General features: G+C 32.6%; 13 protein-coding genes and 1 pseudogene across 16 annotated transcripts; 9 read left to right on the top strand and 5 right to left on the bottom strand.

The window, feature by feature from the left end:
- Nucleotides 1-8458: 8458 nt before the first annotated feature.
- Nucleotides 8459-9436, bottom strand: LOC129888412 (tyramine N-feruloyltransferase 4/11-like). The gene has a single exon (XM_055963394.1). It carries the CDS (start codon nucleotides 9360-9362, stop codon nucleotides 8601-8603), a length of 762 nt encoding a protein of 253 aa, XP_055819369.1. The 5' UTR covers nucleotides 9363-9436; the 3' UTR covers nucleotides 8459-8600.
- A 12038-nt stretch (nucleotides 9437-21474) lies between these two features.
- On the bottom strand, nucleotides 21475-27273 carry LOC129890694 (tyramine N-feruloyltransferase 4/11-like; annotated as a pseudogene).
- A 750-nt stretch (nucleotides 27274-28023) lies between these two features.
- LOC129889450 (tyramine N-feruloyltransferase 4/11-like) lies at nucleotides 28024-28978 on the bottom strand. The gene has a single exon (XM_055964745.1). The coding sequence runs from the start codon at nucleotides 28899-28901 to the stop codon at nucleotides 28173-28175; it is 729 nt and encodes a 242-aa protein (XP_055820720.1). The 5' UTR covers nucleotides 28902-28978; the 3' UTR covers nucleotides 28024-28172.
- A 2310-nt stretch (nucleotides 28979-31288) lies between these two features.
- LOC129889449 (tyramine N-feruloyltransferase 4/11-like) lies at nucleotides 31289-32338 on the top strand. The gene has a single exon (XM_055964744.1). The coding sequence runs from the start codon at nucleotides 31390-31392 to the stop codon at nucleotides 32149-32151; it is 762 nt and encodes a 253-aa protein (XP_055820719.1). The 5' UTR covers nucleotides 31289-31389; the 3' UTR covers nucleotides 32152-32338.
- A 13200-nt stretch (nucleotides 32339-45538) lies between these two features.
- Nucleotides 45539-46516, top strand: LOC129888411 (tyramine N-feruloyltransferase 4/11-like). The gene has a single exon (XM_055963393.1). It carries the CDS (start codon nucleotides 45613-45615, stop codon nucleotides 46372-46374), a length of 762 nt encoding a protein of 253 aa, XP_055819368.1. The 5' UTR covers nucleotides 45539-45612; the 3' UTR covers nucleotides 46375-46516.
- A 10676-nt stretch (nucleotides 46517-57192) lies between these two features.
- On the top strand, nucleotides 57193-58161 carry LOC129888410 (tyramine N-feruloyltransferase 4/11-like). Its single transcript, XM_055963392.1, has one exon. It carries the CDS (start codon nucleotides 57299-57301, stop codon nucleotides 58034-58036), a length of 738 nt encoding a protein of 245 aa, XP_055819367.1. The 5' UTR covers nucleotides 57193-57298; the 3' UTR covers nucleotides 58037-58161.
- Nucleotides 58162-70936: 12775 nt separating this feature from the next.
- LOC129889447 (histidine decarboxylase-like) lies at nucleotides 70937-73213 on the top strand. Its single transcript, XM_055964743.1, has 6 exons — nucleotides 70937-71038; nucleotides 71284-71506; nucleotides 71586-71820; nucleotides 71910-72103; nucleotides 72204-72340; nucleotides 72427-73213. Exons 1-6 carry the CDS (start codon nucleotides 71015-71017, stop codon nucleotides 73003-73005), a joined length of 1392 nt encoding a protein of 463 aa, XP_055820718.1. The 5' UTR covers nucleotides 70937-71014; the 3' UTR covers nucleotides 73006-73213.
- A 3140-nt stretch (nucleotides 73214-76353) lies between these two features.
- Nucleotides 76354-79697, top strand: LOC129890693 (uncharacterized). Its single transcript, XM_055966193.1, has 8 exons — nucleotides 76354-76512; nucleotides 76968-77315; nucleotides 77493-77741; nucleotides 77837-77947; nucleotides 78085-78153; nucleotides 78440-78954; nucleotides 79037-79172; nucleotides 79383-79697. Exons 1-8 carry the CDS (start codon nucleotides 76354-76356, stop codon nucleotides 79695-79697), a joined length of 1902 nt encoding a protein of 633 aa, XP_055822168.1.
- A 1297-nt stretch (nucleotides 79698-80994) lies between these two features.
- On the bottom strand, nucleotides 80995-84278 carry LOC129890692 (uncharacterized). The gene is made up of 2 exons (XM_055966192.1): nucleotides 83979-84278; nucleotides 80995-81429 (listed from the first exon to the last, which is right to left on the bottom strand). Exons 1-2 carry the CDS (start codon nucleotides 84276-84278, stop codon nucleotides 80995-80997), a joined length of 735 nt encoding a protein of 244 aa, XP_055822167.1.
- Nucleotides 84279-90647: 6369 nt separating this feature from the next.
- On the top strand, nucleotides 90648-92706 carry LOC129889446 (histidine decarboxylase-like). Its single transcript, XM_055964742.1, has 6 exons — nucleotides 90648-90736; nucleotides 90835-91057; nucleotides 91153-91387; nucleotides 91477-91670; nucleotides 91771-91907; nucleotides 91991-92706. The coding sequence occupies exons 1-6, from the start codon at nucleotides 90713-90715 to the stop codon at nucleotides 92567-92569; spliced, it is 1392 nt and encodes a 463-aa protein (XP_055820717.1). The 5' UTR covers nucleotides 90648-90712; the 3' UTR covers nucleotides 92570-92706.
- A 6701-nt stretch (nucleotides 92707-99407) lies between these two features.
- On the top strand, nucleotides 99408-101695 carry LOC129888409 (histidine decarboxylase-like). Its single transcript, XM_055963390.1, has 6 exons — nucleotides 99408-99524; nucleotides 99762-99984; nucleotides 100074-100308; nucleotides 100398-100591; nucleotides 100697-100833; nucleotides 100920-101695. The coding sequence occupies exons 1-6, from the start codon at nucleotides 99501-99503 to the stop codon at nucleotides 101496-101498; spliced, it is 1392 nt and encodes a 463-aa protein (XP_055819365.1). The 5' UTR covers nucleotides 99408-99500; the 3' UTR covers nucleotides 101499-101695.
- Nucleotides 101696-104909: 3214 nt separating this feature from the next.
- On the top strand, nucleotides 104910-117101 carry LOC129889445 (probable plastid-lipid-associated protein 10, chloroplastic). 4 transcript variants are annotated; one of them, XM_055964740.1, is made up of 10 exons: nucleotides 104910-105049; nucleotides 105135-105197; nucleotides 106162-106289; nucleotides 106456-106569; nucleotides 106639-106773; nucleotides 107218-107313; nucleotides 115431-115511; nucleotides 116199-116285; nucleotides 116635-116690; nucleotides 116776-117101. In XM_055964740.1, exons 2-10 carry the CDS (start codon nucleotides 105188-105190, stop codon nucleotides 116891-116893), a joined length of 825 nt encoding a protein of 274 aa, XP_055820715.1. In that variant the 5' UTR covers nucleotides 104910-105049; nucleotides 105135-105187; the 3' UTR covers nucleotides 116894-117101. The 4 variants fall into 4 exon arrangements, with proteins under 4 accessions (XP_055820715.1, XP_055820713.1, XP_055820716.1 ...); XM_055964738.1 differs by having other exon boundaries at nucleotides 106159-106289; XM_055964741.1 differs by having other exon boundaries at nucleotides 104920-105049; nucleotides 105125-105197.
- Nucleotides 117102-118284: 1183 nt separating this feature from the next.
- On the top strand, nucleotides 118285-126449 carry LOC129889443 (uncharacterized). The gene is made up of 7 exons (XM_055964736.1): nucleotides 118285-118549; nucleotides 119327-119531; nucleotides 120775-120976; nucleotides 121207-121400; nucleotides 121956-122109; nucleotides 122607-122771; nucleotides 125688-126449. The coding sequence occupies exons 1-7, from the start codon at nucleotides 118396-118398 to the stop codon at nucleotides 126144-126146; spliced, it is 1533 nt and encodes a 510-aa protein (XP_055820711.1). The 5' UTR covers nucleotides 118285-118395; the 3' UTR covers nucleotides 126147-126449.
- A 69-nt stretch (nucleotides 126450-126518) lies between these two features.
- Nucleotides 126519-134998, bottom strand: LOC129889444 (tocopherol cyclase, chloroplastic). The gene is made up of 10 exons (XM_055964737.1): nucleotides 134659-134998; nucleotides 133326-133570; nucleotides 132394-132473; nucleotides 130792-130868; nucleotides 129546-129715; nucleotides 128539-128636; nucleotides 127965-128072; nucleotides 127628-127744; nucleotides 127266-127415; nucleotides 126519-126883 (listed from the first exon to the last, which is right to left on the bottom strand). Exons 1-10 carry the CDS (start codon nucleotides 134961-134963, stop codon nucleotides 126704-126706), a joined length of 1530 nt encoding a protein of 509 aa, XP_055820712.1. The 5' UTR covers nucleotides 134964-134998; the 3' UTR covers nucleotides 126519-126703.
- Nucleotides 134999-144179: the final 9181 nt, after the last annotated feature.

Raw genomic sequence — 144179 nt, 5'->3', positions numbered from 1 at the left:
TCCATGATCCTAACCTTCATTTTAAGGCTATTTTATTAGTTTCAGTCTAAAACCCTCCTCCAATGATCACCAGCCATAGCAAATGGGTTCTAGGAATCAAACTACAAATTGATGGAGTAATTACTTACATTTGGCACAAATTATGGTGGAAATCAGCAGGAACTCGCCCTAGGTCGCTTCTGATCTCTTCTGAAAGAAGTGAGAATGAATAAAATTGTTCTGGAATTTTTTTCCGACTTAAGTCATGTTTTTCGATTGGGCCCTCAAAAACCATCGAGGTCCGATAAAAATAAACTAAATACGATACTACACTGAATTTTGATATTTCAGACTCAATGGAATCGTTGGATTTTCAAAAAAAGGTCGTTATGACGAAATTACCCTCCCAATCCCTTTTAGGCCTAAAACTCAACTTTTAGCCTAATTTTTCAAAACGAAAACTAAGTTTTGGGGCTCTAAGCCAACACTCAATTAGACCAAACTCGACGTTCCGAATGCAACAGAACAGACAAAAATTCCGTCAGACGCTTGGATCTCAATATATTGACCAAAGTCAACTATCTCAATGAAACTTCCCACTCAAGGTTTCAAATCGCCAAAATACACCCGATCGCCTTGGGAACCATGCCAACCATCCCCATATCACAAACAAAGCATGAAAATGCTACGGAGAAGAAAAAGATGATCATTTCTCATAAAAAATTAATTTCTCAAGAATAGGGGTATTACATATATTATTTCAAATAGTTGTTCGCGCAAAAAATTAGCCCACAAATATATAATATCATATAATTATGTATAATATAGTATATTGGCTAGTTGCTCCAAATAATTTTGAAAGGGTGATCAACTATTTGGAAATGGCCGGTGATTTTAAATTTTTAGCCCACTAGCTAGCTCCCTGAGATTAATTTCAACGTCAAAAATTAAAATTTATTAAATTTAAAATTTAATCGGGGAAAGCAAAGTTAATTACAATACATACAAATTTCAAAGTTTTTTTCCCCCACAAAACTAGGTAGTAAAATCACCATACATACAAATTTCAAATCAAATCTCCAACGATCATATCAGAAACATATGTACATCATGAGGCACCCAAGACATAATGTGATGAATGTATATCGATTTCATTTTTTTAAAAATGGTGAAATGAAAAGGCATTGTTATTGTTCTATGGTGTTTTTTGAGGATTAATTAATAATCTAAAGCTGAAAGCAAGATGTACTACAAATTAAATAGTGTTATGAATTAACTTAACTTAACTTAGTAATAAGCAAAATAAATAAAAGGAGATATATTGGAAAGTGAAAGTAGAAACAAAGGAGAAAAGAGAAATGTCGTGTGTTCTCTGTATCTGTGTATTTCTTCCATATCAGTATTACCTCTATATATAGGCATAATTTAGTGGGCTGCCCATTTTCAGTGGGCCCCACTTATTTAAATAATTTTATTTAGTAGACATTCCACATATTCTACTTAACACTCCCCCTTGGATGTCCACGTGTAATGTGCCACTATAAAAACACTTTACAAGAAATAAGATACATAGTTATTCTGATGTTATGCCTCGTTAAAATCTTACTAAAAAAAACCAGTGGGAAAAGCCTAATGAAGGAAAAAGAGTACACACATCTGGTAATACGCCGTGAATGCTGCCTCATTAAAAACCTTATCAGGAAAACCAGTGGGATAAAATCTTGGTTAAGGGAAAAAGAGTGCAGCATGTATTTTACTCCCCCTGATGAAAACTTCATTTGATATTTTGGAGACGACGCATTCCAACCTTATATCTTAGTTTTTCAAAAGTTGAGGTTGGTAATGTCTTTGTGAATAAATCTGCAAGATTATCACTTGAACGAACTTGTTGTACATCAATTTCACCATTCTTCTGAAGATCGTGTGTGAAAAATAATTTTGGTGAAATATGTTTCGTTCTGTCTCCTTTTATGAAGCCACCTTTCAATTGAGCTATGCACGCGGTATTATCTTCGAATATAATTGTGGGTACTTTGACATCACTTTTCAGGCCATATCTTTCTTTGATAAACTGTATCATCGATCTCAACCATACACATTCTCTACTTGCTTCATGAATTGCTATTATTTCAGCATGATTTAAAGAAGTAGCAACAATGGACTGTTTTGTAGATCGCCATGATATAGCAGTCCCTCCGTGTGTAAACAGATAACCTGTCTGAGATCGAGCTTTATGTGGGTCTGATAAATAACCTGCATCCACGTAACCAATAAGGTCTGCGCAACCTTTGTTAGTATAAAACAAACCCATATCAATAGTACCCTTCAGGTATCGCAAAATATGCTTGATACCGTTCCAATGTCTTCGCGTTGGGGATGAACTATACCTTGCCAGCAAATATACAGAAGATGTTATATCAGGCCTAGTTGCGTTAGCAAGATACATAAGTGCACCAATAGCACTGAGATATGGTACTTCAGGACCAATAATTTCTTCATCCTCTCCTAGAGGTCGAAATTGATCTTTTTCCACTTCAAGTGATCGAACAATCATTGGAGTACTTAATGGATGTACTTTGTCCATGTAGAATCTTTTTAAGATCTTTTCAGTGTAGGCAGATTGATGGACAAAAACTCCGTTTGCTAAATGTTCAATTTGCAGGCCTAGACAAAGTTTTGTCTTTCCAAGATCTTTCATTTCAAATTCTTTCTTTAGATATTCAATCGCCTTTTGGACCTCTTCAGGGGTTCCAATGAGATTTATGTCATTAACATAAACGGCGAGTATCACAAACTCTGATTCTGTTTTCTTAATAAAAACACATGGACAAATGACATCATTTATATAGCCTTCATTTATCAAGTACTCACTGAGGCGATTATACCACATACGCCCTGATTGTTTTAAACCATATAATGATCTTTGCAGTTTTATTGAGTACATTTCCCGAGACTTTTTACATGCTTCAGACAATTTTAATCCATATGGAATTTTTATGTAAATTTTATTATCAAGTGAACCATAAAGGTAAGCTATAACTACATCCATTAGATGTATTTCAAGATTTTTATGTACAGCTAAACTGATGAGATATCAAAAAGTTATTCCATCCATAACTGGTGAATATGTTTCTTCATAGTTGACCCTGGGTCTTTGAGAGAATCCTTGTGCAACAAGACGTGCCTTGTATCTTACAATTTCATTTCTCTCATTTCGTTTTCGCATAAAAACCCATTTATAGCCAACTGGTTTTACACCTTCAGGGTTTGGACTACAGGTCCAAAACCCTCACGTTTAGCAAGTGAGTCTATTTCTGATTGAATTGCCTTTTGCCATTCTGACCAATCACATCTACGTCGACATTCTTCGACGGATTTAGGCTCAAGACTTTCACTATCTTGCATGAGGTTAATTGCAATATTATATGCAAAAACATTATCCACCGTAATTTTTGATCGATCTAAATTTATCTCATCACCGGTTGAACTTATTGAAAGTTCTTCAATCACTTGAGTCTCGGGTTCACTGATTTCTTCAGGAATATCAGCAATACGCAAACCTTGACCTTCTTCAGGAAGTTCGTGTGTAGTATCATCTTTATTATTTCTTACGCTTTTTTTCTAGGATTTTTATCCTTTGAACCCAATGGTCTACCACGCTTCAGGCGTGTTTGGGATTCAGAAGCTATGATACTAGTAGATGGTCCTTTAGGGACATCAATATGGATAGGCACATTCACTGCAGGGATATGTGACTTAGTTATCCGTTTTAAATCAGTAAATGCATCTGGCATTTGATTTGCTATTTTTTGTAAGTGGATGATCTTTTGGACCTCCTGCTCACATGTGCGGGTACGTGGATCAAAATGTGATAGTGATGAAACTTTCCACGCAATTTTTTTTCTTTTTCGAGTTCCTTTTTCTCTCCCCCTAATAGCGAGAAAAATATTTCATCAAATCGACAATCTACAAATCGAACAGTGAATAAGTCTCCAGTCAACGGTTCAAGGTATCAAATTATTGAGGGTGAGTCAAACCCAACATATATGCCCAACCTACGTTGAGGACCCATTTTTGTACGTTGTGGTGGTGCTACAGGCACATATACCGCACAACCAAAAATTCTTAAATGGGCTATATTTGGTTCATGACCAAATACTAATTATGACGGAGAGTATTTATTATAATGTGTCGGTCTTAGACGTACAAGTGCTGCTGTATGTAAGATAGCATGACCCCAAACAGTAATTGGCAATTTTGTTTTCATTAGTAGAGGTCTTGCTATTAATTGTAGGCGCTTAATAAATGACTCTACAAGGCCATTTTGAGTATGAACATGAGCAACAGGATGTTTAATTTTTATCCCAATCGATAAGCAATAATCATCAAAAGTTTGGGATGTAAATTCTCCAGCATTATCAAGACGAATAACCTTTATTGGATAATCTGGGAATTGCGCCTTTAATCTTATTATTTGTGCTAACAATTTCGCAAACGCCAGGTTGCGGGATGATAAAAGGCACACATGAGACCATCTAGATGATGCATCTATTAGGACCATAAAATATCTAAACAATCCACTAGGTGGATGAATAGGTCCACATATATCTCCATGTATACGCTCTAAAAATCTAGGAGATTCGATGCCAACCTTTAGGGTCGATGGCCTGGCAATTAATTTGCCTTGATAACAAGCAGCACATGAAAATTCATCATTCGTAAAAATCTTCTGGTTCTTTAACGGATGTCCAGTTGAATTTTCAAGAATTCGTCTCATCATTATTGATCCAGGATGACCTATTCGATCATGCCATAGCACAAATGTTTTTGGATCAGTAAACTTCTGGTTTACGATCATATGTGCTTCAATTGCACTAATTTTTGTATAATATAGGCCAGATGACAAAGTTGGTAATTTTTCCAAAATATATTTCTCGCCTGAGACACTCTTGGTTATACCAAGATATTCACTATTTATTTCAGTTAGTGTCTCAACATGATATCCATTTATGCGGATATCTTTAAAACTTAACAAATTTCTTGGAGATTTGGAAGAAAATAGTGCATCTTCTATAATAATTTTTGTCCCCTTAGGTAGAATTATAGTAGCTCTTCCGGAGCCTTCAATCATTTTGGAATTGCCGGATATCGTAGTAACATTAGCTTTTCTTCTACGCAAGTTGGAAAAATATTTTTCGTCTTTAAAAATAGCATGAGTTGTTCCACTATCAATTACACAAATATCTTCTTGATTGATCATTGATCCAAATAAAATTTGAGGCATTTCCATATTTTCTTCACAAAGAAAGAAAGTAAATATTATAATTAATACATAATTTATTATACAAAATTTTATTTTATTACATGGATTTAGAAAAATACAAATATAATATTTAATATATACTACAACAAAGAGAATTATTTAAATATTATCGGGCTTATCAACATTCATGTTTACTTCTCGAAAATTAAAGAAATCAGCTACATCCAGATGCATGGGCTCAATATTGTCCTCAAAGATAAAATTTGTCTCTGGATTATTTTCTGCCCTCTTTAACGATGCCTGATATAGCTGAACCAAGCGTTTTGACGACCGGCAAGTGCGCGACCAGTGCCCTACACCTCCACATCTATGACATACACTTTCTGAATTTTTCTTGGGTAAAGCTTCTGGCTTTTTACCCTGCCTTTTATATTGCTGATCATTTCTCGGTGCCAATCGATTATCATGATTATAATTTTTTTTTCGCCCATGACCACGACCACGACTGAGGCCATGACCTTTTTCTCGTTGGTTATAATTTGCCTGATTCACTTCAGGGAGCGTCAATGAACCAACAGGCCGACTATCATGATTTTTCATTAATAATTCATTATGACATTCAACAATAAGTAGGTGAGATAATAATTCAGAATATTTTGTAAAGTCTTTTTCGCGATATTGCTGCTGCAGGAGCATATTCGCGGGTGGAAATGTGGAGTATGTTTTCTCAAGTTTATCTTGTTTCGTGATTTCATCTACGCATAAAGTTAACTGAGCTATAATTCTAAATAAAACAGAATTATATTCAGTTATATTTTTAAAGTCCATCAGTCTCAGATTTAATCAGTCATAACGTGCTTGTGGAAGCATGACCAACTTCAGGTGGTCATACCTTTCTTTTAAATTTTTCCACAATTTCAAGGGATCTTTTAATGTAAGATATTGTAATTTAAGACCCTCGTCAAGATGGTGGCGGAGGAAAATCATAGCTTTTGCACGGTCTTGACTAGATGCCGTGTTATCATCTTTGATGGTGTCTGCCAGACCCATCGATTCAAGATGAATTTCGGCATCTAGTGCCCATGAGGAGTAATATTTTCCAGAGATATCCAAAGCAACAAATTCAAGTTTTGAAATGTTTGCCATTTTTATGAAAAGAAAATTAAATAAAATTCTTACCGCTTTTGTTACCTTCAAAAACAAATAGCCGGAGCCTCGTGCTGATAACGTGTTATGAATTAACTTAACTTAGTAATAAGCAAAATAAATAAAAGGAGATATATTGGAAAGTGAAAGTAGAAACAAAGGAGAAAAGAGAAATGTCGTGTGTTCTCTGTATCTGTGTATTTCTTCCATATCAGTATTGCCTCTATATATAGGCATAATTTAGTGGGCTGCCCATTTTCAGTGGGCCCCACTTATTTAAATAATTTTGTTTAGTGGACATTCCATGTATTCTACTTAACAAATAGTATATTATACTCCACTAGCTAGTTAATTATGTGGTAACAACCACCTTTAATATATGTTTTTAATTTTTCGTCTTTTGCCATGAAAGATAGTACCCACTACCCAGCTTCACAAAGTGGACTACATATTGCATCAATATTTTGCTTTATTAGAGATGCAACTAGCAAGTCATTCTTCAATATTGTATAAATCCTCACGTGGAAAAAGAAAAAAACCCAACTAAATAACTAATTAAGTGTAGAAGAATTGCTTCTTTTTTTTTTACCATACATTGAAAAGATTGATCACAAATTATGAAAATAATGAACCTTCTAGGCGGAAACAAAGATCTTTAAGAACATTTTGATTATAATTGAAGGATTAATGACGATTTCGTTACATAAAAGAATAATGTTTTGAATAAATTGTAAGGATTAGAATGCCATAATATATTTCAGTTTTGACATACAAAATTTAGTTTAATGAAAATTTATGAAAGTATCCTTATCTGTTTACCCCTAATTTGCTCTATGTAAGTTTAATTATTATTATTTTTCCATTCTTGACATAAGTTATAGAGAAAGCAAGTTAGACGACACAAATTTTATGGTGTTTTCTAGAATTTATTTTAGTGTTCACAAATTGAAATTATGTCTTTTTGGAACATATATATTCTCTTTATTATTTTTAGAGAGAAAAATTTGATAGTCAATGTGGAACGAGTATATGTGTAAGTTGTGTTTTTTGTTTTTCTTTGGAATGCCCTCTTCGCAAATGACATAATTTGTTGTACCTTTAGTGTCATTAATGGTGAGATATCGCTATATGACATAACTTATTTGTTATTCATAATTATGCCTACAACATAAGAAATGAACTCACCCTTTGACACCAATAATATGAACATATAAATTTATACCATAAAAAAATATTTATTATTTAAATATCAAAAATATATTTGATTATTTATTTATTACTTAAAATTTTAAAAAATAAAAGAATATAAACAATATATCTGAAAGACAAAAATCAACATCACCTAAAAATAGATGTATTTCTGCGAATTACACCATCAATATCCCTAACAAATAAAAATTGGACAAGGATAAAATTGATTTAGAGGAGTATCCACATCGTTACGTACGAACCTTACTTGGACTTTTCAATAGGTTATGACAAAAGCTATACTGCTATATGGCACTTCCAATTTTACACACTAATTAAGAAATTATTAATATATTAAAAAATTTTATTTTTTATTTTTTATTTATATCAATAAAACATACATAAAGTGTAGAAATAGTTAATAGTGAAAATTATTTATATTTAAAATATCATATTAATTGTAGAAGTAAAATATAAAAAAATTTAATTAATTTTATCTTAATTTGATAAATAATCAAGTAATATGGAATAAATATTTTTAATAAGATATCCATCTAATATGAAACGGGGGGAGTAGCTTTTTTTCTGAGTTTGGAGTTTTTCATTATTTGCTCGAAAAATTATGTACAATGTAATGTAAATGATCTCAAGGCGTTTGAATTGATTTATTTTAAATATTTTTAATTTTAAAATTTAGTTTTTTTTTAACTTTTACTGTTATTTGGAAAAGTTAAATATTTTCTTTGTTAATATTAATGAGATAAGATCTAATCCTGTTTATTAGTATTTTTCTTTCTAATGTTTTCTTTTATTTATTAATTAAAATTAAAAAATTAATCCTAATCATAGGCAAATTTGCTTAATAAAAGAAGGAAAGCTATATAAATAGAACTTATATATGTCATATAAATCAGAAAACCGCAGTAGAACAAATGTAATACACACCAATAAGCATTCTGCTCTTACAAAATTACAAATTAAATAAAAAATGACAAATTGCACCTTCAATATGTGGGGAAAAAAACTAACAGCTCTCTTCGTCAATTTTCTCCTTGTTATCAGCATACTTTTGGAGATTTTCACCATGCAACTTTCCATACCTAAACTCATCAAAAATTTCAACTCCCATATTTATGTAAAAATCATATGACTTCTTATTCCAAACTGCGACTATTCCATCCACCGATACGAATCCATTGTTTGCAGCAATGGAGGAAACTGTTCCAAACAACAATTTCCCCATTCCTAACTTTCTATAACTCTCTCTGAAGTAAAGGCTCTCGAAATAGAATCCGGGCTTGTCATTGAAGCATGAATAATTCGCGTAAAAGAAAGCATATCCCGCGATGTAAGCATCACTCTTATGGTTACCATCATCATATTTGGACCTGAACTCCTCAACTTGTTCTTCCACAACGGGGAATTTAAGGTCGAACGTTGTAAGGACAGGCTTGAACCCTTCGTCCGTGTTATTTTTGGGTTCGGTAAAAGGGGTAGGGGAGACTTCGAGTAATAGTACAGATGGCCCGTAGAAAAGGGGAAGAGGATTTTCCTTAAAAAGCAAGTTACCTAAAGAGGACTCAGTAGCTTTGTATAAATGAGTAAAGTTATGGTATGCATGAATTTGATAAAACAATTGGTATATATGGGACAGATCAGATTTTGTAGCGAGACGAACTCGTGTGTATATCTTTCCGGTGATCGTAACGTTGTTGTTATTTTCCGATGATGGGATTTCTGTGGTTATTGTTTCAGATAGAGTTGGTAGTTGAGGAGCAGGAGCCATGGGATATTATTGTCAAGTTAAATTTGAGAGAAATGAGGTTTGAGATAAAAGAATTAAGGGCAAAGAAATGTTGAATGAGATATTGTATAAAAAGAATTTAGGATGATAATGGTTATTTATAGTGGAGAATTTGGTCCTTTTTTTAATTCATTATTTGGTTAGTGAGGTTGGTGGAAATGGGTTCCAACGAATTAAAAAAAAAGTTGGTGGAAATAACTCAAACGTGCGTTCTATATCTATTGACTGCGTCGACTAAAGCCTAAAGGGTCAAGTCATTGATGCAATTGCTTTGGCCTTTCGTCACATTTTTGTTTTTATAATAATAGTTAGGATGATATTTTTTTGAGTTATATATCCATCAAAATTTGGCCACCAATTTTTATGTAATGATGACTAACTACTTTTTAATAACAATAAAAAATTTGGACGGAACAATTCCATTTTATATATCGTACAATTGGAGTTAAACTTTGATAAGTGAAACTCCAAAAAGTAAATTAATTACTCAAATCAACGTTCCCATTTTAAATGTAAAAATTTAATTAAATTTCAAATTTCAGAAATGATTCAAAATCAAATTTTAATCAGTTTAATTTTATAAATAATTCATGAAATTACAACTGATAAATGTTTTTGGTGTTTTTCCATTTTTTAACTTAGATACTTTTGTTGAAATTTGTTTTCTTATTAAAATATGGCTTAACACTGAATAGTTATTAAATTGCTGCTACAACTTGATTAACAGTGTAAAGGTATTTTTATTTGTCCATTTTTTCCAATTTCTTTGAAGCCTCGTTAAATTCTAATTACTAAAGATGTTCCTTCTATACTGTGAAACAATGGAGAAATATAGAAAACAATATGTGGGAGTAGGTTTTAGCTTAGCTGGACATGCAAAAAAAATATCACAAAAATGTTAACATTGTACTAACAAACTGACAATTCTTAACATAAAAAAAAATGTTAACTTTGTACGAAAAAAGACTCACCAACTTTTTATTATACAAATGTTAACAACTACGAAGGAGCCGATGATCTTCAAAAATCAAATGTTGACAAAGTTCAGCAATATGGATTAATATTCTATGGATTACATAAATAAGGTGTAAAAGTCAAATAAAGTCGTCAACATTGACAATATAATGTTACTGCATGATAAAGTTCAACAAGATAACGTATTATAAGAATACGTATATATTCACACTGAAAAGGAATATGGTTTAGAGAAAACCGGAGAAAATTATTTTCATCTTAGAATATGAACTTTATTTATGAATTTGCCAGGAACATATGTTTCCGTAAATAGAAAGTCAATCACACTAATTTGTTGAATATTTTAAGACAACGATAATTTTAGTAGGGGTATCAAATTGATAATAGTACGGTTCAATCAGTTATTTTTTAAAATTTATATGATACATACTAATTTTTGATTATTTTGTTTTGTTTAACCAAAAAAAGATAGAATTTTGAAATTTTCTCATAATATTGATTATTTTTTTTGTATTGGTATGGTTCAATATTTTTTGGTAATTTTTAAAAAACATCATTTAAGAGTCAAGTAAAAATTATTAGATCATGATATTTTGTATATATACTTCCGAAGAATTTTAGAAACAAACTCTCTAGAATTATTTTTGTTATTGTGTAAAAGGTGGTGAATTAGGAGAACTTGAAAGATGTCATTGATAGTGATGCATCTCACTAGAGGAGATATACTTATCTTATAACTTGCTCATCGGCAAGATATGAAAAAAAGAAATTATTTGTTATTTTGATGTTAGAAATATATTTGACCACTTATTTATTATTTAAAGTGTTTAAAAATAAAAAATATAAAAAATAAATCTTCGAGATAAAAATTAAATATCACCTTAAAATAAAGATATTTGTGCAAATGACCCTATGATGATAAAATTGATAGATGAGCATTACGTACGAATTTTGGAGTTTTCAAAACTTTTTTTTTTAACAAAAATTATACTATATATAGCTCTTTTTTTAAGTTTGGAGGTTTCCCTTGCTAGCTCGGAATGGATCGGAAAATTATGTAAAATAATGGAATATCAAAGAAACTAGGGGTGGCCGTTGGATTTTGAAAAATTGTCTATCGAATATTTAATTGAACTAGTTCGATTTTGTTTGATTTTTTTTATTTCAATTCGATTTGATTTGATATTCTTAAAATGATTTTTAGATGAAAACAAAATCAATAATTTTAACCTGCAGTCCACCAACAGCAAGACAACAACATTCAACAATCAACAATTATGTAAAGTTTAAAATGCAGCAGGCAGCCAACATTCAGCAATACCAAGACAGAAACGAACTGCCAACTGCTAATTTTTTTCAATTAAACACTTATGCTCTATCATGTAAGTTGATCCAAAAACTAGAGAGTTAAACACCAAGCATTTCATCCTCAAAATGTTATTTTAAATTTATTTAATAAAATTTTGATTTTTTGATGCACAGTGAAATCGTTATCCTTACCTTGAACACCGAAGAAACGAATTTTTCAGAAAAGATACATATCTAATATGGCAAGGAAAAAAGACATGTGTGATGTCCCAAATAACAATTGTATCAGATATTGTGAAATCCAGCTACTCAAGCTTGGACTGAAGCTTCAAGATCACCATTAATGGTGAACATCCAATCTCACCAATGCACCAAACAAGAGAAAAGAGGAGAAACTGCCTCAGTTCCATATATTGTGAACTAGTGAATGTAAAATGAATACAAGCTACCTATTTATACAAGGATGAAAAATATCTATCCTAACTACCTCAACAAACTTGATTGAACAATTTATAGCCGGCAATACAAAAAAAATCTAACTGATCAACTAGCTAACAACTTTAACTAACTCTCTAACATATTTGTAACTAACTCCTCTGGTAGAGCTTCATGCTATGTGTGATGATCTCAATACTCCTCCACCCCCGCCCTAAAGTTGGAGGTGATGTAATTACAGCCAACTTGGACAACATACTAGAATGTTTAACTCCAATTAGGGCCTTAGTGAGGATGTCAGCCAGTTTCTGATCAGTGCCAACATAGTGTAAAATAATGAGGCCTTCCTGAAGATTGGTTCGAATAAAATAACAATCTATTTCGATGTGTTTGGTATTCTCATGGAAAACAGAATTTCATGCAATGTGTAGAGCAGACTGGCTGTCACAAAGCACATGATAAGGACCTGCAGAGGTAACTGTGAGTTCATCAAACAATCTTTGTAATAATACTAGTTCATCAACCACCTTCCTAACGGATCTGTACTCTGCCTCAGCTAAAGATAGAGAAAAGTTCTCCTACTTTTTATACTTTCAACTAATAGGGTTGGCCCCAAGTAGAAGAATATAACCAGTAACAGATTTTCTAGAGTCAGGACTGGATGCCCAGGCTGAGTCATAAAATGATTTCACTATGTAGTCATCTGAGTTAGACATTAAAATGCCTAATGTTGGATCCTGTTTGAGGTATCTTAACATATGGAATGCTGCTTGCAAATGAGATTCTCTAGGTGCATGCATGGACTGGCTAAGGTGTTGGACACCATAAGCAATGTCAAGTCTAGTGTTTGTGAGAAAGTTCAACTTTCCAACTAGCTTTCTATAATAAGCAAAATCTGACAACAATGGTCATTCTTCGTCTCTTAATATGATCAAGGGATCAAGAGGAGAAGAAAAAGGTATGAATTGACTGCAATTATATTTTTTGAGCAGGTCTAGAGAAAACTTTCTCTCAGAGATAAGAATGTCATCCTATTTGTATCAAACTTCTAGATCAAGGAAGTAGTGCAATTTTCCTAAGTTCTTTATTTTGAATGTCTCATGTAGAAAAGACTTCAGGTGGTGAATTTCAACACGATCAGTCCCAGTGAGTAGGACATCATCAACATAGACTACTACAAAAATAATAGAAGTACCAGATCTTTTGTAGAACAAGGAATAATCATTCATAAAGTGTTTGTAACCTCTTTAGTTGAGAGCATCAGTTAGCCTTGCATACCACTGTTTGAGGCCATATAAGGACTGATTAAGTTTGCATACAAGTCCATGAGAAGCAATGTCCAATACCTGTGGTACTTTCATATAAACCTCCTCATGTAATTCCCCATGAAGGAATGCATTATTAACATCTAATTGAAATATATCCTAATGTTTGTTGGCTGCAGTTGCAAGTAAAGCTCTGACTATTTTCATCTTGACTACAGAAGAGAATGTTTCAGTATAGTCAATTTCAGCATGTTGTGTATACCCCTTCACAACCAACCTTGCCTTCAACCTTTCTATGCTACCATCTACTTTTTATTTGATCATATATACCCATTTGCACCCAATAGATTTTTTACTAGTTGGTAAAGCCAAGTACCATGTGTGATTCTCATGCAATGCACTGAGCTCTTGTGTCATAGTTGTTTGCGAAGAAGGGTTCATAGCTGCCTTTTCATAAGATGATGGTTCACAATTATTGAATATGTTCATTACAAAAGACTGACTAGAAGACATCAAATCCTCAGTAGAAATGTGATTACTGTGTTTAAAAGATGTAGATAGAGAAAGTAAAGTGGACTTTGGGACATGATGAACATAATCTTTTAAGTAGTTGGGTGGTTTGTGTGTTATAGTGGATTGTCTAAGTGTAGGAACTTATTCAAGGAAATGTGGTCTGGTGGATTGGCTAGATAATGATGGTGTTGCAAGGAGATGTGAGGGACTATTATCAAAAGAAGACACAGTACTAGGTTGGGTATATGAGAGATATTGAGGATTCATAGATGGTGTGGAGATGTTAAATCAGAAGCTATATTCTCAGGAGTAGAAGGAGAAGGCATATTATTAGTATAAAAAGAAGAAAAATAAGGAATACTAGAGTAATAAAGTGGTGATGCAGGAAAAGTAGTAGTATTTTTAGTCAAAGAAAAGGGAAATATATTCTCATGAAAAATCACATCCCTAGAAATAAGAATTTTTCTGGTGGCTAGACTTAGTACCTTGTACCCCTTTGTGTGAGAAAAATACCCTATGAAAGCATGGGGATTAGTTTTAGGGTCAAACTTGGTTCTTTGCATTTTAGGGGTGGTAGGATAGCATAGGCATCTAAAGCTTCTCATATGGGAGTAGGATGGCTTTTGTTGGTGCAGTACCTTAATAGGACACTTGTTGTTCACGATATGTGAGGATCTATTGATAATATAAGTGGTTGTGAGAATGAACTCTCCTAGTATTTTATTAAAAGTTTACACTGAAAAAGAAGTGCTCTAGCTGTTTCAAGTAGATATTTGTGCTTTCTTTTCATCACACTATTTTATTGTGGTGTGTGTGGACAAGTGTTCTGATGTATAATTCCTTTGGTTTGAAAGAAAGAGTTGGCTTGAGTGTTGGAAAATTCTAAGCTATTATCTGATCTGATGGTCTTTATAGTGGTATGAAATTAATTTTCAACCATGGATATTAAGGTTTGGAGCACATGTAGGGCATTACTCTTGCTACTCAGCAGATGTGTCCATGTGGCTCTACTATGGCATCAACTAAGGTAAGAACGTATTTGTAATTATCATATGTTTGGATCTGATATAGACCCCATAAATCCACATATAATAGGTCAAACCAAGCATTAGAGGTAGTAGTTCTGGTGGAAAGGGGTAGTCTAGATTGTCTAGCGATGAGACAGATTATGAAAAAGAAAGGTTGTTTAGCTGAGAACTTCATAGGAATTGAGGTTAATCCTCTCATTTTTACAAAAGGGACATGACTAAGCCTATAATGACATAACAGATTAGCAGTATTAAAATTAGATATAGAGGAATTATGAACTAAAACACTATTTTAATTAGCAATAATTGAATTTTGTACAATAAAACTAGGGACAACAACTGAATTTTGTACAATAGAACTAGGGGAACAGAAATGGGAATGACATTGACAGTGCATTTTATCTACATTGAGAACATGAGAAGAAAGACAAGGGCGCATGCTGCTTTTCTGAGGTATGGATCTGCCTTTCTGTATACATTGTGAGCAGAGAAAATATAGACCATCATATGTTATACCAATCTCCAGAGGCCTCTTCAGTGAAGGGACCTGCAGTAGACATAAAAAGTTAGTAAAAGAAGCAATGCATTTAAGGTGTTTTGCTAATGAATTGATGGAAATCAGATTGGACTTGAAAGTAGGAATAAAGAGAACATTAGACAATATAATCTCAAGAGTCAGTGTTACCTCTCCAATTTGTGTGACCTTAAATCTATAACCATTAGATAATCTAACTAGTATGGGGTAAGGTATAGTGATGAGTTTAGTTAGGTGAGTCTTTTCAAAAGTTATGTGGTGTGGAGATCCTGAGCCTAGGATCCATAAATCACCTTTAACTTTGAAACATCTACACGAAAGTTTGTCAAAATCAATAAAAAAATTACAATCTATTATACCTGCAAAATTGACAGATTCAGTGGTAGGCAGTGGTTCAACAGATAAATCTTTCACATTTCCAACTTGGAGTTGTTGCAACATGTTAACTAGTTGGTTGTACTGTTCTTTAGAAAAGGCATTTATAGGACCATTCTGTGTATTAATCTCACCCCATTCATTTGGACAAAAGGTATTCAAATCTTCATGAACATTTGCTGCAACTCTATTTCCTTTATAGCCTCTGTTGTTGAACTGATTCTTCTTAAATTAATTGTTATAAGATTGGTTGTTGATTTTATTTGGATAACCATTTAGTTTGTAGCATCTGTCTTTAGTATGCCCCAGCCTTTTTTGCAATGATCACAAAATGGTCTTGTTTTTGTACCAGTATTCTATGTGTAGTGTTTGAAATCCTTTTGTTCCCGAAGGACCTCCAGGACCTCTTGAGTATCCACCTGAAGACCTGACATTGAGGAAAGAAGGATCTGCAAAATGTTGATGGTTAGGCTTGAATTCTCTTTGCTTTTCTTCCTGAATAAGAAGAGCCAAAACTTGTCCCATAGAAGGTAATGTATTCATCATGAGTATGCTTCCTCTGATGATAGTGTAGACTTCATTATGCTTCCTCTGATGATAGTGTAGACTTCATTAAGACTCATAAGCAACTGAACAAGACGTCTGTCCTGCTCTGCCTTGTGCATGGTGTTTTTGGTACCACATGTACAGTTGCAATTACATTAGCTTTTAACACTCAAACACTACAATAAATATGATATATAGCTACGAAATTATTAGCTATGATTTAAAATTTGTCACTAATTGTTCTTTTTTAGTGACAAAAATTACATTTCGTGTTTAAATACATGAGGCGCATATTTTTAGTGATGAAACATAAAAAATTGTAGCTAAATTTTGTCCAATAAAATTTCCCACTAAAAAATAAGTTGACACCATTTATTGAGTATTATTAGCTACGAATTCAAATTTATCAGTGACACATCATTTTGTCACTAAATGAAGTACTCAATCTATGACAAAATATTTTGTCCTAATATTAATTCAATTTTGGAAACAAAAAATTTTCATCATAAAATGCATGTTGATAAAATACCAACGAATTACAAATTGTAGTTAATCATCGTAAACTTTAACCACAAAATTTATGTTTAATTGTAACCTTATTTTTTGTCACTAATAATTTGAACAATTAGTGACAATTATATTATTGTCTCTATTTAGCTTACAATTTAGTCACGATAAGTTTTTGTCACAAAAAAAATACATTTTTCATTTGGCTATGATTTAAATTTCATAGTTAAATAATGTAATTATTTGCTACAAAAAATATAGGATAAACTACATATATATGCAAACATAGTTAGTATATCCACTCAACCAAGTTGTAGTTTTGCAAAAAGAAAAAACTATCTTATTAGACATACATCTACATCATATGTATTAATTCTCCATCTTATATTTCCTTTTCTTTGCCCTCATTTTCCAAAAAAAGCTCAAATTTTTTATGTTATTTGAATTAATTATGTTGCTTTAGATCTCTTTCAATTAAATTCATCTGATTCTCCTAATAAATAAATTTTAGGCTAAACATTAATGTCACACCCAAAATTTTGAGGGACGAGATTGACGCTTGTTATCTTAAACTTGGCTCATATTCATTTTACCACACTCCAACTATTTTTGTGATTGCACATACCTGGTCAAATTACTTTAATTATATCATGAAAAATTATTATGTTCCAAATATAAAAAAAAACTATGAACCCTTACAATTAATATGTACAATTATTTTAATATTAAGTTTATTCGGGTGCATATATATTATCGATCACGTACAACATTATTTTTCAATGTGTTTCACATTTTGGCCAGATAAAATTTATGAGGTAAAAGGATTGAAATAATTCATAATAAAAAAAAAAATTAAAAATATTATTTTAATATTTAATAGAAATTCATTAAGTGAAAGAAATTATAGCTTTGAGAATACATTTCCCCTATGTTTTATACGAAAATATTAGAGGGAAAAATAAAATAACAAAATTTTACTTTCAATTAATTTTACTTGCCTCCACTTTCAATTAGGGGTGTTCATGGTTCGGTTTGGATCGGTTATTGATTAAAATCATAACCAAACCAATTTAATCGGTTATTAAATGTCTAAAATCATAACCAAACCAAGTAAAATAATAACCACGGGTTTGGTTATTGTCGGTTTGGTTCGGTTTGGTTCGGTTATTCAGTTTATGACTAGCCGAGATAATTCAAATATTTTCTCTCTACATTCTTCAAATTCTTACGAAGCTCTTTTTTCCTCACGGCCACAGAGATTCGAAACAGAAAAGGAAACAACTTAAACATTCTAAACAAAAAAGAAAACAATTTAAAATCAATTTAAAATTTGAAAAACTTCTTATAAACCTTCTCAAAATTTGACAATCTTGTACTTGGGGTTGAGAAGTTGAGATTGTTTTTGAGCATTCACTGTTAGTCTATGACTGTGGGTCTGTGACTTTGTGAGAGACCAACGTGAGAGGAACAGAAATGTAAAAGAAAAATAAATACTAGGGTTTTAAAGTTTTAACTTTTACCTTATGTTGCTGCCTGCTGCTTAAGTGCTTAGTGCTTATTAGGAATTTATGATTTAGAATTGGGCTTGAGAGTTGAGCTTGGATTGTTGGGCCTTAAAAATAAGTAGATTAATATTAAATTAATAATTAAAAGTTATAAAATATCTTTAATTATTTATGAAAAACTAATATTATACATATAAATAATTATAAATTTTATGTATATAATTATCGGTTTGGTTCGGTTATTTATTCGATTATTTTTTTCTATAACCATAATCAAACCAAATATTATCGGTTATTCAAATTTAAAACCAAACCAAATATCGGTTTTTTTATTTGATTTGATTAAATTTTCGATTTGATTTTGGTTTTAACCAAAACTGTGAACATCCCTATTTTTAATGTGCAAATATTTCCTCTCACCCATTTCCCATTTCCCATTTCCCATCCTGTAAACCACGCACAAGAAACTACCCACTCACTTTCTTTTACTCTTTTTTTAAAAGAAGAATCAAAATCTACCCACTCACTTTAAAAATCCAAGTCCAACTCAAAAGCAAATACATATATTTCAAAATAAAAAAGATTCATTTGCATTTTCTCTCTTTCTTCTTTTTCTATCTATTTTTCACGTGATGTCCATCCACATTTACAGAAAGAACTCTTGAAATCATTATGGTAAGGATATAAATTTTTATTGATTGTGATAATCGAATAGTTAATGATTTTGTATAAAAGTAACTATTCTTTTTTCATTCTATTATTTGTTTCACTAATTAATGTTAGTCTTAGAATTATATTTTGTTTAAATCATGATATCAAAAAGTATATACTAAAATTATATAATTTTTTCACACAGGTACATGAAGGTGCAAAAGTGACTCAATGAGTGAAGATTTTAGATGAAAGAATACAAATAGACAAGGAAACTATATACTTCTATCTTTTTAAAATTTGTCACTCATCTCGTACTTCAATTAGGTTTTTTTCGTTTGTGTAATTTCACCTGATTTACTCAATGAATTTGTACTCAAATGTTATTCTCGAAATAATAAAAAAATGTAATTAGTATACAGTTTCATATGAATTTTTTGTATCAGATTTCTCCTTTGTTTTTGTGATATATTTATTTACAAAAGCTATGTAATTTTAAAAATTGAAGTATACATAATTAATGGCAAACCGTTAAGTACAAATTAAAATAATGCTATTATAAAAAATTAAATGCATACAATTTGTCATAAATAATTTGATTCTTGAATATTTATATATTTTAAGAAATCATATTTTGGTCACAAAATGGTCTTCTTTATCTACAAAAATAAATCATAATACCACAGTTTCACAAATTAATTTTATATAGTGATAAAAATAATTTATCCCAAAATAACCTTCATATTGATAGCATAATTATATTTTAAGCAACAAATTAACTTAAATGTATCTAATTAAGACAACATAGAGTGACCAATTATTCGTCACTAATACCTTATATACTATGTCAAAACTAATTTTCAACCACGAAATTATTATCTTTTAGCGACGTAATCACACTCTTTTGACTACAAATTATGCCTTTAAAGACAATCTACATCGTCACTAATTAAATTTATAAATAGTGACAAATAAAATTTGTTAGTATTAAACATATTTTTAGTGACGATATGATTTTTTTAGCAACAAAATATTTATGTTTTTTAAGAAAAACAATCTCGTCATAAATACTATGCATTTGGTGACGAATTTTATTTTTGTAGTTAATAGAATATTTTTAGCGATGAAAAACTAAATTGTCTTTGTATACTTTTAGCGACCCACGTTTAGGGATGAAAGATTGACAAAAAAATTGTCATAAAAAATTTTTTGTGACGAAATATGATCTTTAAGTGATAAAATAATTCGTCACTAATAATCAAATTTGTTGTTGTAAAAGTACTGAGGTCTTCCCAAAGTTTCTTCATCTGTGTGTAATATGAGGTGATGTCTAGAGCTCCTTAGCTGAGATCATTAATCTCCTTTTGGATCTCATACACTTTAGCCCCCATTAGTTTGATCATATTGATATTGTAGCTCACTCCATAGTTCCAATGAGTCGAACGCATAATTTACTTAGAGAATTCAATATCCAATAGGTTATCATATCATCACAACACTACCATTGTCGACATTCAGGAGACATTGATGGAGGCTTCTTACACTCTCCATTTATGAATTCTAGTTTATTCTTCACTAAAAGTGAACGTAACACTCCTCTCTTTCATGAATGAAATCCAATTCCATTAAATGATACAGGAACTAGCATTGAACCTGCGCTATCAGAGGGATGAATATACAATGGACTTCCCACATCGAATGTTGTGAAAGTCGAACCAGATGAACCACCATATTGAGGTACAACTTCTACCATATTGAAATTCGAATATCTAAATTGAAGACTAGGAGGATCAAATTGAAAAGTGCGATATGAGAATTCATCGACAAGAAATTTTTAGAGAAGAAGGAACTCGAATCGAAGAAGAAATCAACAATGAAAGACAGAGAAAAGAAAAAAAAACAAATTGAGATGAGATAAGACCTTTTAAAGATCTGATACCATGTGAAATCTAGCTACTCAAGCTTGGATTAAAGCTTCATGATCACCATTAATGGTGAACATCCAATCTCACCAATGTAGCGAACAAGAGAAAGGAGAAACTGCCTTAGTTTCATATATTGTGAACTAGTGAATGTAAAATGAATACAAACTGCCTATTTATACAAGGATGAAAAATATCTAACCTAACTACCTTAACAAACTTGATTGAATAATTTACAGCTAGCTGGCAATACAATAAAATATCTAACTGATTAACTAGCTAACAACTTCAACTAACTCTCTAACAGATTCGTAACTAACTCCTCTAGTAGAACTTCATGTTGTGTGTGATGATCTCAATAGATATTAAATAAATCAAAGAGATTATGTTATATATGATAATCAATTTAAAATTTTCGAAGACAAATGTAATACACACCAATAAGCATTCTGCTTTTACAAAATTACAAATAATATGTATAGAATGAACTTTCAATTTTTTTAAAAAACCATACTAACAGCTTCCTTTGTTATTTGTCACCCTTGTTGTCAGCATACTTTTGAAGTTTTTCACCATGCAATTTTCCATACCTAAACTCATCAAAGATTTCAACTCCCACATCTATGTAAAAATCATATGACTTCTTATTCCAAACTATTATGTTTCCATCAATCGATACGAACCTGTTATTCGCTGCAATGGACACAACTGTTCCAAACAACAATCTCCCTATTCCCAACTTTCTATAACTGAAGATTTATGCTTTAATAATTGAATCCATAGAGGTTTATAGCTTCCATGAAAGTGAATGTAGAAAACGTGATTCAGAGAAAAGAGGAAGAAGGCTTCATTTCAATTGGAAAAGTGTCTTTACAATGAATGAGATTCATCTTTTTTATAGACTACACAAATTGCACCATATGCACTTCTAACTAACTTAAATACCGATGGCATTAGTTGGTTACATAATAACTTTATAACTAACTACACCTCATACACACTACTTCTAACTAACACTCAACTTGCATCCATGCGTACACTTAGTTATCTCTTAATACTCCCCCTCAAGCTTTAGTGTGTGTATACATTGAAGACTCCAAGCTTGGCCAATATCATATGATGAGAAGCTGCTCCTAACCCCTTAGTAAGTAGATCAGTTGGTTGTTGTTTGGTATGGACACAAGTAGGTAGTATCAATCCATTTTAATTCTTTCCCTCACAAAATGACAGTCAATTTCTATGTGCTTAGTCCTCTCATAAAATATGGGATTATTAGCAATTTGGATTGCTGCCTTACTGTCACAATGCAACTTCACAGGTGTTTTGACCATCCATTCAGCTCCTTCAACACTCCTAATACCCAAATAACTTCAGCAACAACACTAACCATACTCCTGTACTCAACTTCTACTAACTGTATGCGACTTTTTGGACTTCCAAGATATAAGAGAGTCTTCCAATTTGACGAAATATCCAGATACATACCTTTTGATATTGGGACATGCTGCCCAATCTGAGTCATAGAATACTTCAATTTCTAGACTCATTTTGCTACTTAACAACAAACCCTGACCAGGACAAGTTTTGATGTATCTAACTAGCCTTAAGGATGTTGCCTAGTGTGATAATTTGGGTTGCTACATGAACTATGAAAGTACTTGAACAGAAAAACTTATATCAGGTCTAGTTATGGTTAGATACAATAATCTTCCAATTAGTCTTTGGTAGCTTGTAACATCTTTGAACACAAGATCATTAGTAACTCCAGTTAGCTAATCATATTCTACTATGGTGAGATTAGTTTTTGCTTTCAAAGGTGTACTTACTGGATTTGAACCACTCAAACCATTATCTAAAATTAACTCAAGAGCATATTTACTCTGACTGAGTGGTATACCAGCTTTGGACCTTAAAATCTCAATGCTTAGGAAGTATTTGAGGTCACCAAGATCCTTCATTTTGAACTTACTATGAAGAAAGTCCTTTAACTCTTGTATCAACTTATCACTATTCCCTATTAGAAGTAGATCATCAACATAGATGACAATCATAGCTATAGCTTCACAATCCTTATTTGTGAAAAGAGAGTAGTCATATGGATTTGTGAATAACCAATGGCTAGCAAAACCTCAGAGATTTGGTCAACTTACACACCTTGTACTCCCCCTACTTGTGAAAACCCTGAGGAATATCTATGTAGACTTATTCTGTAAGATCACCTTGTAAGAAAGCATTATGGACATCTATTTGATGAAAAGGCCAATTGCGGGAAGCTACAACACTGATAACAACCCTAATTGTGACCATTCTTGCTACAGGAGATAAAGTCTCATGATAGTCTAGACCTTCTTGTTGACTATAACCCTTAGAAACTAACCTGGCTTTGTATCTTTCAATCTCACCATTAGCCTTAAGCTTGACTTTGTATACCCGCTTAGAGCCTATAAGTTTTTTTCTAGGTGGAAGGTTCACTATTGTCTAGGTCTTATTGAGTTCTAGAGCAGTAATTTCATACTGCATAACTGCCACCCATTCCTAATTTTTAGATGCTTCTTAAAAACTAGAAGGTTCAGAAATATGTGAGAAAGCTGTTAAAAAGGACTTATAGGAACTCTTAGTTGAGAATAACTAGCATAATATGTTATAGGATATAGACAAGTAGCATGGGATTGCTTGGTGGGATTAGATACCAAGTAATCCTTGTGTTAAATAAGAGGTCTACTAGACCTGCTGGGCCTTGCACTAGTAGACTTAGAGGCTTTAGCAATGAGTGTGTGTACACTTGGAGAAATGGTGCTCTCTACAACTGTTATATCTGGAATAACATGTCCTGTATCATATGGTTATGGTATGTCCTCAGTTCTTTGTGTGTCATTAGATTGTACAACTGCTCGAACTATCACTTCTTCAGAAATATTGTGAAATGCTTCAAATGGCAGATCAATAACAGGATCAGCAGGAGATACAATAGGAGTTGTGTGATTGTCATAATCAATACATTCTTATAGAACAAAAGTGAAGAAATAACCTGAGTTAGTGGAAGCTAAATCAGTTTTGAAAGGAAACTCATGCTCTATGAACTTGACATCCCTACTAACATGAAAAGAGTGAGAGTTTAGATCAAGAACTCTATAACCCTTCTGAGTTTCAGCATACCCCCAAAACACTCATTTCCTTACTCTAGGAGCAAATTTATCAGACCTGGGCAACACAAAAGTAAAACATAGACAACTAAACACTCTCAAGTGATCTAGTTGTGGTTTAATACCATAGAGTAACTCATGTGAAGACTTCCCTTGTAAGACTGTTGTAGGTATTTTATTTATGAGATGCACTACTCCTTTTACACAATGACCCAGTAAATAATAGGAATAGAAGCTTGAAATCTTAGTGCCCTAGCAGTGTTTAAGATGTGCTTATGTTTTCTTTCAACCACCCCATTTTGATGAGGTGTGTATGGATAAAAAGTTTGATGAACAATACCAAGAGAAGCAAATAAATCTCTACATTTCAAATTCATGAATTCTGTACCATTATCAGATCTTAACACTTTCACTTTAATGCCAAACTGAGTGTATACCATTAACAAGTAATCCTTTAATACAAATTGAACCTCAGTTTTAGACTGAAGTAAGCATTCCCAAGTATACCTGCTATAGTCATCTACTATAGTAACAAAGTATTGCTTTCTATCATAAGTAGGAGTTTTATAAGGACCTCATACATTTACATGAATATGCTGAAGTATAACACTAGAATTGTGTATACTAGCAGGAAAATTTGGTCTACTTTATTTTGCCTGAGGACATATATAACAACATGGATACTCAAACAAGTTAAGATTTAGAGATGGTATATATTGCATATCTGTGTAAGATGGATGACCAAGCCTCAGATGCCATAGAGTAGTTAGGTTGTCATATTTTATTGCAGCACCTGCTACTGCCTTTATTGAGTCCTTTAACAAGTATAGACCTTTAGATTCTTTACCAATCTCAATCACCTTACCACTGTAAAGGGACTGCAGGACACATAAATTAGGAAAGAAGCTAACATTACACAATAGATCTTTAGTCATCTTAGCAACTAATAACAAGTTAAACTTGAAATCAGATATATGTAAACATCCTTGACTGTATAACCTCCCAAAATAGTAGAACTTTATGTTCTTGTTATTTGAGCCCTATTTCCTGTTGGTAACTGAACTGTGCTTGAACCTTGACCATCTAGGGAACTCAATTCAGCTAGTAAGTCCTTATAAGATGTAATATGGTGAGTAGCACCAGAATAAATGATCTAGTCATGTGCACAAGTGCTAGGTGTTAATGATGCATTGTCTTCTAAATTTTCTCTGCATTCACCAACATTTTCTCCTGTATTATGCCTGAGGTTTTGCACAAGATTATATTCCTCATCAGTGAGTGTGATTTTCTATCCTTGTTCCTCATTATTGGCATAGTTTGCATAAGATTTGAAACCTCCAGGCTGATTATTATTAGTAGATTTGTATCCACTATTAGTACCTTGACAAGTCCCTAAACCTTGCTTCATTTTACTCTTGAAATCTGCAGGGTACCCTATCACTCTATAACAATCTTTGCTCAAGTGATTCTTATAACCAAAGTACTCACATGCAACATTTAGCAGCTTCTTACCTTTGAAGCTTTGTTTTCTATTTGCTAGCATGGTAAGTGGCTCTTTGTGGATGTCTACGACACCTAGTAGTCTTTGACTTTCCTCTTGAATCACTATAACATATGCCTGATCCACACTAGACACAGCAATTTAAAGCAATATATCTCTTTTAACATAATTGTAGGATTCATTTAAGCCCATTAGGAACATCAATAATCTATGTTGACTAAGATGCTCAATGTAAGGCTTTGCCTCAGCAACATTACATAATGAAGGTGACATTAACACATCTAACACATCCCAAAGATCTCTTAATTTGAAATAGTAAGTTGTGATAGAATTAGTACCTTGCCTTAGAATAGACACATCTGACCAAAGCTGATACATTCTAGTAAGGTTAGATTTATCAAATCTCTTCTTGAAATCATCCCAAACTCGCTTAGCATTCGAGGCATAGACAATTGTGGTAATTTTGTAGCTGCTGTGCTACTGATCCATGAAAGAACCACAACATTACACCTTTCCCATTGAGCTACTAATTCTCCTATGTACAGACATTTTAACCAAGTTCCACCAACAAATCCATGCTTGTTTTTCGCCAAAAGTACAAGTCTTAGCGATATACTCCATAGCCCATAGTTTTCAGGACCTGTAAGCTTTGCGCAATGAAAGTTTCACCTGGTGTATATGAAGTTTGGAGATGAAGAGGATGATTATGCCCTAAGGTTTCTACTGTTAATTCTGTTTCTACCATGACACAAAATCAACTAGTGAACTAAACTAGATTCAATCTCGAAAGCTTTGTACGCAGCTTAGTGAACTGATTTCCAGTCTCGCTGCTCTGATACCATAAAAATTTATGATTTACTAATTGAATCCATGGAAGTGAATGTAGAAAACATGATTCAGAGAAGAGAGAAAGAAGGTCTCATTTCAATTGGAAAAGTGTGTTTACAATGAATGAGATTCATCTCTTTTATAGACTACACATATCGCATTATGTGCACTTCTAACTAACTAAAACACAACTGGCATTAGTTAGTTACATAACAACTTTATAATTAATTACACCTCATACACACTACTACTAACTAACACTCAACTTGCATCCATACGTATACTTAGTTATCTCTTACTAATAACTCTCCCTGAAGTAAAGGCTCTCGAAATAGAATCCGGGCTTGTCATTGAAGCATGAATAATTTGCGTAAAAGAAATCATATCCCACGATGTAAGCATCACTCTTATTGTTCCCATCATCATATTTGGACTGGAACTCCTCAACTTTTCCTTCCACAACGGGGAATTTAAGGTTGAACGTTGTAAGGATGGGCTTGAACACTTGGTCCGTGCTATTTTTGGGTTCGGTAAAAGGGGTTGGGGAGACTTCGAGTAGAAGTACGGATGGCCCGTAGAAAAGGGGAAGAGGATTTTCTTTAAAGAGCAAGTTGGCTAAGGAGGACTCGGTAGTTTTGTATAAATGAGTGTAATTATGGTATGCATGTATATGGTAAAACAATTGGTATATATGGGACATATCAGATTTCGTGGCGAGACGGACTCATGTGTATGTCTTACCGGTGATCGTAACGTTGTTGTTATTTTCCGATGATGCATCGGTGGTTATTGTTTCCGATGATGCATCGGTGGTTTCATCCCTATATATACTGATGAATGACCTATAATATACCATGTATGCGAGTTGCATTACAAAAGTCCACATTGGTGGTTAATGAGATAGGTAGACTCCTTATAAGGATTGACAATCCCCCCTCCCCGTTGAGCTAGCTTTTGGGTGTGAGTTATGCCCAAGACCTAGTATTACATGGTACTATATCCAGATCCAATCCCGTTTATGCTTCCGGTCCACACTTCAGTTAGGCCTAAGGAGTGAAGGAGGTTGTTCGAGTGGGTAAAGTCTCACATTGATTGAGAATGGATTGGTGGTCTGCTTATATGAATTTGAATAATTCTCCACTCATAAGTTAACTTTTGAGGTTGAGTTAGGACCAAGTGTCATAGGTCTAGTCTTGTTTTTTTTTCTATTTGTGGTTCACTTTTAATATTAAAATAAAAGTGAACCACAAAACTAGGAGAGGGCGAGGATATTTATTGAAATATATATATATATATATATATATATATATATATATATATATATATATATATATTAAAATTTACCATGCACAAAACTGGAGTTTATTTAGTGATTCAGAGGGTTTAGAATTCATCTTGAAGTTACAATTTCAAATTCTGAGTATTATATTTTTATTTTTCAAATTTCCTTACTAAAAATCCTAAATATATTTTCTCAAGCCCTTGACGTAAATTTACATAATTAAAAATTACATAAGAAATAGTAAGGTCACAACATTTAATTAACGGCGGTAAAAAAACAAAAACACCTCGGTGATTTCCTAAATAATAGTTGTGCCAGATAAAATTAAATAAATCAGAGAGATTATATTATATATGATGATTAATTAAAAATTTTCAAATACAAATGTATAGCATTCTGCTTTTAAAAATTACAAATACAATATGATAAATTGCACCTTCAATATGTAAGGGGAGAGGAATTAACGATCATTTTCATATATCCTTATTATCAGCATACTTATGAAGATTTTCCCCATGCAACTTTCCATACCTAAATTCATCAAATATTTCAACTCCCATATCTATGTAAAAATCATAAGATTTCTTATTCCAAACTGCTACTATTCCCTCTACCGAAACGAAACCATTGTTGGCAGCAATGGACGCAACAGTTCCAAACAACAATCTCCCCATTCCTAACTTTCTATAACTCTCTCTGAAGTAAAGACTCTCGAAATAGAATCCAGGCTTGTCATAGAAGCACGAATAATTCGCGTAAAAGAAAGCGTATCCCGCTATGTAAACGTCACTTTTATCGCTCCCGTCATCATATTTGGATTGGAACTCCTCAACTTGTCCTTCTACTACAGGGAATTTAAGATCGAAAGTTGTAAGGACGGGCTTGAACCCTTCTTCATTGGTATTTTTAGGTTCGGTAAAAGGGGTAGGGGAGACTTCGAGTAATAGTACGGATGGCCCGTAGAAAAGGGGAAGAGGATTTTCCTTAAAAAGCAAGTTACCTAAAGAGGACTCGGTAGCTTTGTATAAATGAGTGTTGCTATGGTATGCATGGATTTGGTAAAACAATTGGTATATATGGGACAAATCAGATTTCGTAGCGAGACGAAGTCTTGTGTATATCTTTCCGGTGATCGTAACGTTATTGTTTTTTTCCGATGATGGGATTTCGGTGGTTATTGTTTCAGATATAGATGAAGCCATGGTAATGAAGGAAAACTTGAAAGAGCTAGGGGAAATGTTGAAAGGACTATGAAGAAGGTTTTTTTAATGGGATATTGTTTAGGATGTAATGGTTATTTATAGTGGAGATCATGTAGTCTTCTTATATTATAATAACTTATTTAGTTAGTGAGGTTGGTGGAGGAAACTCAAGTGTGCATTCTAGCTATCATTAACGGCGGCTAATTGTTATTTGTCCTTAAATAAGATAATACTAATAATGCAACTACTTCAAGATAATTGTTATTTATCCTTAAATAAGATAATACTAATAATGCAACTACTTCAAGATAGGATGATGAAAAGTTTGTGAGTAGGTGATGAAAGTTTTGTGAGTACTCTCCTTTGGATGTCGTCCACTAAAAATTTTTGCCTCATTATTCTGGATTTCTGGTTGTTACATATAGAAAATATTCAGTACAACAACTATTACGCTTCATTTCAATTTTTAAACAAGCTAGGTTGGTTATATAAATACTTATACTCTTTCTTTTTCTATTTAAAAGATATAAATTAACGATGGATATATAATTTGTAGCTGGAAAAGAAATTCACTAATATTATTTAGTAATGGATTATCAAAAAGTTATTATTACTAATAATTTGACGAATATTAGCTAGGATCACTAATAACATCACCACATAGTCGGCATCTATTGGGCGGGGGGTAGTACCTAATTAGGGCTCAAGTGGAGTTTTATCATTGGTTGATACCTTATCTTTGTAACATATAATAAATAGTTTATTTCCTATGTTTGTAAATGCATTCTGATTTTAAGCAATTTATTATTTACTAAGTCCATATCTAATTACATTGACCTTCATTGAATAGTGCTTGGCGCTGAAGCTAGCAATACTGGACTCACCTGATCTCATCTACATCTTCGATGCTTAAAAGCCTCTTCAAACTTTATAATCATCTATTTTAGCATTATTATCTCGCTTTTATCTATTAAACTTATAATATTCAACCGCTAATAATCAAATTTTAAGAGTTAAACTAAATCATGTCAATTTGACCTCATATAAATTCAACTATATTGATTTTTCGATAAATATTGTCAATAGTGTATTATGGGTGTACTCCACTATCTAAATTGAGACTAAAGAGTTTCACCAACTCCTTGTTGACTTTTTATTCGAGCTTGAAAATGCTTTAAAAAAAATAAAAAGCAATAGGACCATGCAAATAAAGAAAATATCGTACAAATACTGGCATCTACGAAGAAGCCGATAATTCTTCCAAAATTAAATGTTGAGGCATGAAAGTTAGATAAGTCGTCAACATTGACCATATAATATGCATGAAAGCTCTATAAGAACAATATGTATGAGAAATTCTTATTTATAAGAATCTATATATATTAACATTGAAAGGGAACATAGTTTATTCTTTCAATAAATATTCAAAAATGTTCTCAAAGATTTTTATTTCCTCATAGAAGGTTATTTTCATAATTTGTGAAGAATTTTTTAAGACATGATAAAATGATAGAGATCCTTCTACACTTAACTAGTGATTTAGTTCAAGCTATTGGAATGTCGATACTTTTTATTTTTAGTAATGAACCTATTTACAGCATATCCGACTTATCAACAATAAATATTGGATAATTTTTTAAAAATAAAAATAAAGTTATGCACCTCATGACTCTTTTAGAGAGAAGACTTGTCAACCTCGTCAACATGCCACTTAATTATGACTTACCCACCCCAGGCAAAGTTATTAAATTAAAACTGAATTTTCTTCTTCCATGTGAGGAATGATTGTACTAAAGAATATGGCTTTAGCAAGATGTTGATGTAGTCCACTCTGCCGTGTTTGTGAAGCTGCGTACTATCTTTCGTCGCAAAATAAAATAAAGGTGATTGTAGCCAAATAACAATTAACTAGTGGAGTATAATATACTTCTTACTAGTATTTCTTAAGCTTTAGATTATTTAATCCCCTCCATATCTGATATTCAACTTCTCAAATAACACCATAGAACAATCATATTTCTATTTAATATCATACCATTTTTTAAATCCGAAATCGATATTATTACATTAATGACGTTATTTCTAATATAATTTTTGGATATTTGATATGAAATTTGTAGGAATTTGATTTTATTAGCTAGTTTTTGACTTGTGGTCAAATTTTATTTTTTACATTAATAAATGACTACATTTGAAAGATGACTCAACCATCAAAGTTTGATAGAAAAAAACAAAAGGTATTGCATCATCAGTTGCTTGACCCGTTGAGCCGACGCTGCCAATAGATATAACGCGCACATTTGAGTTGAACTCCACCAACCAAATAAAGAATTACAAAAAAAGGGATCATATTCTCCACTATAAATAACCATAATTATCCTAAAGTCTTTTCATACAATATCCCATAACAAAAAGAAACCTTCTTCCTATTCTTTTCAACAATATTTCCTTGCCTTAATATTTCATATATCTAATTCACCACACGACCATGGCTCCTGCTCCTCAACTACCAACTCTATCTGAAACAATAACCACAGAAATCCCATCATCGGAAAATAACAACAACGTTACGATCACCGGAAAGATATACACACGAGTTCGTCTCGCTACAAAATCTGATCTGTCCCATATATACCAATTGTTTTATCAAATTCATGCATACCATAACTTTACTCATTTATACAAAGCTACTGAGTCCTCTTTAGGTAACTTGCTTTTTAAGGAAAATCCTCTTCCCCTTTTCTACGGGCCATCTGTACTATTACTCGAAGTCTCCCCTACCCCTTTTACCGAACCCAAAAATAACACGGACGAAGGGTTCAAGCCTGTCCTTACAACGTTCGACCTTAAATTCCCCGTTGTGGAAGAACAAGTTGAGGAGTTCAGGTCCAAATATGATGATGGTAACCATAAGAGTGATGCTTACATCGCGGGATATGCTTTCTTTTACGCGAATTATTCATGCTTCAATGACAAGCCCGGATTCTATTTCGAGAGCCTTTACTTCAGAGAGAGTTATAGAAAGTTAGGAATGGGGAAATTGTTGTTTGGAACAGTTTCCTCCATTGCTGCAAACAATGGATTCGTATCGGTGGATGGAATAGTCGCAGTTTGGAATAAGAAGTCATATGATTTTTACATAAATATGGGAGTTGAAATTTTTGATGAGTTTAGGTATGGAAAGTTGCATGGTGAAAATCTCCAAAAGTATGCTGATAACAAGGAGAAAACTGACGAAGAGAGCTGTTAGTGTAGTTCTTTTTTCATGCTTAATTGTGCAATTTATCGATTTCTATTTGTAATTTTGTAAAATCAGAAGGCTCATTACATTTGTATTTGAATTTTTTTAATTGGTAAGTAATTATCATTTTAAACTGCCCCTATTCAATTTATATGATCATCTTTAATAAAAAAAAAGTAGGAATGTTGAATACTGAGACACGCCGTTTGGATTAAATTATAAGTTGTTTTTAATTTTTTTTTTGAGTGTTTGATTAGTCAACTTAAAGTTATTTTATGCTTAAAATAAGCGCAAAAAATAATTGGATTTGTTTGACTTAACTTATTTAAAAAATAAATTGGGTTACCCCGTATTTTATTTTTAACTTATAATAAGCAGTTTTCACAAGCAGCTTAAAAAAACTTATCCAAACAGGCCTTTGAATGAGGAGAAAGTTAGAAATTTTATTTTGAAAATTAGAAAAATTATTAAGAATAAAATAGTAAAATAATTAATCAAATGAAAAGTCATAAATTGGGAATGATACTTTTAATTTATTTTAACTCATAAATATTTTGATATAATATTTATCAAACACTTTTATAAGCTAAAGAACACTTATATATCAGTTTGATTAGTCTATAAACTTAACCAGAACACTTTTTTAATTCTTTTTTCTTCCATTTTTTTCTCTTTCTTCTTCAATTTTCATTACTCCAACCCTTTGCTCCCTTCTCTATCAGTCCTCTAACGTAGCCGCCATCTGATCTGTCAATCATTCGACAATCATCGCCTTTGTAATAACATCACCTCCACTATTTATATTGCCAAATCAATAATTAAAATTAATAAATCACTATCAAATTTTAATTGAAAATGAATAAATCTCTAATGTATCATCTCCTTTCTAATAGTGTTACAATAATGATGCAGCGGAACTCCATTACGAAATTATAGTATTCTCTAACTAACTGAATAATCATAATAAATCGAAATTTCTTAATAGCCATGCTAAAGAACTCAATAGCATATATTAGGTGTTCAGAACAGTGATTCCTCGTAGAAAGAGGCTCACGTTTTTTTTTTTTGAATAAATAGAGGATAAAATAGGAAAAGGGAACAAAGAGGAGCAAGAAGACAAGAAAAAAATGACAAAAAATGGTTGAAGTAAATGGGTCTTCTCAGTTCAAGAAGATAAAGAAACGGTAAATGGATTTTTAAAATTGGGTGAAGAAGATAATGGAAAAGAAAGAATCAATACAAGAAAAGAAGAGAAAATAGTACTTTTCCTTAAATAAATGCTGAAATAAATATTCTTTTATTTTTTGACTTGGCTCACTCGCCAATTAAAAAGTAGGATCATGTCACGTAGATATAATAAATCAATTTTAAATAAAAACGAGGAGGTAATAGGATTCCCGCAAAATTTAATGTCTTTTTAAAAAATATGTATTATACTAGGGGGGTATTTTCTCTTATTAAAATCATATATTATCCAGTATCCAACGTATATTGACATGACTAATCGGATTTGTGCTAAATAAATTCATCAGAGGAATAAAGCTACAAGATATTTTAAAGAAAAATTATTTATAGACACATCTTTATTTATCATATTTTTTATTATTTTTTATAATTTTAAAATATTTCAAAAAAAATTTCTTTTAATTCATAACCCAATTCCATTAAATACAGTGCTTCTCTCTCCTCCAAACCCATGTCTCCCTCTTCTTTTTTTCACTCTCCCAATTTCTTTCTATTTTCACTCCATAATCTTAGAGTTAATTACAAGTTTGAAATTCAAATTAGTTCTCTCTTCTCAATAGGTAGATTTTCCTTTTCTTTGACTTACAGATCGTATTAATTTTTTTTTGCATATTCAAAGTCTTGATACATATAGATGATGTTTCTTCTTTTAGCATTAGTATTATCCAGTTAAATGTAGCTAACATTGATCGTGTTTATGATTCTGATGACGATGATTGGCTGAAAACAGATCCAAACAAGTTCACGATCAGTTGCATCAATTAGCAATGGCGAATCTGAATGTTGATAAAGAGAAGTCGAAGAAGTATGTATCTTCTTCTTCTAAATTTAATGTGGGAAAAAAACCCAAAAAGGAGTAGAAAAGCTGAATATTGTAATTTTATGAAAAAACCTTTCTTTACTAAAGGTTTTGATTTATAATGTATCTAGTGGTTTTTTACTTTTTAAATCATGTATAATCTGTATTTTTCAGTGTTATGATACATTGCAACTTATAATGTAATGTATCATGTTTGCATATTATTTTTAATACATAATCCTAAGTTTTTGAATCATAAATTTTCATGTATCATGTGTATGGTTCTGTACTAGATACATACTTCTTCAAATGGAAGTAAAAGTTGATAATGGCTACATTCAACTAGTATCATTCACAAACTTAGGGTTATTTTTGATACATAACCCTAAGTGTGTCAATCCTGAAATTCTATATATCATATGTACGGTTCTTTACTAGATACATAAATACCGCAAAATTAAGTACAAGTTAGTACAAGATACATTCAACTAATATCAATCACAAACGTAGGATTATCATAAAATTATATGTATCATTTGTATTGTTCTATACTTGACACACAATTGTTTCAAATAGGGGAATTTTCGCATATAGCCACTCAAAAATATCTTAATTATGCTCTATATCTATAGTTTGCTAATTACAATTCGTAGCTATAGTTGTAGCATTGTTTGTATAATTTGGGCAATATTTATATATATTTGTATAATTCGCTATTTAATTCACAGTTTTTGTATAATGTTTGTATATTTCACTATACAATTCATGCAAAACATTTGTATAATTCTCTATACAATTTGTAGTATTTGTATATTTCGCTATACAATTCGATTCACGCACATCGTTTGTATAAATAATGAGAATTATTCAAAACTCAATTGTATAATCACGCGAATTATACAAAACTCAAACTGTAGTTACATCTAGATGTTTGCCGTGAGCCATAATTAATTCAAACTATAACTATATTAGTTAATTAACTAGTATATATTTGTTTATCCGCGGAATTTTACTTTCAAATATAATTAAAAGTTTGTAACAAATACATTCATCTAGTACTGGAATCATAAAATTCTATGTATGATTTTGTAATTGATAAATAACTGTTGCAAATTTAAGTATAATTTAGTACTGGATACATTCATGTAGTATTATTCACAAACTTAGAGTTATTCTTGATACATAACCTTAGGTCAGTGAATCATAAAATTTTATGTATCATTTGTATGGTTCTGTATTTGATACATAACTACTGCAAATGTAAGTACACGTTTCGTTGATGCAAGGCATGAAGTATGTGATCAAAGAACTTTCATCTTTTGGGATAAGTTGGGAAAAGAGAATTTAGGAAAACTGGAAAGAAAAAATGTATGAAGAAGAAAATTTGTTACGATTTGGGATAGATTGGGGTGAAGAAAATTTAAAATTTGAATTGTTGGAAGTTCCTAAAGTTTTGAGAGAGATTGATATCAATTTGTTTTGAGTGATTTGTGGAACTGACATTTAATTTTATCTTTAATTTCCTTTATAAATATAAAGCCAAGTTATCTAATGTATCACAATTAATGTATTCGAATGTGATAAATTTAAAGGAATTTTTGTAAATTAAAAGGATAGGGCTATAATATAATTTGCTCCTTATACTATGAGATTTATGTAAGTTATACATATTTTAAATATATATATATATATATATTATTAAAATTTTCACTTATAAACAGTAAATTTATTTTAAAAGAGTTTTTTCTAAAATTCTACGAAAGTATATATATATACATAATGTCATGTTCTAACTTCTATTTGTGCCTCTTACTTGACATTTTAAAAAAGAAATATCAAAATTTAATCGAAATGTACTAATACTATGAGACGGATTCAAAAAGTATAATTTTTTATTACACAAAATAAAATAAACAAAAATTAAATTATATAAAATAAAATAATCAAATGCTGAAAAACATAAGTAATATAGAACAAGACTTATGTTGAAATGGGGGCGGGAAGACATGGATGAACTTGAATATAGTTAAGAATTTAGAGAGAAGATTGAAGCATTTCCATTTCACCTTTTGGGAGAAGAAGCCAACGTTTTGAGAAGGGAAATAGTAAAGTAAAAGTTCACCTACCCACATTTTAATACACACACTAACAACCACACAAATCTTAGTAGGGCCCACACTAACTACTAACTAATTATACACTTACACAACCAACTACACAATATACACAATACACCACTAACTACTAACTAACTAATTAGGAGAATTAGGAAAATATATCAATACTCCCCCTCAAGTTGGAGGGTGCATGATGTCCAACACTCCCAACTTGTCCATCAAATAGGCATGTTGTTGTCTGCTCAGTCCCTTTGTCATAAGGTCTGCTTGTTGATCATTTATCTTCACAAATGTCGCCTTGATGATACCTTCCTTTATCTTGTCCCTTATGAAGTGACAATCGATTTCAATGTGTTTCGTTCTCTCATGGTAAACTGGATTAGCTACTAGTTGAATCGCTGCCTTGCTATCATTCCAAACAACTACTGGCTGATGAACTTCCACTCCAAGTTCACTGAACAGACCCAACAGCCAAGTAATCTCTGCAACAACAACTGTCATGCTTCTATATTCAGCCTCAACTGAGCTTTTGGATACTGTTTGTTGCTTCTTTGACTTCCAAGAGATAAGAGACTCTCCAAACTTAACAGCATAGCCTGTGATAGATCTTCTTGTGTTGGGGCAAGCTGCCCAATCTGAGTCACACCAACAAGTGATCTCTTGTGAAGGTTTTGCTCTGAAAATAAGGCCCTGTCCTGGTGCATTTTTCAGGTATCTGACCACTCTAATAGCTGCTTCCCAATGTGATGTCTTAGGCTCTTGCATAAATTGACTCAATGTTTGGACTGCAAAGCTGATGTCTGGCCTGGTTATGGTGACATACAATAGTCTTCCTATCAGCCTTTGATATTTTGAGACTTCTTCCAAAGCTTCATCTCTTTCAGCTCCAACAGCTTTATCATATTCCACAGTGGTCAACTTTCTTCCAGATTCTAGTGGTGTAACAACTGGTTTGGCACCTCCTAGGCCTATTTCTGATATCAGCTCCAGTGTGTACTTCCTTTGATTAAGAATGATGCTATGTTGTGATCTCAGAACTTCTATGCCAAGAAAATATTTGAGTTCTCCCAAGTCCTTCACTCTGAAGTCATGTTGCAGAATCTATTTTGCTGCTTCTATGAGGCTACTGCTATCTCCAGTGATGAGAAGATCATCCACATATACAAGTATTATGACAATATTGTTACCTGACTTTCTTGTGAAGAGTGAGTAGTCATGAAGGCTTTGTGTGAACCCTGCAGATATCAGTGCATCAGTCAACTTGATGTTCCATTGTCTTGATGCCTGTTTGAGGCCATACAGGGACTTCAACAACCTGCTCACTTTGGTCTCCCCCTGTCTCTTGAACCCTTCTGGTAGCTCCATATATACTTCTTTATAAAGATCTTCTTGCAAGAAAGCATTGTATACATCCATTTGATGAAGTTTCCATCCTTTTGAGGCTGCAGTGAAATCACTGATCTCACAGTGACCATCTTTGCCACTAGGAGAAGGTTTCATGATAATCAAGGCCTTTCTTTTGACTCTATCCTTTTGCCACCAACCTTACCTTGAATCTTTGTACTTCTCCACTTGCTTTATATTTGATCTTATAAACCCATTTAGAGCCAACTGCATTTTTACCACTTGGAAGATCAACAAACTTCCAAGTATGATTATCCTCAAGGGATCTCCTGCTGCATAGCTTTTAACCATCTTGCATCCCTTGAAGCCTCCTTAAAATTTTTTGGTTCAGTTAAGGCAGAGAATTTTGCTAAATAACTTCTATAGTTCTCTGATGTTCCTGCATATGTTAGATATTTGCTGATAGAATAGATGTGATCCTGATTGGTGTTGACAACATAATCATTCAACTATCCAGGTTGCTTGGTTGATCTGATTGGTCTGTTGCCAGTAACAAAAAGAGTAGCCCTGTCATGTTAAAATGGATGTTCAGCTGTTTGCAATAGTTCAACTGCAACAACCTCAGCATCCATAATGTCTGTATCTGTAGTAGCATCACCATCATCATTGCCAGCTGAGTGTTCATCTGAGTGTGCCTCCCTTGCTGCTACTGATGGAGGCTGGCAAATGTGGGCAGGAATAAGGGAATCATATAGAGGCTCAACATGGCTCAGTTGAAGGAATGTGCTCTCCTCTAAGTCTGCAAGTTTGCTAAAAGGAAAGTCAGTCTCATGAAACACCACATCCCTGCTAACAAAAAATTTGTTAGTAGATAAGTCAAGCACAATGTAGCCCTTTTGTGTTTCTGAAAAACTCATAAATACAGTCTCCTTGGCTCTATGAGCAAATTTGTCAGATCTGGGCAATGTAGATATAAAGCATAAGCAGCCAGGTACCCTTAGATGATCAAGGGATGCCTTGCTGTGATGCAGCAATTCATAAGGAATACATCCCTTCAGAACACTAGATGGCAACTTGTTCATAAGGAAAACTGCAGTTTTTACACAAAAACCCCAGTACTTTGTTGGAAATGCTGCTTGAAATTTAATGGCTCTTGCCATCTCCAAGATCTGCTTGTGCTTCCTCTCAACTACCCCATTTTGTTGAGGTGTATAAGGACAGCTGCTTTGATGGATGCTTCCTAAACTCTGCAACAACTCACAACTTTGAGAGTTAAAGAATTCAGTGCCATTGTCAGACCTAATGGTCTTAACTTTGCAATTAAGCTGAGTATTCACAAGGACAAGGAATTGCTTCAAAACTACAATTACTTCAGCCTTTGGCTGCAACAAATAAACCCAAGTATATCTGGTATGATCATCAACAATAGTGAGAAAATAATTCTTTTTGTCAAAAGTGGGAGTTTTATAAGGACCCTACAAATCTAGGTGCAATAGTTCAAAAGGCTGATTTGCTCTAGAAATGCTTATAGGAAATTGTAGTCTGGTTTGCTTTGCTAATGGACATATTCTACAATTGTTATGTACATTGCTGCCAATCTTATTTTGGAATTCTGCCATAGTCTTCATGAAGGATGGCCCAGTCTTCTATGCCACAAGCTGCACCTTTCATCAGCATTTGCTAGGTAGACTTGCCTTATATCTTCTATGCTTTGTTCATTTGAGTCTTCAGTTGTCCTTTGAAAAATGTACAATCCTCCTTGCAGTCTACCAATCCCCTTCACCCTGCCACTGTATAGATCCTGAAAGATGTAGTGATCAGGGAAAAAATTGACTGAGCAACATAGCTCTTTGGTTAATTGTGATACTGATAATAGATTGTATTTAAAATCAGGCACAAACAACACATTTGTGATTCTCTCCTGGCCAAATAGTTCTACACTTCCTTTGTGTGTGATTGGCACTGTGCTTTCATTTGGCAGGTGCATCCTTACTCCTTTACTATTTTGCAGGCTATGAATATCCTTCAGAATTTGGTCATTTGCAGTAACATGATGAGAGGCTCCGGAATCAACTATCTAGTCACACCCTTCTAGTTGGGACATCAAAGAAGTCACAATACCTGTCATATGTGCTTGATACTTCTCAAATGTGCTGTCCTGATGCTTGTATTGAATCTCTGAGTTATGATGATTGAGCTTGCCATCACCTCTTCTGTTGTTGTCATCAGCATACTGTTCATCCTTGCCTGCATATCTCCTTTGGAAGCAATCTGCATTATTAGCCATCGCAGCATGTGTTTCTTTTCTCCATCCTTCATTGTTATCCCTCCTGTACCTTTCTCTGTATCTATCCTTCCTCCATCCATCACGATGGTTGTTATCCTTCCTGTAGACATCATAGGCACCTTCCCCTTTTTTGTTGGCTTTGCCATCCCTTTTTGAAGGATAGCCAATAAGCTTGTAGCATTCCTTCTTTGTATGGTTTCGCACATCACAATTCTCACAATACATTGAATTATTTCTCTTATAGTTATCATTCCTTTTGGCTTGCATTGCTATGGGATTAGATCTTTCAACACTTACTTGTTGACTTTCATCCTGCACAATTAGAGCATAGGCTTGATTCACAGATGGTGCATTTGACTTTATTAAGATCTGTCGCTTAGCTTGGTCATATGCTTCTTTCAAACCGCTCAAGAATTGCATTAACCTCTCCTCTTGTAGATACTCAATATAGTCCCTACACTTTGGACAGCCACAGTTTGGAGAAGGAGCTATTAAATCAGATTCACTCCACAACTCCTTCAATTTGGAGAAATACACTGACACTGGACTTGTTCCCTGTTTGAGATTTGTAATGGTTGTGTGTACTTGAAAGATTCTTACTCGATTTACCTTGTCAAAACTTTCCTTCAAATCCTCCCAGACTAAATGTGTATTTGATGCATATACGATTCCGCTCAATAGATTCTCTGATACTGTGTTCATAATCCACGAAAGCACAATCGCATTCATCGTCTCCCACTGTTCATGAAATGATTCATCGAATGATTCCTTCGTGCATGTACCGGTCACGAACCCTAACTTCTTCTTAGCTAGAAGGGATATCCTCATGGCTCGACTCCACACTCTATAGTTTTCAGATCCGGTGAGTTTCACCGGTGCCAATACACATCCTGATGTGTCCGATGGATGTACATACAAAGGATGGTCGTGTTCTATGACTATCTTCTCATTTGATGTTTGTGGTTGTGAACGGTCACCCATGGTTGTTCAGCTCCGAGCTTCAGCTTCGTCTGCAATGGTAGAGCTTCAGCTTCAACGGCGAGTTCCTCAATCGATGACCCGCTCTGATACCATGTTGAAATGGGGGCTGGAAGACATGGATGAACTTGAATCTAGTTAAGAATTTAGAGAGAAGATTGAAGCATTTCCATTTCACCTTTTGGGAGCAGAAGCCAACGTTTTGAGAAGGGAAAGAGTAAAGTAAAAGTTCACCTACCCACATTTTAATACACACACTAACAGTCACACAAAACTTAGTAGGGCCCACACTAACTACTAACTAATTATACACTTACACAACCAACTACACAATATACACAATACACCACTAACTACTAACTAACTAATTAGGAGAATTAGGAGAATATATCAATAACTTATAGACAAAGATATGGAGAGTAAAAATGTAGATATCATCTTATTCATATGTTTTCAAGTGTCACCTACAATGGTGAAAGATAACCCTATTTATAAGTTGAGAAATCACTCCAAAAGTCACTATATTAAAATGCTCAAATCAATGGATACATTCTTATCCAAAATGATTTATAGAACATAAGAAATATGTATATATGAATATAAGAATATCATGTATTAACTAAATGAAACTAAATCCACACATTCAATGAATTTATAACAACAAAAAATTAGTACGGACAATGTAAATTTTTTAAAAATAACTGATTAAAGCGTGCCATTAACACCCCAACTAGAATTGTCGTTTTCTTAAAACATTCAACAAATTTGCGTGATTGGCTTAATTTCCATTTACAGAAACACATGTTTCCTGGAAAATTTATGAGAAATTTCACTTAAGAAGAAAATATTTTTTTCTCTAAACCATGCTCCTTTTCAGTATGAATATATGTGGGTTCTCATACATATTGTCCTTATTGAGCTTTCGTGCATTTGGTAAACATTATATTGTCAATGTTGACGACTTGATTTGTCTTTAGTTTCAAGCCGCATATATGTAATCAATAGAATTTTTATCCATATATATTGCTAAAATTGTCAACATTTAATTTTTTGGAAGAATTATCGGTTTCTTCGTATATGTTAACATTTGTAAAATAAGAAGTTGGTGAAAGTCGTCCGTATTCTCACAAAGTCAACATTTTTATGAAACTTTGCATGGTTCTATCACTTACGCACCCACTTGTTTCTTCTCTATACGTTGAAACTTCATGAATTATTTATAAAATTAAATTAAATTTGAATTTCATGTTTCTGAAATATGAAGTTCTATAATGAAATCATTTTATGACTCAGCCTGGGCATCCAGTCCTGACTCTAGAAAATCTGTTACTGGTTATATTCTTCTACTTGGGGCCAACCCTATTAGTTGAAAGTATAAAAAGTAGGAGAACTTTTCTCTATCTTTAGCTGAGGCAGAGTACAGATCCGTTAGGAAGGTGGTTGATGAACTAGTATTATTACAAAGATTGTTTGATGAACTCACAGTTACCTCTGCAGGTCCTTATCATGTGCTTTGTGACAGCCAGTCTGCTCTACACATTGCATGAAATTCTGTTTTCCATGAGAATACCAAACACATCGAAATAGATTGTTATTTTATTCGAACCAATCTTCAGGAAGGCCTCATTATTTTACACTATGTTGGCACTGATCAGAAACTGGCTGACATCCTCACTAAGGCCCTAATTGGAGTTAAACATTCTAGTATGTTGTCCAAGTTGGCTGTAATTACATCACCTCCAACTTTAGGGCGGGGGTGGAGGAGTATTGAGATCATCACACATAGCATGAAGCTCTACCAGAGGAGTTAGTTACAAATATGTTAGAGAGTTAGTTAAAGTTGTTAGCTAGTTGATCAGTTAGATTTTTTTTGTATTGCCGGCTATAAATTGTTCAATCAAGTTTGTTGAGGTAGTTAGGATAGATATTTTTCATCCTTGTATAAATAGGTAGCTTGTATTCATTTTACATTCACTAGTTCACAATATATGGAACTGAGGCAGTTTCTCCTCTTTTCTCTTGTTTGGTGCATTGGTGAGATTGGATGTTCACCATTAATGGTGATCTTGAAGCTTCAGTCCAAGCTTGAGTAGCTGGATTTCACAATATCTGATACAATTGTTATTTGGGACATCACACATGTCTTTTTTCCTTGCCATATTAGATATGTATCTTTTCTGAAAAATTCGTTTCTTCGGTGTTCAAGGTAAGGATAACGATTTCACTGTGCATCAAAAAATCAAAATTTTATTAAATAAATTTAAAATAACATTTTGAGGATGAAATGCTTGGTGTTTAACTCTCTAGTTTTTGGATCAACTTACATGATAGAGCATAAGTGTTTAATTGAAAAAAATTAGCAGTTGGCAGTTCGTTTCTGTCTTGGTATTGCTGAATGTTGGCTGCCTGCTGCATTTTAAACTTTACATAATTGTTGATTGTTGAATGTTGTTGTCTTGCTGTTGGTGGACTGCAGGTTAAAATTATTGATTTTGTTTTCATCTAAAAATCATTTTAAGAATATCAAATCAAATCGAATTGAAATAAAAAAAATCAAACAAAATCGAACTAGTTCAATTAAATATTCGATAGACAATTTTTCAAAATCCAACGGCCACCCCTAGTTTCTTTGATATTCCATTATTTTACATAATTTTCCGATCCATTCCGAGCTAGCAAGGGAAACCTCCAAACTTAAAAAAAGAGCTATATATAGTATAATTTTTGTTAAAAAAAAAAGTTTTGAAAACTCCAAAATTCGTACGTAATGCTCATCTATCAATTTTATCATCATAGGGTCATTTGCACAAATATCTTTATTTTAAGGTGATATTTAATTTTTATCTCGAAGATTTATTTTTTATATTTTTTATTTTTAAACACTTTAAATAATAAATAAGTGGTCAAATATATTTCTAACATCAAAATAACAAATAATTTCTTTTTTTCATATCTTGCCGATGAGCAAGTTATAAGATAAGTATATCTCCTCTAGTGAGATGCATCACTATCAATGACATCTTTCAAGTTCTCCTAATTCACCACCTTTTACACAATAACAAAAATAATTCTAGAGAGTTTGTTTCTAAAATTCTTCGGAAGTATATATACAAAATATCATGATCTAATAATTTTTACTTGACTCTTAAATGATGTTTTTTAAAAATTACCAAAAAATATTGAACCATACCAATACAAAAAAAATAATCAATATTATGAGAAAATTTCAAAATTCTATCTTTTTTTGGTTAAACAAAACAAAATAATCAAAAATTAGTATGTATCATATAAATTTTAAAAAATAACTGATTGAACCGTACTATTATCAATTTGATACCCCTACTAAAATTATCGTTGTCTTAAAATATTCAACAAATTAGTGTGATTGACTTTCTATTTACGGAAACATATGTTCCTGGCAAATTCATAAATAAAGTTCATATTCTAAGATGAAAATAATTTTCTCCGGTTTTCTCTAAACCATATTCCTTTTCAGTGTGAATATATACGTATTCTTATAATACGTTATCTTGTTGAACTTTATCATGCAGTAAACATTATATTGTCAATGTTGACGACTTTATTTGACTTTTACACCTTATTTATGTAATCCATAGAATATTAATCCATATTGCTGAACTTTGTCAACATTTGATTTTTGAAGATCATCGGCTCCTTCGTAGTTGTTAACATTTGTATAATAAAAAGTTGGTGAGTCTTTTTTCGTACAAAGTTAACATTTTTTTTTATGTTAAGAATTGTCAGTTTGTTAGTACAATGTTAACATTTTTGTGATATTTTTTTTGCATGTCCAGCTAAGCTAAAACCTACTCCCACATATTGTTTTCTATATTTCTCCATTGTTTCACAGTATAGAAGGAACATCTTTAGTAATTAGAATTTAACGAGGCTTCAAAGAAATTGGAAAAAATGGACAAATAAAAATACCTTTACACTGTTAATCAAGTTGTAGCAGCAATTTAATAACTATTCAGTGTTAAGCCATATTTTAATAAGAAAACAAATTTCAACAAAAGTATCTAAGTTAAAAAATGGAAAAACACCAAAAACATTTATCAGTTGTAATTTCATGAATTATTTATAAAATTAAACTGATTAAAATTTGATTTTGAATCATTTCTGAAATTTGAAATTTAATTAAATTTTTACATTTAAAATGGGAACGTTGATTTGAGTAATTAATTTACTTTTTGGAGTTTCACTTATCAAAGTTTAACTCCAATTGTACGATATATAAAATGGAATTGTTCCGTCCAAATTTTTTATTGTTATTAAAAAGTAGTTAGTCATCATTACATAAAAATTGGTGGCCAAATTTTGATGGATATATAACTCAAAAAAATATCATCCTAACTATTATTATAAAAACAAAAATGTGACGAAAGGCCAAAGCAATTGCATCAATGACTTGACCCTTTAGGCTTTAGTCGACGCAGTCAATAGATATAGAACGCACGTTTGAGTTATTTCCACCAACTTTTTTTTTAATTCGTTGGAACCCATTTCCACCAACCTCACTAACCAAATAATGAATTAAAAAAAGGACCAAATTCTCCACTATAAATAACCATTATCATCCTAAATTCTTTTTATACAATATCTCATTCAACATTTCTTTGCCCTTAATTCTTTTATCTCAAACCTCATTTCTCTCAAATTTAACTTGACAATAATATCCCATGGCTCCTGCTCCTCAACTACCAACTCTATCTGAAACAATAACCACAGAAATCCCATCATCGGAAAATAACAACAACGTTACGATCACCGGAAAGATATACACACGAGTTCGTCTCGCTACAAAATCTGATCTGTCCCATATATACCAATTGTTTTATCAAATTCATGCATACCATAACTTTACTCATTTATACAAAGCTACTGAGTCCTCTTTAGGTAACTTGCTTTTTAAGGAAAATCCTCTTCCCCTTTTCTACGGGCCATCTGTACTATTACTCGAAGTCTCCCCTACCCCTTTTACCGAACCCAAAAATAACACGGACGAAGGGTTCAAGCCTGTCCTTACAACGTTCGACCTTAAATTCCCCGTTGTGGAAGAACAAGTTGAGGAGTTCAGGTCCAAATATGATGATGGTAACCATAAGAGTGATGCTTACATCGCGGGATATGCTTTCTTTTACGCGAATTATTCATGCTTCAATGACAAGCCCGGATTCTATTTCGAGAGCCTTTACTTCAGAGAGAGTTATAGAAAGTTAGGAATGGGGAAATTGTTGTTTGGAACAGTTTCCTCCATTGCTGCAAACAATGGATTCGTATCGGTGGATGGAATAGTCGCAGTTTGGAATAAGAAGTCATATGATTTTTACATAAATATGGGAGTTGAAATTTTTGATGAGTTTAGGTATGGAAAGTTGCATGGTGAAAATCTCCAAAAGTATGCTGATAACAAGGAGAAAATTGACGAAGAGAGCTGTTAGTGTAGTTCTTTTTTCATGCTTAATTGTGCAATTTATCGATTTCTATTTGTAATTTTGTAAAAGCAGAATGCTCATTACATTTGTATTTGAAATTTTTTAATTGGTAAGTAATTATCATTTTAAACTGCCCCTATTCAATTTATATGATCATCTTTAAAAAAAAAAAATAGGAATGTTGAATAGTGAGACCCGCCATTTGGATTAGCTTATAAGTTATTTTCAACTTTTTTGAGTGTTTGATTAGTTAACTTAAAGTCATTTTGTACTTAAAATAAGTTTAAAAATAATTGGATTTGTTTGACTTAATTTATGTAAAAAATAAATTGGGTTAACCCATATTTTATTTTTAACTTATAATAAGCAGTTTTCAGCTTACAAGCCGCTTAAAAAAACTTATCCAAACAGGCCTTTGAATGAAGAGAAAGTTAGAAATTTTATTTTGAAAATTAGAAAAATTATTAAGAATAAAATAGTAAAATAATTAATCAAATGAAAAGTCATAAATTGGGAATGATACTTTTAATTTATTTTAACTCATAAATATTTTGATATAATATTTATCAAACACTTTTATAAGCTAAAGAACACTTATATATCAGTTTGATTAGTCTATAAACTTAACCAGAACACTTTTTTAATTCTTTTTTCTTCCATTTTTTTCTCTTTCTTCTTCAATTTTCATTACTCCAACCCTTTGCTCCCTTCTCTATCAGTCCTCTAACGTAGCCGCCATCTGATCTGTCAATCATTCGACAATCATCGCCTTTGTAATAACATCACCTCCACTATTTATATTGCCAAATCAATAATTAAAATTAATAAATCACTATCAAATTTTAATTGAAAATGAATAAATCTCTAATGTATCATCTCCTTTCTAATAGTGTTACAATAATGATGCAGCGGAACTCCATTACGAAATTATAGTATTCTCTAACTAACTGAATAATCATAATAAATCGAAATTTCTTAATAGCCATGCTAAAGAACTCAATAGCATATATTAGGTGTTCAGAACAGTGATTCCTCGTAGAAAGAGGCTCACGTTTTTTTTTTTTGAATAAATAGAGGATAAAATAGGAAAAGGGAACAAAGAGGAGCAAGAAGACAAGAAAAAAATGACAAAAAATGGTTGAAGTAAATGGGTCTTCTCAGTTCAAGAAGATAAAGAAACGGTAAATGGATTTTTAAAATTGGGTGAAGAAGATAATGGAAAAGAAAGAATCAATACAAGAAAAGAAGAGAAAATAGTACTTTTCCTTAAATAAATGCTGAAATAAATATTCTTTTATTTTTTGGCTTGGCTCACTCGCCAATTAAAAAATAGGATCATGTCACGTAGATATAATAAATTAATTTTAAATAAAAACAAGGAGGTAATAGGACTCCCGCAAAGTTTCACTGTCTTTTTAAAAAATATGTATTATACTAGGGGGGTATTTTCTCTTATTAAAATCATATATTATCCACTATCCAACGTTTATTGACATGACTAATCGGATTTGTGCTAAATAAATTCATCGGAGGAATAAAGCTACAAGATATTTTAAAGAAAAATTATTTATCGACACATCTTTATTTATCATATTTTTTATTATTTTTTATAATTTTAAAATATCTCAAAAATTTCTTCATTTAATTCAAAATTCAATTCCATTAAATACAGTGCTTCTCTCTCCTCCAAACCCATGTCTCCCTCTTCTTTTTATCACTCTCCCAATTTCTTTCTATTTTCACTCCACAATCTTAGAGTTAATTACAAGTTTGAAATTCAAATTAGTTCTCTCTTCTCAATAGATAGATTTTCCTTTTCTTTGACTTACAGATCATTTTTTTTTTTGCATATTCAAAGTCCTGATACATATGGATGATGTTTCTTCTTTTAGCATTGGTATTATCCAGTTAAACGTAGCTAACATTGATCGTGTTTATGATTCTGATGATGATGATTGGGTTGAAAACAGATCCAAACAAGTTCACAATCAGTTGCATCAATTAGCAATGGCGAATCTGAATGTTTATAAAGAGAAGTCGAAGAAGTATGTATCTTCTTCTTCTAAACTTAATGTGGAAAAAAAAACCAAAAAGGGGTAGAAAAGCTGAACCTATAATTTTATGAAAAAACCTTTTTTTACTAAAGGTTGTGATTTATAATGTATCTAGTGGTTTTTTACTTTTTAAATCATGTATAATTTGTACTTTTTAGTGTTATGATACACTGCAACTTATAATGTAATGTATCATGTTTGCATATTATTTTTAATACATAACTCTAAGTTTTTGAATCATAAATTTTCATGTATCATGTGTATGGTGTCGTACTAGATACATACTTCTTCAAATTTAAGTAAAATTTGATAACGGCTACATTCAACTAGTATCATTTACAAACTAAGGGTTATTTTTGATACATAACCCTAAGTGTGTCAATCCTGAAATTCTATATATCATATGTACGGTTCTTTACTAGATACATAAATACCGCAAAATTAAGTACAAGTTAGTACCAGATACATTCAACTAATATCATTCACAAACATAGGATTGTCATAAAATTATATGTATCATTTGTATTGTTCTATACTTGATACACAATTATTTCAAATAGAGGAATTTTCGCATATAGTCACTGAAAAATATTTTAATTATGCTCTATATCTATAGTTTGCTAATTACAATTCGTAACTATAGTTGTAGCATTGTTTGTATAATTCGGACAATAATTATATATATTTGTATAATTCGCTATATAATTCACATTTTTTGTATAACGTTTGTATATTTCACTATACAATTCATGCAAAATATTTGTATAATTCGCTATACAATTTGTAGTATTTGTATATTTCGCTATACAATTCGATTCGCGCACATCGTTTGTATAAATAACGAGAATTATACAAAACTCAACTGTATAATCGCGCGAATTATATAAAACTCAAATTGTAATTATATCTAGATGTTTGCCGCGAGCCATAATTAATTCAAACTATAACTATATTAGTTAATTAATTAGTATATGTTTGTTTATCCGCGCAATTTTTCCTTTTAAATATAAGTAAAAGTTTGTAACAAATACATTCATCTAGTGTCATTCACAAACCTAGGGTTATTTTTGATACATAACCCTAAGTTCGTGAATCATAAAATTTTATGTATCATATGTATGGTTCTGTAATTGATAAATAACTGTTGCAAATTTAAGTATAATTTAGTACTAGATACATTCATGTAGTATTATTCACAAACTTAGAGTTATTAATTCTTGATACATAAGCTTAGGTCTGTGAATCATAAAATTTTATATATCATTTGTATGGTTCTGTACTTGATACATAACTATTGCAAATGTAAGTACAAGTTTCTTTGATGCAAGGCATGAAGTATGTGATCAAAGAACTTTCATCTTTTGGGATAGGTTGGGAGAAGAGAATTTAGGAAAACTGAAAAGAAAAAAATGTATGAAGAAGAAAATTTGTTACGATTTGAGATAGATTGGGGAGAAGAAAATTTAAAATTTGAATTGTTGGAAGTTCCTAAAGTTTTGGGAGAGATTGATATCAATTTTTTTGAGTGATTTGTGGAACTGACATTTAATTTTATCATTAATTTTCTTTTTAAATATAAAGCCAAGTTATCTAATGTATCACAATTAATGTATTCGGATGTGACAAATTTAAAGAAATTTTTGTAAATTAAAAGGATAGGGCTATGATATAATTTGATCCTTATACTATGAGATTTATGTAAGTTATACATATTTTAAATATATATATATATATATATATATATATATATATATATATATATATATATATATATATATATAAAATTAAAATTTTCACTTATAAACAGTAAATTTATTTTAAAAGAGTTTTGTCTAAAATTCTACGAAAGTATATATATACATAATGTCATGTTCATACTTCTATTTGTGCCTCTTACTTGACATTTTAAAAAAAGAAATATCAAAAATTAATCGAAATGTACTAATACTATGAGACGGATTCAAAAAGTATAATTTTTTATTACACAAAATAAAATAACCAAAAATTAAATTATATAAAATAAAATAACCAAATGTTGTAAAACATAAGTAATATAGAACAATACTTATAGACAAAGATATGGAGAGTAAAAATGTAGATATCATCTTATTCATATGTTTTCAAGTGTCACCTACCATGGTGAATGATAACCCTATTCTATTTATAGGTTGAGAAATCACTCTAAAAGTCATTATATTAAAATGACATAAATCAATGGATACATTCTTTTCCAAAATGATTTATAAAACCTAAAAAATATGTATATATGAATGTAAGAATATCATGTATTAACAAAATAAAACTGAATCGACACATTCAATGAATTTATAACAACAAAAAATTAGTACGGACAATGTAATTTTTTTAAAAATAACTGATTAAAGCGTGCCATTAACACCCCAACTAGAATTGTCGTTGTCTTAAAACATTCAACAAATTTGCGTGATTGGCTTAATTTCCATTTACAGAAACACATGTTTCCTGGAAAATTTATGAGAAATTTCATTTAAGAAGAAAATATTTTTTTCTCTAAACCATGCTCCTTTTCAGTATGAATATATGTGGGTTCTCATACATATTGTCCTTATTGAGCTTTCGTGCATTTGGTAAACATTATATTGTCAATGTTGACGACTTGATTTGTCTTTAGTTTCAAGCCTCATATATGTAATCAATAGAATTTTTATCCATATATATTGCTAAAATTGTCAACTTTAATTTTTTGGAAGAATTATCGGTTTCTTCGTATATGTTAACATTTGTAAAATAAGAAGTTGGTGAAAGTCGTCCGTATTCTCACAAAGTCAACATTTTTATGAAACTTTGCATGGTTCTATCACTTACGCACCCACTTGTTTCTTCTCTATACGTTGAAACTTCATAAATTATTTATAAAATTAAATTAAATTTGAATTTCATGTTTCTGAAATATGAAGTTCTATAAAATTTTCAATACGTTTAAATTGTAAAAAATTGAATTGAGTAAATTATTTTTGATGTTCCACTTGTCAAAGTTTTAAACTCTACTATATATAAACATGGGTTGTTCCGTCCATTTTTTTAATTTTATTATTTAAAAGTAGCTAATTATCAATTACATAAAAAATGGGGGCTGTTATAAAATAAACTAAATCTAGCAATTTGAGACGAAGAGAATCTTGAGAGAAGAAAGAACAAAAGAATTATCGTATGTATATTTTATACTAATTTATTTTCTGTGTATCATTTCCTTCCTTGTATCTTGCCTTTATATAGGCATGGAAAGTAGAACAATTGCCAAAAGAAATGGTAAGTTATTGGTAACTTGTTTAGTGGGCAATCCACTTATAAGGTGGACAATCCACCTTAGCAATTTCACTTTCATAACACTCCCACTTGGATGTCCACGTGTAAAAAAAAACTTTACAAAAGATGATATACATATTTATCATGAATATCCATAAAGCTTGTGTCTACATATCTGGTAATATGCCTTGATTGCTGCCTCATTAAAAACCTTACCAGGAAATCCCAGTGGGACAAAACCTTGGTTAAAGAAAAAAGAGTGCAACACGTATTTTACTCCCCCTGATGAAAGCTTCATTTGATATTTTGGAGACGGCGCATTCCAACTTTATATCTTAATTTCTCAAAAGTTGATGTTGGTAATGCCTTTGTGAATAAATCTACCAGATTATCACTTGAACGAACTTGTTGTACATCAATTTCACCATTTTTTTGAAGATCGTGTGTGAAAAATAATTTTTGTGAAATATGTTTCATTCTGTCTCCTTTTATGAAACCACATTTCAATTGAGCTATGCACGCGGCATTGTCTTCGAATATAATTATGGGTATTTTAACATTATTTTCCAGACCACATTTTTCTTTGATGAACTGTATCATCGATCTCAACCACACACATTCTTTACTTGCTTCATGAATTGCTATTATTTCAGCATGATTTGAAGAAGTAGCAACAATGGACTATTTTGTAGATCGCCATGATATAGCAGTTCCTCCGTGTGTAAACAGATAACCTGTCTGAGATCGAGCCTTATGTGGGTCTGATAAATAACCTGCATCTGCATAACCAATAAGGTCTACGCAACCTTTGTTAGTATAAAACAAACTCATATCAATAGTACCCTTCAGGTATCGCAAAATATGTTTGATACCGTTCCAATGCCTTCGCGTTGGGGATGAACTATACCTTGCTAGCAAATTGACAGAAAATATTATATCAGGCCTAGTTGCGTTAGCAAGGTACATAAGTGCGCCAATAGCACTGAGATATGGTACTTCAGGACCAAGAATTTCTTCATCCTCTTCTGAAGGTCGAAATTGATCTTTTTCCACTACAAGTGATCGAACAACCATTGGAGTACTTAATGGATGTGCTTTGTCCGTGTAAAATCTTTTTAAGATTTTCTCAGTATAGGCAGATTGATGGACAAAAACTCCATTTGTAAATGTTCAATTTGCAGACCTAGACAAAGTTTTGTCTTTCCAAGGTCTTTCATTTCAAATTCTTTCTTTAAATATTCAATTGCCTTTTGGACCTCTTCAGGGGTTCCAATGAGATTTATGTCATCAACATAAACGACGAGTATAACAAACTCTGATTCCGTTTTCTTAATAAAAACACATGGACAAATGACATCATTTATATAGCCTTCATTTATCAAGTACTCACTGAGGCGATTATACCACATACGCCCTGATTGTTTTAAACCATATAATGATCTTTACAGTTTTATTGAGTACATTTCCTGAGACTTTATACATGCTTCAGGCAATTTTAATCCATCTGGAATTTTCATGTAAATTTCATTATCAAGTGAACCATAAAGGTAAGCTGTAACTACATCCATTAGATGTATTTCAAGATTTTTATGTACAGCTAAACTGATGAGATATCGAAAAGTTATTCCATCCATAACTGGTGAATATGTTTCTTCATAATTGACTCCGTGTCTTTGAGAGAATCCTTGTGCAACAAGGCGTGCCTTATATCTTACAATTTCATTTCTCTCATTTCGTTTTCTAACAAAAACCCATTTATAGCCAACTGATTTTACACCTTTAGGGGTTTGGACTACAAGTCCAAAAACCTCACGTTTAGCAAGTGAGTCTAATTCTGATTGAATTGCATTTTGCCATTCTGGCCAATCACATCTACGTCGAAAATCTTCGACGGATTTAGGTTCAAGACTTTCATTATCTTGCATGAGGTTAATTGCAACATTATATGCAAAAATATTATCCACCGTAATTTTTGATCGATCTAAATTTATCTCATCACCGGTAGAACTTATTGAAAGTTCTTCATTCACTTGAGTCTCGGGTTCACTGATTTCTTCAGGAATATCAGGATTACTCAAATCTTCACCTTCTTCAGGAGGTTCTATTGTAGTATCATCTTTATTATTTCTCACGCTTCTCTTTCTAGGATTTTTATCCTTTGAACCCAATGGTCTACCACGCTTCTGGCGTGTTTGGGATTCAGAAGCTATGATACTTGTAGATGGTCCTTTTGGGACATCAATCCGGATAGGTACATTCACTGAAGAGATATGTGACTTAGTTATCCGTTTCAAATCAGTAAATGCATCTGACATTTGATTTGCTATTTTCTGCAAGTGGATAATCTTCTGGACTTCCTGTTCACATGTGCAATTACGTGGATCAAAATGTGATAGTGATGAAACTTTCCACGCAATTTCTTTTTCTTTTTCGGGTTCCTTCTTCTCTCCCCCTAATGGCGGGAAAATTGTTTCATCAAACCGACAATCTGCAAATCGAGCAGTGAATAAATCTCCAGTCAATGGTTTAAGGTATCGAATTATAGAGGGTGAGTCAAACCCAACATATATGCCTAACCTTCGTTGAGGGCCCATTTTTGTACGTTGTGGTGGTGCTACAGGCACGTATACCGCACAACCAAAAATTCTTAAATGGGCTATATTTGGTTCATGACCAAATACTAATTGTGACGGAGAGTATTTATTATAATGTGTCGGTCTGAGACGTACAAGTGCTGCCGCATGTAAGATAGCATGACCCCAAACAGTAATTGACAATTTTGTTTTCATTAGTAGAGGTCTTGCTATCAATTGTAGGCGCTTTATAAATGACTCTGCAAGGCCATTTTGAGTATGAATATGAGCAACAAGATGTTCAATTTTTATCCCAATTGATAAGCAATAATCATTAAATGCTTGGGATGTAAATTCTCCAGCATTATCAAGGCGAATGACCTTAATTGGATAATCTGGAAATTGCGCTCTCAATCTTATTATTTGTGCTAACAACTTCGCAAACGCCAGGTTGCGAGATGATAACAAGCACACATGAGACCATCTAGATGATGCATCTATTAGGACCATAAAATATCTAAACTAACCACCAGGTGGATGAATATGTCCACATATATCTCTATGTATACGCTCTAAAAAGGCAGGAGATTCGATGCCAACCTTCAGGGTCGATGGTCTGGCAATTAATTTGCCTTGATAACAATCAGCACATGAAAATTCATCATTTGTAAGAATCTTCTGGTTCTTTAACGGATGTCTAGTTGAATTTTCAAAAAATCGTCTTATCATTATTGATCCAGGATGACCTATTCGATCATGCCATAACACAAATATATTTGGATCAGTAAACTTCTGGTTTACGATCATATTTGCTTCAATTGCACTAATTTTTGCATAATATAGGCTAGATGACAAAGTTGGTAATTTTTCCAAAATATATTTCTGGCTTGAGACACTCTTGGTTATACCAAGATATTCAGTATTTATTTCAGTTAGTGTCTCAACATGATATCCATTTCTGCGGATATCTTTAAAACTTAACAAGTTTCTAGGGGATTTAGAAGAGAATAATGCATCTTCTATAACAATTTTTGTCCCTTTAGGCAGAATTATAGTAGCTCTTCCGGAGCCTTCAATCATTTTGGAATTGTCAGATATCGTAGTAACATTAGCTTTTCTTCTAAGCAAGTTTTCTCGTCTTTAAAAATAGCATGGGTTGTTCCACTATCAATTACACAAATATCCTCGTGATTTATCATTGATCCAAATAAGATTTGAGGCATTTCCATATTTTCTTCACAAAGAAAGAAAGTCAATATTATAATTAATACATAATTTATTATACAAAATTTTATTTTATTACATGGATCTAGAAAGATACAAACATAATATTTAATACATACAACAACAAAGAGAATTGTTTAAATATTATCGGGCTTATCAACATTTATATTTACTTCTGGAAAATTAAAGAAATCAGCTACATCCAGATGCATGGGCTCAATATTGTCCTCAGAGATAAAATTTATCTCTGGATTATTTTCTGCCTTCTTTAACGATGTCTGATATAGCTGAACCAGACATTTTGACGACCGGCAAATCCGCGACTAGTGCCCCACACCTCCACATATATGACATATTATTTCTGAATTATTCTTTGGTAAAGCTTCTGGCTTTTTATCATGCATTTTATATTGTTGGTTATTTCTCGGTGTCAGCCGAGCATCATGATTAAAATTTCTTATTTGACTACGACCACGACTGGGCCATGACCTCTTTTTCGTTGGTTAGAATTTGCCTGATTCGCTTCAGGGAGTGGCAAAGAACCAACGGGCCGACTATCATGATTTTTCATTAATAATTCATTATGGCGTTCAACAATAAGTAAGTGAGATAATGATTCAGAATATTTTGTAAAGTCTTTTTCGCGATATTGCTGCTGCAGGAGCATATTCGCGGGTGAAAATGTGGAGTATGTTTTTCAAGTTTATCTTGTTCCGTGATTTCTCCGCATAAAGTTAACTGAGCTATAATTCGAAATAAAGCAGAATTATATTCAGTTATATTTTTAAAGTCCATTAGTCTCAGATTTAACCAGTCATGACGTGTTTGTGGAAGCATGACCAACTTCAGGTGGTCATACCTTTCTTTTAAATTTTTTCACAATTTCAAGGGATCTTTTAATGTAAGATATTGTAATTTAAGACCTTCGTTAAGATGGTGGCGGAGGAAAATCATAGCTTTTGCACGGTCTTGACTAGATGTCTGGTTATCATCTTTGATGGTGTCTGCCAGACCCATCGATTCAAGATGAATTTTGGCATCTAGTGTCCATGAGGAGTAGTCTTTTCCAGAAATATCAAGAGCAGTAAAATCAATTTTGGAAATATTTGTCATTTTATAAAAAATAAAATTAAATAAAATTCTTACCACTTTTGTTACCTTAAAAAATTAGCCGGAGTCTCATGCTAATAACGTGTTATAAAATAAACTAAATCTAGCAATTTGAGACAGAGAGAATCTTGAGAGAAGAAAGAACAAAAAAATTATCGTATGTATATTTTATACTAATTTATTTTCTGTGTATCATTTTCTTCCTTGTATCTTGCCTTTATATAGGCATGAAAAATAGAACAATTACCAAGAGAAATGGTAAATTATTGATAACTTGTTTAGTAGGCAATCCACTTAATGGACAATCCACCTTAGCAATTTCACTTTCATAACAGTGGCCAAATTTAAGTTTGATAGATAACTAAAAAAATATATCATCCCGCCTATTTTCTTAGTCCAAAAAAAAAAAGGTGGGACCAAAGGCCAAAGCAATTGTATCAATGACTTGACCTGTTTCAGTTGATCTCCACTAACCTTTTTTTTAATGGTTGGAAATCATTTCCACCAACTTCACTAACCCAATAATAATTTTAAAAGGGACCAAATTCTCCACTATAAATAACCATTATCATCCTAAAGTCTTTTCATACAATATCCCATTACTAAACCTTTCAACAATTCTTTGCCCTTAATTCTTTCATATCAAACCTCATTTCTCTCAAATTTTTAACTTAACAATATCCCATGGCTACTCAACAACCAACTCTATCTGAAAAATCATCCGAAAACAATAACAACCTTACGATCACCGGAAAGATATACACACGAGTTCGTCTCGCTACTAAGTCTGATTTGTCCCATATATACCAATTGTTTTACCAAATCCATGAATACCATAGCAACACTCATTTATACAAAGCTACCGAGTCCTCTTTAGGTAACTTGCTTTTTAAGGAAAATCCTCTTCCCCTTTTCTACGGGCCATCTGTACTATTACTCGAAGTCTCCCCTACCCCTTTTACCGAACTCAAAAATAACACGGATGAAGGGTTCAAGCCCGTCCTTACAACGTTCGACCTTAAATTCCCCGTTGTGGAAGAACAAGTTGAGGAGTTCAGGTCCAAATATGATGATGGTAACGATAAGAGTGATGCTTACATCGCGGGATATGCTTTCTTTTATGCGAATTATTCATGCTTCAATGACAAGCCCGGATTCTATTTCGATAGCCTTTACTTCAGAGAGAGTTATAGAAAGTTAGGAATGGGGAAATTGTTGTTTGGAACAGTTGTATCTATTGCTGCCAACAATGGTTTCGTTTCGGTTGAGGGAATAGTAGCAGTTTGGAATAAGAAGTCATATGATTTTTACATAAATATGGGAGTTGAAATTTTTGATGAGTTAAGGTATGGCAAATTGCATGGTGAAAATCTTCAAAAGTATGCTCATAATAAAGGGAAAATTGACGAAGAGAGCTGCTAGTGTGGTTCTTTTTTGTTTTTTGCTTTATTGTGGAATTTTATCAATTTCTTCGTATTTGCTTTTTCTAAAAGCAGTAGTAGTATCTTTAATTTGTGGTTGAAAAATATTAAATTGATTATGTATTATATTAGAGTGTTTTTTATATAGAACAATAATAATATATTCATTGTACGTAATTTCTCAAATGAGTGAGCTCTAAAAAGAGGATGTGTATATACATAGCCTTATTCTTATCTTGTCATGGACAAGTAAAAAATATAAAATTTCATGTTCAGTCAAACATAATATTATAAATGATAAAAAAAACATAAGTACTCCTCCATTTTCAAAATAAGTACTGTATTTTTATTTCAAATTAAATATTGTTATATATAATCAAGAAAGAATAATTTTTTTTCTTTCATATTACACTTATATTAATACATGGAGTTTTAAATTATTAAAGAGCTACTTCTTTCTTCAAGGCATTTAATTAAGGGTAAGGTGATAAAATACTTCTTATTTTCTAAAAGTAAGCAATTTTTTTAAAAAATGTTCACGCTAAAATATCAATTATTTTGAAAGGGTGAGAGTAAAACTGTTGCTCCAGTTGCGGTTTGGAGTTTCTATGTTTCGTGCACATTCTCATCGTAAATTTTCCGCTCCATGTTGATAACGGAAACCTTCATACTGGAAAAAACAACCAACCAAATTAATTGCAAGTTTTATTATTTTCTAAAGAATAAAAGAAACGAAAAGAAAATGCAAAGAGGTGAATTTTTGTTTCTCACACAATCTCAAATTACTTGATTAGTAAATGGTCATGACTCCTGTCCATGAATTTTGGTTTAACAATAGGTAGACTATGTTCAATTGCATATATTTACCGGTGTTTCGTCATGTTTTATTGTGAAATCTGGATAAAAAACATTTTCTTAAGTGATAAATGATGTTTGAAAATTGGAATTTTATTTGATCGTAAATACAAATTGTATTTGTTTTTGATTTTTCGGGGATAATTTTAGCTGTGATAAAAGTAAAAATACTTTCTTATTATTTTTTAAATTCTTGAAAATTCTCCGTCAAACGTGATTTTCGAAATTCAACTTCAGATTACCCCCAAACCTTTTTAAAACGGAATAAATACCACCCTAAAACTAGACAACCAGATTTTTGAGTAGGCAGTGACATACACGCGCCTTGTAAGTCTGCCACGTATATTTTCTAATTTGTTTTCTTTTTTTCTCATTCGTTTACATTGTCTTTCTTTTTCTTTTGTTTTTCATTCTCTTTATTCTTAAATTGCTATTTACCATCTGTTGATGCTAAAACTTGAAGTTGTTGGATTATGTGGTCATTCTCGAGCAATTGATGCTAAAATCAGTTGGAGTGTATTGTGTTAAGTTAGAAAAATGAGTTTAGGTAGAATAAAAAAAACGAAAGTGCAAAAATTTCTTAGGCAGCCATTAGCGCAGCTTCAAGTTCGAATTGGGTTATCGCAAATGAACTCTGTTTTGAGTAGGTGATATTTCAAAATTCATAGCATCTTTAAGGAATTTATATCTAAAATTTAGGTTGATTTCATGAAGATATTTAAGATGAATTTGGTTGAAAGAAAGACAATCATTAACGAAGCTTCAAATATAAATTTTGGGTTATATCGCAAACAAACTCCGTTTCGAATGAGTGATATTTCAAAAGATCCAAAAAAATATTAAGAAAATCATATCTAAAAATTTGGATTGATTTCGTAAAACTTTAAGATGGATTTGATTGAAAATCAAATTTGAGGTTGAAGATGAATTTGATTTTCAAAGCTTTCTAAAATAGGCATTTTGTAGCACAATTATGACTATCCACTTTTTAATGGCCAAATTCCTAATTCCATTTTAAATATGACATTTCCAATTTGTTGCCGGAGTTCATTTTCATTGAGTATCTCTTTTTCCGATCCGGAAGGTGAGAAAGGTAATAGAAAATAAGAATAAAATAAAAAATAAAAAATAGTAATAAATACATTTAATAAAAATCATATTAAAAAGTATGTTTTTTCACTTTTTCGAAGAAAGTGAAATATACTCTCATTGCTAACTCAACGCTTAGAGAGGTATTTATTCTATTTTAAAAATATTTAGAGGACTAATAAAACTCAAGATAAATTTAAATTTATCGATGAAATTTTAGATATAATTTAAAAGATACTTATGCTTTATTCCATTTTAATTTAATAGAGGCTAAAACAATACTATAAAGTTCTATTTACATGCGTTCCTTGTCAGCTAACTTGAAAAAAAAAAAAGGTCAATTGATACGCTTAGATTTTCTGCCAAAATGTAAAAATTACGTAAGTGGCCACTAACGCAAAGCACCATCATTTTCATTGTACGTAATTTCAACTAAAGAAGATGGTGTGTCCATATAATATATAGCCTAATCCTTATCTTGCCGTGTATAAGAAAAAAATGTAAAATTTCATTTTCAGTCAAATATCATAATATAAATGAAATTAAAAATGTGAGTATTTTTTCATTTTCAAAATAAGTGCAATACTTTTATCTTTTCATATTATTTTAAATTAAGTATTGTTATATATATCAAGAAAAAATAAATTTTTTCTTGATATAATACCCTTATTTTAATATATGGAGTTTTAAATTATTAAAGAGTCACTTCTTTATTCAAGACATTTAATTAAGGATAAAATGATAAAATACTTCTTATTTTCTAGAAGTAAGTAATTTCTTAAGATGAGTGTTTAAGCTAAAATATCACTTATTTTGAAAATGAGAGAGTAAAACTATAGCTCCGATTGCAGAATGGTGTTTTCATGTTTCGTAAAATGGTAAAATACTTTTTATTTTCTAAAAGTAAGTAATTTCTTAAGAAGAGTGTTTAAGCTAAAATATCACTTATTTTGAAAAGAAGAGAGTAAAACTATTGCTCCAATTACAGTTTGGTGTTTTTATGTTTCGTAAAAGGTAAAATACTTTTTATTTTCTAGAAGTAATTTCTTAAGAAGAGTGTTTAAGTTAAAATATCACTTATTTTAAAAAAGAGAGTAAACTATTGCTCCAATTACAGTTTGGTGTTTTTATGTTTCGTAAAATGGTAAAATACTTTTTATTTTCTAGAAGTAAATAATTTCTTAAGAGGAGTGTTTAAGCTAAAATATCACTCAAATTGCAGTTTGGTGTTTTTATGTTTCGTGCACATTCTCATCGTAAATTTTCCGTTCCATGTTGATAACGGAAACCTTCAAACTGGAAAAAAGAGCCAACCAAATTAATTGTAAGTTTTATTATATTCTTAAGAATAAAAGAAATGAAAAGAAAAGGCAAAGAGGTCAATTTGAGTTGCTCACACAATCTCAAATTAGGTAATTAATAAACGCCCACTATGTTCAATGTCATATATTTAGTGAGTTTTTGGTCATGTTTTATTGTAAAATTTAAAATGAAAAAAAAATCTAAATGAAAAATGATATTTAAAAATTGAAGTTTTGTTTGACCGTAAACATAAATTAAATCTGTTTTTGATTTCTTATGGATAATTTTGGCATGAAAAAAAGTGAAAAATACTTTTTTATTATTTTTTAAATTCTTAAAAATTCTAAAATTCTCCAACCAAATATGATTTCCGAAGTTAACTCCAAAAAAAAGAAGTAAATAAAATAAAATTATGTCCAACGCCTCTTTACTTTATCCACTTTAATTTGGTCAGGCTTAAACAATACTATAAAGTTCTATTTACATGCCTTGTCAGCTAACGTGAAAAAAAAGGGGTCAATGGACACGCTTAGATCTTAGAGAGAATGCTAAGCCCCATTGACTAAAAGGAAAAGACTCAAATATGTTATTGAATTTTGAGAAAAAATTTATTTATGTTATTCGTTAAAAGTTTGGTTCATCTATGTCATTATCGTTTGAAAAAAACTCATCTATGCCATTATTTTTTAATTCCAATTTTGTAAAACCACTCATACAACTTTTAACACTTTTCTATTGAAGTTTTGAATCAAATATACACTTTTTGCTTCTTCTTCTTCTTCAAGAACACATGAAAAACATCAAGAACTTCAAATTTTCAACTTCTTCAGTTTTTCACAAAAATCACCTCAAATTTCAATAGTAGCATCCCTCCGAGCTAGATATCAAAACTCAATATCTTTTAAGCTCAAATTCAACTTAACCCAACAAGACACACTTAAAATTTCTTCAAAGTTTCAAAACCTTAACCTCCTTTAATGGTAGAATTTTCTTCATAACTCTAAATAACTTGAAATTTTGAACATAGAGTTTACAGAACAGAAGTAGGTCATCTGCAAAACTTAGTTGTATGGACTTTTGTTTTTTACATCTCGGATGGAACTTGAACTCACTTCTACCTCCTAGAGTTTTTAACAGCCTGGTAAGATACTCAATAGCTAGGCCAAATAGATAAGGAGATAAAGGATCTCCTTGCCTCACCCCTCTTTTAGCCTGAAATGGTTGGCTAGGGACTCTATTTATCAAGATAAAATATGATATTATCTTAACACACTTCATAATCCATGTTACAAACCTTGCAAGCATATGTATTCCAATTAGTACCTCCTTAAGAAAATGCCACTCCACATAGTCATAAGCCTTTTGTATATCAATTTTAAACATGCATCTAGGTGATATCCCTTTTCTTCCATACCCTTTGACTAACTCATGACTAAGAAGCACATTATTAGTCAGCACTCTCCCAAGCATAAAAGCAGCTTAGCTAGGATCCACTATAGAATCCATAACACTTCGAAGCCTATGTGTTAGCATTTTAGAGATTATCTTGTATATAGTAGTGCAACAGGATATAGGCCTATACTATTTGACTGAATTGGGATGCTGAACCTTTGGAATAAGTGTAATAGATGCTTTGTTGATAGGGAGATACATATCATCTAATTGGAAAAAATATAGTACAACATCAATTACCTGATCACCTATGATTGGTCATACCTAATTGAAAAAATATGCATTGAATACATCTCTCTTTGGTGCTTTGTTGTCATCAATCTCTTTAAGTGCCATCTACACATCTTCTTTTGTGAAAGATTGTACTAATCACAATTGTTGTGCCCTTGTAATAACTGGTCCTTCCTTGAATACTTCTGATTGAGTAGTTGTCATAGGAAAAGTTGTTTGTCCTAGGAGTTTTTGGTAGAATCCCATTGCTTCTCCAGTTATTGCACCTAGATACCTTATAACACTTCCATCTTCTCCTATGGTATGCAGTCCATACACTTCTGTGAATTTAAGTGTTATATCACTTTGAAACATATCTACCACGCCATGAATAAATTGTTCTGATGTCTCTACTTTGTTGAATTTTACTATACTAGGAATGCAGACAACCTAAATTCTGCCTCTGACATTATTTGTTGCATTAGTACTCCATTTCCATCCTAACATTACTTTCTATATAATTCTACTAGCTCTATACTCTCTAACTCTATGTTCACACAATGCTATAAGGTAAACTTTATTCCTTCTGATGAATAGCCTTAACTTTTTTTTCTTTGTCTCCTGGTTGAAGCCCCTTAAATTCCATGTTCCTAACATCCTTTATGGGGGGTTCAGGTGGTATTTCAGTGCTCCCTTCCTCTGTTACTCCACTATGTTTCTCAAATTCATATGCTCCTCCAATTCTAGTTGCATCAGTTATTACTTGTGCCCCTATTAACTGCAGTGATCCTTGTCTTTGTCTGCCTGATCTGTATCTTATAGTCTGTCATCCCTCTTGGTCTTTTGTTTTGTTGGTATCTGATACTACTTCTCCTCCTTCACTAGTCTGTTGTGTTTTACCTTCATCCCTATTCTGTCATTTCCCTTTTACTAGTGTAGGTCTACATTTCATTCTTTGCCCCTGTTAGAGCTGGGCGTTCGATATTCGGTTCAGTATTTTTAAAGTTCGGGTTCGGTAATTCGGTAATCGATAATTCAAATATATACCAAATACCGAACTTTCAAACTTCGGTTCGGTAATTCGATAATCGATAAATCAAACTTCGGTTCGGTATGATATTCGGTAATACCATACTTTTTTAATAGTTAATGTACAATAAAAATTTATCCGCATTTAATATTTACATTAATCTAAAGAATATATATCTTAACTTAACTTACATTTTTATTACTACACCATAATTAAGTAATATATGCATTTTAACTTACCGAATACCGAAATCAAAATTGCTCTGAAGCCACATTCTACGGAGGAGAAATGATATATCGTAAACAAAGAGAAAATAATTTATGAATAGATACAAAATAAAAAAAATATTACCATGTAATAAAAATGATGAAAAAGAGTGAAAACAAAAATCTCTAATATATCACACATAATTTTTATACATATGTTTTTCTTTGAATTATCCAAAAGCTCTATATCACTGCACTAATTATTAATTAGTTCCTGTAAAGATATGAAAGAGTTGAAATCTTTCGTTTTCAATGTATCTACTAAACAGTTTATGTAGATAAATGACGTGGTGAATCATGCAAAGTGAAATTAGAATTCTTAACCAATTGCATAAATTTGAAATTAGAATTTATAATTTTTACATGTACATGAATTTATATTTTAACAGTTATCCATAATGTACGTGTTTGAAAATGTGCATGTAGTATGGTGTAAACGTGAAAAAGTAGAAATGAAAATGGTAAGGGAAATGAAAAAATGAGATAGTTTCCTCTTACTAAACTCTTCTCTTTTTGGTAATTTTTCTTCTTTTTTTCCAGTTTTTTTGTATTAATAAAAAAAATTAAAAAATTAAAAAAATTCGGTATTCGGTATTTCCCGAATACCGAAATCGAAATACCGAATACCAAAACTGAAATACCGAATTTTATATTTCAGTACCGAATAACGAACTGAATTACCGAATATCGAATACCGAAATATCAAAATAGCTGATTCAGTTCGATAATTCGGTTTTCGATATTTCATGCCCAGCCCTAACCCCTGTACCTTCTTTATTGGTGGTGCAGATGGTTTATCTACACACGAAAGTCCTACCTTCAAGCATGTCCGACTATATGCTGGCCTCCACTCATACCAAACTTGTTGTTCCATCACTTTCCCTTTGGTATCTTGTATCTTAATCACCCTAGGTAGAGGTCTAGTGATATTCATTTCAACCAATATCGTAGCAAAACATATTCTATTTGCCTGAGTTGTACTTCATCAGCATATAAAAACTTTCCCAGGCTACTTCTAATCTTACTAAGCACAACAGAGTTTCAGCAATTAAGGAATTGTGTTTAGTATTTCCTCTTTAAAATTGAATTCATAATTCATAAATGTAGTTTTTTATGGTGCTGACACGTAAGATTTTTTACCTCTCCTATTATATATATATATATATATATATATAGTGAGAGAGAGAGAGATTGTAAAACCACTTGGTTTTTATAATATTTTCATCAATATAATACTATTGAATAATATTCATATCCTATATGCATGTGATAATAATTTTAGAAATAAAGTGTGTCGGACAAGTCACGAGATTAGCTGTCTCACACGAGCAATCGCCTCTTGCATCAGAGAATGTGAAGAGATGTTTTTCACTATCGTAATATGACTTTCTTTACATACCAGACAAGAATCTCTCTAAGAAAATGAATTTGAGGATCATTGACGAGAGAAACTCGGGTTAGACATTTAGAGGTGTCTAGACCAAGGTCTGTATGATGTTAGATAATTAAAAGAATGAGACACATGCACCAGTATAAGGTGAAAACAGCGTAGCACGTATTTCATTCCATGTGTGTTAAGAGATAATGGGTTAATGAAAGAATAATTTCTTCCTTCTTCGTTGTGTGAGACCCCGAAAAGCTAAATCAACTTTTCATAGGAATAACCTTTGACCTTTGATTGTTTCTTGAAGTTTCAATTAGTGTTGCTACTTTAGCATGTCACTAATAGCCATGAATGATTCGACAGTGCAGTGTGTGTCTATGAAAATAATTGAATTGGAACAAATATATTCGAGTGAAAAGAAAGACGATTAAATTAAAATAATGTAACTTGTATACACAAGTCAGTTATTACAGTAACCATATAGATGTCGAGTGTGATTGTGTATATAAAGTTAAACATAAACCCGAGTTCACCTCTTTAAGAAGATGAGGGATCAGATAAGTAACTACTGAAGTAGTGAATGAAGTTTGAGGTATTGTGAGTAATGGTTTCTTCATATAAGTAGCGAATTCTTTTCACATGTGATTGAATTCCTATGAGGGGCTTGTAAAACCTTATATGTAAACTCTTGATGCTCATAGGTCGCAAGAATTATTTGTCGTATGAATTGGATATCTAGTTGATGTCAAATCGGCTTGAGTCTTGTCTACCACGTGCGAAGTGGGAGATGCAGGTTATTTGGGTCGTTGATCGTGAATCGCCCATGTAGATCGACCTGATTTGACCTGACCCAATTCAAAATTTTATGAAACGAGATAAATACAACACACAAATTTGAAAAGGAGTTGGAACAATTACATAGTAACTGCTCCAACATAAACACTCTCCCCTCTTTAAATTGTGTGCTTAATCTCAAAAGCAAGATAGAAAACAAAAAATAAAAGAGAAGAAAAGAGAAAATGTTTCTTTTTGAAACATTGACATTAACATATCCAAGAACAGACATTTAGTTTGTGAAATCAAACTTTGTTTTCTTGAGATACGAAGTCAGATTTGGAGCAAATCTTTTGTTTCGTGAATTTCATTCCTCTGCAACAATTAAAGGTACACAAATCTTGTACCAAATATTTTAAAATCTTACATTATTAATATTAATAGTATTATTATTATTATTATTATTATTATTATTATTATATATTTGATAAAATTTTAAATAAAAATAAAATAAAACTAGAGCAAAGTTACTGACTGTGATTCCACCTCTGTCCAGTATGAGAAACTAAATAATCATCGAGAGAAGATTTTTTGTTCTTCCTTAGTCCAATCGAGATATATTTTATTATTCAATTGATGTAGAACGAAGACGCTTTCTGGGGAGGTGAGGGTCGTAGACATAATATTTAGATCACTTTGAGTTGAGAAGAAAATATATATATATATATATATATATATATATATATATATATATATATATATATATATATAATAGGATGACATATTCAAGCTAAATTAAGGGAAAAGATAATTGAGTTAGAGACAATAATCTAGGTAGAAAAATTGTCAGATTTTTTTTTACGCCGGACAACTGTCAGTGGAGAGGATATTTTTGGATATTTAGGTTATATTGGGGGCTTATTTTGTTCGGATATTATAACATATGGTATATTTAAATCTTTTCAAATAGTAAAGAAGAAAGATGATTATTTTTCTTATTATAATTATATTTGGTCGAAAGAGGACTTCAAAATGGAGGTAGCTGAAAATTGAACTTTGCAAATTGCAAGGGGAGAAAAGAAATTATATTTGACAAAGTGACTCGTGCGATAAATACTAAATGATGTCTTCATTAAAAGAACTTAGATTTTTAAATTTAACTAAAGTAGAGATCTAGTGGATTGAATCTTTATAATTTTATTTGTTAAGAAAATAAATGTCACATGGGATAAGGTTTAAAGCCTAAAAGTTTGATTATCAAAATGTTTGATTTTGCCTTCGGTGGATACGGGTAATATATTATTATTCAAAATTAGGTTAATGATACCAAACGCAAACAGTATGATGTCAATGAATTAGATATGAAGACCATAAAGTATCATTATTTAGTAGTTAAAAATGTTCAATTTCATTGGTAAGGAAAAAATGAGTTAATATGCAGTTTTTAAAGATTTTAACTGCCAATTTACCAAAAGACAAAATTCTCTTATACAAGAAGAAAACTTTCGACACTTTATCTATCTGTTTCATGATTTAAATTTTGTTTATTTGAGTAAAAAACTGCTTGCTACTCTGTGTTTAAAGCTTTAACTTTTGTGTATGAGATCGTGAGATCAAACCTACAACTCTAATTGCTATTTTATTTATTTTATTTTTGATTATTTAGAATCATTTCTCAACTTTAGGTGTCTTATTTATAATTTCAAAACAATGACATAAAATATTTTAATTAATTCATTTACTCCAAATTAAGATTTTACATTTATTTGAAAGAATCTTATATAAAAATCTTATTTATGAACTTGTTAATATTTTTTATTTGTTATTCAAATTTAATTTTAGTTGCTTTTCTTCCTTTTTAATGTAGATAGATTTCCGCACTTTAGTTGTCAACTTGTCATTAATAAACATCTATGTATTAAGGTACGATATAGCACTTCCATATTTCTAAAGAGTTCATTTCGTTTTATATTGGAGTTTGAAGTTAATTACAAGAATACCACAAAAGTCAATTATATGATGCAAAGATCATATAGTTATAATATTATTATTTTTTGTAAAAGAAGAGAGTGAATTTTTTTTTTACTAGGCACCTCCTTATTCTTAGTAAATTCGAACAAATTCAAAATTTTACTCTATAATTAAGAAGGTAATATTATATAATGAACCTCTTAAGATGCTACACTTTGTTTGATGAATAATAATTATATAGTTGAAAATATTTTTTTTGCATTGGATCCGATAATATTTTGCTGTTGTTTGCTTTTCAAATTTGTTACATTAATTATCACATAAACTATTTAGAATATAAATTTATTTAAAAAGAGTATTAGTACATTTGTATACTTAACCCATTCATTATTGATTAGTTATCCAAAAAAATATTGTACAATGTAAATTGTAATGCTTGGACATGGGCGACTTGTAACTAGTAATATAAGAGGAAAGACTGATCACTCAAGAATTTTCTTTTATGCACACACAATAAATCTTCATTTTGGTTATCTTTCATTTTACAAAGTTTGTAGTGATTGAAATAAATTTTAATTTTTTAATCATACGCTTAAACCCAATACTTTTAAACCTTTTTTTTTTTTACATATTTCAATTATTTATATAAAGTCCCTTGTTTGTGAAATCATTTGTAGATAAACAATTAAATCATTCCATTATGTTGATTGTTCATCAAGTTTAATTTGTACGTACTTCTCCCCTTTAAATATTTGGTTACTAATTACACTATAATTTTACTATGATTCATATCTTCTATAACAATACATGTGCATCGATCGCACATTTTCTATGTTCAAATACTAGTCTCATATAAAAGTCGAACAAATTAAATCATTTTAAAACGTGTTATGCCTTTTGAACAATATATAAACACATTAAATTTTGAATTACTCAAAATAAATTCAACACCTTTTGGAACTATCGATACCATTTCACCTTATAAGAAATAACTAATCTAACTTTTTAATTATATTTTGCTGAAATTAAATTAATCGATAAGAAATGATAGATTAATAATATGTACAAGAATTTTAGAGGTGACTTTTTTCACTTAGGGCAATCAAAGAAGAGTCGCCCTCCTAAACATGCCAGCGAGCACACTATATTCTTTAAGTAAAAAGGCGGAAAAATAATTAGCTTTATTGAGATTAGAAATAAATTGAGCAAATTGTGCTGGTTCTAATTTTAATTTATCAACTACGGAACCTTCCTCTCTGAAAACAGAGATACCAATATTAATAATCGGTCTGATTCCAAAATTTGAATAGGTCAACAAGTAATATTTTTTGAATTATTAATTAGTGTGAACAAAATTCAATTCAAAGGTTTGACCAGTTCTTTTTTTGAATCATTGACATTTGGAGCTGTTGGATTGTTTGGTGATATAGTACGTTAGTGAAGTAGAGGTCAAATGCCGCAGCCTTGTGCCAATTTGCACCCAAAAATATTGGTTATACAAGGGGAAAATCATCATTAGTTTGATTTTTTTTTATCTGATGATATGCGTATTGAAGCCTAATTATTTTTTTTTGTTTTCCACATTATATAGTGAAACCCATTTTCCTTTTTTGACTTTACTTTAAAAATTAGAAGTAATTATTTTTGAACTTTAATATTAGGTGATAATATTTTTTTCTTCTCTTTTTTATTATATGGTATGCTTACATAAGTGGAAGAAAAAAAGAGTAATGAAACATATAAGTTAATGACGTTGAATCGTTAATTAATGAGAAGAAGAAAAAAATTGTAGAACAAAAAAAGATGTGACTGTGTAAGTAGTTTCATTAATAAGATTATTTTTTGAATAATTATAAATAATTTTATGTACAAAATATAGCACATTTGTGACACCGGCCAGAGGTCGATGTACTCTTGCACATAAAAGTTTAAAACATATAAAATCATATCTATTTCGAAATTTAGTTACATCTTCCTTATGATTATTTTATTTGTAAACGTACTCAAATCTCATCAAGAACAACAAAATTAGGATGAAATATACTTACCACTTTCCTGATTAATGAAAATATTGACTGCACCTCTCTGTTTTATATAAAGTTAGACATAATTTAATTAATTCCCGTTAACTCATTTATTGAACCTTGTTACCCAATTCTTCATGCCTAGTAAAATCATTACTATTTTTTTTTAACTGGAAACTAAGGCATATACAAATTAGCATTCAATTGATTGTATTTACACAATGGTTTCTATCAGAGTCAAAAGAAGCAGTTTTTACACGCTTGAGTTTTGGCACCAATATTAGCCGCATTATTTTGATTAGGCTTCTCATTAGTTTATTATCTCACCTACCCATTGATAATAGAAAAATATGTGGCAACAAAGTTGAGGAGTCACTTTCTAACACGGGGTCAAGACCACATTCATTTGGAATATACTTAATGGACTTTAGAAAGAGGCATGTGGGATATATTGAAGAAACTAATAGGAAAAAGAGGGGGAAAAGAAGAGGAAAAGGGTGGTTAGCCCACAAACATTTGATATATAAGTACTCAAGACATATGAACAAAATTCACACAGAAATTGGTTTACCATTCTAAGCAAACACACACAAAAAAACTTATAAATTTGTGCTTCACGAGAATGGGTAGCCTCACATTTGAAATGGTACGTACTCTTCATGTTAATTACATCAACAAACAACTCACAATTTGTTTGATTCCAAAAGCTATTTTTTTGCAAAATATTGCAATATATAGCGCTATTATTTTTAATCCATATATAATATTTAAGCACCTAAAAGAAACAATGTGCTATCTATTAGCTATACATCATAGAAACGGTCCCTCGTTAGAAAAAATATATTTTTATTTACTTAATTATATCTTATATTGGATTATGATACTTGACAGGATTTTGAGCCATCAGCGATAACACCGAGAAGTTTAGCAAGGCGAAGATTGTTTCCGAATGGGGAAAACAAGAAACAGAAGGTGGCACCCCCAGGGGAAGGGCCAAGGAAGAATTTACAACTTGAGGTGATGGAGCCTGGCTTGAAGAATGATGGTCCCTCTTTGGACACTATCTTGGTCAATTATTTAGACACACTTACCCAAAGAGTCAATTTTCATTTAGGTAAATAGTTTTTTCTTATTGCTCTGGGTCTTTGCACCAATTACACACTAAATCAACTCTTTTCTTCATATTCTTTCAGGTTATCCGGTGAACATATGCTATGATCACTATGCAACTTTAGCACCACTTTTGCAGTTTCACCTAAACAATTGTGGTGATCCTTTCCTTCAAAACACTGTCGATTTCCATTCAAAAGACTTCGAAGTGGCAGTTTTGGATTGGTTTGCACAACTGTGGGAAATTGAAAAGGATCAATATTGGGGTTATGTTACCAATGGTGGTACTGAAGGCAATCTACATGGTATTTTGTTAGGGTAAGTTGATATTTATGACACAAGTATATAATATAATAAATCCTATTATTTCGGTGCTCTTAAATATATTTTAAATATTATTTTTGCAGGAGAGAGCTACTTCCTGATGGAATATTATATGCGTCAAAAGACTCTCACTATTCAGTATTCAAAGCTGCAAGAATGTATAGAATGGATTCGGAAACAATCAACACATCAGTAAATGGAGAGATGGATTATTCAGATTTAAGAGCAAAGTTACTTCAAAACAAGGACAAACCAGCAATTATAAATGTCACAATTGGTATGTTATACCTACTCCAACCTCTATCATTTTTCTTCATTTTTCTTTTATGGACTTAGTCATCTTACAACGTTATCCTTGATGGTTCTTTTAACTATAGGAACTACCTTCAAAGGAGCTATTGATGACCTTGATGTTATTCTTGAAACACTCAAAGATTGTGGTTATTCACAAGATATGTTTTACATCCACTGCGATGCAGCACTATGTGGTCTTATGGTCCCTTTCATAAATAATGTGAGTTTCGTTTCTTAGTTCTAATTACAAACTTTTGAGTAATTTTGAGAGAGACATTCTAATAATTCTTTATGCAATTTGAACAGATGATTAGTTTCAAAAAGCCAATTGGAAGTGTCACAATTTCTGGTCACAAGTTTTTGGGATGTCCAATGCCTTGTGGTGTTCAAATAACAAGAAAAAGCTACATCAATAATCTCTCAACAAATGTGGAATACATTGCTTCTGTGGATGCCACTATTTCTGGTAGCCGTAATGGTTTAACTCCAATTTTTCTATGGTATAGTTTGAGTGCCAAAGGTAAAATTGGCCTACAAAAAGATGTTAAAAGATGCCTCGAAAATGCCAAATATTTGAAAGATCGTCTTCAACAAGCAGGGATAAGTGTAATGGTAAATGAACTTAGCATCATAGTTGTACTTGAAAGGCCTCGTGATCATGAATTTGTCCGTCGTTGGCAACTTTCATGCGTCAAAGATATGGCACATGTTATTGTTATGCCAGGCATCACACGAGAAATGCTTGACAATTTCATCAGTGAACTAGTGCAACAAAGAAAATTATGGTACCAAGACGGAAAAACGGAGCCTCCTTGTGTTGCAGATGATATTGGTGCTCAAAATTGTGCATGCTCTTATCATAAGATTGACTACATTAGCCCTTAGAAGACAAACAAGACAAGATTATCCATAAAAATGACATTGATTAGAGCTCTAATTTGCTTATATGTCTTCCATAAAAATGACATTGATTAATTCTTTATGATGATTTTTTTGATTTCCCACATTGAAAATGAATTGTATACCTCATTGTACTACTGGACCATACAATTGTAATATTTTTTAATATAAAAGTTCCAATACTCTTTTATGATCTTTATTGTGTAGAATTAATTTACCCTTAATTTATAATTGGAACAAGATTATACCTGATGCAAATTGAAATGCGACATACACACACATACTGGCATGTGTATATCGATCACCATGCTGGAATAGTTGATATATTTGAAATATGTACTGCGTACAGTTATAATCTCTTCATCTATAATTGCTTTGGAACCTCCTTAAATTATATTCAAGCAAATTAAAATATATCTGGCTAGATTCTTTTGGGGCTAATGTGAATTATTTCAAAAGAAGAAGTGGGAGGTCTTGAATTAAAAAGATGAATGATACTTGATATTATTAAAATGGGTGTCAAATGGGGGGTTAGGTTGGAATTGAGAATATTAAAATGGGTTGAAATAAAAATCGGATTGGGTCATGACCCGTCCAAATTTACTTTGGGCTCAATTGAGCTAAAATTTGGGTTGGGTCATGACCCGCCCAATTTGACCCGCTTAATCTCAACAATTTTAACATCTTATTATTTACCTTTTATAACCACAATTTGAATTTCAACTCAAGAAAATAAAAATAAAAATTCACAAATGAATAGATTAATCCTAAAAGATACAAAATAGGTAGTAATTCACACCAATGCAAATAAAGAGCCTTAAAACGGGTTAAAATTGGAGATTAAGTTAGGTCAATTGAAGATTTTTTTAAAATGGGTTAAGTCTTGAATGACTTGATATTGAACTCAATACAAATTATCTTGAACCCAACTCATAAAAGTTTGGACAGATTAAATGAATTACCTATATTTGTGATCATTTAACGGCCGTAAGTGATATTATTGATAGTTGTGCTATCAAAAGACGGCGAAGATTAAGAATATGTCAGTCCTTATGGACTTAATAGAGTTATTTATACTTTAAAAAAAAAAAAAAACCTCTCTATAGAATCATTCATGTTTGGGACCAGTTTATGCTCAACATAAATGTAATTTTTAAGAAGATAAGGTTACCCGTGCCCCCTCCTTTTTTACTCTTTTTTAGTTCCATAATAAATAGGGAAAATTACCCTTTTACACATGATATGATGCTATATTTACTTTTATTCCTTTTTACATCAAAAAATTTTCAAATTTCCTCTTTTTCCTTTCTCTCTCTATACCTCACTGATACATCCGCCTCTTCCTTCATTTTTGCCCTAATTTGCTCTTGTTAATTTATACTCTTCAACGGTTAATCAATTTCAAGGTTCCAATTAAGGTATATTTTAATCTTTCCTTATATGGAATTTCACTTCATCCTCATTCAATCTGATTTCTCCTAAAATTTGTATATTTTGATTTCTTCTGAAAATCTTTGAAAAATCTTCTAAATTTTTATCATTTGCTTTCTTCTGTAAATCTTTCTATTTTTGTTTCTCATACCTTCAATGATACATATGGAATCCGTTCATGGTCTCAAACAGTCCAATAAAAATTAAGGAATTCTTGTTTCTCCTGTTTCTGATTCGTCTTGGGAAGGTTACGACGAAGTTAGATCCAAACATCGTAACGATCCAGCAGTGATGAATAAGCTACGTGAGAAATTGAAGTCAAAACCTACAGTTAAACATGCACCCAAAGAAATAGACAACAAGATTTAAGGGGTTACAACACGCCCTAATCTCCCAAAGGTATGGGTTCAATTAAGTTTTTTGTTTTAGAATGAAAATTTTGTGAATGTTTTAATGATTCTGATACATATCATTTATGTATCAGATACATAATGTCTTTTTAAAAGGAATTTTTTTGGAGATTTACTATTTCTGATACATCATGTTTAAGTGTCAGTTTCTGTTGTTTTAAGTTTTAATGATTCTGATACATATACATTTATGTATCAGATACATAATGTCTTTTTCAAATGCAATTTTTTGGAGATTTACTATTCCTGATACATCATGTTTAAGTGTCATTTTATGTTGTTTCAAGTTTTAATGAAGCTGATACATATCATTTATGTATCAGATACATAATGTCTTTTTCAAATGCAATTTTTTGAGATTTACTATTTCTGATACATCATGTTTAAGTCTCAGTTTCTGTTATTTCAAATTTTAATGATTCTGATACATCTACATTTATGTATCAGATACATAATGTCTGTTTCAAATGTAATTTTTTGAGATTTACTATTTCTGATACATCATCTTTAAGTCTCAGTATCTGTTATTTCAAGTTTTAATGATTCTGATACATCTACATTTATGTATCAGATACATAATGTCTTTTTCAAATGCAATTTTTTAGAGATTTACTATTTTTGATACATCATGTGTAAGTGTCATTTTCTGATGTTTCAAGTTTTAATGAATCTGATATATCTACATTTATGTATCAGAATATAATATATAACTGTTTCTGATACATCTTCTGTATGTATCAGAATCTCATCTCATGCATCAGATATTTTAATGCATATGATACATCGTATTTATGTATATAGTTCAAGTTGTATTTAACCATTTTCATGTCAATGCAGGGAATGAAATACGTCATCAAGAAGATCCCGTCCCACCCATTGAGATTCGGAACGGCATATAGGGCTAATTTTCTTGATGATTTTGAATCATCAATAGGTGAAGAAGGTATAAAGTTATTTAGGGAATCCATATTTGGTCACTACTTAGATATGCCAAACTGCAATTTTCAAAGGCAAATCATCAAATGCCTCTTACTTCTTGAGGTAGACCAAAAAAACAAAGAAGAATTGCACATTCGTCATGTGCAGGGTAATATACTACGATTTACAATAAATGATTTTGCCATCATTACTGGTTTGCGATGTACCGATAATATCAATGACTTTCGGTATTTTGATGACCAAACAAGTAGATTATTGTCTTTATATTTTCCTGGTGCCAAAAATGGGGTCAACAAAGCTCGTTTTGTTGAGCGTTTTCTAGTTGGAGGATGGAAAACAAACGAAGACGCTTTTCAGATGGTCATTCTTTATTTCATCCACACTTTTGTTTTTTTCTCAACTAGGTGATGCACCTATATCTGTTGATGATTTTAAGATGGTAGAAGATGGTAGGTATGAGCAATATCCATGGGGGAAAATAACATTTTCAAAATTGATAAAAGGAATGTGTTAGGAGTTTTCAAATGCCAAACAAATATATCGTCTAGGCGGCATGCCATACGCTCTAAATGTTTGGATATATGAATGTGCATCTCAAGTTCCCTCTGAAATTACTGTAAGAGTGGGAAATAAAATTCCCAGAATTCTTAACTGGCGTGTTGTTGCCGTGAAGCCAAAATTTGAGACCTTCATGTCTACCATCTTCAGTGAGGTACATGCTTTGAATATTATTCGTTTATGCACTGATTCATTATACATAACATCTAAGATACATTATATATTCATGACCTTGATACATTATAATTTGATTCATAAAGTAGATGTATCAGCTCATATACTTATGTATCAGGATATAAATGTATCAAGATATAATGTATTTGATACATATACTTTATATAACCTTTCTGATACATATAATTGTATGTACCAGAAACTCATTTATCAGTATTTACAGCTCATGAAAACTCTATCTTATGTATCAAATTATAATGTATCTAGAATTACATCTCATGATACATCTGCATTTATGTATCAGATAATGTTGTTTTTCTATCAGTTTCTCATGTTTGAAGGATTAATGTTTCTGATACATCATATTTATGTATCAGCATTAATATGTATCAAATATTCAATTGTTTTCTGACAATCAATCAATATTTTTTACAGTATCCATGCTCCAACATTGTCCAATCTCAATATGAAATGGAATCTATTGTCATTCATGGCAGCCAACAGAAACCTGAAGCTTCAACATCGGCTGCCAAGGTCAATTTCAGAAAATCTCATGAAGTCCCCGGATTTGAGGACTTTTCAACAACACCACCCACAGAATTATTAAAAAGATCCAGTCATGTCGCTGATACATCTTCTCTACCTTCTTCCAAAAGAATGAAGACTTCCCCTGTTAAAAAGCCAATTCAAGTAGAAACAGCCAACATGCACAAGGATTTCATACCACCAAATGAATCAAAAAAGCCTGTTTCTCCTGAAAATGTACCAGGGGCGAAGTCAGTTGTAGGAGGTGAATCTTTCGATCATTCGGATCAAATTATTCATATGCAATTCAAAGCATTGAAGAAATCCATAAAGAAGTCTCTAAAGAGATACGTAAGTTATTACTTTAAGATGTATCACATACAATATACTTTTAATTAGGTGATACATTCTGATTTTTCATATTCATGTATCAAGGTTGACCGAAAGTTCAAGCGTTTGGAGAATAAAATTGATTCAAATCACATTGATTTTTTGAAAGCCATCAACGGTATGGCGAACCGAATGACTAGCACATCATCTCAAGTTAAAACAGATGATTTTGATCAAACATTCCATGTGGTTGAACAACAAGAAACACCTACTGGATTGGAGGTGCACAATTTTGCAAATAAATCTGACCCACCCCAACAAAATGACCAATCTAATATCCAGGAAGATATTAAGGTACATACATCATGTAATATTTGATATTTATTCTTTTAAACTTCTGGATACTTTTCATTGTCATGTATCAAATGTAAATGTTATTATGTTTTCAGGGACCTGAACCATCCACCATGGTAAAACAGGTGGACAATATATCAGAACAAAACATTTCAGCAGATATTCCAGAATTATTTGATCAGCAGGTTTATTCTGATACATTAAAGGTAATGTATCAGAAACAAATTGATGAACAATTTGATGCTATATATATATTGTATAAGCTCAACCTCTTTATATATATATATATATATCTAGACATTTAGTACATATATATTATAAGTAAATGTTATTATGTTTCCAGGAAGATGAATCATCCGTCAAGATACAAAAGGTGGATGATGTATCACAACATAACATTGTAGCAGATGATGTATGATATCAGCAGATGTTTTATTAAGTAATTGGTTTTTTAAGATAATGTATGATATCCGTAGTTTTTTATTAAGTAATTGTTTTTTTAATATTTGTAGGAACCGAAAACATTAATTTTTACACCACAATTGAAGGATGTATCAGCACACCAAATGGAACCACAAAGAGCAGATACTGATCAGCTTATTGCTGATTCTGATACATTATAGGTAATGTATCACATACATTACTGAGATAAAGTCAACATTATTAAGTTTTTTAATGACGTTATACATTACATGTAGAACACTGGAAAGAAAGATACAAGAGTAGCCGATGATAAAACTGACAAAGTAGAAGAGCAAGTTGAGGAGATTGAAAAAGAAAAAATCAAACCAAGCACATCGGAATCCAATACTTCAGCACCATTTTCGACCGAAACTCTGGATGTGATAGATACTTTAATATACGGACTTCCATTACCAGCCATGCCATTGACAGCTGTTAATCATGAGCAAGTTCAGGATGAATGTCTATTACGCGATAGCCAGCTACCAACCACTCTTTCATCAAAAGCCAATGTATTGTCTGACGATGCGAAGACACCATTTCGAAGAAGCAGGATTCCTTCAAAGATCTTACAGTCGCCGTATCTTTCAAACTTTGGGTCGAGTGAAAAGGGAAAGGAAAATTTGTCAGTTGTTATGCATCAGACACACCCTTTTGAAGGTTTTGGTATATGCTATCATCCCCCATCCGAGCTTGTCACAGACTACTCTCAATGGATATATAAAGGACTACTAAAATCGCATGGCAACAAGTAAGTATGATATATTCAACTTATACCCATACAAGTTGTGTATTATATTTGTTATGTTATTAAACTACAAGCTTCCATTCAGGAATTCAAAGGAGGATCATTACAGATCTAAGTGCTCTTCATTCGGCTTTGAAAAAATGGACTTTGTAGTGGCATTTCCTAAAGATAAGAACTGGTTCTACCTAATGTCACAGCCGAACAGATGCTGGGACGATGAGGTAAAAATTTCATCATAAATAATATGATACAACTCATACTTACTACCTGATACATACAGATTAATGTATCTGATACATACATAGATTAATGTATCTGATACATACATAATCTGATACATGATGCTTGTTGTTATATAACTAATACTTTCTTAAAATGTGCAGCACATCGATGTAATATTTTACTACCTTCGGAAGAAATCAAAGATGTAGTTGAGCAATCAATATCGATACACAACGACAAACTACATTTTCAAAATTTACATCGAATATGCACACACACGCTACTATCACCTTCCACCTAACATTTCTACACAAGAAGATATGGCAAGGGTCACTATTACAGCTCATCACGAGAGATCCGTGAAGAACATAATAAGAGGTTTCTCAATACCAGCCAGTTTGCCCTGGCATTTGGTAGATGAGGTATACATTCCAGTAAACTGCGACAGGGATTTTCATTGGGTTCTTGCGGTAGTTGTGTTGAAAGAGAGGTTGATACGTGTGTATGATTCATCGCCTAGATGAAGAAGTAGCAACCATTCCCTAGAGATCCAAAAGATAGCAGCAATGCTACCAACATACCTGCAAGATAGTGGTTTCTTTGACAACAACGAACGTACTGATTGGTCGTCTCTTGATTCATACAAGGACAAATCAACCGGTAACATGCTTGAACCACATCACCCATTTGCAGTTGAGTATGTTGAAGGAATTGCGCAACAGGGAAGTGACAGCTTGTGAGTATTAACAATTATGTATACCTAAATCATTCATATGTCAATTTTACTTTTTTTAAACTTGTGTATTCCTTTCTTTGCAGGGATTGTGGATTTTTCCTGGCCATTTTTGCTGAATATCTTAGTGATGGAATTTCTATTCCAAATACTGGACTAAACGTTGAATTCTTCCGTTCAAGATATGCCGCACTCTTATGGAGATATGGTTGTCAGAAGGCCATGGATGGTTATGTTAGCGATAACGACGATCCAAAAAAACCTAGGAGAGACATCTCTCCAAGCCAAGGAGAACTGATTGATGTCCAATAGTTTTTTTTATAGTAAATATTTTAAGTGTTTCTGCTACTTTTAATTTATCTGATACATAAACTGTAATGTATCAGATTTAGTATGTTTTAATATTTCCATATATCAGATTTAGTATATTTTTCTCTGGTGTCAAACTCGAATATAAAATCAAAGTTTATATTTTATATTCTACTGTATCAAACTTGTATCGAGTATAATATTCATAAGTGTCACATTTTGTGAATTCTGATACATATTATATGTGTATGAGATTTTCATGAATCAAGATTTATCTATTATGATACATCATGCACATGTATCAGATTCTCATTTCTCAACATTTAATGATTCCGATACATTAATTTTTTGCATAAGAATTCCATGTCTCAAGATTTAACATTTATGATACATCTTGCTTATGTATCAGATTCGCATTTATCAAGATTTACTGCATATGATAATCTACAACCTATATCAAATAAGATCTTATGTATCACCCACAACTCTTGTGTAATTATGGTTGTCGAAAAGACAAGAATGGTTATGTTTGGGAAAATAACGATCCAAAAAATAAACTATGTGAGATTTCATTAATCCAAGTCAAGGAGAACCGATGGACCTCCTGTATTTTATTTAAAAAAAAATTGTAGCAATAAAATGTACTAATCTTGATACATATCAACTGAAAAAAGATTTTTATATTTATGTCACGTGTCAAACTCAAATATAAAATATAAAAATAAATGTTATTATATGATTCAAATAGAATGTATACCGAGATACCACAAACATCATATCTATTTAGGAATGAAATTACAAGTCTTTTTGTTGTGGCCTTCGTGGCCACAACGTCCACAAGAATTTGTGCTACTTGTTATCTTCTCACTAGCAAACTTTTTTCTCCCTTTCTTTGGTCTTCCTGGCATCCTTTTGTATATTGGCGGCAAGACAAATTTTTCTAAAATTTCCTTCGGACCAGTCCAGTCTTTCTTATCTGGCATTGGAACCATTGGTAATTCGTAAGTATTTGCCAACGCCTCTGGTTTGTAGTAATCAGAACAGTATGGGTGCAGGTCAGTAATGTTCTTGCTCTTCAACACTGCAATTGCATGTGGACATGGTATCTCATCTAGTTGAAATCTACCACAAGTGCATGTTTTTCTCTCTAGACACACAATGTATCTTATACCTAATTCGTAAACAGAATAAAGATAGTCTAATGAAGCAACAACCTGCAGGAATTATATTTCAAATATATGTATCAGTACTCCTTCTTCACATACACAACTATGTATCAGAACTGATGTAAAAGGGTAATAATTATCACAGGATATACATAACAGATGAATCAACAGCCAGCAAGAAATAAATTTCACATATATGTGTCAGAAAGTATGTATCAATTACAGAAATGATGTATCAGAACTGATGTATCAGTATATATTTAAAACATGTTATGTTTATATGTGTCAGTACTTATGTATCAACTACATATTTGATGTATCCGAATTGATATATCAGTGTATAATGAGCACAGGCTATACCTGAATGACGAAGCAACAAACGGATATAAATAAACTTCACATATATCTATTAGTACTTATGTATCATCTACACAACTAATGTATCTACACTGATGTATCAGTATATATTTAGAACATGTTATGCATAACTGATTAATCAACAGCCTGAAGGAAAATAATCTTTACATATATGTATCAGAACTTATGTATCAAATGTAGAACTTATGTATCATAATTGATATTTCATTATTTAATTAGCACATGTTATACATAACTGATGAATCATCAGCCACCAAGAAATAAATTTCACATATATGTATCAGAAAGTATGTATCAATTACAGAAATGATATATCGTGTACCAGAACTGATGTATCAGTACATATATGTATCAGAAAGTATGTATCGTGTACCAGAACTGATGTATCGGTATATATGTATCAGAAAGTATGTATCGTGTACCAGAACTGATGTATCAGTATATATGTATCAGAAAGTATGTATCGTGTACCAGAACTGATATATCAGTATATATGTATCAGAAAGTATGTATCGTGTACCTTCATTCTCGAACACTTGATCGTGTTTGAAACTAGGATATCTTCGAATTTTCTACCCAAAGTATGTTTTGTATAAGATGCTATTTCCCTATTTTTGCAGTTCCAAGAATCAAATTACATTCTCATTTGCTCCAAAAAGTTAATTATAGGCAGCTCTCGTGCTTCAACAAGACATCCATTGATACATTCTGCGATGTTAGAAGTCATCATTCTACCCCTGTTGACAGTGGCATGAACCCTTGACCACTTTTCGTATCCTGCATTTTTTAAATATTGTGTCACCCGTTGATCGATTCTTTCAACTTTGGCCATTAATTTATCGACTTCATTTTTTTGGTATGCCTTGGCCATTGAATAGAAGATGTCACTTAGTACAGCTTTGCTCCTTCTATATTTAGTACACACATTTTTCCATATATGCCATATGCATGCAAAATGAGGAACATTGGGAAATACCATGCTTACACTCTTGATTATGCTTTCGTTCCTATCTGATACAACACACATATTGTCCCTCTCACCAAATGCATTCTTGAAATTCTGAAAAAACCACGTCCATGATGCATCATTTTCCGTATCAACAATACCATACGCCAACGACAATATGCAACTTAATAAATCAATAATAGCGATACAATAGTTATTAGAATTCATCAGAATCACAACAAACGTGAAAAATGAGATGACACACTATTATTCAATAAGAAACAGTATAAGAAAGTAATACCTGCCCCATCAAGTGTGCTAGCTGATACAAACGTCCCTTTATAAGGTCCATCAAGATGCGCACCGTCAACAACAACTACTGGTCGACAAAACTGAAACCCCCTCATCAAGGGCCTTAACGCTATGAACAAATACATGAACTCATCAGTTGATGACTTGTGCATACTTATGTACGAATTTGGATATACGGTTTTTAGAATATGTATGTATACAGGCAGTTGTCTATATCCATCAGTAGGTTTTCCCCTTAACATCTCCAAAGCATGCTCTTTTGAACGTCATGCCTATTGATAGGTAATATCAATTCCATACGCTGATTTAATATCCTCTCGTATATCATTAGGGGTGAGAATTCTCTTATGATTAACCAATTTAGGTGCTGTGAATGCACTAACAAAAGCCTTTGTAGCATGAACTTTGTTGAAAATTCTATCTCTCAGTGCACATGAATGTTCACTATTAAAATATCTAACTTTGAATATATCAGATTTTTTCCAACATGAAGCTTTCATTCTCCAACAACAGCCGTCTGAAAGGCATACTAACACATAACTGCATTTGTATAAAAAAAATGACATGTATCATACCAATATTTTTTCATATATAATATCAACAAATAAAGTGACATACTGATAGGAAGTGTGTCAACGTATGTACTTGATACATTCTTCTTTGTATGTATTATGGAAAAAAAAGCATCTGATACATAGAGTCATATGAATCTGATACATACTGACAGCATTATTACAATTTTTTAACTGAGTTACAGAATGGAGTTTTGATGTATCATGACAGGAAAAAATAATTTTTTTTAAGAATGTATTAGATACACACATTCATATGTATCTGATACATACTGTTGGATAATATCCAACATCAAAATTTCCAAATGCAGAATATGCGCATACCTTTTACTGTCGGATCTTTTAACCTTGAAATTAAATTCATTATTGATTTTGTATTTGGCCATTACATCAACTAGAGTTGTTTTATCCTTATAGAATTGATTCTCCTTCACTTCCGCACCATTTGTATCAGCTATGTAGTTTGTCAAATCCAATTCTGCTATATAACAATTTGCGACATTACCAGATTCTTCTAAACCAAAAATGTGGGACTCATTCGCTTTTGATTCGGCACAAACGATTGCTCCAGATGTACTGTCGAATGATTTTATCTCACATCTTTTTATATTAGAGCTTGATATGCAGAGGGGATAATTTACGAAACCAGGCTCTTTCTTCTTCAACTCTATGTAAAGATTAACACCCATATCATTACGAATATAAATTGGCGACGAGTTACCTTCAACTATGTATCGGATTTCAATATTTTTCTCTATTCATCCACACTCAATTCAGCAGCGATTGCTTCTTTTAGATTTGAGTAAGATACATTATCACCGACAACGATTCCATCACTTTTGTATTATTCATAAGTAATATCGGATTGCCAAACTCCAGAATGTTTCAGTAGTATCGGGATATTCATATCGATTAATTGATGAAACGCGAAGTTTGCTTTGAATTGATGCTCTGTTGTTTTAATTGGAGTCGATGCTCTGACTTTTGGCTTCAAAATTCATGTACATAACTGTCGCCTTCTTTAACCAATTAATCTCATTAATTAGATCAGTAATTGATATAAAGAGCCAATCATACCTTATCTCAATCTTCTATCCATAAATACCTGATGTGCATTAACTATTCTATAACTAAAGTTATGTATCAGATACATAACTTATGTATCAGCAAAAGTGAAAAAATAATTGAAATCAACTTCGGTATGAATTGATGCTCTATTTTTTCCATTCAAGACGACACTCTGTTTTTTGGCTTGAATCTTCATGGACATAACAATTGCTTTTTTTAACAATTGATGTATCAGATACATAACTTATGTATCACCAAAATTGAAAAAAATTGAAATCGAAGTTGGTTTGAATTTATGCTCTGTTTTTTGGCTTGAATCTTCAAGTATACAATCGTTATTTTTTTAACCAAATTAATCTCATTAATTAGATCAGTAATTGATTTAAAGAACCAATCATCCCTTATATTAAGATACTATCCATAAATAGATGATCTTCATTAATTACTCATTAGATAATTGATGTATCAGATACATCACTAATGTATCAGAAAAGTTGAAAAAAGGGGATATCGGGTAATTTTGATACAATGAGGGATGTATAGTAATTAGACTTTTTCATTATGGGATTTAGGTAAAGTTTACTAATAAATAATATAGAGCCCAGTTTGGATGGGCTTATAAGTTGGTCAAACCAACTTATAAGCCTTTTTAGCTTATTGTGGTGTTTGCCTAATGTTAACTTTAAGCGATAAAGTTCTTAAAGTCAGCCAAAAATAAAAAGTTAGGATTCCTAACTTGTTTTTTCTAAGTGCTTAAAGCCATTTTCTTTGACCATAGAAATTATTTTTATATCCCTTATATTTTAACTAAATTCCCAAACTACCCTTTTTATTCTTTTAACCCTAAAATTCATGTCATTTTCCTCATTTCTTCGGCATAAGCACTTTTATCCAAATACTCAACTGCTTATTTATAAAAATACCTTTCAGCACTTCAAAGTTCTAAAAGCATTTCATACATAAAAATTATTTTTTTAAGCTCATCCAAACGGGCTCATATATACCCGCAACCCAATATATTTTCTTGTACAAATTTTAAGTGCTTTGTTGTGATTCTAGCATACTTGGACCTTGTAATACTCATCTGATCTTTTGAAGTTTAGTAACTCCAATTGTATGAAGCAAATGTTCGTCTATAATAGGATGAGACTTCACCATGTTTCTTGGCAAATTAAGTTCCACGTCACTTCAAGAAGACAAAAATGCATACACATTTCTTCTAACGTTAAGTTTCGTAGTTCATACGTTAGATATATACATTTTCAATTTAGGACTGTCAAGTAAAAAGTTTATAGGTTGCTTGTTTTTTTATTTCTCAATCGATATTCGATATTCGTATTGAAATTTCAACTAAATTTGAATCATTCACTACAGAGTCTATTTGAGGATGACGCTCCGAATCAAATTTTCTATATACTCATTGCTCGAACCAGGGCTGCTTGCTTTTAAATTGTCTAAAGTTTTGTTTTAACAAGCATAACTTCAAATCCGCACGTCAGACGTTTGTAACTTCAGACTTTGCCTTTTTCAACATTAGTCCTATAGGTTTAGAGTTAATTTTGAAATGACTAGACTTACAAGAATTATAAATTTTAGTCACAGTTTAAATAAGGTTCTTAAAAATCAACTACTAGACTTGGCATTTTTCAGATGATCTAGCGCTTAATTGTTCTGGCTAAATATAAGGTCAATATAAAAAAATTGGATAATTCAATATAAGTCCCAAATATAAAATTGAACTTATTTTAAAATTAAATCTGAAAGCTAAATCGTCATACAAATTAAAAAATCAAATTTCAAATTTGCCTAAATTAGGCAAAAGATGCGATGGAAAAAAATAATCATTATTCAACTTCTTATGAGTAGCATCTTTAAATCATAATTGGTGAGAACAGAGTATAAAAAAATAAATTAAAAGAAGGACTAATTCAACGGTTGACTCGTCGTGCCTTTGAAAAGTTCCGGCGATTTTTCTCCGCTGACCAATTCTATAATATATAATTAACGTTTAATTGGTTTTCTTTTTTCTCAATTATTGACATTTGGAGCTGCATGTTTGGTGATTCATAGAGTGAAGTAGATTCCACTTGTTTGGATTCCAAATGAAAGCTAAATATTGGTACACAGGGGAATTTTCTTGCTACTACTACTATTTTTCTACTGGTTAAAAATCAATCTAGTCTATTATAATCCTAAGAACATGAGTTTAAGTCATCAAAAAAAAGTGTGGAATCTTTCGAGTGAGTTAAAAAAAACTCGTCTATTGATTTTACTGTAAAAATTAAATCCATCCTCTAATTTTGAACAATAAACAGTATCTTCCTCTTATCTCAATTGGGTTTTTTAAAATGCATATATATGCTATTATACTTATCTTCTTTTTTCTTTTTTGATTTACCTTTTCATATCATATTTTTTTCCCCTTTTGCATTGTATGTAGTGGGCCTACGTATGGAGCAAATAAATCTTGTGAAGTAAACAATTTAGTAATCGAGCAAACGTTAATAACGTTGAATAATGAATGAGCAAATTTTCTTTTAAAAAATAGAATAAAAATAATTGAATTATGTCAAGTCATTTTGTTCTTGAGAATAAATATAATGTAGTACATAGTTGTATATACAAAATATCATATTTTTTGGCGTGAGAAGTAGATGTAGTAATTATACATAATTAATATGCCTCTCTTATATATAGATATAGATAAAAAGGTAGAAATATAATCAAATTGTCACGATCCGAATTCGGGTGTGATGACACATGTCCTTCCCCACCGGACAAATCAGTCTAAAACCCAACATTAACGAAAAAGTAAAGTGGAAACAGTCTAAATAAGTAAATAATAAACAAAAACGAAAGTCTTTCAACTTAAATACCCCTGAAGATTGATTGTCACATGTACAAGCCACTAAAATAACAAGACGGAAATAAAAGTACTAGTCTTAATATGTCGTCAACTCTCAAACAGAGTCAAGCATAAAGAGACAGGAAGGGCGAGAGTCTGTTGGATATTAATAGCTACCTCTCTCAAACTCCCAGAAGCCTCGAATGATCAAAAGAGACAGTGATCAAAGTCCGGACTCAAAACCTACACAAGTGTAGAAGCAAGAATGATTACCAAACAACACGGTACCCAGCAAGCTAACTAAAAACTAAATAAATCTAATAGGATTCACAAACTCCTTCTCCAACCCAACCAAACCTCCAGACTACAACGTGCACAGAAAACCAGCCCAACCTAACAGTTCATACTACACAGTTCAACAAGTTTAAGATCTCAACTCAATATCACAAGATATATCGTACCAATAATCACAAGTCACAAATAAGCATCCACACTGTCACACATGCAGAATATGTATATGCACACTTAATGATCATGCATATGTGCAATTGCCGGCAAAGACCTCAGCATAATAAATTCTGATCGGAAATGATCTCGATCTCATAATCTCTAGCCAGAAATGACCTTGGTCCCACAACCTTGCCAGAAATGTAATAATCCTGTCAGAAATGACCTCGGCAAACTAATCCCACTGGAAATGACCTCGACAATATAATCCCGTCGGGAATGACCTCGACCTATCAATCTCTCACCGAAAATGACCTCGGTCATATTATATCCCTGACCGAAAAAGACCTCGGTCTCACAATCATATACCTCTCATCACAGTGTTCCAGAACCAATACAAATAGCATGCCCATTCACGTAATGAGGAATAATCAATTCAGACAAACCACAATCACAATTAAACTATCAAGTATTTCATCAACTACACATAGATATCTAGATTACGGCATGTAATATTCAATACTCAACAATATCACACATCTTTTTTTATTAACCTCATCTATTCACTTTGGATTAGTTCATATCATAATTAAACACGTAACCTTATCTCCATTACGCTCCAACACATACAAAATGGGATATTCGAGAATTCTAAGAGATCCACAGAATTTTAAGAGTCCACTTGTCTTAACCAAGACGCGATCAATCAATCCACGTGAGCCTGTCCCTTACGATTATAATTCGAATCGCCACAATCTATTCAAGTATTGTTTCACAATCAGAAATCAAACCCAATGATACCAAAAATGCAAAATTTGGCGAAAAAAGGATCAAAAGCTCAAAATACGACTTTGAAAAGTAGGGGTTTAAATCCAAGAATTTTTGGATGAAATCGTTCCTTTTAGTCTTAGGAACTCATTAGTGAAATCCGTTTAAAAAATCCACCCCAAATCAAGTCACAAATAATTATTAAAGATTTTTCTCAAGTTCTTGAAAAAGGGTCATTTTCACCCATTGAAATCTCCAGATTCATGTGAAAATCATCAATTAATCATTGAGATATGACAAAGTAGGGTCAAAATAACTTACTCAATGAAATCCCACGAGAAATCCCTCTCTAAATCGCCCCTATCGAGCTCCAAAGTTCAAAAATGGAGAAAATAGCATAAACCCCGGCCAAAACCTCTCTCAGATGTCGCTTAAGCGACTCGGGATTCGCTTAAGCGGACCTCGATTTCGCGATCATTTAGTCGCTTTCGCCACCCCCGCCTCCTCGCTAAAGCGAGCCTTTCTGTCATTTTTGCGACATCCTTCATCTCTCTGACCTTCGCTTTCCTGAAGAGGGGCTCGCTTAAGAGAGCATCATGATCGCGACCTCCCCTCGCGATCGCGAAGTCTACACCAGAACAGAGCTGAAGTTCCAATTTTTACCAAGTTTCAAAGTTCCAAATTGATCCTCAAAATTCATTTGGGATTCCGTACGCACAAGCCATATATGCAACCCTACTAAACTTGACGTTTCAGACTCAACGGAACCATTGAAATTCGATTTCAAGGCTTCCTTGACCCGTAAACCAAAAGGTCGCAACTAAACCAACTTTACGCTTCAAATGGCCAAAACTCCGTCGGAGCTTCTGAAAAATACACAGGAACTCTCCTTAGGCCTAAAATCACCCTCCGAATCTAACAAAGTGATCGGAATTCAATTCCGAGCATCCGATCCCCAAATGTTGACCAAAGTCAAACCTATGGCCAAAAACTCAAGTATTTTCAACTCAACCCCTCAAATCCACGATATGACCCCGAATATGATTCTGTCAATTCTCCTACTCCATTTTCAACATTTCTAAACTGATGGAATCAACAGAATTTCGTTCCGAGACTCAAAACTCCGAATGACCTTAAATATCACTTTCGAGTCATTCTAAACCTCTAAAACTCAAAGTTTACCAAAAATCTCAACTTTTCAAGAAAATCACGGAACCTACATAAGATATCAACCAAATATGATCGGGGAAGCTACCGGAAGGGGTAAAATGGTCTTTTTATGAAAATTTTCAAAAATGATCTTCAGGATCATTATATCATCCACCACTAAAACCATGTTCGTCCTCGAACATAAAGTAAAAGAAAATATCTGAAGTCTCGAAAAGCTGTGGATATCGGAACCGCATGTCGTCCTCCGACTCCCAAGTGCCTCTCCGACTGAGCGGTGCTTCCACTATACCTTCACTAAAGCTATCTCCTTGGTCCTAAGCTTACGGACCTGTCTATCAAATTAGTACATAAACATTTTAGTGGTTGTAGTTGAATAAGGGCTGCTACCAAACGCGGCATAATTCTATTAATAAAGATTAATAAATTGTTTATACATGACTCGAGTTTTGGCACCAATATTAGCACAAGTTTAATTGGATTTGGCTTCTCATTAGCCTCACCTACCCATTGCTAATAGATTAATATTGGCTGATAAAGTTGAGCAGTAAAACATGTGGTCAAGACGGAAAAGTTCATTTGCAATAATTAATAAACTTAATGGAGCTTTAATTTACAAAAAATTAAAGCAAGTGGTACAATTGAGGAAACTAACAGGAAATAGAGGAAAAAGGACCAGGGTAGTTGGTGCACAAAACCTTCATCTTTTAGACCTATATATATAAGTACCCCATACATATGAACACATAATTCAGTCAGCAATTGCTTCTCCATTCTAATACATTACCAAACAAAAAACAACTTGCTATAAATTTGTGTTTCACGAGAATGGGTAGTCTCTCACTTGAAATGGTAGGTAGTCGTCATGTTAGTAACACTATTTGCATGTTAGAAAAAATATATTTTTATTTACTTAATTATATCTTATATTGGATTATGATACTTGACAGGATTTTGAGCCATCAGCGATAACACCGAGAAGTTTAGCGCGGCGAAGATTGTTTCCGAATGGGGAAAACAAGAAACAGAAGGTGGCACCCCCAGGGGAAGGGCCAAGGAAGAATTTACAACTTGAGGTGATGGAGCCTGCCTTGAAGAATGATGGTCCCTCTTTGGACACTATCTTGGTCAATTATTTAGACACACTTACCCAAAGAGTCAATTTTCATTTAGGTATAAATATATTTTAGTATTCATATTAATTCTCTTTCCCACTAAACCCACTAAATAAGACGACTAAATCAACTTTTTCTTCTTATTCTTATTAGGTTACCCGGTGAACATATGCTATGATCACTATGCAACTTTAGCACCACTTTTGCAGTTTCACCTAAACAATTGTGGTGATCCTTTCCTTCAAAACACTGTCGATTTCCATTCAAAAGACTTCGAAGTGGCAGTTTTGGATTGGTTTGCACAACTGTGGGAAATTGAAAAGGATCAATATTGGGGTTATGTTACCAATGGTGGTACTGAAGGCAATCTACATGGTATTTTGTTAGGGTAAGTTGATATATTGACACAAGTATATATATAATGTAATAACTTTTATTGTTTCAGTTCTCTTAAATTTCTTATTATTATTTATGTAGGAGAGAGTTACTTCCTGAAGGAATATTATATGCGTCAAAAGACTCTCACTATTCAGTCTTCAAAGCTGCAAGAATGTATAGAATGGATTCGGAAACAATCAACACATCCGTAAATGGAGAGATGGATTATTCAGATTTAAGAGCAAAGTTACTTCAAAACAAGGACAAACCAGCAATTATAAATGTCACAATTGGTATGTTATACCTACTCCAACCTCTATCATTTTTCTTCATTTTTCTTTTATGGACTTAGTCATCTTACAACGTTATCCTTGATGGTTCTTTTAACTATAGGAACTACCTTCAAAGGAGCTATTGATGACCTTGATGTTATTCTTGAAACACTCAAAGATTGTGGTTATTCACAAGATATGTTTTACATCCACTGCGATGCAGCACTATGTGGTCTTATGGTCCCTTTCATAAATAATGTGAGTTTATCTTCCTACTTCTTACAAACTTTTGAGTAATTTTGAGAGAGACATTCTAATAATTCTTTATGCAATTTGAACAGATGATTAGTTTCAAAAAGCCAATTGGAAGTGTCACAATTTCTGGTCACAAGTTTTTGGGATGTCCAATGCCTTGTGGTGTTCAAATAACAAGAAAAAGCTACATCAATAATCTCTCAACAAATGTGGAATACATTGCTTCTGTGGATGCCACTATTTCTGGTAGCCGTAATGGTTTAACTCCAATTTTCCTATGGTATAGTTTGAGTGCCAAAGGTAAAATTGGCCTACAAAAAGATGTTAAAAGATGCCTCGAAAATGCCAAATATTTAAAAGATCGTCTTCAACAAGCAGGGATAAGTGTAATGGTAAATGAACTTAGCATCATAGTTGTACTTGAAAGGCCTCGTGATCATGAATTTGTCCGTCGTTGGCAACTTTCATGCGTCAAAGATATGGCACATGTTATTGTTATGCCAGGCATCACACGAGAAATGCTTGACAATTTCATCAGTGAACTAGTGCAACAAAGAAAATTATGGTACCAAGACGGAAAAACGGAGCCTCCTTGTGTTGCAGATGATATTGGTGCTCAAAATTGTGCATGCTCTTATCATAAGATTGACTACATTAGTCTGTAGAAGGTGAAGAAAATGAGATCATGCAGTATTTTAATTTTTTGCTGTTAATATGTCTTCCATAGAGATGACATTTTGTAACTCTTATTGCTTCATTCTTTTATTTACAACATTGAAAGTAAATTATTTATATATATAAATACACGTACTTAGAATACTGTAAGAAAAATTAAGTACAAATTTGTACTGCTATCTATAGACTATGGTCCTTGCATGTTTAAATTAAGTTTTATTTTATCATAATATAAATTGTGAGTGGATCAAACATGGACAATTCCGGAAAAGTCACACAACAACATGCAACTTGACTAGTACATATGGAGAAAAGTCTATAGTCTTCATGATCCTTCATTCGTTTACAATGAGATAGTTTGGTGGCCACAAAAATCCACTTCAATCTCATTTAATTACACTATTGGTCTTTCAAATAAGATGTTCTTTATTTTTATTTTTTAAATAGATTAATCTTAATTTTTATACTTAAAAATTAAATTATCTCTCGTGAGGCATAAATTATTGAAGGGCATGAAATATATCGTATAGAATATTATAATGCAAAATATAAATTTATGAATTGCAAAATAAATATTTGTCTTAAAAGGACAATACAAAATAGGGAAAAGTGCAAACGATCCCATTCAAGTCCTTAGTAGATACTAGAAGTAGGGTAAAAAACTTATACCCAGTATTAACTGAGGTCTCATTTGTTTGAACTTAATAAATGTCTTAATCTTAATATATTATTTAGATTTTAGTCAATCTATTTTTTTTTCTTATTCTACAATCACTTAATTGGTTTAAATGATTAAGATTTATAACAAAGTATTAACATCATTAATATGTCCATTTAAGAATTTCTACAAAGATGGAAGTTCACTGCTACTCTATCTACTTTCACCCACTACCCACAATCAACCACTTCAGCCACACTAACCACCATCATCATTCACCACCACCTACCATCCACAATCACTACTATCGTTAATCATCAAAATCAATCGCCATCACCATTAGTTATCATTTGCAATCATCACCACCAACAATTATTACATCTATTGATCACTACACTAGTCAACCGTATGTATCACTAACCACCATCATCATTTATCACTGTCATTAGCTATTAGTATCATTACACTATTAATTAATAACCGCCATCACTAATAACTGCAGTTAATCACTATTATCGACCAGTATATATATACCGTAAGATACTATCCACAACCATCATTATCGGTCAACATCATCCCAAATTGACACATATAATCCGTTAATTAGTTATTACCCTCACCGACATAAAAAGTTATTTGATCCTCTACCAAGATTATATAAGCTTGATACCATGTTAAGTAAATATACGAAAATGAAGAAGAAATGCACTTTGGGGAGAAATTTCCTCCCTCTTCTCTTTATTTAATTTTCACAATTTATAGTGTAAGTTAGCCTTTCTTTTCCAAATAGGACTACAATAATAGATTTTCTGTGCCAACAAAATTATAATAATTCCTTCGATCCCATTAAGATGACAATTATTTATTTTCCTAATTATTATAATTGCATAACTATCATAAATGTAATTATCACATTTATTTCATTAATATCAACAAGTTGCATTCTTTAATTGTTAAAACTTTTGTTATTATAATTTGTTGGAAATTGTGGAAAACTAGTTGTGCTTGCAAAATATGGAGGGACTAAAATCTCTATCACTAGAATGAAAAGTAGTAACGTACTCTAATAATGTCAAATGGATGATGCAAAAATATATTGTTCCACGGAAAAGTATTTATATTGACAGCAAATTTATAACAAAATTTAACTCTAACTCATAGAGTTAAAAGGTTGATATGGTTCACAGGAAAAGAACTCCATAGAGTTGGATAAAAGTAAATACTAGCTAGGATTAAGTTCAAACGTGTTTAGGGGCAAATCGAGTTCCATATCACTTCAAGAAGACACAAAACTCACACACCTATTTTTATTTGAAGTTAGACATATGAATTTGAAGTTTTAAGGCTATCGACCAAATTTTTTGAAATTTGTTTGCTTTCAAATTGTGAGAAGTTTGGCGTTAACAAGTATAATTTTTAGATCTGTTTGTCTAAAATTTATAGGCGAAATGGTTTGATGAACCCTTGTACTTGTAAGAGTTTGTATTGTAGACTCTTTTACTAAACTATTTGCCAACTGAACTCTTAAACTCAATTAAAATGAGACTTTTAAATCCCTTCAACCATGTGTATAGCTTACTCTCCCTTACATAAATGACATGTCATATCCACGTCACATATATTAATGTCATGTCATAATATCTTCATAACTATTTTCAAATTATTAACTAAAAATGTTAAATAAAAGGCAAAAATAATAAGTTTTCTATTTTAAAAAAATAAAATTATTTTTTTAATCCGAAAGCATATATATATATATATAGTGTAGTTGCTCCCATAATAGTGTAGTTGCTACAAAGTTGGCCTAAAAGTTGGCAATCCGAAATATTGTCTTTTAAACAAGTTTTCCTACAAAAAGAAGTTCCTACAATGTCTGTCCATATATGCTTTTTCGCAAACAAAGGAGGAACTATCAACAACTCTTCTTCTTCCAACTCACTAGACCTTGCTCCTTTCTTGCTCAGGCTAACCACTACCTTTTTCTGTTCTTTGAATATGTGTGCCACTAGTGCACTCTCAGCTTTTGAATCAATGGCCTCACTCAAATATATATAACATTAGTATACAATGGGTTACCATCATTTAGAATTCTGATTACCATTGTAGAGTCAATGTTGATCTCAAGAGGTCTGAGGTTTTTTATGTTTGCAATGGTGAGGCCTTTTTGGAAAGCTTACAGCTCCACTAATATGGGGTTGTTGTGGGAAACCTTTTGCATGAAGCCTATGCAACTGTCGCCTGTATGATTTCTAACCACACCGCCTATCCCTCCCATGTCAGTAGAGTTTATGGTGGCACCATCTGTATTAAGCATGAAGTGACCAGGTGCTGGAAGATTCCATTTAACCTGAATGAAGGTGGATAAAGGGATTTGGGACTTTCTCTGCTTAATGACATGATAGTACTCAATGGCTTGATTAAGGGCATTGGGGAAGAAAATATCATCTTTTTTTATTATTAAAAACATTTTCATTTCTCTGAATCCAGATATTTCAGAAGCAAAAACGAATCAGGGCTTTCTAGGTTATGATTTTGTTATAGTATCTGCCCTTGCTATCCTTCTAGATGGATTCCCAATTGTCACATATGATATTAGGAATACTGAGGGTCCAAGGGTAGGTGGTATTAGAATTCACCTCTTCCCAAAACTTGGAGGCATTAGGACAAGTGAAGAAGATATGGTTAATATCTTCAGGCACGGGGTTGCAGTAGGTGTAGTTGGGGTCAATGGAAATCCCAATTCTGTGGAGGTAGTTATTGGTGGGAAGTCTACTATGGTGGAGTAACCAAAGGAAAGTTTTTATCTTGGCCCAATGATTTTCCATATCCAGTTTAAGTTCCTATGGATTTATTTAGGTCCTTTAGTGGTTGAATTGTGAATATGCTTGTAGACTGTTTTGGTGGTGAATTCTCCCCACTGCTGAGATACGAGCCTATCTTGTCCCTGACTAACCACTCAGGGTGCAAGTGAATGGACTTCAAGTTGTTGAGAACATTATCGGGGAGATGGAAGGATAGGCTAGAAATATCCCACTCCCCATGCTTCCAGCTATTGCATACTTTAAGGTTCTATTCTCCTTTGTTAATTTAAAGGGGCTCTTAAGAGTATTCCTAATGGTATCATGGTTAGGGATCCATTTATCATAGATAAGGTTGACATTCTTATCATTATGAACCGATCATCTATGCCCTCCTATACTATCTTTCCAACCATTCAGAATACAGCTTCGTGTTCTAGAGTTAAGGCACTTCCTCCAATTCAGATTGTTTCTTAAGTGCCTTGAATGGAGGACTTTGATCCAAAGACTATTGGGGCTATGGTAGAGTCTCTAGGCTAAGTTGGCATGGAAAGTTCTGTTTTTTATCTCACTTCTTTGGATTTCCGAACCAACTTTATCTATAGAGTCAGTGATAGTGTCCCAATTGATTAAATGCAACTTCTTTTTTTCTCTGTTGGAGCTCCAGATGAAGTCTCTTTGGATTTTGTCAATGGTGTTATTGACTTTGGGGGGAATTTTAATGTATTGCATGATTTGTGTGGGAATGGTCCAACCATCGTCATTCCCCTTATTCTTTTCTTCTTCATTTTTCTTCACACAAAAAAATGGCTAAATTCAAATCTGCAAATTTGGAGAAAGTATAGGAGACATCACTTTATTATAAGAAATTGGAAAATTTTGCAAAAATAGATGGAGAGCATTTTTGGGGTCTTCCTCGAAGAAGAAGAGCATACATAATCAAAAATAGATCTCAACGCGTCTTCAGATCCATATAAAGATGGTTGAGATCATAAGAAACCAAGCAAGTTTCTGTGACTCGAAGGAATTAGTTGCCAAGTTCACCCCTAAATCAATTGGTAGGAAAATTGAAAAAGCAACTTCTAGCATCTTTTCCCTACAACATGTTTATATTCCAAAGGTCAAGATTCTTAAGGCCTTCAATTTGATTTTGACAAGCTGATGGAGGTTTATGGTGATATATCTAAAAAAAATGTATATGATTCTTTGTCTATGTTTTATTCATACATTATCATAGACCAAGATATGAATTTTTCAGTTGTTTTATCTATTACTAATTTCTTTCCGTTTAAAAAAATTCTCTTCATCATCCATCACCCAAACCACCACGTGACCACCATGGAAGACCCATAGCCACCGGAGCGAAACCACCACCAAAAATGATCACCAATGACGGCCAATTCTCCTTCAACATTTGATATCTTCATTAACACTGCCAAAATTCACCGAAACACCCAATCATCGTCGAAGGTTCAATGGAAAAAATACGTAATTTTTTTCTAAACCAAATTTATTGCTTACACTCGCCTTTATAAACGTGACACCACACTCTATAACTGAGTCAGCATAACAAATGTCACACAAGTTCGGTCAATGGTCAAAGGGGTTTAAAAAGTTCATTTTAATTGAGTTTTAGAGTTCAGTTGGTAAATGGTTAAGTAGAAGGGTCTAGAATACAAATTCATACAAGTACAAAGGTCCATCGGACTATTTCGTCAAATTTATCTTCAAACGGCCTTGATTTATTTCAACTTTAGTCATATAGGTCTAAAGTTGATTTAAATTTTGAGTATGTCTTAATAGGGGTCTTGAAATCGGCTATTGGACTTGGCATTTTCATATGGTCGAGTGAATAATTGGGTCTGATTAAATATAAGACCATAGCAAAAAATTTGAGTTCACGAATACAATTAATTCCAAATTTTAAATTAATCCAAAATTTGTAAAGATTAAATCTAAAGGCTAAACCGCAATCCAAATCAAAAATACATATTTTTATTTTGCGTAAACTATGCCAAAGTTGCAATAGAAAAAAAAAGTTTTCATTATTTCACATGCTATTAGTAACACATTTATATGAGTAACATCTTTAAATTATAATTGGTGTGAACAGAGTTAAAAATAGACCAATTCAAAGGTTGATTTGTGTATTTTTAAAAGCTCGTAGCTGTTTTTCTTCGCTGACCAATTCTCTAATCTTTAGTTAACTTCTTTGGTTCCTAATTATTGACATTTGGTGAAGTGAAGTAGCTAGATTCCACTTGTTTGGATTCAGACAAAGATTCCACCCAGTAGCATACTAGTGAAATCCAAATATTAGGACTCATTTGACCATGAAAAATTATTCATATTTTTAGATATTTTTTTTTACTTTATTTAAAAGTCAGTGTTTAATTATAAAAATTCTAAATCAAACTTAAAATTATATTTAAAATTTAGAAAACAATTTATAACTTATTTTCAACTGACTTTTCACATTTAAAGTTTAAGTATATCCAAACATGAACATTATTCTAAATATTTTTTGCATAATATATAATCAAACATAACTTCATAAATTTCAAATAAAATAAAAAATATTTGAAAGTTATAGCCAAATACCTACTTAGTAATCAAGAAAGTTATTTAACCAATTACCCAAATAGCTCTGAGTTATGATGTATTAGCAAAAAAAAAGGAGCAAATAGGGGCTAAGTATGACCTATGTACAACACATCGTCACAGATATCATTAAAACACTCAATAAAAAAGAAAGAGTATAGATGATTGAAAAAAAAATGTAATATCCCAACGTACTATTTTCATGCACATATTTGCTATGCCTCTTTCTTCTTTTTTTTTTTTTTATAGATGAAAGTTAGAAATAACCAAATAATCATTGTTACCTCTTTCATCCAGCCTTCTACTTAGGAAAACCATTTGTTATTAAGCAACGCGTATATATAAAATTACTAATATTTTAGTGGTTGTAATTAGACATGAATGTCTGCAATTAGCAGCATTATAATTCTTAATAAAGAATGAATTGTTTACACGAACGCGTTTAATTTGTCACTATAGTCTTTGCATGTTTAATTTAATTATTTGGATTTGGCTTCTCATTAATCTCACCAACCCATCATTGATAATATTGGCTGGTAAGTTGAGTAGTCACTTTCTAAGAATGGCCTGGTCAAGACCACACAAGGGAAAAGTTCATTTCCAATATATATATATATATATATATATATATACTTAATGGAACTTTAGAAAAAGCAAGTGGGATAAATTGAAGAAACTAACAGGAAAAAGAGAGGAAATTAAAGGGGTGGTTAGTGCACAAAACCTTCATCTTTTAGTACCTATATATACAAGTACGAAGTGCCCCATACATCTGAACATATGATTCAGTCAGCAATTGCTTCTCCATTCTAATACATTGATACCAAACAAAAAACACTTGCTATAAATTTGTGTTTCAGGAGAATGGGTAGCATCTCACTTGAAATGGTACGTACTCTTCATGTTAGTTACATGAACAAACATCTCCTCAAATTAAACAACTCGCAGTTTGTTCATTCCAAAAGCTCTTTTTTTTAAAAAAAAAAAATTCTTTGTCCCTCCCTAAATATTATTGAAATTATGTCTCCTATTAAAATATAGGGATTTTGTACGACCTCCTCAATCGACAACATATGTTTTTTATTTACTTAATTATATCTTAAATTGGATTATGATATTGGACAGGATTTTGAGACATCAGCCATAACACCGAGAAGTTTAGCGCGGAGAAGATTGTTTCCGAATGGGGAAAACAAGAAACAGAAGGTGTTACCACCAGGTGCAGGGCCAAGGAAGAACTTGCAAGTTGAGGTGATGGAGCCTGCCTTGAACAATGATGGTCCCTCTTTGGACACTATCTTGGTCCATTATTTGGACACACTTACCCAACGAGTCAATTTTCATTTAGGTATAAATATTATTATTATTCCCTTCACTTTTTCCCACCAATTAGTATGAGACTAAATCATCTTTGTTCTTCTTAATTATGTTTCTCAGGTTATCCAGTGAACATATGCTATGATCACTATGCAACTTTAGCACCACTTTTGCAGTTTCACCTAAACAATTGTGGTGATCCTTTCCTTCAAAACACTGTCGATTTCCATTCAAAAGACTTCGAAGTGGCAGTTTTGGATTGGTTTGCACAACTATGGGAAATTGAAAAGGATCAATATTGGGGCTATGTTACCAATGGTGGTACTGAAGGCAATCTACATGGTATTTTGTTAGGGTAAGTTGATATTTATGACACAAGTATATAATATAATAAATCCTATTATTTCGGTGCTCTTAAATATATTTTAAATATTATTTTTGCAGGAGAGAGCTACTTCCTGATGGAATATTATATGCGTCAAAAGACTCTCACTATTCAGTCTTCAAAGCTGCAAGAATGTATAGAATGGATTCGGAAACAATCAACACATCAGTAAATGGAGAGATGGATTATTCAGATTTAAGAGCAAAGTTACTTCAAAACAAGGACAAACCAGCAATTATAAATGTCACGATTGGTATATATCTATTCCAACTTCTATCCTTTTTCTTTTAATTTTTTTTCTTTTATGTAGTAATTAGTCCTGTTACAACTTTTCTCTAAATGATTCTTTTTACTACAGGAACTACCTTCAAAGGAGCTATTGATGACCTTGATATTATTCTTGAAACGCTCAAAGATTGTGGCTATTCACAAGATAAGTTTTACATCCATTGTGATGCAGCACTATGTGGTCATATGGTCCCTTTCATAAACAATGTGAGTTTCGTTTCTTAGTTCTATTTACAAACTTTTGAGTAATTTTGAGAGAGACATTCTAACAATTCTTTATGCAAATTGTACAGATGATTAGTTTCAAGAAGCCAATTGGAAGTGTCACAATTTCTGGTCACAAGTTTTTGGGATGTCCAATGCCTTGTGGTGTTCAAATAACAAGAAAAAGCTACATCAATAATCTCTCAACAAATGTGGAATACATTGCTTCTGTGGATGCCACTATTTCTGGTAGCCGTAACGGCTTAACACCAATTTTCTTATGGTATAGTTTGAGTGCCAAAGGTAAAATTGGCCTACAAAAAGATGTTAAAAGATGCCTTGAAAATGCCAAATATTTGAAAGATCGTCTTCAACAAGCAGAGATAAGTGTAATGGTAAATGAACTTAGCATCATAGTTGTACTTGAAAGGCCTCGTGATCATGAATTTGTCCGTCGTTGGCAACTTTCATGCGTCAAAGATATGGCACATGTTATTGTTATGCCAGGCATCACACGAGAAATGCTTGACAATTTCATCAGTGAACTAGTGCAACAAAGAAAATTATGGTACCAAGACGGAAAAACGGAGCCTCCTTGTGTTGCAGATGATATTGGTGCTCAAAATTGTGCATGCTCTTATCATAAGATTGACTACATTAGCCCTTAGAAGGTGAAGAAAATGAGATCATGCAGTATTTTAATTTGTTGCTGTTAATTAATATGTCTTCCATAGAGATGACATTTTGTAACTAGATCTTGTTAGTTCATTCTTTTATTTACAGCATTGAAAGTCAATTGTACTATACCTGATATATTGTACAATAGGATGACATATATAATTGAAACATTTTTAATTTAAAAGTTTTAACACTCTTTTATGATCTTTGTGTAACATCAACTTACTGTTAATTTGTGATTGAAGATTATGAACGAAGGGAACTAAGATGTACATGCATACATATAAATACTGTTAGTCCAAATATATATAAATATTTTAAGAATAAAATAAGTACAAATCTCCACAGTGGGGAAGAGTCGTTACATCATACATGTTTAAAATAAGTTTTGTATTATCATAATATAAATTGTGAGTGGATCAAACACGGACAATGCTGCACATAACTTCATGAAACTTGACTGCTACATATGGACAAAAGTCTATAATCTTCATGACCCCCTCCTTTTATAATGAGATAGTTTGGTGAACCCAAAAATCCACTTCAATGATAACTAACTACGTATCTTGTTTGTCTTTTAAATAGATTAATTGATTTTTAATTTTTATTCTTAAAAATCAAATTTATGTCTAATGAACATAAATTCTTTAAAAAAATATTATATCACTTATAAAAATATTATAACTTGAAAATATAAACTCATATTTCAAAAAAATAAATATTGTCTTGGAAGTTGGAAGGCAAAATTTAATGGCGAACACAAAATAGGGCAAAGTCCAAATGACACTTATCAACGCCCTTCGAATGCCTACGTATATTGTTTGTCTTTTGTTCTTCGTAGTCATGTGAAACGTGCATACTTGATTGTAATAAATTTTAGCGATAGAATAGCTATCAACTGCTCTTTACATAGTTGTAGACTTTTTTTTTACAACAACAACAACCCAGTGAAATCCCACAACGTGGGGTCTGGGGAGGGTAGAGTGTACGCAGACCTTACTCCTACCAAGGTAGGACGGCTGTTTCCGAGAGACCCTCGGCTCAAAAAAGGCATAAAAGGGGGTCAGATAAGGTTAAGAAATTCAAAGCGCTATAGGAAAATAAATAACGAAGGCATCACAGATAAAATAGAGTAATCAAAAGTACTGAAAGCAATAAATAGTAACAGAAATAGCAGAAATGAGAGTACAAGGAATTGTAATGTGCTAGTGCGCCTATGAATAGGGAAGAATAACGAGACTATGTACTAGCCTTCTACCCTAATGTGGGTCCTCCACAGCCTCCTATCTAAGGTCATGTCCTCGGTAAGCTGTAACTGAGCCATGTCCTGTCTAATCACCTCTCCCCAATACTTCTTCGGCCTACCCCTACCTCTTCTGTAACCATCCATGGCCAACCTCTCACACCTCCTCACTGGGTCATCTGTGTCTCTCCTCTTCACATGCCCAAACCATCTCAGTCGCATTTCCCGCATCTTGTCTTCCACCGAGGCCACTCCTACCTTGTCCCGAATAGCCTCATTTCTAATCCTGTCGCTCCTGGTGTGACCACACATCCATCTCAACATTCTCATCTTGGCAACTTTCATCTTTTGAATGTGAGAGATCTTAACTGGCCAACACTCTGCCCCATACAACATAGCCGGTCTAACCACCACTTTGTAGAACTTGCCCTTAAGTTGTGGTGGCACCTTCTTGTCGCATAACACTCCGGAAGCGAGCCTCCATTTCATCCACGCTGCCCCAATACGATGTGTGACATCATCGTCAATTTCCCCGCTGCCTTGCATGATAGACCCAAGATGCTTAAAACTACTTCTCTTTTGAATGGCTTGGGCACCAAGCTTAACTTCCACGCCAACCTCCTGAGGTGTCTCACTAAACTTGCACTCTAAGTACTCTGTCTTGGTCATACTCAGCTTAAACCCTTTAGACTCTAAGGTATGTCTCCAATCCTCCAGCTTAGCATTAACTCCACTACGAGTCTCATCAATCAGGACTATGTCATCCGCGAAAAGCATACACCATGGCACCTCACCTTGAATTTGTCGCGTCAATGCATTCATTACCAAGGCAAATAAAAATAGACTTAGAGCTGATCCTTGATGCAACCCCATCCCAACTGGAAAATGCTCTGAGTCCCCTCCTACTGTCCTTACCCTGGTTTTGGCTCCCTCATACATGTCCTTGATCACCCAAATGTATGCCACAGGTACATCTTTAGCCTCCAAACATTTCCATAGTATCTCTCTTGGAACTTTATCGTAGGCCTTTTCTAAGTCGATGAATATCATATGCAAGTCCCTCTTCCTCTCCCTATATTTCTCCACCAGTCTCCTCATAAGATGGATGGCTTCTGTAGTTAAGCGTCCCGGCATAAATCCGAACTGGTTCTCTGAAATAGACACGTCTCTCCTCACCCTCATCTCCACCACTCTTTCCCACACTTTCATAGTGTGGCTTAGTAATTTGATACCTCTATAGTTGTTGCAACTCTGGATATCCCCTTTGTTTTTCTATAGAGGGATCATTACGCTCGACCTCCATTCTTCGGGCATCGTTGCCGTTTTAAAGATGACATTAAATAACCTAGTCAGCCACTCCAAACCTACCAAGCTGACGCTCTTCCAAAATTCCCCAGGAATCTCGTCAGGTCCGGTTGCTCTTCCCCAGCGCATCCTACGAACAACACCCTTAACCTCTTCGACCTTAATACTCCTGCAATATCCAAAATTGCGACGCCTCTCTGTATGTTCCAAATCTCCCAACACAAAGTCTCTGTCCCCTACGTCATTCAAGAGTTTATGGAAGTATGACTGCCACCTCTGTTTAATGAGAGTCTCTTCTACCAATACTTTTCCATGCTCGTCCTTAATGCACTTCACTTGATCCACATCGCGTTCCCTTCTCTCCCGCGCCCTGGCTAGCTTGAACAATTTCTTATCCCCACCTTTTTCTTCTAGTTCAGCATAAAGGCGTTCAAAAGCTATCGTTTTTGCCGTCGAAACAGCCGACTTCGCCTCCTTCTTCGCTATCTTATAAATTTCCTTATTCGTCCACTTCTCCACCTCATCCGTGCTTTCTATCAACTTCGCGTACACCATTTTCTTTGCTTCCACCTTCCCTTGCACTTCTACATTCCACCACCAGTCCCCTTGATGTCGACTACGACTACCTGTCGAGACTCCCAACACTTCCCTTGCTACAACCCTAATACAACTAGTAGACTTTTTTTTTAATTTACATAAATTATAAATTATAAAAATTTCTTAAAATTTATTAATTTCTAATATATCAAAAAGGGACTTTTGAATATCAGCATTCAGCAGATATATCCTGTCCGGAATAGGAAAAGACATCTCACAAGACATAATGCACAATATATGAGGGGTATAATTATAATTACACATTTTGGATGAGGCCAGCATCAACCAGGGGCTTTTGCTGCAGAAAAAAATTCAGTATTTCCAGCCTCTTCTTTGGCTCTTTGTATTGAATATTTTTGTTGTGAATTAAGCATTCTGAGAATCTCAGCTTTCTGGGTACGTATTTTCGTTTGTCAGATTTTTTTCTATAAAATTTTTTTGCTCCCACTTTTTCTAATGCTGATACCGTAGTTTGCTTCAGTTTTGATTCTACTTTGAGCTTTCATGCCTCATTTGAGACTTTAAGCGCTACCAATGATTTCAGGTAAAAAACTTTTTTTTTTTTTTGATAATTACATGTATTTTATTACAAATTTGCTTATTGCTCTCTTCCATTTTGAAGATTCAAGGTATATGTATCGACATTTTCTGGTGAGCTACTTGCAACAGTAGCTCTGACAAAATTTAACTATAGGTGGCAAATGAGCGACTTGACTGAATCTGAGCCCGTTAAAATGGTACCCTAAAGTTACTTGGATCGAAATAAGTTAAAATGTTGAACATAATCCAATCCCTCTAATTCTTTTTTTTTTCTTTGTTACGAATATATATAACATCTATCAAATAAATAAAATGTCTTTTTAAAAATATTTTGACAAGATTTTTATAAATTAATTTGGGCTAGATATTAGTCCAAATGTTGACGGGTTGAAATGGACTAAGTTAATAAATAAGCGGGTCAATAATTAGTCCAAACTTAGGCAGTGGGCTAATTTTGCCACCTCTATTCAGAAGCAAATAAGGCACTATGTCAAATGTTTGTAAAGAAAATTGTCAAAAATTCAATGTACTTGTCCCTGTCCATGTCATATAAGACCGAAATGTTAGAAATGTAATTGTATATTAACACTAAATGAGTTAAGCACAAAATTTAGATTTATGTTCTTATTGTACTCTCTGAGATCGATAGTTTGTCATGGGAGCCCTTATATAAACTGATTCTTGGAAGAACATACTAATGCTAATGAATTGACCGTAGCATGTTCCCATTACTAAGAAGGTAGACAACAATTGATCACATAAAAGAATTGCCTTGAACAAATTGTGATTGTAGTCTGGACTGCTGGATGATGAACTCCACATGCAAGCTCTTAAATAATATATATGACTCTTTTTGGCGATTTCGGCATGATTCCCCTGCCATATAATCCTTTCCCTTGTAATATGTAGGTTTATTCAGCACAATAAGTGATACGGATCTAAATGCTACTAGTTTTACTTGCCAGCAGGTTTCAGCTCTGCTCTATGCGTGAGACCTATTGTCTCCTTTTCAAACACCATTAGAGGAGTACACAACCATGGAAGAGTTACATGTTTGGCTACGTCCATGTCATCTACCTCCATGTCTGTGTCAAGAGTATGTCCAATAATTCAGTGTTTTCATATGCCATGTTCTCTTTTACCCCCTTGTTTGTGTGGAACATCTACTGTTCTAGCTTCTTTATTTTTAACATGGCAACAGTTTTAAGAAATTGCCTTGGGTTGTTCACAGCACTTCTTACATTCAATTGGGATTTTGCTAGGATGCTGAAAATGAACTGGAAAGCCGAAAATATGAACTGCTTAATATCATCCAAGATACTCAACGAGGCCTAGTGACAACTGCTGATCAACGATCCATCATTGAGGAGGCTATGGTCTGCTGCTCGTGCTTAATTTGAAGTTCCACTTTATCCTAGTGTATTGACTAATTGAGATATAATCAGGTAGTGGTTGAAGGTTTTGATGCTGGAAAGGAAATTGACTTGAGTAAGTTGGACGGAACATGGCGGTTGCAGTATACATCTGCACCAGATGTGCTCATTCTTTTTGAATCTGCTGCTAGGCTTCCATTCTTTCAGGTTCAATTTGGTGTATGCTAGATGAATAGTCAACTTCTAATGCAGTAGTAATTTAACTAACAAATATTAAGTGTGAAATGACCTTGTGTTGTCATAGTTCAAAGAAGCTTCTTCACCAGTAATTTGGTATAACTTTTCAATGCACAGATCTTATGTGCTTTGGAAAAGAAAAAACAGCTTTATTTCCTCAAACCCCTCTTCACTCTCTCCATTCATGTGTCTTTAATATCTGTAGTAATTTTTATCATAAATCTATTCCACTACCATCTAATATAATTACAAAATGAACAAGAAACAAAGAGACAAAAATGCTCTATTTTCTTTTCAATGATGAGTCTAAATTTCCTCAACCTGCAGTTCATCTGAGATTTATCAACTCCTATTATTTCATTTACTAGTTACATGCATACTCAGCTGAACTGGTCTTTCTGAGCTATGTAATAGGTGGGTCAAATTTTCCAGAAATTTGAGTGCCAGAATGAATCCCGTGGAGGATTGGTACGCAATGTCATCAAATGGAGTGTTCCACGATTATTAGAGGTGCAACAATGTCTTTCCTCCCATTACTTGCTTGCTGGTGTAAACTTGTTTTATTCCTTTCTCTTAAGCTATTTTTACTTTAGGATTATAAACAGATGTAATCCTACTTTGTATGGGATTTAGGCATAATTGATTCACATATATTGTTAACAGATATAGACACTTGAACACACCTTTTTAGATGAAAACTTCTAGAACTGATGTTAACTCAATATTTTCTCAGCCCCTGTCTAATTTGTATAGCTCTTCATTACTCCCACACCCTCCCTTTTGATAATACTCTATCAGAATGTACATTAAAGAGGTTTAAGAAGGTGATCCTATAGTAATTGTTCATGTCCTTCAGGATAGTTAGACCTGGACAAAAGCCTTATGTTCAAGTTCGGAGTTATGCACTGTGCTTCTCCTTGTAGCATTTTTTTGTTGTTGAGAAATTCTCTTAGTAGCATCTGACAACATCAAACTATTATAAACCTCAACTCTATGAAGGTAAAACAGCTAGAAATTAGAAATGCATCCTCACTGAAGCCTGGAAGATTGGAAAGATATTTGGAAAAATACTATGACGGGATGGCGTAAAGTGCCAGAAGGCTCATCTACTTAGCTGCTTCTTTTGGTTAATATCAGCCTGGCTCGCCATGAACTTCTGGTCTTTCTTAGTTGACAATCATTTATGTCAAGGAAGAGAAGATTGAGCTTTCAGAAATTATGGACAATCTAAGGAATGTCAGAATATAACATATTCCAAGTTGCTGTATCTAAGATGTGTGGAATTCTAAAGTTGATATTTGCTGCTTCAATAGCCACAAGAAGGTTTCAACTGCTTGAAAATGGCATCTTGTCACGACCCGAAATTTGGGCGTGATGACACTTATCCTTTCCCACCGGACAAGTCAGCCTAACCCAACAATTGCGGAAATAAAAGCGGAAACAGTTCAAAAATAAGTAATTTGGATATAAAAGCGGAAGTCTTAATCAACTACAAAATCCCCCACGGACTGGTTGTCACATGTATAAGCCTCTAAATACAAAGATACTGAAATAAATACAAGTCTCAAAACTCTGTCTCTCGAATAGAACAAAGTAAAGAGGAACAAGAAGGATCGCCGGCATCAACAGCTACCTCTCAAATCCCCTCTAAAAGCCTCGAATGGAAAGAAAAGCGAGTCACTGTCCGGGCTCTAAACCTACACAAATGTAGTTAGCAAGGAGTGAGTACCAATAATGCGGTACCTAGCAAGTAGGCATCTAAGACTAAGCAAAGCTAATAGAATGCAAGTACTCCTGTCATACCAACCAAAACCCTCAAACTACAATCTGCACAGAAATCAGCCCAGTCTAACAGCACAAGTATATATATATCAACAACAGTACAGCTCAAGTTTCAGTCAAGTCTCACCAATCAATAGTATGAATCACGGGAATATCAGGGGTAAACACATTCCATATATGGCAAAAGATGTATGATGCAATGCAATGTCACATATAGTGATGCATGTCTGTTCTAATGATACATATCTGCTAACTAGGGGATTTTAATTAAAAGAGACTTTTGAGTTATCTATTTGAGGATATAGGACACAAGTTTTAAAAATTGGATAAAAGGGACTCTAGTATAATTAGGTATTAATGAGTTATGCTAATTTAAAAAAGAATATTTTTATACACCCCAAAGTTTTGTTATTTACAAATAGGTCCAACATATAAGAGGGTTGTAAAAAACACCTAAACAACTTAGGGTTGTTTAAATATCTTCTGGTTGTTTGAACTAAACAACTTTTGATTGTTTAAACAACTTCTGGTTGTTTGAACTAAACAACTTAGGGTTGTTTAAATATCTTCTGATTGTTTGAACTAAACAACTTTTGGTTGTTTAAATAATTTTTGGTTGTTTAAATAACTTTTGTTGTTTGAACTAAACAATTTAGGGTTGTTTAAATATCTTCTGGTTGTTTGAACTAAACAACTTTTGGTTGTTTAAATATCTTCTTGGTTGCTTGAACAACTCATGTTTATATAAACATTTACAACATATCCTCTCTTCTGTTCTCATCTCTTTTCATCAATTTTTTAATATAGTTTTCACAATCAAATCGGAGTGAAGAAAAAAATGAAAATGACAACATCCGAAGAAGAAGAAGATGAAAACACAAAAAGTTTAAACAGAAAGGAAAAAACAGAGAAGGAAAAAAGTAAAGAAGTTAAGGAAGAAGAAGATGAAAGAAAAAAAAACAAGAGCGTTAAAAAAAATGAAGAAAAGAGAAGAGAAGAGAGGAGGAAAATGAAGAACAGAAGAGAGAAGAGAAGAGGGAAATAGAGAACATAAGTTTAAAAAAGTGGAGTAAATGAATGAAAATTAGGGTTTTATTAAAAGTTTTTGATCTTTTAATTTTTACCCTAAACTTTTAAATATTCTAATTCAACCCCATCTTTTCATAATTAACATCTAATTAAAAATTTATAATAAAAAAAAATTAAAAAAAAATACAAATCCCCTATCCTTCATTTAACTCTCAAAGGTCCCTTTTACCTTATTTTCCCTGCTAACTAGCAGGTCGAAACCCATGGGAGCCACAGATGGACCATGTATCCGCCGGAATCATTTCCCTTCGGCATAAATCATCTCTCACTAGAACCATTTTCCTTCAGCATAATCCTCGAATTAAATTCCATCTCAAAGTATCAGAACCAATGCAAATAGGCGATATCCATGTAAAATACAATGATGGAATGATAATATCAACAAGTCACAACTCATATCACAACAACATATTCAAGTATTCACAATAAGTCAAGTATCATTCATATTGAACACAACATGCTAAATCATCTCATTTGCCATCTATTACCCCCTTATTCATTATCAAGTCTGATTAAACATCAAATAATTCCCAAAATCACTTCTCATTACTTCTAAACACGTAAAACACGAATACATGATCTTATAAGCTTAAATAAAGATTTAGAAGTTCACTTGACTCGAATTCAATCTCAAACTACTCTGGAATCTGAGCTTTACCCTTACGCAAACGTTCCGAATCAAAATAATCTATTCAAATATGAATATCAATAAGAAAACGATTCTAACGATACTCAAATCAACATTTGTGAAAATCGGACCGAATCGGACTTGAAACACCCAAAAAACCAATTTCGTAAACAAAAAGAAGATTCAAATTTTTTACATGAAAACGATCCTTAAAGTATTTAGAAACTAATGTTGAAAATCAATTTGAATTTGGAGTTGAAATTAGCCCTCAAACACCAATTTTACTAAAATCTATGTTCTTAAGAAAACCCCCAATATCCGAATTTGAAACCCCGACTCAAAGCTTAAAAACTCACCCAAAACTCATTCGGAACTTTCCGAACACAAATCAAATATGCTACTAGCTTGGAAATGATATTTCAGACTCAATGGATTAACGGAATTCGAATTCGAGGTCTCCTTGATCCGAAACTCGAAAAGTTGCAACTAAACTAACTTAGATCTCCAAAATACCAAAACGAGCTCGGGAGTCCAAAAATTACAACGAAGCTCTTTCTAGCGTTAGAATCACCTCAAGAAACCATTGGAACCATCAGAAATCCAATTCGAGTACCCGAACCCCAAAATGTTGACCAAAGTCAAACTTGAAGCAAACCTTAACTCAATTTCCAACTTCGAACCTAAATTCCACGTACTAACTCCAAATCTGACTCCGACAACTCTTTCATACCAATTTCCACATTCCGAAATTGATGGAATCGACGGAATTTCATTCCTAGACTTGAAACTCCAAATGACTCCGAAACTCAAAATTTGACTCTTAAGCCATCAAAACACATTTCTCTAGCAAAACCTCAACTTTTCACAAGATTTTCAAAATTCAACTTTCAAACTCAATCTAAAATGACTCGGGGCAACTGATGAAAAGGGTACAACGGTAATTTTGTTGAAAATGTCGAAAATGACCTTCAGGGTCATTATACATCTCAACTCTTGGTGTTTCTAAAGTTTAGGATTGTCACAATACGAAACCGGGTGTGACGGCACTTGTCCTATCCCACTAGAACGAGTCAGTCTAAACCCAACAATTTCGAAAAAACAATGCGGAATAACTAAATAGATTAGATTAACAAATGTGGAAGTCTTAAATAATCCTACATAACCCCCAAAATCTGGTTGTCATGTGTACAAGTCACTAATAAATACACAATTAAGGATAAATACAAGTCTCAAATGTCTTTGTGTCTCTAATAGAACAAAGCATAATGGATGAAGGAGATCACCGGGTGTCAATTAGCTGCCTCTCAAAGTAACCTCGAAGCCTCAAATGAAAAGGAATGACTCAAACTCACGGTCAGGGCTCGGAATCGACACAAGTGTAGAAGCAAGCAGTGAGTATCAACAATACAGCACTCAGCAAGCCAACTAATAAAACTAGGCAAATCGAATAAAATACAGGAACTCCTTTCATCCCAACCGAACCTCCATGACTACAACCTACACAGAAATTAGCCCAACTTAGAGTTCACAATGCATAGTTCAAATAAGTTCCACAATCACAGTTAAATCATCACAAGCTAGGAATCACAAGTATCACACGGATCAGTCACAAAAATCAATACTCCACACATAAATATGCAAGGATGCTCATGCATAATCAATAGTCGAGCATCAGTCACATTTATCGGCAATGACCTCGTCATCACACTCTCATCGAAAATTACCTCGGCATCACACTCTCATCAAAAAATGACCTGGGCATCACACTCTTATAGGCAATGACCTAAGCATCACACACTCATTAGCAATGACCTAGGCATCACACACTCGTCGACAATGACCTCGGCATCACATACTCACCGGCAATGACCTCGACATCACACACTCTCGCTAGAAATGACCTCGGCAATACATAATCTCGTCGGCAATGACCTTGGCATCACACATTCTCCGACAATGACCTCGACATCACATACTCGTCGGAAATGATCTCGGTAACACAATCTCGCTGGAAATGACTCCGGCATCACACTCCCGCCGGTAATGACCTCGGCATCACACATGTCCATCTCATCACAGTGTTCAAAAACAAAAGTGCAATTCGGCATGGTCACACAATAATGTGGAAATGGCAAGTGCAAGAAGTTCGCAAACACAATGAAGTTATCAAAGCATTTCATCAAATACACATCAATATCAAGATCAAGGCATTTCACATTTTCCAATCACAAGATTAGCACACATTGCCTTTTTATTAAACCTGTCTATTAATTTAGGTTAATTCATTTGAGAAAATAACCCACCACCTCATTCCCATTATTCTCCAACACACACAACAAAGAAAATTTGAGAATTCTACAAGGTTTACGAAGTTTTAGAAGTTCACTTACCTTAATCAAATCACAATCAATCAACCACTTGAGTCTTTCCCTTCCGAATATCATCCGAACCACCACAATGTAATCAAATAATGATTCACAATAATTTTGGAACTAACAACACCAATTTCACAATATTCGGGCAAAAGGGTCAAAACGGCTCAAACTTTCGATTCTAAAAACGAGTTTCAAATCTGAAAATTTTTACATGAAAAAGCTCCTTAAAGCATTTGGAATCCATTAGCGAAAACCATTTCAAAAACGGAGTTGTATTCAACTCATAATTACCATTCTTGTAAAACCCAAGTTCTTGAGCAAAACCCCCAGTTTGGAAATCAAAAGCACTGATTTAAGGCCAAAATCAAGATATAATTATTGGGTAATGAAGATTATAGGTTAAAATAACTTACCCAATAGTTTTCCCTCAAAAATCCTCCAAGGAATTGCCTCTACTGAGCTCCCACAACTCAACAGTGGTGAAAATGAGTCATTTCCCCTTTATGGGAAATTTCATTAACAGCTGGAAGACCCTTCTCTGCGATCGCGGAGACCAACTCTCCATAACCCTTCGCTATTGCGGTGGGGCTTCCGCGAACGCGAAGCGAAGTCCACAACATCCCTCGCGAACGCGAACGCTAAACCTCTATCCTTCCGCAATCGTAGTCGAGCCTCCGCAAATGCGGAGAAGACCTTAGCTGATAGAAGACAGCAAGTTCAAGAAAAAGGAAAGATCATCAAATGAGCCCTCGGGATTCGTTCGGAACCCCGTGCACACAAATCATATATGCTACCCCACTAAATTCGACGTTCCAGACTCAATGGAGCTGTCGGAATTCGAATTCAAGGTCTCCTTGATCCGGAATCCATTTAGTTGCAACTAAACTAACTTTAGGCTCAAAAACATCAAAACAAGCTCGATGCCTATGAAAATTCAACGAAGACCTCACCTAGGCTTAAAATCATCCTTCGAATCCAATGGAATCGTCGGAAATCCATTCTGAGCTTCAGAACTCCAAATGTTGACCAAAGTTAACTCAAAAGCTAAAACTTGACCAATTTTCAACTTAGGATCTCGATTCCACGATACAACCCCAAATCTGAAACCGACAACTCTTCTAGACCAATTTCGTCATTCCGGAGCTGATGGAATCGACGGGATTCCATTCCGAGACTCGAAACTCCGAAGGACACCAAAAACCACTATTTCACAATTTAAGCTTCTTAAAACTCAAAACTATCAAAAATTACAACTTTTCAAAGAATTTCCGGAACCAACATCGTAAACTGACCAAATACGACTCAAGGCAACTATCGGGAAGGGTAAAATGGTCATTTTACGAAAATTCCCAAAAATGACCTTCAGAGTCAACAATTAGTCTGCAGATCACAAGCGACATGAATGAGTAGTCCTAGTTATTCCAATTCCTAAAACTTTCACGATAAAATGGATGCTGTTTTCTTAGTAAATTTAGGCTTGTGAATAAAAATTGAGATGGAAAGTAGTTACATTTTCATGGATTCTTGAACAAGAAATACTTCAAAAAGAAAACCGAAAAGTTATTCATTTTGCAATTAATTTGCTGAAGCATTTTGCTTTCTAATATATTTTTGTTTACACACACGTCTGGGTTAGTTTGTGTATCTACTAGCCCACTCGATATCTGCTAACTCTTATTAGAACATGTTGGATAATTCTTCCTGGCAAGGATTAGGCAAAATCGGGAAATTTCACCTACCGTTGCCTCTGCTAGACTGACCTTTGGTTCACAAGGAATTTACTTTAGTTCCTAAACCACTATTTTAGCTGGCACTTAGAAGTATCTAAGTTTAAGCCTTTTGGGGCTACTATTTTGATGTCCTCTTGGCAGCTGCGATAGTACCAAGATAAACGGGCCCTCAATATCAGATATATTTAGCATACATAGTAGAAAAAAGGGGCAGCCCGGTGCACTAAAGCTCCCGCTATGCGCGGGGTCCGGGGAAGGGCCTGACCACAAGGGTTAGCATACATAGTAGAACATTTCTAATAGGCTGATAAGTCCAGAATCAATCCACACCTTTAGTAAATTGAAAAAAGAAGATGCCCAACGTCCTTAGAATTCAATTTTGGACGCCAAGTACCTTCTATCTCTACTCTCATATTATCAGTCTGTTTAACTTAGAAATGACCTCCGCTGCTTGTTAAGTGAGGTGTCTCTTCCTCTGCATGTATCCACAGAAAGGTAGAAAACTAGATTTGGTGTAAAGCATGACCTTTCACTTTCTGTGGAAAGCTAGTGTTGGTGTAAAGCATAACCTTTCACCCCCTCTGTTTCCCTTCAGTTCTGCTTTCACTTCTGAATTGTTGAAACCGTACCTGAATTAATCTTCAATGTATTGCATTTAAAAACATCAAAGTTCTGGTTGATACCAAAGTTTGTAAAAAATCCTCCATAAGAATACATGACAATGCCATAGCCTATGTTACTCTCCTGGTATGTACAAGCAGCTTAATGATACTGAATATCTTACGATGTCTTGGGCCCATTTTGAAATGATGTCATGTATTTTCTCTTCTTCTTGTTTGTCGTTTTATCATTTTGTTAATAAGTAAAACTGTTCAACTTATGAACTTCCATATACACTAGGAGAATGAGAGATTGAGAGGAAGTAATAGAGAGAAATGAAAGGTTAGATTACACACTAAGAAGGAAAAGGAGAAGACATGTTTAATTCAAATGATCTGATAGTGATATGCTTATATCCTACAGGAGAATGAAGGTGCTACTCTGATAGTTTCTGCCAGATTTTCTTGTGTTTCTGCTCGTAACATTTACCTCAAGTTTGAAGAGGTAATTTTCCTGATCACTAATCAAGTATACAATTATTCTTGGCATTTTATGGATGTGTCCTCATCCTTCTCCTTAAAATATACTATCTAGTCATTGGTTCCGGTGCTCGAGTACAAGTCCATGTCATGTCCTTCTGAAGTAGGGTTTTTGGACTCTGTACTTTGTAGGCCATGTCTAGGTAATAGTCATTACCGGATTCATTGCACATCTGTCGGACTTTTATGTCTTGTCTTGTGTTGGGTCTCTCTAGTAGTTGAATTGATTATTTTAGGCTGCTTTACTTAGTTTTAATTGGAAAAAAATATATTCTTTTTGAAACTTCTACATGGACGATGAATATTGAACTCTTTTCTGTTTCTGGGCGAGTGTTCTTTGCCTCTTCTGATTTTAAATATCAGTAGGTGACGTATGTAAGAAGAGCTTGGTTACAGACGTCACCTACTGATAACAAATAAAATTTAAAGTCATGTTTGATTGCAGACATCACCTACTGATAACTTGAATATTGATGTTCTCATTGTTGGATGCACTAGAGCATTTACCAAGCATAAAATCACTAAGCCAGCCCAAACTTACTTATTATGATAATGAACATTCCGCTTAAAAATGAACATTGATGTTGTTGGATGCCTGGTAGCTACTTTCAAGATTTTCTTTAGTATTATGCATGAAATGTTCTATTTGCAGATAGGTCTTCAAAGTATTAACATCAGTGACGATCTGCAAGCTGTAATAGCTCCAGCAATTCTGCCAAGGTCATTTTTAAGTTTACAGGTACTTGGTGCTGTGGTGTATTCTTTAGTTTTCTGTGTATTTTTACTCAATAGGTGCATGGAATTAACTTGAGCACCTCCTCCCCAATGAAGGGTGGGTACAGGTACGGTTTGAGCGATAAAACAAAAGAGACCTAGTTCTTGATCTAGTATATTATAACAAGTTCGTTCTTCGTAAGCTATATATGTACATCATTAAAGACAAAACTTGTAAATGGAGCAAGCTTTTGTGACAGGAAGAATACATATCTCTAGTTCATGAAATTATATGACCTCACGGATTGCTATCAGCTTTATATGGTTATCCAGAGTTGCGGAAATATTGCCAAAATGATTTTCTTGGTTTGCAGATACTGCAGTTTATTCAGACTTTCAAAGCTCAAGTTCCAGTGACCAGTTCAGAGAGGTATAACCTGATGTAGCCATAAGATATCACAATTGATTTTTTACCACTAGTCTATTATATTCATGTGAAGATGGGCCATGTGCAGGCAATCTGTAGGGGGCCTCTATTACCTTTCTTATCTGGATAAGAATATGCTTTTAGGCCGTGCTGTTGGAGGTGGTGGAGTATTTGTATTCACCAGGGCTCAAGCTCTTATTTGCTAACCAGCCAGTTCAAATACAAATAGTTCAATTTGTGAGTGTGTGATTCTATTAAGTTTCACCAATCTACCATGCATTTATGGATTCTCACATATACGAATAACAGAGATGAAGAACTAAGAGGAGAAGAAAGAAATAGCAAAGAGAAATTTGTATCAGTGGAATATTCTGTAATGTTTCACTTGATTAGTCAATGAGACATTTACAAGTATATAGTAGAATACATTTATCCAGCTACTCTTCATCTTTAAATAACAAAACCAGCTAACTACTATTAATTAGTCTAATTAACTTCTAACAACTTAGCTAACGATGGTCGAATTTAATAACTATTATGGTTATAGGACAGCTCCAGGGGCGGACCCACGTGGTATCCAGGGTTCATCCGAATCCCCTTCGTTAAAAAATTACACTGTATATATAAGATAATTTTTTTAATTTATGAGTATATATTTAACATTGAACCTCCTAAACATAAGTCAAGGGACTAGCTCAGTGGTAAAGGAGGTTCAATATTTTGCCTTAGCTTGTCTCAGCTCGCAAGCACATTTTTTTTTTGATTTTAAGTAATAAAATGTTGAACCCCTTTCATAAAATTTCTGGTTCCGCCACTGGACAGCTCTGCATACATGTAACTCCCTTACACCCCCATCCCCAACCCACCCAAAGCTAGGAGATATGAAGAGGTTCTACTTGTACATTTCTTGTTTGGACAACAGATAGCAGTGTTGAACTCTTGTGAGACCCTTAGTGAAGATGCCAGCTTGTTGCTTAGAAGAAGCCAAATACTGAATATGGAGCGCACATTCTTCAATGTCAATATGTTTGTTACGCTCGTGGAAAGCAAGATTTACTGCAATTTGAATAGTAGATTTGCTGTCACAAACACAGAAATAGGAAGCTGGATTGCAACATCTAATTCCTTAAACAAGCCAACAATCCAGACAATCTTACCAACATAAAATCATTAGTTTATACAAAGAGGTTACAAGTACAAGGATCAAAATATTTAATATTAATTATAAATTTGATATACATTTTTTAAATATTTTTAAATAAAATTTTATATATTTAAAAAAGGACACAAAAAGAAATACTACAAATCAAAATAGCCAATAACTCAAAATATTTTTCAAAAAGAAGTTTAAGAAAATTGTAATTACAAGCAGGACGTTTTGATTACAAATAATATTTTATTCGCTCATTTTTACTAGTCTCCTTTAAACGTTGTACAATTTTTAAGAGATAATGATTAATATAAGTATTTTATGATAATATTTATATTAATTGACATATAATTTTAAATTTTAAAAAATAAATAGTTAATGCTAAGAATATTGAGAAGGTAAAGAGCAGATTCACTTAAAATGGGGCTATAATTTTAGCGCCAAGTTGAAGGTAAAACGGATAAGGTCAACAAACATTTGGGATTTTCAAATTAGAGTTCATATATTAACCTTAATAAACCGAGAGAAAGATTAAGGTAAGCAGGAAAAGGCAGGAAGATGAGAGCCACAATGTGCATAATCACTATTTACTTCTTCTTTGTCACAACAACAACAAGAGTTGATGGGTGTTCCAAATGCAAAGCTTGGCTGGTTCAATCCATTCCCACTGATATGCCCAAACTTGCTCCTGTTCCCGGAGTTCTTTCCACCGGTAACTTCACTCACCCAAAAACAAAATCATCTCGCCCAAATTAATTTATGTGTTTTTTTAATGACCACCGACGCTAGGACAGATGGAAAAATCACCAAGTATTTTTCGTCCCGCTGGAATCTTATGCTCTCAACCACTTTATTGCCCACTAGCCTACACCCGTGGTGCCAAATTGATTTATGTGTTTTCCTTGTGTCTTACTTAATTCTTGATAGTGACTATGTCCTCTGTCCCCAAATTAAATGTCCAGATTTTTAAAAAATGGGAACTTTCCCCAAATTCTTCTAATGCTTCTTGTGTTTAGAATAAAAGAAAATAGATTTTTAATCTGATATTGGCTGTTCATTGTTTAAGATTGAATCATACTGAAATGTGAGTTTGATAGTAGCAGACTGTAGGTAGATGATGCCAAATGAAAAGGGAAATAAAAAAAAAAAGAGGGGGTGGGGGGTGGGGGACTGCTTGCATTGGGCAATGGTAAGTCAGCTTAGAAGCAAAGTGCCCATGTCTTAATATCTGTATAGTGGTGATCTTTTGCCGACTGTGACAAAGTGAGCACACATATTGCTGGAACTTCGGAGACCTCATAGTTTGTCAATACCTTGTATACGAGAGAATTTCTGTGCATAGTTCATTGACTCAAAGCCTCAAGTTAGAGCTCATAAAGCCAGATATATGCTTGTTAATATCGCGGAGGAAAAAAAGACTCCCATTGAGGCGCTACTTATGTTTCTTTGTAATTTTTTTATCCTAACTTCATCTTGATGATTATTTCAGCGGATGTTCTTCAGTGGCTGGCTGGAAACTCTTCAAAGAGTTTGGACATAATTGCACAATATTGGCAATTAGTACCACGTCCCGCTGATCCTCATTCAGGGGATTATGGATACTCAAAAGAAGAGTTACAGAGACTTGGTGCTAACGAAGGGTTGAAAGTCTACAAGGCATTAGAAAAGGCTGCAAATCGCAAACTTCCAATTAGGTAAGTCTGTAGGTATAGCTAAAGCCTAAACAACAAGGTGATTTTGTTATCAAATATCTGCTTCTTGCTGCTATACATTAAACATAAATCATTAAAATTACTTTCATAAACATGAAAAAAGGATTTTATGCTGCATCCTTTTTGCGCCAAATTTGGCTCCCAAAAAAAGAGAGATGCAAAACAAAACGAGAAAAAGAACCAAAAAGAGGAGAAACACTCACAAGACAACGATAGTAAAAAATTTAATAACGGAAAGATCATAAAAGTATTCCCACCACTTTCATCTAAATAGTTCATTATTAAACCTTGGTTAAACTGATATGCCCATCTGTAATGCTATTTAAATTCAGTTGGTGCTTTAGAATGCTGAGGAACTTTCATGTTGAGTGGAGATTAGGTCCTTGGTTGTAAAACACTAATATATACTTGAGATTGTTTTATCTACTACCTTACCCTGACCCCTGAGTTACAACTTGCTATAAGTGCTGGATCCTAAAGACTTCATAAATGGCTATCAGATATCTAAGTTCCATTTTGGGCTCGGACGCAGGTTATCTGGAACAATTTGTATATCCTCATGAATGAATAAAGTTCTAAGGCTGTCAATCAGAGAAATTGTCTGGTCTTTTTTCGTGTTTTCCTGTACAAGTCAAGTTTGGAAAGAGATGAAAGACGTGTATATCCTAGCCAAAATAGGGTTACAAGAGCATCTCTTTTACCCTTTTACATATCATCACAGTGACATTTATGGGAAATCAATAATCGCTTTATCGGTTTCTAGTTTGTAATATCAAATATTGTAAAGGGGCACCCAGAGCTTTGGTCTAGTGGTAGGATGCAGTTTGTGATGTGTGGTTAGGTGCACGTCACGAGTTCAAACCGTGCTGCAAACAAAGACTGGTGTTTAAGTAGAGAGAATAGGGGCGGGTTCATTATCCACTGAGTTTTGAACCGTGCGCCAACTGGCAAATTGTACAGGGGAAAGCTGGAAATGAAACGTCAGCTGTAGATGTTTTCTAAAGAAGCTCTTATTTGTCTTTACATGAATATCAAGGTTAAATTCTAGCTTCCAATACTCGTAGTTGACCGAACAATAGAAATGCTTATTTTTTTTACCAATATATATGCTATAACTTCTTTTCTGCATGCTTCAGCCACCAAAGGAAAACATGAGGTGTTTGTTTGGCTTGTATGTGTATATGCTGATTTCTCTCTAGTTCCCTTGGAACTAATCATAGTTCAGACTTTTACAGCATTCCGGAGTTTATCCCGATTACACAGAAGAACCATCCAACTTAGCATCAGGGAGGCCAAATGTAAAGAATGTTACGTTGCTGCTTAGTGACTGGTGGGGATCAGGTGTAGTTCATGCTAAAGTTTGGATCTCAGACAGAAGAGATATTTATATTGGGTCTGCAAACAATGACTGGAAATCTCTTACTCAGGTATAAACTTTGATCCAAATTAATAAGCATAATTTTCGCCAAGTGCTACTGACCTTTAAGCATATTTTCCAACAGCAATGGAAAGAGCTTTTGATTCTGCAACATTATATCCCCCCCCCCCCCTCCAAAGTTGACAGCATATGCCATAACTGAATTCCTGTACATTGCGTTCATATTTATTGTTTTGCTTCTTGGTTTATAGAACTAGCCTGGTTCTCCACTGTATTCAGGTAAAAGAAGTGGGCATATATCTCACTGGTTGCTCAGAAATAGCAGAAAAGGTTGAAATCTACTATAACAACCTTTGGAAACTTGCCCACCTTGATGTTTCAGATTACACAAAATCTGTTTGGGATCAGCAGTGGCAGATTAATCGCAAGGTTCCGTGTTGGTCCCATTTTATAAATCCTAAAGAAAGGTGCAGGTATGTGAAAGATAAAGATGCAGACACTCTTTCAAGTAACTGGCTTTTCCCCTTTTCTCCACATCTTGCTGCAACTTTATAAGAGTGGTGAATTCTTTTATCTTTTCTTACACATAATAATTGCATAAAGAAGCAACAAAGGAAATTGAAAACATACAAGTCATATTGGTGTGCAAAAGTCAATACTTTGGGGTATTCCTACTTCTACGGGTTGAAAAGCTATGCCTTTAAGCAATGGAAGTACAGATAATCAAACCAAATTCTGAAATTAGAACCCAAAGACAAATTAAGAGATATCTTCGAAAATTCATTTGGGCAGCTGCTAAATGCGTTGTTATAGTTTCTTCCAGATCTCTCTGCTGAAACCCCTCCTTCCTGATGTATTCGGAACAGAAATAGGATTGCACTCAAAACATCAGGTGTTCAAATTTGTGTAATAAGCTGGGATTAACTTTAACGTGATCAAATTTTCTTACTAAGAAAATGAAGTGGTAGAAAACTTTCTGCCCCCTGGCCTTTCTGTTATTAATAGGGCATTATGTTGTGTCTCGACAGATCACCACTTCCTAAATACTTGGAAGTTGGTCACGTCTCTGGCTACCCTGTATTGTCAGATCCGTACATGTTTCACATTTCAATGGAGACACCTGGAGTCAATGATTCATTTTCCGAGCCTCAACCCAACTATCTTTCATTTGCTCCTCCAGAGGTATGTGGTCACTGCAACCTTTTACTAGCAACAAGTCTTTGTTTTCAGCTGTTCTCATATGACATTTATTTCTTGGGGGTTTGTTTTTCTATTTTTCCTTTTCATATTTTTTCTTCTTATGTACACCATGGGAAGTTACTGAGTGTATACATCCTATCATATGCTTATAACCCTTTATTCATGTAGCGAACTCTCCAGAAATGACTGATCCAAATTCTTGAGCAAATTACGTTTTCTTGGAATGCCTGGAAATGTGGATACGCTGATTTCATTAGTCTAAAGCAGAAGTTAAATACCACCCTTTTTCATCGAGCTATCATATAAATAGTTTTTATTTTTCACACTTCCATAGCAGGACACTGTTAAATAAAATGTATAATCTCGCACTTAATCTAGATATCCTTAACTGCTAAATGTGCCTCAACTGCTAAAAAGAATTAATCATTACAATCATGTCCCTTTGTGAATATCATACTTATACAGTCCCTGGATTGCAGCTCTTGTTTGGTAAGCACCAAACAGATGAACAGGCTTGGGTGGACACCATTAAATCAGTAGGAAAAGGAGGAACGGTCAGAATCAACACCATGGATTGGCTTGGTCAGTCAGGATACACAAAAGAAACAGTTTATTGGCCATCACTTTCTTCAGCTATTTCAGAGGTAACTTTTGCTTCTATCTTTTGCATGTTAATCCTCTATGTTCAGCCTATAGATAGGTATACCTTCTTTAATGTGTCTCACTTTCCTTTTTAGTTTGTTCCAAAAAGAATGACACGCTACTAAATTTAGGAACAATTAAGCGGGGAAATTGACGATGATGTCACATATCGTATTGGGGTAGGGTGGATGAAATGGAGGCTCGCTTCCGGAGTGCTATGTGACAAGAATGTGCCACCAAAACTTAAGGGCAAGTTCTACAAAGTGGTGGTTAAACCGGTTATGCTGTATGGGGCGGAGTGTTGGCCAGTTAAGACTTCTCACATTCAAAAGATGAAAGTTGCTGAGATGAGAATGCTGAGATGGATGTGTGGGCACACCAGGAGCGACAGGATTAGAAATGAGGCTATTCGGGACAAGGTAGGAGTGGCCTCGGTGGAAGACAAGATGCGGGAAATGCGACTGAGATGGTATGGACATGTGAAGAGGAGAGACACAGATGCCCCAGTGCGGAGGTGTGAGAGGCTAGCCATGGATGGTTACAGAAGAGGTAGGGGTAGGCCGAAAAAGTATTGGGGAGAGGTGATTAGACTGGACATGGCGCAGTTACAGCTTACGAAGGACATGACCTTAGATAGGAGGGTGTGGAGGACCCACATTAGGGTAGAAGGCTAGTTCATAGTCTCGTTATTCTTCTCTATTCATAGGCGTAGTAGTGCATTACGATCTCTTGCGCTTTGACTTCTGATTTCTATTATTTCTGTTAGTATTTATTACTTTCTATGCTTTGATTACTCTATTTTATCTGTGACGCTTTCATTATTTATTTATTCGTTATTTGTTATTTGTATTTATTTGTTATCTATTCGTTATTTGTTTGTTGTTTTTCTCATAAACTTTTAATTTCCTATTCTTATCTAACATTTTTTTATGCATTTATGCTTTTACTGAGCCGAGGGTCTCCAGGAAACAGCCGTCCTACCTTGGTAGGAGTAAGGTCTGCGTACATTCTACCGTCCCCAGACCCCATGTTGTGGGATTTCACTGGGTTGTTGTTGTTGTAACTTCACACTTCCCATTTTACCGTTAACAAGAAACTTCTATAACCACACAAATGGTATGGCATATTTAAGGCCACAAGTTTCCAAAATTTATAGCCACACAAATGCCATGTCTATGGCATGTTTCGTACCTCAAGTTTCAAAAGTCTTCATTTCTTTCTTAAACTCTTACCATTCAAGCTATGCCACATAAATTGGAACAGAGGGAGTAACTGTTTTGACTTCTGATTGAAGTTCTCGTACTGTTTGCATGGTGTATTGGACCACATGGTTCCTCAGTAATTTTAAAATGGATTTAAGTGCAACTTTAGAATTGGATATTTCCTGATACCTGATTAGTAGTATTGTTTATATAGCTCTAATGAATGATTCACCTTTTTCCCTTGAAAGCTAAAAGCAATATCTACTGAGAAGTACTGCAGCTAGGTTACTGCTCTAAAATCTGCTGTTTGAATTGAATAAAATAGAGTATCCTCTTTCTGATGAACTCTATGTTCTTCTAATCTAATGAGGCTCTGCTCATTTTGTTTAAACTGAATCTGATGCCAAAACTATCCCGTTGCTGACATAAAATTTATAACGATGATGTGTTCATTGGCAGAAGAGGAAATTTTTTTTTGTTTCAAGTACACTTGTAGGTATTTAACCTAGGCCCTTGATGATCACTCCGTCTATCAACCAACTCAAACTTGAGGAACCAGGATAACTGGAATTGGTTGCTGTGCTTGGGTTTGTGGAAGATCACTTAACAAATTGATGGATCCTACTACTGGGCAAGAGGATATACACAAACTTATTAGCCATCATGCTTAATGCCTTTGCTTCCTAAATCCAATTCTTCGCATTCCACCGTTTCCAGCTTTGTCCTCAATATGAAAATTCTTAATAGAATTTCTCCAGGATAGTTTCTGCTTATTAATTTTTCTTTTTTCCTTTTGGTACTGCATAAATCTGCTAGTTGGTTCATAATTTCTCCTTTTCTGTTTTGGTTTACAAAACACTTGTGGTTCAATATCAGGTTAAAGTATGCTGGTAAATATATTCCCATGTTTGTAATCAAATATATGATAAACCATGTAAAAATTCATTCTGTGGAGCTGATCGCAATTTGCTCATGTTTCTTAGTGAATGTTGCTTGCCGTAGTATTTTTTTTAATTGTTAAAAAGGGTGGTGGTAATTGGTATGCATAGTATGGTCTTTTTTATATTCTTTTGATTTCTGAGAATACTTACGGTCTTGTTAATGCTTAAGGAGTGTTTAACGAATAAAAGGGAGGTCATTTGCGAAAGATAAATTACTTCAAAATAAAGTCGCACAAAAAGAATAGTTTAGGAGGGGAGCTGCAGAAAAGTAATACATAGAGAATTGTTAAAATTGCAGCTTACTCAACTAGGTAGTGGATATGTTCCTTTGTGGCAGGACATGGGAGATACTGAGTATGAGCTGGACATTAGCTAGTTTTCTTGCTTCCTACATTACTGTCCATTAGATGTTTTCAATAGGAAAAAGCCATCTTGTAGTCCCATTTCAGTCTACAACAATGGTCAAGGTTACTCTATACTGACCATTATTTCTTAATTCTTATAAAAATATATGCCCTTATTGAAGCCCCCAAAGCTTTGGTCCGGTGGTAAGAGTGCAATGCGTGATATGTGATTAGACATACATCACAGGTTCGAACCCTGCGCCACTAACACTTGGCCATTTCCCGGTTATAATAATCACTATATCTCAGGACAGCATGTGTTTGTCCTTGGTTAGAGCACACTTGAGATCCTTGCAAATATTCAAGCTTTACCCTCATCCCGCATGTGAAATTAGTTATACCTTAAATTTTTAATAATTTCCTAAATGCAGGTTGTCTTCTCCAAGAGCGCAAAGGTTCAAATACTGGTTGCAAAATGGGCTCATTTTATAAACAACACAGATCAGTATCTGAAGTCCTTGCTTTACTCCAACACCCTATGCTCTTCTTCAAAGTACAACCACTGTTCTGGTAAAGTTGAGATCAAGTATTACATTGTTCCAGGATACAATTCAACTGGACCTGCAGCACTTAATGGTGCTGCCACTGGGAATATGTATCCTGGCTATACGCGAGTTAATCATGGTAAATATGCAGTTAGTGATGTGCGTGCACACATAAGCACCAGTAACCTGGTGTGGGACTACTTTTATACCACAGCAGGCGTTAGCTTTGGGACATATCAACCTGCCATTGTTTCACAACTTCAAGAAGTCTTCAATGCAGACTGGACTTCGCCATATGCAGTGCCAGTCGAACCATTGGATGAAGGTCATGCTTGTTCGAGCTGATGAAAAAGGGAAAAACAAGATTGTCCCACAGTTCTTCTCTGAACCCAAAAGGCATAAGAGAGTGATTGAAGGTCTTGAAGCTTTTACTTCTCTTCTTCTTTTGTTTTCTTGATCAAAGTAAATTGAATTCATCTACTTTTAGAGTTTTAAGTCCTTACCATTCATTTCAGTGGACAATTCTTGCACAATACCTTTGACAATTTGTTCATCAAATTAATTTGGTTATGTAATACATTACTCAACTTACCAATTGTGTTCCATGATATGAACATAAAGTTACTTATTATACCGTCACATCTAATTTCTTCAATTGAATTCTATTCCCAAACTTTTCTCTTATTAGGTTTCTTCACGGGAATTATCAAAATAAAATTCTACTCCAACCAAAAAAGGTTGTTTTATTCTGCTACTAGCAATAAGATTACACAAAATACTGTTAAGTGCAACCTGAGACAATTCAATAGGCAATATGATGTTATTTACAAAATGTAATCAAGAATAATGATTCTCATTCTATAGCAAATTTTGCCATTAAATTGCTCCCTTTTTGCCTTTGCTCAAAGGCCAGGAGGTTTGAGAAGTGGAGGAACACAGCTCAATATGCCATCCAAATCCACAGGAGCATTGATAACTCGAGTAACAATTTCCGGCATCTCTGCTTTTGCCTTCCATGTGTTGAACCATGGCCCTCCCCCAACTTCTAGACCTGCCATATTGCTTGTAACATCCAAAATAACCTACAAACATCAACAGTATCAATAAACTAAAAGAAGCAATTAACATAAAGCACTATAAAACAGGGAGTACCGTAAATTCCAGTATTAGTAATATAAGACATTGTTGTATAATAGAGTTTTATAGTAAGTTGCACTTTCGATGCCGCACACATGTCGGATTCTCCCAAAATACATTACTTTTGGAGAATCCAACACGCACCCCGTTGACAATTTAGGTTTTATACGGAGATCAAGTTTTCTTATTTCTAAAGCCACAAAACCCCTAAAAAGTCCCTACATCTCCGAGTTCAAATTCCACGTGTGACATTCTTGGATCACCTTACATGTATCTATCTCTACTTTAACTCCCAAAAATGATAAGTATGCCCCACAAAAAACATACCTTTCCTTTACTCCCATTACTCTTCCGTTCCCACAACTGCAGTCTAAGGTCACCGAAACAAGTGTCTCTACATGCAGGAGCGAGACCCATCTCTTCTGTAGGAGCCCGCAATGTGGTACCAGAATCTTCTGTTGTTGCTTCTAGTTCTACCTGTTCAAGTTACAAATCCAAATTAGATATCTAGTGAATCAACCACAAACACAACTAAATCAGCTTCCAGCTAATCAACGAAATTCAGATCTTTTGGGACTTGATTAGGGCATGAAATTTCATCTGGTAAAGGCAATCCAATATGCTAGCTTGGCTTCAGCACTAATGCAAGATGTTGTCGAAGTCGTAATATTCTCAAAATGCAAACTTACCATATGTTTCTCATTCTCCGCAGATATATTCCATTTACCCCAGGGAGTAACTTCCCAACTAATACTAGCATTCCATGGAACAAATTCATAGAAAATACCTCCATAGTGAATTCCTATCTGCAAGATTTGTTAAGCATAAGGATTAATAAAGCTAGTGAAATAACATAGTAAACAAAAACTAGTAAAGAAGCTTCAAGATACAGTATGAAACACTATCTCTTTCATCGTTTAAATGCATTCCTCAAATCAAGTTCAACACAACCGGTAACATGAAGAAAGAGGGGGGTGGGGGGGAGGAGGAATGTGAACTGTAGAAAATTAAGCTAGAGATAAGTACCAGAGCAACACTTTCAAAAGTCTCATTCAATCCCGGAAGTAGCCTTAATCCACCACCAGCGGTCAAAGCAACATCTCCAATTGCACCTTCAAAGACACTGCACTGGACCTGTAATTGAAAAGATCAGGTGCAAATTGAGAAAGGAAAATAACGACTTATTGCATTTCCACCATTAAATTGTGTCATATATGACCAGTTTGATGAACTACTGATTCTCTTAATTTCTTCCTTTCACCAGCATATTTGTCTGCTCAGCCCACCTACTATATTTGTTCTTTTCCCTTTCGGAGTATCTGGAGAATATAGGAGATCTCAGTCACCACATAGGCTAATTGAATAACAAATAGTTCATTGATTCTTCCATTCTTCAGCAGTTTATCTCTCAGAAATCTCATGGAGACTATAGCCTGAATGGCAAGTATCAGATCCCTAAACTAGTGATCCAAAAGAAAAGGACAGCATACAAGATATAAATAATGGTCGACAATCCTAAGACAAAGTCGGATACAAACAAGAAGATGCAAGTAATTGAAAAAATTCTGCAAAGTGAGACACAAAGGAGGCAGAGAGGTACCCAAAACCACTTTCTTGGGAAGGAACCACCCCAGTTCTTTTCGGAGTAAGAAGGAGCATTTTGAAACTCAAACCGCTGACCATCCCACTCTATCCAGCCTGGCAGAAGAAATTCATGATTAGGTTCTCCATGTTATTCCTTTATTTTATTTCATCAAACACATAAAATATTGCACTCAACTTTTCAGCTGATGAATATCTGCATTTTAACTCTAATCCTAAAGAATATGAAATGTAAATCTGGTTTCTAGGGCATAGTCCAAAATACCAATCTTTTCTATTTTTCTTTAGTCTATATAGACCAAGAACCAATAAGATAGTTCTGTGACTCTCTTAGGGTCTCAAGCTGCCCCTAGATGCAAAACTTAAAGATGCTTTTCAAAAGAAATTGTTATTTTAAGCCAGCTAATTTGTTGTTCAACATGCATAGTTAAGAATCATTCCTTTCAACACAGACAAAAGATATTACTATAACTAAGAAACACCTATTAGGCTTATCTATCACTGGAAATGGTCAAATGACCAATCTGATTGCATAGTAGCATATCCCCACACGGTTGTCGAGGTCAAAATCCAGATCAAACGATAATAAAGATCCAAGTTATGGTATTAATCTTGTTAGCATGGTAAAATTAAAAAAATTGGAGGACTTAAAGATGTAAAGTGGCATATAGAATCATATAATTCCAAACTGTGCGAAGAGATCACACTGAAAGAACTATTGACTTTAGGTTAATGAAGACCTTCCAACTCATACAACAAAGAACTCAATGAATGAAATTTGAGAAGAGAAAAGTGCTCCTCGATAAGCCAAAACAAAACTGAAATAATTAGAAACAATTTAACTTTAAAATTCCACTTCTACCCTTAATGAAATGATTTACAGTCACACAAATATCTAAGGATTGTTTTAGGCCACAAGTTTTAAAAGACTTCCTTTTTTTTTCTTAAGTACATTGCCAAGTCAAACGGTGACACATAAAATGGGACGGAGGGAGTAGATATTACCTGTGGAAAGTCCAGCTGCCATGCATACTTGCCAATGTGGCTCAAATACAGGAAAAGCAGCAGGCCATCCTGCCGTGGACTTCTGCTTTGAGTTAACATCGCCCCATCCATAAATGGGCCGCGTGCTATACTCCCAGCTAGCAGTTTTCACAATTTCAGTATAATCTGTCCTGTCAAGTAGAGTTATGTCAGTTCATTAACACGTATGTTTCTCACATGATTGACTGTATGGGGGGAAAATACAAATATAATTTTCTCTTCCCTTACTTTGAGCATAAGACATCTGAGGCTCAATTAACCTTGATTACAAGATAAGAGGGATCAAATATTATTCATGAAATGGTTGATAGCATCCAATGTGGGAGAAGCATAGGACCAGAGACTGTTCTTAAAGGAAGGGTAAGGAGATCCGCAAGGTTTAGAAAACTTGTCGATGCTTAAAAAAGAGAAATTTTCTTGAAAAGAGAGACAATAGAAATTGTTTACAGTAACAGCCGTAGCTAATATCATGGTAACATACAATTCAAGAGAGCCGCAAAACCCTCTCCAAACACTTTATACCAAGTCAATTACCTAACTCTATCCCACAATCATGCACCAGAAGAGAAGAATCGAGAGGGATGGGAACAAGGATATGCATTTTGGTACCGTTTCTTTCTGCTTCTACCTGGAGACGAAGAAATCACATAAGAGACTCACTTTCAAGTTTAACTTCAACAGACAGTCATAACTTTTTCACCTTTCGGGTATTCTTCTCTAAAGAGAGAACTGATTGAGATGCAGTTATAACATAAAACGATTGGTTCTCCAAACTCCAAAGGTGGGGTAAATTCCATTTCTTAAAGTTCACTAGTGACGACTATAATGAGAATTCCATTCTGGTCCATTCAGATGTAAAACAGGATCCTTGCTTTGTGCAACAGTATATCTGTTACAACCTTGATATGCTTGTGATTAAATGTTAAATACAGGTCCTAGGATTGTTAAATCCAGCGCCATCTCCTTTCCCCGCTTTCTCGAGCGAGGGTAACTAAAAGGAGACTAAGTATATCAAACTCTTTACATCATGTAGACTTAAGTGGCCTAGGATGGGAACCCATCATGGGACGAAGAAATACAAATACTCAAAGAGCATCACAACAATTTGAAGCAAAAACTGCTGCTGAACTCGATTTCTTCTACACTATGTTTCAAGAGAATATGCATTTTGGAAACAACATAAGAAGTTACTCAATGAAATAAGTACCTCCCGTCATCGCGAATAGATCCTTGATGCCAAAGTGGGGTAACTTGAAAACCCTCTGTGACACAGCGATTAAACTCCTGTATAAGCCATTAGAAAAACAAACAGTCAATCATAGAGCATACTGGGGATGTGAATGATCAATGATAGAGTTAAGACATACTTAATGTCATATTTGTTCTTATAGGAAATGCACCAGTGCATGAATAACCAAATGATTCTTCTAGATATTTCACCAATGATTCTTCTAGATACTTTGTATGCCTTGGGTGTTTGATGCACTGCTACTTGTTCAGGTAGTTTATTCTACAAGTTATGCATGAAAAGAATGCCTCAAGTTTTTATTCTTTTAGGAGTCGCTTGGTAGATGGTTAAGAGTTATGCAAGTATTAGTAATACTATGCATTATTTTACACATGGATTAGTTATGCAAGGTTTAATAATTCATGTATTACTTATTTCATCATCTATCATGCACAAAATAATATAGATTCTCCAATAACTTATACATGTATTAGTTATGTGAATTTCTAAAACCGAATACCGTATTGATTTTATACATAAATAATTTACCTCATAACCAACTACTAAACGTGGTATTACTTATGTAGAACTTAATTGTATAACTCATTTTCAAACCAGCTACCAAATGACAAGGTGTGTTTGGTATAAAGGAAAATATTTTTTAGAAAATAAATGGGTTTCTTACTTATATTCTAGTGTTTGGTAAGTAAGCACAAAAATATTATGCTAAGAGCATTTATATGTGATAGCAAAACACTAAGGAGGCGGGATGGGATGGGAAGTAAGGGCTCAGGGGTGGGATAGTCGAAGTGTTGGGGTTGGGGGGACTGGGTGGGTTAAGAGGAAATAATGAACTTGGAAGACCACTTATGCAATTTGTTTTCCATACTTCATTAGGGAAGCATTTCCTCATTTTTAAGGAACTTGTTTTCCAAGAGAAAATATTTCCCAAACATTTTGACCAACCAAACATAGGAAAATTGAGGAAAATGTTTTCCCCATACCAAACACATCCTTAGTCATACAGAGATAGAATATCTGAAGATAGCCTAATTATTATATTAAGACGAACAAGACGAGATTGGGTATGTAAGTCCTGCTTTTGGCTTTGTTTTTTCCGCATCCAACATGGATCGACATACCTGTTCTTCAAAGTATAAAGACAACTCAATTCCTTGCTTTCACCACTTAGATGGTGATAGTAGTAACATTATACTTGGTCGTTCCGAAGGTTACTAGATATTGAAACTATTATATAGCTATTATCACAGCCATGTCAAGATCTTTAAAAAAAAATTGGGAGAAAACAATAATACTAGTTTACTCAAATTAAATAGAACTGTAGAGGCTAGCTTCAAGTAACTCCTACAAACACTTCGCCAATTATATAAAAGCTCCACATCATTGGTGTTTAGCCGAATAAATTACTCAATGGTTAGTGTAATTGTGTGATTATTTAAGTAAGCTCAGGTAAATGTAGTATCAATGTCCAAACTGTAAAGTCATGAATGATCTCCAAAATATATTACTTAAAAAAATGACTAAAAGTTTAACAGAGGACAGACAATGAAATGTACAGACCTGTGGGCGAACTTCCTTATTTGGAGGCTTCGCACTATTTTGGGCAATGAAGGTGTTGCCAAGCATCAGTTCATGCCTACCTGATCATGAGATATTGTTATTTGTTAGTATACTAGGAAAATTTCAAAATGAGCAGAATAACATGCTACATATGGAGTGTTATCAAAAGGAAAAAGCGCAAAAGGTTCTAAGGTCCTTTGGGGGCTTTAAGAGCAATTCGCAAATAAAGTGTGGGCTTTAATGAGAAAAGGCGCAAATGGAGAAAAACTATAAATATGTATGTCTAGTCCAAGATTAATAATCGTAAGCATGAATAAAAATATAACAACAAAGAAATTGAAAAAAACAATTATGATAGAGTGAAATATCAATTGTTTAGTGTCACATCTTCAGGATTGCACTCATTAGAAAAGAAAAGTATGCCTTAGAGCCTTGATTACGACACTGAAGTTCCCATAAAGTGCAGCTTTGACAACACTGTTAACATACATGGAAAAGATACTAGTCATACACCGACAAGATATGATTCTTGGTCGATATAAAAAAATAAAAGAAAAAGTGTATGCTACATTGAAAAGTAAATTAAAAAGATTGACAAGAAGAGAATAAGTGAGAGCATTCATGAGTAAAGAAAGTCATTGGAGTTTGCATCATCATGGTCTTAGCAAATCTGGAGGTGGTCACAATGAGAGAACTCCTGATATGACTGACTTATATGACAAGGCTCTGAATAAATCTAGAGGCAATACAAAAAGGAAGACAAAAACCTTCTTCTCCTAAAAAGGATAGGAATAGCTTTCACTTAAGGAATCACTACTAAGCATGTGAAGAGACGATCATCCACTTCAATAGAAGGGATTTAATACGAATAACGAAGACAGACATTGCTAGGTCAAAATAATAAGAATCATATACACAAGTAAAAAACATACTTCCCCAGAAGTTTGAAGACTCTTCACTATATTGACAAATATACTTGTCATCTGCACCAAGAATTTGAGCTCCCACACCAGTAAACCGAGGCCCATATTGCAGCTCCTCAAAGCTGCTTAATTTCTTGGTAAATGAAGGACTCTCTACAGAATACATAAAGCAGAAACTCTGTCTACACTCTGGAATTGATACCTTAAAGAACCAACCTTCAAAGAATTTTCTGGTACTTCCATCAAAATGGTACCTAAAGCATCAAAATAAAGTAAGTTATCACAAATGGATTCATGGGGCTTCTACATTGCATTCTAGATATCCAAAAGAAACTTATAACTCCAAATCACTTCTACAAGTGACACTCAAAGTTGATTTTGTCCTCCCGATACTCCATTTCAATCTTTCCAGAGATAACCAAAGAAAGGAAAAGATTCTTCAAGTGTATCAGGTCCCAGAAGGTTCTATTGAGTGTGATACCCTCCTCCCCCCCCCCCCCCCCCCTTCTACAAAGTGGTTTTGAAAAGGTCAATCGCAAACAACCAGTTCAGAGATTCACGACCAAGAAGTAATAAATTCTCTTTTGGATAGGCCCTGAAAGGAGAAGGAAGGTTGGAATGCCAACAAGCATCTATTTATTGAATTTACCTGATAGGTGTCAGAAGAAGGATAGTTATACTGATTCGGCATTCTTTTATTAACTAATATATGTATCGGATTTCATTCACCCCGGATTGGAAATTAATTAGTTGTGTCCTCTATATATAAAGATTTTGGATTTGTTCATAATGATCAAATTATATCAAGGTAATCATATTTCTTATGGTAAATATGCTCTTCGGGCACTTGAACCTGATTGGATTACATCTCGACATATAGAAGCAGGCCGACGAGCAATGACACGGTCGTGGTAATTTCGATTCATCCTATTTTTTCAAGTTTCTCATAATTGGACTTTGGACTTTGGACCCCTTTCAAACCCCATAGATCCCATTCCCACCACCCAATCCCCACATCTCTCATAGTATTTGTCTTGATTATGTACAAATAAATTTAGAATAATATCTTTTGCTTACACACGGAAAGAAAAAAAAAAGAAGTAACAAACCCACTTATTTTCCTAATAGATATTTTCTAACAAAACATTTTCCTACCATACCGAACACACCCATATTTTCAATTCTACCCAACAACTCCCTCCATCATTGCTCAATCAAAAATCAAACATACACATTTGATGGGTTCTTAAAAATCAAATCTTTTTTGAGAAAACTACTGTTATATATCAATTCCATACGACAAAATCATCAATAAAGGGACATGGATTAGTAGTTTCCTTACCCGCTGTGAGGAGTTCGAAGAGGACGATTAGGAGGCGTAGAAGAGTAAACCGGTTTCACAAGCTCCCTATTTTCCTTCTTTTTGGTTTCGACAGATGAATCAGCTCCTGCCACTGCTTTGACTACAAATGCATGTCTTGATTTTTGATACTGTCGCTTCAGGATAGTAGATGAATAATTGTTCAAATTCTTGAAAGAAAAAAGTTCCCCATTTGTAATTGAAGTTACACAATCAATCCTAGTCCTAGAAAATCCAATATTTTTGGAAATTGGAGAAATGGCGGAAAAACTAGAAATGCTCTCCATGGTTGAGAGCGGCAAATGACAGGGAAGACTATTGTTTTCTGGTAATTTATTTATACATGTTATTTATTGATTTTTTTATTTTATTTTTAAATCAACTCGAACCAAAGAAGATGAAAGGAAGACTTATTCATTTTTAATTTTACTATACTTAATCTAAATAGTAATTTGAATCCACAATCTTAAAATTAAAGATGAAGGTGATTTGTTAATTTTAACTAAATTGAATTTAAACGGTAATTCAAACCTACAATCTTAAGATTAGAATGAAGATTAATTTATCAATTTTTAATTTTATTATATTTAAATGCTAACTCAAATTTATTACCTCGATATTGAAGATGGAAGGTGGGTTGTATGTTTTTAATTTGCTTAAATCATCGAAAATTCGTTAAATTGTTCGTATAATTCACTTAGATATTTCAATTAAAATTAGTATATATTAGATATTGTAATATTAATGAATGTGTATCTATTGCACACAAAATGACAACTAGCTTAAAACAATTGTGCATATAACTTACACGCATATTTTGAAAAAAATAATGAATAAAACTACAACACATAGCCCATGAGCCCAATCTAACTAATTTTTAATTTTGAAAAAAAAATCAATCAGTAATTGAAAATACTCAAATTAATTTTATAGAATTCTCTGAATTTATTGTTAATTAGTTCACATTTCAATTTGAGTGGTAATGTTTGCTTGGAGTGACCGAAAACGTCAGTCAATTTATTTAACTTTGATGTCTAAAAATCTTCTTTCCTCTTGTAAATTCAATTAATAGATTCAGATTATTTTTCTATAAAGAATAAAAAGAAATAAAATAACAAAGAAAAAAAATGCAGAGAGTTTGAGACTGAAAATCAAGTGAAGAAGATGCTGGGATTGCTTTCTTTTGTTGATTAAGAAATCATTTTTTAAATAAAAGAATAGTTATTATAGTGTCAATTAAAAAAAAAAGGAAACCTTTTTTTTTAAGAAAGAAAAAAACTATTTAAGATTTGTTCACGAGCTCAATATCTATAAGGTGCACTTATTTTATCATATCAGTATATTGTATTTAATAGATATATGTTTTAAATAATTTAAATGTTCTTTAAATTCTAATTAAGATATTTAAACGAATTATAAGAAATCATTAATAACTTTAAGTCTTTTTAATTTCACTAAATCAATCCGAATGTACAGTTTTGCAACCCACATGAAATATGAGAAACGTATGTTCTGCAATCACTTGTTATTAACCACTCCAATTTATATCTATATATTATTAAAAGGAGAGGATAAAATCATCACATTCATCCAAATGGTTGCCTATAAATTTGCCATGTGTCATTTTAGGAAAATAATTAATTATATTAATTAAATTAGGTAATGATTAACTAACTTTTAAATTTTTATACCTTTTTTATATAAATTTTATTTCTGAATAATATTTTTATTTTTATTTTATTTTTTTCATTTTCTTTAAATACAAATTGTGACAATTTTGTAATCATAGTAATGATTTTAAAATTTTTCATTTAAAAATATTTTCAAATATCTTTCATATTATATTACTATATTTTTAAGAAGAAAAAAAAGCCAAACATTAAATAAGATATGATATTAGAAACAAACTGCATAATATCCACAAATATCAAAAAAATAGGAATCATCTATTTGGTTGAATTTTTTTAACGAGTTTCAAGTATTTAGAAAACAAAGTGAAACATAACCCCCATTCACATTTTTTTTATTACATTTTTATCTATATAAAAAAATAGAAAGATAAAGGTAAAATTTGAATTAATAATTACAGTTTTGGAGATGGTTACAACTTTCCCATTTTATCATATTTAAACTATTTAAAATTACAACAAAAAAGATTTTATCGGAACAAAAAATTTAATTTAATATTTGAAATTTATAAGATTATATGGGAATCAAAAAGTTAAAACTTGATATTTGAAAGAATTATTTCCTAATACATATCAACTACTTCCCACTTTCATATCCTAAATCAAAACATTGAGAATTAAGAGAATGAAAATGACCAAAAAAAATATGCAAAAGATGATATAATTTAATCTTTATCAACTCCTAATATATCTTCACTACTTCTCGCTGCACATTTCTTTAATTACACTTTCCATATGTAGAATTATTTTTGAAAAAAATAAATTATTTTAGAAAAAAGTCAATTTAACCACAAATACCCAAAAAAATTCAATAGTTATCTCTATTCTATTTATTTTTTTACGAGAAGCTTTAATTTTATATCATAAAAATTGTCTGCATTTTAATTTGAGTTGAAATCGAACACTTTGATATTTAAATAAATTTATATAAAAAAAAAATAGAAAGACAAAGGTAAAATTTGAATTAATACATACAGTTTTGGAGGTGGTTATAACTTCCCTATTTTTACCATATTTAAATTATTTAAAATTATCAACAAAATAAATTTTATCAGAAAAAAAATTAAATTTAATATTTGAAAGTTAAAAGATTATATCGGAACAAAAAAAATAAATTTGATATTTGTAAATTAAAAAGATTATATGGGAACAACAAAAAAAATTAATTTGATATTTGAAAGTTATCAACTCCTAATATATCTCAACTACTTCCCACTTTCACATTCTAAATCAAAACATTCAGAATAAAAAAATCAAATGAAAATGACCAAAAAAAAAGTAATTGGGATACTTGATTTTTCGTTTTTTAAAAATACTCGATTTTTAAGTTTTAAAAAATAAATTTAAATTATTTAAATTTGTAGTTATGGACGACTTGACGCATTGGCATCACCACAAAATTAAAAATGACAATTGACAAATAATAAAAAATGTTAAATAAGTAATGTGTAAAAAAAAAACATTAATGAAGGGACAGTTAAAAATAAAATCAATTAAAAAAAGATAGACCCAATAAAATATCAACTACCCCATACAACCCCTAAAATTTCTCACCCACTTGCCTTAACTTCTCTATTCTTCAATAAATTTAACAACATATCTCCATTCTTTTTAAAATTTTTACAATTCAAAAAAGCAAGTTTCTCAAAGACCAAAAAAATACAAAGGCTATAACTCATGAAAAGGTAAATCTTTGTATATTTAATTTCTCTTATGATTTTTTTTTCACTAATGAAAATGCACTAATTATTTAACATTATGCATTGTTCTACATGTCTTAAGTGGTGGACATAAATTGAAAATCAAGGCTAAAATTGATTTGAAACTTAATAATAATTTCTTTAGTAAAGTTATTGGAAAATAATAATAATTTCTAAAATCAGTTATCGATTAAAAGGTTAAATGTTATTATCATGCAATCATGAAGCCAACACTTTCTGTTACTTTGATCTTCAAGTAAAAACTTGATCACCATAAATATATATGGAATCCGTAAGAAATAATCATACTTGATATCATTGTGTCATTATTTAATTATTTATTTTGGTTATCATTGGTATTATTAATTATAGTCATGAAAATTGTTTTGTTTGGTTGATTGAAGTTTGTGGGAGGTCTTATTTTCTCTATTCAACAAAATTATCTTTAAAAATTTCAATATGATTTGATCCACAGGAGTTGTAAAGAATTGATGCAAGGTATCAATTAGAGTCAAATGCTCTTTATCTTTACTTAATTTGCGGGATAACACGTGAATCAACTTTAAAAATATCAAAAAAACAAAGATTACCGGCATAAAATTTATTTTCATTAAATTTGTAGGTTTATTTTTATTTATGTGAGGATTTATCAATTTTATAGTACATAAACTGTACAATTGTTTTTTTAAAAAAAAACTTTGTAATATAAACAGATAAAATTATTTTTATTTGATTTTGAGATGAGGAATATTTTTAATTTAATTAAAATCACAAAATTTATATACGGGTGTTAGTTTTTTTAATGTGGGTTATTTTTATACGTGTATTGTTAATTATTATTTTTTATATAAAGTATGAATTAATTAAAAGATAAAAAAAGTATACAGTTTTGGAGATAACTTTTGAGCATTAATTGAAAAATATCTTTTTCTTGAATTTTAATTTAAAAATAATAAATTTTCACACACAAAAGAATAATAATATGTGTTATGTCGGAAAAAGATGGTTTAAAATTAATTTCAATTTTATAGAGAAAAAATCAATTTTAGTAAAAGAAGAGTCGATTTTTTTAAGAAATTAAGAAAACTTAATTTAAAAGACTCTAACAAATTTAAGTCTTAAAAATTCAGAGAAAAATGTACGAGGTTCATATTACTATTTTAAGAAGGTTTTAGCACTTAAAATAGCCGCTAACATGCGGTTATCCGACGATTTGAAAATTATTTGACTAACTTTGAGAAAATATATTTTAGCAATAATCGAAGCATTAAACAATTTGAAAGAATTATAAATTTTAAAACATTTAAGATAATTTATAAGAGTGATAGACTTGTTATAAAAATGGTGAAATAAAAGAGGGATAAATAATTTAAATGAAACAAACGATAATAAAAAAATGGTTTCTCTTCAAGGGATTTAATTAAGTTAAACTAAACAATTAATGTTAGAATTAATACATGATAAATAAATATTATCAACTAATTAAATAAGAGTAAAGGCAATAGAAATTAGTGATGCCTAAAAGGAAACATTTTAGTTTTTAACATTAAACTACCCCAGATATACAAATAAAAATATTTAAAATAGACGGATAAAAATATTCATGTATTCATATTCTTCGGATCAGCGCCGACTTATTAATCGGAAGACAAAAATATAGTATTTTGTCATTTTTCTACTCGGATCGACTTCCATCATTTCCGAAGGGCCTATCTATCCCTACCCCTCCTAATTTTATATATTATTATAATCCTAAAGCGATCTAAAAGAAATAATAAAAACTAACGTCCTAAAAGGTATCTAACGTCCCAACTTAATATCCAAGAGACATTGGACGTACTATTAGGGTAGGTTTTAGACTAAAAAAGTATAGTCATCCTAATTGGACACATCGCCAAATAAAACAGACGGTACGAGTAGTTAGCACATAAAATCTCAAGTAGGCCTCTAAATTAATTAATTAGCATGCTTGAAAACATAGATAATAGTGAAAGTTATAATAATTATATGTGTATGCATACAATCAAATATACGAGATTTAATGCAAGAATTCAAACATGATAAAATAAAGATATTCTTGATAATTTTTAATTATTAACTAATAATATTTATAAAATTCTATTAACATGATTTTTAGTTAATAGCATGATGAAGATTATTAAAATACCACAGATATGGTTTCTAAATGAAATAAAAATTTATTAAAATGTAGACACGATTTCAAAATGGAATAATACAATAAATATTTGTTAGAATCTTATAAACATGGTTTCTATATATAATATCATGATAAACATTTATTAAAATTCTATAGGCATGATTTCGATATAAGAATAATATGATAAATAATTATTATAATTCTGTTAGTGTGATTTCTAAATAAAATATCAGAGGAATATCCTTTCATCCTATAGACATGATTTCTATAAGACGTACCAAATTATTTATTAAAACCTACTTACAATTTTCATACCCCAATGGCGTGCTTTCAAGTTAGGAATTACTTTATATTGAAACTACCTAATAACATTTGTCAATATTTATTACATCCATATAACGAGCTTAAAAATATTTGATAAGACCCATAACACTATAAATATTTAAATATTCATTAAGTCCTATAGACATGATTTGTTATATGATATTTAACATAAAACCCTATGGACATGATGTCTATACAAAATGATATGTTAAAAATATTAATTAAAATATATATGGACATGCTATATTAAAAAATTATAAAATTCTATGGACATGAGATCTATATGAAATGGCATTCAAATCTAAATATGATTATCATCGTGTTCAAAATCATTTAGTAGATCCTACATATATAATGCATAAATGGTTAATATGACAAAGTTATTGTTTGAAACTATAAACATGATTTTAGGTTTAAAAGGCAAGTTATAATGTATAATAATCATCAAAGCAATTATTCTAATAAGATTTAAAATTTAATAAACAAACATAACACATATAAAATAGATAAATTATTTTTGAAACATATATGACGATAAATGATATTTAACAAAGCATCCTTAGATTATTTTATTTTATTTTTGAGTGAAGCAAACATCATGTAAAAAAAATATTTCTATCGTGAATAAATAAACCTAAGCATGTGGATATGAGTATTATAACTAGATCACATGTATCCCAAACACACATAAATTTATAATAAACTAAGAAATAAAAATAAGCAAGTAGCAAGTATATTTTCTCCCCATGTATTATTACACCAAAACAACCAAGAGAGAATAATATACAAATAGAAATAATAAAACAGGAAACTAAAACCATCTGGATCCTGTTTTAAATGAACTCTTCATGTCTTGAACTTTGAAATCCAAACCCTGTTAAACCATAAAGAAAATACAAACAATATACAAATATAGAGGTATAACATGATCATATGATTTTACTTTGATAAAGTAAACAAACAAGGCAAGAACATTTTTAAAATAATAAACTAACATACAAGGAAAGATTGGAACTAACCTGGATACTTTAGTTAGGAAGAATAGGCAAATCGAATCTAACTTGTGATGTTGAGAACAAGCAAAACAACAATAAAGTATGTAAGAAATTTTTCTTATTGTCTTTGTTTTGGTTTGATGTATTAAGAATGTAAAGTAAAAATATACTTTTTGTTCTTTTCCTTTCTCTACTCTTTTTGTGTTTTTTTTTTGTTCTAGTCTTTTTTTTTTCTCTGTCTGTGTATCTCCTCCTTTAAAATGAAGATGTGAGGTCTTCTTTTATAATGATGGAGGATATTCAAGAAATAAGAAAATCAACAAAACTAGCTTTACTATTCTTAGTCAGATTTTTTTTCTTCAAATAATTCAAATAAAGGAGCAAATATTTCAAAATAGGTGACCAGATTTTTCAATCAAATCAGTTAAATTTTTCAACAATAAACCCACCAAGATTTCAAACAAAATCAATCAAGATTTTCAACAATCAAATCAATTACAGCAACCAAATCAATTACATGTGATTTGGTCAAATTTAATCAAGCTTTATTTCAAAAAATTGGTAAAAAGTCATGAAACACAATTAATATTTGTCAGAAGAGTTCAAATATCATGCCAATATTTATGTACTTATACAACAATTTTATAGCAAAATTTACTCTTTTACCATAAATAACGGAGTATAACAGATTAAGACAACTAAAATTTCAGACCAATTAAGGAGAATAAATAGACTAGAGACAACCAAACTTAGACAAATCAATTAATTATCACATCGAGTCTTAACAAATTGAATCAAGATGATGACCATTTTAAACAAAGCTCAAAACTCATAGACGTAAGAGGAAAAAACAATTATACACATCATTACCAATACTCTTCCAAATCAAACAATCAATGAATTTTATGCCATAAGTGAGCTAGTTACACAAATAAAAATAATAATAAAAAAATATATATGTATATTTAAACTGATGAATAATAATAGAACTCCCTCAATATCAAAACATCCCCTTTTAACAATTGATTGTCATTTTATATTAAATAGATATAAATTTGTTAAGATTAAAATATTTGATAAATATAACTTATAATTAGCTGGATTAAAATGTCTTTAAAAATTATATGCAGATAAATTTATTGAGTCGTACATGACTTAAGCCTACTTTATATATGCAGCCTAAATTAATAAGGTATTTTTATGCCACGCTGAGCATGCTCTATAATTTTTTAAGACAATGAGAGATAAAGGTAGCGTTTGGCCCCAAGTAGTTTTTGGTAAAAATTTAAAAAATATTTGGAAATTTGTGTTTGTCCGTACAATTTGTGATTACTTGGCAAATATTTTTGACAAAGACCCCAAGTTCTAAAAAAAAGTAGAACTTGCCAACTTGGGAACTTGAGAAGTTTTAAAAATTTAAAAATAACTCCAAACTTTTATATTTTATAAAAACATCAATCATTTATTAATTCCAACTAAATATTTATCTACCAATTTACTCCATTAATATGATCAACTAATACCATTAATTCCTCTTAAATAAAATTTATCTATAAAAATATTCACCGACCCTCTTAATTCTTGATCATTAAGTATATGTTAAATGAAACGATTAATGTATTGTATATAATGTTATTTTGTTGTTGTTGATTGTTATCAATTATGTTATAAAGTTTTTTTTTAACGGAACATGTTCATTATAAAACAATAACACAAACTTACAGGTACAAATAATATTTTTTGAAATTTTACCAAAATTTGAAAAAACTTGAGGCCAAACATATGGTACAATTTCATCAAAATTTCTCCTAAAAATAACTTGCCAAAAATATTTGAGAATTATGAGCCGGCCAAATAGTAGTGTTTCTATTTTTAAAATTTGAGAGATATGTTATATGTATGCTCATGCATACTCATGCGAGAGTTGGAACCCTCCACTACTGCACTAACAGTTCTTCAGTCAATTGAGGGATTTCTATTAGATATTATTTTTAAAATATAATTTATATGTATAAATATTACCTCATTATTTTAATTCATGTGAATTTTTTTTATGTTAGTTTGTTTTTAAATAAATTTCATATTCTTAAATTTCCAAAACAATTAACTTAACACTTTTTATTTTATCATTAATGAAATTTCTTTACAACCACATAATATTATGACATATTCACAACTAGAAATAAAAAAAAAATCACCGCAAATTATTGAAAAATTTATGAATAAATTCTCACTGAGAAAAATTTTCTAATTCTTTTTTCACTGATTCGATCAAAATATTTATAAAATAATCACTATATTTTTCAATAGAAAAATAATAATTTTTAACTAGTGATTTATAGACTCAAATTTCAAAAGTCCTATGTACTAAATTTGAACCTGACTTTACCCCTAAATGGAAAAATCAAAGAATAATTTCCTAAAATATAATTTGATTTATAGGAGAGATAATAATTTTAAAATAAAATAATATAAAAATCGAGACAATTATAGATTTGATATTTTATCTTTCCAACTAAAAAGTGGAACTCCTATTAGTTGAGACCACGTGAAACAAAGTGTGAATCAAATATTATAGCCCAATCCTCTACAGGGTGGGCTACATTTTTAAAAAGAAAAAGAAAATCAATTATTATAG

This window comes from Solanum dulcamara, chromosome 5, assembly GCF_947179165.1.
Source record: "Solanum dulcamara chromosome 5, daSolDulc1.2, whole genome shotgun sequence".
NCBI classification, from domain to species: domain Eukaryota; kingdom Viridiplantae; phylum Streptophyta; class Magnoliopsida; order Solanales; family Solanaceae; genus Solanum; species Solanum dulcamara.
This window is presented reverse-complemented; position numbering and strand designations above follow the sequence as displayed.

Excerpts from the sequence above, each read along its gene's own strand:
- LOC129888412 (XM_055963394.1), bottom strand. The coding sequence starts at position 9,362 with ATGGCTCCTGCTCCTCAACTACCAACTCTATCTGAAACAATAACCACA.
- LOC129889450 (XM_055964745.1), bottom strand. The coding sequence starts at position 28,901 with ATGGCTTCATCTATATCTGAAACAATAACCACCGAAATCCCATCATCG.
- LOC129889449 (XM_055964744.1), top strand. The coding sequence starts at position 31,390 with ATGGCTCCTGCTCCTCAACTACCAACTCTATCTGAAACAATAACCACA.
- LOC129888411 (XM_055963393.1), top strand. The coding sequence starts at position 45,613 with ATGGCTCCTGCTCCTCAACTACCAACTCTATCTGAAACAATAACCACA.
- LOC129888410 (XM_055963392.1), top strand. The coding sequence starts at position 57,299 with ATGGCTACTCAACAACCAACTCTATCTGAAAAATCATCCGAAAACAAT.
- LOC129889447 (XM_055964743.1), top strand. The coding sequence starts at position 71,015 with ATGGGTAGCCTCACATTTGAAATG. Across the intron at positions 71,039-71,283 it reads GTAGCCTCACATTTGAAATG|GATTTTGAGCCATCAGCGAT; the intron begins GTACGTACTCTT and ends GATACTTGACAG. Across the intron at positions 71,507-71,585 it reads AAGAGTCAATTTTCATTTAG|GTTATCCGGTGAACATATGC; the intron begins GTAAATAGTTTT and ends ATATTCTTTCAG.
- LOC129890693 (XM_055966193.1), top strand. The coding sequence starts at position 76,354 with ATGCCATACGCTCTAAATGTTTGGATATATGAATGTGCATCTCAAGTT. Across the intron at positions 76,513-76,967 it reads TGTCTACCATCTTCAGTGAG|TATCCATGCTCCAACATTGT; the intron begins GTACATGCTTTG and ends TATTTTTTACAG. Across the intron at positions 77,948-78,084 it reads TTTATTCTGATACATTAAAG|GAAGATGAATCATCCGTCAA; the intron begins GTAATGTATCAG and ends TTATGTTTCCAG.
- LOC129890692 (XM_055966192.1), bottom strand. The coding sequence starts at position 84,278 with ATGGGTGTTAATCTTTACATAGAGTTGAAGAAGAAAGAGCCTGGTTTC. Across the intron at positions 81,430-83,978 it reads ATAAAACAACTCTAGTTGAT|GTTGTTGCTTCATTAGACTA; the intron begins GTAATGGCCAAA and ends TAATTCCTGCAG.
- LOC129889446 (XM_055964742.1), top strand. The coding sequence starts at position 90,713 with ATGGGTAGTCTCTCACTTGAAATG. Across the intron at positions 90,737-90,834 it reads GTAGTCTCTCACTTGAAATG|GATTTTGAGCCATCAGCGAT; the intron begins GTAGGTAGTCGT and ends GATACTTGACAG. Across the intron at positions 91,058-91,152 it reads AAGAGTCAATTTTCATTTAG|GTTACCCGGTGAACATATGC; the intron begins GTATAAATATAT and ends TATTCTTATTAG.
- LOC129888409 (XM_055963390.1), top strand. The coding sequence starts at position 99,501 with ATGGGTAGCATCTCACTTGAAATG. Across the intron at positions 99,525-99,761 it reads GTAGCATCTCACTTGAAATG|GATTTTGAGACATCAGCCAT; the intron begins GTACGTACTCTT and ends GATATTGGACAG. Across the intron at positions 99,985-100,073 it reads ACGAGTCAATTTTCATTTAG|GTTATCCAGTGAACATATGC; the intron begins GTATAAATATTA and ends TATGTTTCTCAG.
- LOC129889445 (XM_055964738.1), top strand. Across the intron at positions 107,314-115,430 it reads GTGTTCCACGATTATTAGAG|GAGAATGAAGGTGCTACTCT; the intron begins GTGCAACAATGT and ends TATATCCTACAG. Across the intron at positions 116,691-116,775 it reads CCAGTGACCAGTTCAGAGAG|GCAATCTGTAGGGGGCCTCT; the intron begins GTATAACCTGAT and ends GGCCATGTGCAG.
- LOC129889443 (XM_055964736.1), top strand. The coding sequence starts at position 118,396 with ATGAGAGCCACAATGTGCATAATCACTATTTACTTCTTCTTTGTCACA. Across the intron at positions 119,532-120,774 it reads AATCGCAAACTTCCAATTAG|ACTTTTACAGCATTCCGGAG; the intron begins GTAAGTCTGTAG and ends ATCATAGTTCAG. Across the intron at positions 122,772-125,687 it reads TTTCTTCAGCTATTTCAGAG|GTTGTCTTCTCCAAGAGCGC; the intron begins GTAACTTTTGCT and ends TCCTAAATGCAG.
- LOC129889444 (XM_055964737.1), bottom strand. The coding sequence starts at position 134,963 with ATGGAGAGCATTTCTAGTTTTTCCGCCATTTCTCCAATTTCCAAAAAT. Across the intron at positions 129,716-130,791 it reads TCTATTCGCGATGACGGGAG|GACAGATTATACTGAAATTG; the intron begins GTACTTATTTCA and ends TCTACTTGACAG. Across the intron at positions 126,884-127,265 it reads GTAATGGGAGTAAAGGAAAG|GTTATTTTGGATGTTACAAG; the intron begins GTATGTTTTTTG and ends TGATGTTTGTAG.